The sequence below is a fragment of the Pseudophryne corroboree genome, chromosome 6 (genome assembly GCF_028390025.1).
Source record: "Pseudophryne corroboree isolate aPseCor3 chromosome 6, aPseCor3.hap2, whole genome shotgun sequence".
Taxonomy (NCBI): domain Eukaryota; kingdom Metazoa; phylum Chordata; class Amphibia; order Anura; family Myobatrachidae; genus Pseudophryne; species Pseudophryne corroboree.
The window spans coordinates 298393477-298537655 of NC_086449.1; the positions used below are offsets into that span (position 1 = coordinate 298393477).

Here is a 144179-nt window from a genome sequence, read left to right on the forward strand (position 1 = left end):
GTGGGTTTTGTGTGGTAATCCCTGATTTTTGGTGGGCACAAAACTAATTAATTGATTAGCCTTTCCCGGCACCACAGAGTAATCAACCAGAGCTGCACGGTCAATATTCCATTTGATCCTCCTCCTCCCCCTCCCCCCCATAAGACTTTATTTTTCTGAAAATACCAGTAGTGTTTTTGCCCATTGTAACATGTCAAATATTGTAAGTGTTTTTTTTTTTTTTTTAAATAGAAGTCTAAATGAACCAAAAGCAAATAGTTTGTGTTTTTTTATTTAGCATTAATTTGTGGTTCTAAAATTGCAGTTAACATGATTCTCCATTTTTTAAACAACGGTGCCTCATTTGTATGGGGGCCAGTATGGGACACAATGTGCTCTCCCCCATCCATGGGTGCTAACTGCTATTTGTTACATTTGGAGGACAAACCCCACTAACAAGTGCTAAAAGAGTTATGTCTTGTTCTTAAATAGAGCCCTAGGTCTATGGTGTTGAATGGTGCTAGCATTTTTGTGAAGCCTGATCCTGAAAGACATTCATGGTGACGTTCTGTCACTGTCAAGTTCAGACTTTCCCATCTACAGTATCTGGTATTTTTTGTGATGTACACAAAATCTTAGTAAAATGAAAACGTGCATATCTTACAAGATTGATGTGTCGTAAGACTCGTAATGGAGGCAGCGAAATTAAAGGCCTGTTGTTGAGACCCATCAAAAATTGATATGCCATACTGTTCACTAGATGATATTCAAAATGTGGCATACAATTCTCTCCAAGTTGTTTCTCTAATATGGTGTTTCATTTTTTTCCCCCATAAAATTTGCTTTTATGCTACACAATCTGTAAATACTTTTGTTGCCCAGACACTTTGCACTTTTGCTTATATTTCAGCTTTCTTTCCTATTTAATTTATTTCTTCTGTGTTAAGGCTGCAGTGCCTACTCTTTGTTGCTGTGCTGGACTCTGAAGTGACTGCTTAGCATAGGCATTTCTATAATGGATGCAAGGTGTGCAGTGCACATGGGACTATATGTCATACTTACTCAGTGGCGTCACAAGGGGGGTACCCACTCCCGGGTATCACCCACTGAGGGGTGACACCAAAATGCCAGCTCCTGCTCAGTGACAGGAACCGAGTACTGTACTGTTAAATTATGTGCAGCACTCGGCTCCTGTCACTGTGTAGGAGGTAGCACTGCAGGTACAGCACTCTCCGTAGGGCAACCTGCACCTCCTAAACCCGGCAAGTGACAAAAAACGCGTGTCGAGACACAAAGCCCCACCCATTTTTCATACCTAAAGTGACTGAAAATGAGGGACGAAGCATGAAGCCTCGCCCCCTTATCGCAAAGCTGCGTCCCTTTTTGCAGCCGCTCCGGGTGTTAAGAGGGTAAGTGATGCCTCTGACTTACCCCTCCGGAGAGCCACGGCGGTGGCCCTGCACTACAAACACAAATCACTTGGAAAATGGCGGCTGCAGCCATTTCCGGGTCATTTGAGCATGTCGGCGATGTGTCACCGGACACCTGCGCATGTGCAGTAGACTCTGGCACAATGCTAGAGTATACCCGCTGCCAGAGAAGAAGGGGGCCTGCAACGGAGGTTGCACATGGGTCCTCTCCTCTCTTAAACACCCCTGCTGCTCTGGTAAACTTGATCATTATTGAAGTAGTAATGTGTGATATTAAGGATTGATTCAAGATGCTTTAAGGTATTTAGTCATTCTTCCATTTTCCTCATATTTTCTTGTCAGATGATTTGTTTTCTGTCAGAGTGAGGCAGTGCTGTGCTGCTTTTCCTTCAGTGGTCTGCGTAATTAGTGATTATAATGTGGAATGATACAGCAAGCACTATGTGATGAGGCTTTTATGAGCATGTGGCCAAGGCAGTAAGTGTGCATTTGTTGAAATATAATACACGGTGGTGCTATATATCCTATTTTACCTACTGTACCTATTTCCATGGGCGTAACTTCATTCCAGGAGCCTGGAGGTAAGATAGTTATTTGTCCCCTCCGCATGTGCAATTCACTACCAACACCCCCAAACACTTTTATGTGTGTTAAACATAGTATATACTATGTTGTTTTTTGGGGAAAATAGTAGTAGAAAGTATGAAAACTTTGCTGTGCTTATATATTCACCATACTTCATAATGTCATAATGTGCTGATTGATGCATAGCACTGTAAAGCACTTTACCAGTCTCTTATTACACATAATTGTAATATAAACTTGTGTCTGATGAATGCAGAGACCTCCTACAGGCTTACAGGTTACTTGACTACTTAGCCCACTGAGCACAATGTAGATGCTAGAAGACACAAGTGGGCTACAGGACCAGGGCTGTCTTTTCGTATGGGCTCAATGGGCTCTTGCCCAAGGGCCCCAGGAGTCTAAGGGCCCTAGGCTGATAGCTGAGGGTCCCCTCTTTCCAGGGATACCAGATTTTTGAAAATTGGCCCTGGGGAACCGTAGATATCTGACTTCGAAGCAGTGGTCCCCATCCAAGACTGTTCATTGCTCTTCCCAGCCAGAAATCTCAGGTTGTGTCTGACTTAGAGTTTATTTGAGGGTATTCTCCAAAATATGGGACTCTCCTCTTTCAGTGGATACTGGCAGCTTGTCTCTACTATGCCCAGAACTGGAGATATCAGCCTTCAAGCAGCTGGTCCCTGCTCCATCTCCACACATCTGGTTTGCAGTTTTATATTTTTGCCAGTGGATTGCTCTGGCTCCTGAAATCTGATCCCCAAGTCCCCAGAACCTCCTGAACGGTGGGACTCTCTAGTTTTTATCGCATTCAAAGCTAAGAAATCTATTTCCAGGAACTGGAGATATCTGCAGTCAACCAAGCTTCCCTCCCACCGGAAAATGATTAATATTAAGTCCACTCCACTATCCACTCCTCCACTGCGTATTACACCCCCCCTACCACCCTGGAAGTCATGGAAGCCATGTACCAGGGCCCCTTGATTCTGCCCAATGCCTCTTCTACAGTTTAGGGTTCTCCCTCCCACCCCATCTTACACCATCTGTGCAGTAAAGGAGTAATTAGCAGAAATGACTGCTTCAGCTCCTACATGCTGAGTGGAAGATAGAACACCCCCTACCACCCATGGGACATCAATGCTGCGACTGATAGCAACCCCCACCCCTACCACTGGAGGATGGTTTGGGGGCCCAGTGCATTGCTGTGCCCAGGGGCCTACACTGCGGTTAAGACGACCCAGTACAGGACCTTTGCTGGGCACGACCATGTGACCAGCTCTCCTCATCAGGGGGAGAAATCAGGCTTTTTTTTTCAGTTTTGTGTCACTGTAGTATGTGTAATAACGTGGTATTGGCTGCACAGAAGCTAAACTTCACTGCCCTTCGTAGGGCAGGTAAGGGAAGATGTTTCCGGGCCGGGGGGGTCGGGGGGGGATTGCTTCCCTTTCCTTCTCTCTCTTGGGATGTCATCAGCATTGTGCTGTTGCTGTTACTGGGCAGCTGCATACATCCCGGTGTAATTATAATGCTGTCCCTGAGTGTACCAGAGGCAATAGAGGAGGTCAGGATGTCCCCTTCGGAACTGGTGTCCCTTCGTAAGTAATGTATGGAGACATCCAACTCCTTTGTCTCCGCTACTTCTGCCACTGCCTACTGTATTTCATTGAAAGACACAGTACCGGTATTCAGGGCCATAACTGGGGATTTTGCCACTGCCCAGAGAGCAAGGCCCAATGACAGATGTATCATGTGCAGAGAGATTTAGATTTGGATGGGTTATATTGTTTCTGTGCAGGGTAAATTCTGACTGCTGCACACAACAACTGGACAGCTTTATTTTTATACTGCAATTTAGATTTTAGTTTTAATACACCCCACCCAAATCTAAGGATCAGATTTATCAAGCCTTGGAGAGTGATCAATTGCACGGTGATAAAGTACCAAACAATCAGCTCCCTTCATTTTTCAAACACAAGGATCTATTTACTAAGCCTTGGATGGAGATAAAGTGGACGGAGATAAAGCACCAGCCAATCAGCTCCTAACTGCTATGTTACAGGCTGTGTTTGAAAACTGGCAGTTGGGAGCTGATTGTTTAGTACTTTATCTCTGTCCAGTTTATCTCCGGCCAAGGCTTAGTAAATAGACCCCCATAGCCTGTAACATGGCAGTTAGGAGCTTGTGTGTTGGTACTTTATTACCGTGCAACTTACTCTGCAAGGCTTGATAAATCTGGGAATAAATTTCTCTGCACGTTACATCTGTCCCACCTGCAGTACAGCAAGGTATTGCCCAGTTGTTTGCTTTTTTGCTTACAAACATGAATTAGGCCCATAGTGTACACATGTGGCTTGTGTAAATATTTGTTCACAATGTTTTACAGTTGTGTAACCCTTTTAAGTATTAATAAGATATATGAATAAATAAAGTATATTGTGTACAGAAATATATGTATAATTTGAGGTAAAAACATATTTGTAATTTATGTATTTACACTGGACTGGAAGAAAATGTGTAATATATAGTTACAGTAATTCACTTCATATATCTATACTTGTATATTTATTTATTTATTTTTATTAATGAAGCAAAAAAAAAAAAAAAACTAACATAATAGAGGAAAGCCAGAAGTTATTACAAAGAATTATTATACTGAGCCATATATGCAGTATTTTACATGGACATGAAATAATATTACATTGAAGACCTAATAATGCCATCATACATACAATATGTACAAAAGAAGGACAAAACTGAATAAATAATTATCATTTTGGTAGGCATGGTCGACATCCTTCTCACATATCTAATTAACAATTGATATGTTTATTGGGATATCACCTGAACACTGTCTAGCCTCAAACCAATGAGTGAATTGGAAGCATTTCTATATTTGTATTGTGATTAGTGATGAGCACCGGAAATTTTTCGGGTTTTGTGTTTTGGTTTTGGGTTCGGTTCCGCGGCCGTGTTTTGGGTTCGAACGCGTTTTGGCAAAACCTCACCGAATTTTTTTTGTCGGATTCGGATGTGTTTTGGATTCGGGTGTTTTTTTCAAAAAACCCTAAAAAAACAGCTTAAATCATAGAATTTGGGGGTCATTTTGATCCCAAAGTATTATTAACCTCAATAACCATAATTTCCACTCATTTTCAGTCTATTCTGAACACCTCACACCTCACAATATTATTTTTAGTCCTAAAATTTGCACCGAGGTCGCTGGATGACTAAGCTCAGCGACCCAAGTGGCCGACACAAACACCTGGCCCATCTAGGAGTGGCACTGCAGTGTCACGCAGGATGGCCCTTCCAAAAAACACCCCCAAACAGCACATGACGCAAAGAAGAAAAAAAAGAGGCGCAATGAGGTAGCTGTGTGAGTAAGCTAAGCGACCCTAGTGGCCGACACAAACACCTGGCCCATCTAGGAGTGGCACTGCAGTGTCACGCAGGATGGCCCTTCCAAAAAACACCCCCCAAACAGCACATGACGCAAAGAAAAAAAGAGGCGCAATGAGGTAGCTGTGTGACTAAGATAAGCGACCCAAGTGGCCGACACAAACACCTGGCCCATCTAGGAGTGGCACTGCAGTGTCACGCAGGATGGCCCTTCCAAAAACTACTCCCCAAACAGCACATGACGCAAAGAAAAATGAAAGAAAAAAGAGGTGCAAGATGGAATTGTCCTTGGGCCCTCCCACCCACCCTTATGTTGTATAAACAGGACATGCACACTTTAACCAACCCATCATTTCAGTGACAGGGTCTGCCACACGACTGTGACTGAAATGACGGGTTGGTTTGGACCCCCACCAAAAAAGAAGCAATTAATTTCTCCTTGCACAAACTGGCTCTACAGAGGCAAGATGTCCACCTCATCATCATCCTCCGATATATCACCGTGTACATCCCCCTCCTCACAGATTATCAATTCGTCCCCATTGGAATCCACCATCTCAGCTCCCTGTGTACTTTGTGGAGGCAATTGCTGCTGGTGAATGTCTCCACGAAGGAATTGATTATAACTCATTTTAATGAACATCATCTTCTCCACATTTTCTGGATGTAACCTCGTACGCCGATTGCTGACAAGGTGAGCGGCAGCACTAAACACTCTTTCGGAGTACACACTTGTGGGAGGGCAACTTAGGTAGAATAAAGCCAGTTTGTGCAAGGGCCTCCAAATTGCCTCTTTTTCCTGCCAGTATAAGTACGGACTGTCTGACGTGCCTACTTGGATGCGGTCACTCATATAATCCTCCACCATTCTTTCAATGGGGAGAGAATCATATGCAGTGACAGTAGACGACATGTCCGTAATCGTTGTCAGGTCCTTCAGTCCGGACCAGATGTCAGCATCAGCAGTCGCTCCAGACTGCCCTGCATCACCGCCAGCGGGTGGGCTCGGAATTCTGAGCCTTTTCCTCGCACCCCCAGTTGCGGGAGAATGTGAAGGAGGAGATGTTGACAGGTCGCGTTCCGCTTGACTTGACAATTTTCTCACCAGCAGTTCTTTGAACCCCAGCAGACTTGTGTCTGCCGGAAAGAGAGATCCAAGGTAGGTTTTAAATCTAGGATCGAGCACGGTGGCCAAAATGTAGTGCTCTGATTTCAACAGATTGACCACCCGTGAATCCTTGTTAAGCGAATTAAGGGCTCCATCCACAAGTCCCACATGCCTAGCGGAATCGCTCTGTGTTAGCTCCTCCTTCAATGTCTCCAGCTTCTTCTGCAAAAGCCTGATGAGGGGAATGACCTTACTCAGGCTGGCAGTGTCTGAACTGACTTCACGTGTGGCAAGTTCAAAAGGTTGCAGAACCTTGCACAACGTTGAAATCATTCTCCACTGCGCTTGAGACAGGTGCATTCCACCTCCTATATCGTGCTCAGTTGTATAGGCTTGAATGGCCTTTTGCTGCTCCTCCAACCTCTGAAGCATATAGAGGGTTGAATTCCACCTCGTTACCACTTCTTGCTTCAGATGATGGCAGGGCAGGTTCAGGCGTTTTTGGTGGTGCTCCAGTCTTCTGTACGTGGTGCCTGTACGCCGAAAGTGTGCCGCAATTCTTCTGGCCACCGACAGCATCTCTTGCACGCCCCTGTCATTTTTTAAATAATTCTGCACCACCAAATTCAAGGTATGTGCAAAACATGGGACGTGCTGGAATTTGCCCAGATTTAATGCACACACAATATTGCTGGCGTTGTCCGATGCCACAAATCCACAGGAGAGTCCAATTGGGGTAAGCCATTCCGCGATGATCTTCCTCAGTTGCCGTAAGAGGTTTTCAGCTGTGTGCGTATTCTGGAAAGCGGTGATACAAAGCGTAGCCTGCCTAGGAAAGAGTTGGCGTTTGCGAGATGCTGCTACTGGTGCCGCCGCTGCTGTTCTTGCGGCGGGAGTCAATACATCTACCCAGTGGGCTGTCACAGTCATATAGTCCTGAGTCTGCCCTGCTCCACTTGTCCACATGTCCGTGGTTAAGTGGACATTGGGTACAACTGCATTTTTTAGGACACTGGTGAGTCTTTTTCTGAGGTCTGTGTACATTTTCGGTATCGCCTGCCTAGAGAAATGGAACCTAGATGGTATTTGGTACCGGGGACACAGTACCTCCAACAAGTCTCTAGTTGGCTCTGCAGTAATGATGGATACCGGAACCACGTTTCTCACCGCCCAGGATGCCAAGGCCTCAGTTATCCGCTTTGCAACAGGATGACTGCTGTGATATTTCATCTTCCTCGCAAAGGACTGTTGGACAGTCAATTGCTTGGTGGAAGTAGTAAAAGTGGGCTTACGACTTCCCCTCTGGGATGACCATCGACTCCCAGCAGCAACAACAGCAGCGCCAGCAGCAGTAGGCGTTACACGCAAGGATGCATCGGAGGAATCCCAGGCAGGAGAGGACTCGTCAGAATTGCCAGTGACATGGCCTGCAGGACTATTGGCATTCCTGGGGAAGGAGGAAATTGACACTGAGTGAGTTGGTGGGGTGGTTTGCGTGAGCTTGGTTACAAGAGGAAGGGATTTACTGGTCAGTGGACTGCTTCCAAGTTTTTGAACTTGTCACTGACTTATGATGAATGCGCTGCAGGTGACGTATAAGGGAGGATGTTCCGAGGTGGTTAACGTCCTTACCCCTACTTATTACAGCTTGACAAAGGCAACACACGCCTTGACAAATGTTGTCCGCATTTCTGTTGAAATACTTCCACACTGAAGAGCTGATATTTTTGGTATTTTCACCAGGCATGTCAATGGCCATATTCCTCCCACGGACAACAGGTGTCTCCCCGGGTGCCTGACTTAAACAAACCACCTCACCATCAGAATCCTCCTGGTCAATTTCCTCCCCAGCGCCAGCAACACCCATATCTTCCTCATCCTGGTGTACTTCAACACTGACATCTTCAATCTGACTATCAGGAACTGGACTGCGGGTGCTCCTTCCAGCACTTGCAGGGGGCGTGCAAATGGTGGAAGGCGCATGCTCTTCACGTCCAGTGTTGGGAAGGTCAGGCATCGCAACCGACACAATTGGATTCTCCTTGTGGATTTGTGATTTCGAAGAACGCACAGTTCTTTGCTGTGCTTTTGCCAGCTTAAGTCTTTTCATTTTTCTAGCGAGAGGCTGAGTGCTTCCATCCTCATGTGAAGCTGAACCACTAGCCATGAACATAGGCCAGGGCCTCAGCCGTTCCTTGCCACTCCGTGTGGTAAATGGCATATTGGCAAGTTTACGCTTCTCCTCCGACGATTTTATTTTAGATTTTTGAGTCCTTTTTTTACTGATATTTGGTGTTTTGGATTTTACATGCTCTGTACTATGACATTGGGCATCGGCCTTGGCAGACGACGTTGATGGCATTTCATTGTCTCGGCCATGACTAGTGGCAGCAGCTTCAGCACGAGGTGGAAGTGGATCTTGATCTTTCCCTATTTTTGGAACCTCAACATTTTTGTTCTCCATATTTTAATAGGCACAACTAAAAGGCACCTCAGGTAAACAATGGAGATGGATGGATACTAGTATACTTATGGATGACGAGCGACTGCCGACACAGAGGTAGCTACAGCCGTGGACTACCGTACTGCGTCTGCTAGTATAGACTGGATGATAATGATATAAAATATATATATATATCACTACTGCAGGACAGGTATATATTGTATAATGACGGACCTGCTGGACACTGTCAGCACTGCAGACTCCTAAACTACTAGTATGAAGAAGATAGAAAAAAAATCCCCACCACAGGTAGGTATACAATTATGGACGAGCGACTGCCGACACAGAGGTAGCTACAGCCGTGGACTACCGTACTGCGTCTGCTAGTATAGACTGGATGATAATGATATAAAAAATATATATATATCACTACTGCAGGACAGGTATATATTGTATAGTGACGGACCTGCTGGACACTGTCAGCACTGCAGACTCCTAAACTACTAGTATGAAGAAGATAGAAAAAAAAAACCCACCACAGGTAGGTATACAATTATGGATGAGCGACTGCCGACACAGAGGTAGCTACAGCCGTGGACTACCGTACTGCGTCTGCTAGTATAGACTGGATGATAATGATATAAAAAATATATATATATCACTACTGCAGGACAGGTATATATTATATAATGACGGACCTACTGGACACTGTCAGCACTGCAGACTCCTAAACTACTAGTATGAAGAAGATAGAAAAAAAAAACCCACCACAGGTAGGTATACAATTATGGACGAGTGACTGCCGACACAGAGGTAGCTACAGCCGTGGACTACCGTACTGCGTCTGCTAGTATAGACTGGATGATAATGATATAAAAAATATATATATATCACTACTGCAGGACAGGTATATATTGTATAATGACGGACCTGCTGGACACTGTCAGCACTGCAGACTCCTAAACTACTAGTATGAAGAAGAGAGAAAAAAAAAAACCACCACAGGTAGGTATACAATTATGGACGAGCGACTGCCGACACAGAGGTAGCTACAGCCGTGGACTACCGTACTGCGTCTGCTAGTATAGACTGGATGATAATGATATAAAAAATATATATATATCACTACTGCAGGACAGGTATATATTATATAATGACGGACCTGCTGGACACTGTCAGTACTGCAGACTCCTAAACTACTAGTATGAAGAAGATAGAAAAAAAAAAACCACCACAGGTAGGTATACAATTATGGACGAGCGACTGCCGACACAGAGGTAGCTACAGCCGTGGACTACCGTACTGCGTCTGCTAGTATAGACTGGATGATAATGATATAAAATATATATATATATCACTACTGCAGGACAGGTATATATTGTATAATGACGGACCTGCTGGACACTGTCAGCACTGCAGACTCCTAAACTACTAGTATGAAGAAGATAGAAAAAAAAAAAACACCACAGGTAGGTATACAATTATGGACGAGCGACTGCCGACACAGAGGTAGCTACAGCCGTGGACTACCGTACTGCGTCTGCTAGTATAGACTGGATGATAATGATATAAAAAATATATATATATCACTACTGCAGGACAGGTATATATTATATAATGACGGACCTGCTGGACACTGTCAGCACTGCAGACTCCTAAACTACTAGTATGAAGAAGATAGAAATATAATGAATGACGGACCTGCTGGACACTGTCAGCAGAATGCGTTTATAGAATAAAAAAAAAAAACACCACACGAGTGTTTAACTTTTTCAGGCAGACAATATACTGGTGGTCACTGCTGGTCAGTCACACTGGCACTCTGGCAGCAAAAGTGTGCACTGTTAAATATGTACTCCTGCTATAACTGCTCCCCAGTCTCCCCCACAATTAAGCTGTGTGAGCAGTGAGCACTACTCAGCACAGTCAGATATACATAGATGATATTATCATGCAGCACACTGAGGCTGAGCACAGATATGGTATGTGACTGTGTATCATTTTTTTTCAGGCAGAGAACGGATTATATTAAATAATAAATAAAACTGGTGGTCACTAGTATAACTATCAGCAAAACTCTGCACTCTCTGAGTACTCCTAATGCTCCAGTAAATCAAGTGTCTCACTCTCTATCTAAACGGAGAGGACGCCAGCCACGTCCTCTCCCTATCAATCTCAATGCACGTGTGAAAATGGCGGCGACGCCCGGCTCCTTATATAGAATCCGAGTCTCGCGATAGAATCCGAGCCTCGCGAGAATCCGACAGCGGGATGATGACGTTCGGGCGCGCTCGGGTTAACCGAGCAAGGCGGGAAGATCCTAGTCTGCCTCGGACCCGTGTAAAAAGCGTGAAGTTCGGGGGGGTTCGGTTTCCGAGAAACCGAACCCGCTCATCACTAATTGTGATATCTATTGATAGTGAAGCTATGTATCCCTCCCACATCCAAAATTTTTTTTGCCATACAGTATTTACATCTGTATGTAGGATGACCTCCAGCCAATCCATTCTAAATACATAAAATAGTTTACCACGAATTAAGGACATATTGGGAAGATCGCTATAAATTTACATATGCAGAGTATTTTTTGTGCCACTGCTGATATTATAAGTTATAATTTCTTTCTTGTGAGAGTTTAGTAGAAGGGGGTGTAGTAGCCAAGATTGGTCATTCTGTTGACAAGGACAATTCATTAAGCAGGCAAGTAACAGCAAAACGTTGAACTTGTCACCAAAAGTTTCAACTTAGTGGGCATTCCCACATGCAGTGCATGAAAGTAGCATTTGGCTCATTACATTTAGAACATGCCCCTGATTTCCGCCAATCCCACTAAAAAATGGCCATGTGGGAAAAGAGATCCTTTATGAAAAATTTTGTAAAACATCTCTTCGTATATATTAAATGATAAAGTATGAGTCGAATTACAAAATGTTTTCGACAGCTGATCGTGGGGAAGATCTGTAACCACAAGGATAAGCCGAAGCCGCTATTGCTTTTTTTTTCTTCAAATCTATAGGAGTCTGTAAAAGCTTTTAATGGGGTGATATTGGCCTTTTGTCTATAATGGACTGAAATAGCAAATTATCCAGGCATTGGTCCAATCAATAGGTGAGAAGTGTCTTAATACTAAGTTTACATAGTGTTGAGCCTAATAAAGTGAAAGTGTTTGAGAGCTTGGTATATTTCATTTTTCTGCAATAGCCTGTATGTAAGGGAAGATTTAGTCTTAGCAACTACTATTGCCCGAATATATAATATACCCACAAACACCAGAAAATAAATGGGGCAGAGGCCTGATCATTCTGAAACTCTGGATTAGCCCCTATAGGTAAAAACATGGAATAATAGCTGTTTAGTCCCTAATCATGTCTTGTATAATTCCACACTATCCATACTGTCATCAATAAAGGTTTTTGAATTATTTCATCCTGAAGTTCCTGATTGTGGGTATGAAGAAAATAAAATATGTGTTGGTAAAGAAAAAAGAACTGATCAATATCTAGAGTAGTATAAAGTTCTATCTGATAGATCCAATCACGTGGGTAACAAAGTATACTCACATTTTAAATTAGAAAAATTAACTCTCCATCATTTGAGGGGCATTGTATATTTGTGTAGCCAAATTAATTTATTAATAAGCTTATGACTAGGAAATTGTTATAAATATGTATTACATTGTTTGGTGTTATGTAATGGCAATTGATATATTAATTGACAGCTGTATTTATTTGGTGAAAAAATATAAATACAGGTTGAGTATCCCATATCCAAATATTCCGAAATACGGAATATTCCGAAATACGGACTTCTTTGAGTGAGAGTGAGATAGTGAAACCTTTGTTTTCTGATGTCTCAATGTACACAAACTTTGTTTAATACACAAAGTTATTAAACATATTGTATTAAATGACCTTCAGGCTGTGTGAATAAGGTGTATATGAAACATACATGAATTGTGTGAATGTACACACACTTTGTTTAATGTACAAAGTTATTAATAATATTGGCTAAAATGACCTTCAGGCTGTGTATATAAGGTGTATATGAAACATAAATGCATTCTGTGCTCAGACTTGGGTCCCATCGCCATGATATCTCATTATGGCATGGAATTATTCCAAAATACGGAAAAATCCGATATCCAGAATACTTCTGGTCCCAAGCATTTTGGATAAGGGATACTCAACCTGTATATACAAATGTATACAGAGACAGGGAGAGATAGGGTTAATTAGAAAAAGTGCTGGAGGCCTCATGCACACCTCAGTGGTAGAGTGCCACCTGCCCCCAGTGGGAAAACAGCTGTCTTGCTCTGGATAGCTGCAGGGTTTAGAAGGGGGACGTTAGCCGGCCTGAGAGTATTGGCACCTGCTCCTAGAACAGTGGGCTACCTCTTGGTCCTCCCGGGCCGCTTATAGCAAAAGAGACAGAGCTGTAAACTAGAGTGGCAGCAGGAGGCTGAGTAGAATTGTGGCTGGTGCAGTGGGGTCAATTATGTTTGTGTGTGCCGCTGGAACAGAGGTAAAGCTAGCCAATAGTGTGTGTAGCCAATACTTAGCAGCCAAACTGTATATAATATTGCAGGTGTGGAGGCAGCTGAAGTCCCATTGCAGCAGTGAGGAAAGTGCATTGTGCACAGTTTGTGTTGACTGTCAATACGTGATGCATTTAGCATCCTGGAGGTCGGGATCTACGCCAGAATCCCAACACCACTCGGAATACCGGTGCTGAATCACCATTAGCCAACATCCAAAGCCAAGTACTGGGGATCTGGTTAGGTTTAGGGCGGGTGGTGGTGGGAGTTTAGGGCTATGCAGTAGGGGTGGTTAGGGTTAGGCACTGGGGAAGGGGGGTAGCCCTAGCCGTCATCCCACGAGGTAATGGCTTTAGCCTCCATCCCTGGAGGGCTAGCCCTAGCCTCCACTCCCGGAGGGTTAGGATGGGGAGGGGGGGGGGAATACCCACTCCAACGTTGGGATCTCCATTGTCGGGATGCCGTGGTTGGTTATGTGACCAATGGCATCCTGACCACCAGCATTTCAATACAGTGTCTTTGGCAGCTGTCATTGGAGGAGAAGCGTTCCTTTCATCCAGTAGTGGCCTGAGAGAGGAGTTGGGGGCGGGGCAATCTTTGATAATTGTGATTGCCAGCTGAAGTGAAGACTACTGGAAAGGTCTGTAGCTGCAGAGTACTGCACTTCAACATTCAGCTTCACTGCTAGGAGCCATAGTAGTATAATACAGCCACATTAGTATTTACAGCCTAATAGTACTGTACTCGTTTAAAGCAGGCTTGTAAGATCCTGACCCTGCATTAAGGATGAAATAGGAGGAAATAATTGTAGTTTCCACCTCAGAAGGAGAAACAGTCGGTTCTAGCCAATTAAAATTACCTGTTAGCAAATTCAGCTAGGTCAAGTCAATTCACATCAGAATAGTCAACACCACTACTAATCTATATTTAATGATAGCCAACAAACAAACAAACAAACAAACAAACAAACACAATATAGTAGCTATCGATAGCAGGGAAATACTTGAATAGATAAAGAAATCCACAAAACACCAAGAAATATATTCTTCTTTAATTGGAGGCATAGTGAATTACTGTTTGAACTACTAACTAAAATGTCTCCTTTTACTACTGAAAGATATCGATGGAGGCATAAATTATCGATTACAAATTGAAGAAACCAAGTAACTTACTAAGGATACATTTAACATTCAATGTCGCAACTATAAGTTGATACTATGCTTATGAGGACAGAACAATTACAGAAAGCTCTAACAACTAAAAGTCAGTCACAGTTCATATTAAGCATTTAAGGATGGTTGATAATGTCTAGTGACTGCTCATATTAGTTAACACTTATATATGCATGTAGATATAAAACTGTCTATTTATTATTATTATTATTATTATTATTATTATTAATATTATTATTATCCTTTATTTATATGGCGCCAAAATGGATCCACTTCGCCCATTACACAGTACATAATCAAATGAGCAAACAAGAAAACAGCACTCACAGAACAAGACAATATAGGACAGGTATAGAAAACCCGGGGTTAGGTGCCATCAAAGGGTGTATGGCGTATAAGATAGTGTAAAGGCACATGAGGAAAGAAGTCCCTGCTCTTGTGAGCTTACAATCTAAAAGGTGAGGGGCTAACAGATTGGAGTGACACAGAAGGGGTAGACAGTGAGCATAGATAAGAGGGTTAGGAGGAGAGTTGGCTGGGTTTGGTGAAGAAGTGGGTCTTGAGAGCCCGTTTTAAGTTTTGTAGAGAGGTGGAGAGTCCGATGGGGAGAGGTAGAGCATTCCAGAGATAGGGAGCAACATGTTCAAAATCTTGTAGGTAGGAGTGGGAGGAGGTAATCAGTTGGCAGGAGAGACGGTGTGCATTAGCAGAGTGAAGAGGATGGGTGGGAATGTAAAGAGAGATAAGGTCAGAGATGTAAGAGGGAGAAGAGTGGGTGAGGGCTTTGTAGGTGAGTGTAAGAAGCTTGAATTGGATTCTGAATGGAAAGGGTAGCCAGAGAAGGTCCTGCACGAGAGGGGATGTGGATGTAGTACGTTTGGTGAGGAAGATGAGACAGGCAGCAGCATTGAGGATAGATTGAAGTGGAGAGAGGCATTTTTGATGGAGGCCAGATAGGAGGAGATTGCAGTAGTCCAATCTGGAGATGACCAGTAAGTGGATGAGGGTCTTAGTTTAGTAGCATCCTGGATGAGAAAGGGTCTGATCCTGGAGATGTTTTTGAGATGGAAATGGCAGGTTTTTGAGAGGTACTGAATGTGTGGCTTGAAGGAGAGGGAGGAGTCAAGGATTACTCCAAGACATTGCACTTGGGGGCTAGAGGAGATAGTTGTGCCATCAATGGATAATGAAATTGTGGGAGGTGAGGTTATGCGGGAGGGAGGGAAGATGATCAGCTCAGTCTTAGACATATTAAGTTTAAGAAAGCGCTGGGACATCCAGTAGGAGATAGCAGAGAGACAGTTGGAGATATGAGTGAGGAGAGCAGGGAAGAGGTCAGCAGGGGAGGAAAGGTAGATTTGAGTATCGTCAGTGTAGAGATGATATTTTAAGTCAAAAGCTAATGAGCTCACCTAATGAGGATGTGTAGAGAGAAAAAAGGAGAGGCCCAAGAATAGAACCTTGGGGACACCTACTGGTAGAGGAAGTGGGGGGGAGGTGGAGTCATGAGAGGAGACAGAGAAGTAACGGTCAGAAAGGTAGGAGGACAGCCAGGGGAGAGCAGTATCACGCAAACCAAGGAAGTAAAGGATTTGAAGGAGGAGAGGGTTGTCTACAGTGTCAAAAGCAGCAGAGAGTTCAAGGAGAATAAGCAGAGAGTAGTGGCCCCTGAATTTAGCAACAAGGAGGTCATTGCAAACTTTCGTAAGGGCAGTTTCAGTGGAGTGCTGAGGATGGAAACCAGACTGGAAAGGGTCAAGCAGTGAGTGGGAAGAAAGAAAGAAAGACAGTGAGGCGGCTGTAGACAATACTCGAAGAGAGATGGGTCGGTAATTGGAGAAATTGGTTGGATCAAGGGTAGGTTTTTTTAAGAATAGGGGTGACAAGTGCATGCTTGAAGGCAGAAAGGACAGTGCCTGATAAGAATGAGAGATTGAGTAGATGGGCAAGATGGGAACAGGCAGAAGAAGAGAGGAAGTGGAGAAGGCGGGAGGGAATAGGGTCAAGTGGGGAGGTGGAGGGGAATAAGGATCGGATGATGACCATGACTTCCTCTCCAGATACAGGGAAGAAAGATGTCATAGTTGGTAGGAGAGAAGGAGAAGGAGGGGTGAGAAATGGAGAAGGGGGTTTGAGAAATGAAGGAGGGTTGTTGAGAAATGGAGGAGGGGTGTTGCTCAGGTTCTGGTGGGATGTTATGTCCTGACTAATGGAGTCAATTTGGATTTGAAGTAGGTGGCAAAGTCAAGAGCAGAAAGTGAAGAGGGGAGTTGAGGTGGGGGTGTGCAGAGGAGCGAGTTGATAGTGGCAAAGAGGTGTCTGGGGTTTGAGGATTGGGAGGAGATGAGGTATTTGAAGTAAGATTGTTTAAAGAGGGTAAGGGCAGCAAAGTAGGATGAGAGCATTACTTTGTAGTGGAGGAAGTCGGCCTTATTGTGTGATTTCCTCCACTGTCGCTGAGCATTTTTGTAGATATCTAGTGCATTTGGTGTGCCAGGGTTGAGGTGTCGATCTGCGAGGGTGAATAGTGGTTGGTTGGGTGACAGAGTCAAGAACAGAGGTAAGGGATGCATTGTAAAGGGAAGTAGCTTGTTCAGGGCAGGAAAGAGAGAGAATAGCAGAGAGCAGTGAGTCAAACAGGGAAGATAGGGAAGTGGTGTCAATAGCCTCAATGTTATGCTTAGTGATGGTAGTCTTAGGTGGTAAAGATGGAGAAGCAGATAGAGATAGGTTAAAAGTGAGCAGGTGATGGCCAGAGAGGGGGAACAGGGAGTTAGATAAATCATAAAGATCACAGCGGTGAGTGAAAACCAAATCCAGTGAGCTCCCACTCACATGGGAGGGGGAGGAGGTCCTCTAGGAGAGACCAAGAGAAGAGGTGAGGTTAAGGAGTTTAGAGGCAGGTGATTTTGTGGGGTTATTGATAGGAATGTTGAAATCACCTAGGATAATGGAGGCAAGGTCAGAAGAGAGGAAGTGAGGAAGCAAGGAAACAAAGTTGTCAAGGAATTTGAAGGGCATGCTGGGGGGGGGGGGGGCAGTAAATAACAGCTACTCGAAGAGGAATAGATTGGAAGAGACGTATGGCATGGACCTCAAATGTAGAGAATGTAAGGGATGGTTCTGGTGGTATGAGTTTGTATGAGTAGCTAGAGGGTCTACAAACTGGAGGACTGGAAAATAATGCTCCCAACATAGAAGATACCTTGTTTTATTACCATTTATAAGTCATTCAGTAACAAGTCAGGAGATAGCTAATGAATAACTCTCATGGTTTACATGATCTTATATAAAGCTGAATATACAGTATTGTTATACAGTGTTGTACTGGTTAACATTTCTATATTTAAGAAAACCTATAGTACTCTAAAGTGAGTCTGTAAAATGAGATAAGGCCTCATCTCTAGGTGAAAAGTGATGATACTTTCATTGGATAGTGCTGAGCTTCAAAGGGTATTATCTATCCATCTATTGCTGTAGTATGTAAAGGATTTCTCATAGTTACTCAGTGCTAGCAGTGACTAAATGATTCTTAGAAGCAAGGTGTCAATGGTCACTAGGAATGGTGACAAAAGTATTCTATGTTATTTTTTGGAATCTGCATTAAAAATTGTATGTTACATCCAATTGCATTGTAGAGAAAAACAAACACTCTCTGAAGAAAAGAGCAAACGTAGTCCCACTGCACAAAAGTGGAAGCAAGGAAGAGGCAAGCAACTACCAACCAGTAAGCCTTACATCAGTAGTAGGAAAATTGATGAAAACACTCTTAAAAGAAAGCTTATTGACTTTTTTGACTGTGTGACTAAAGGAGGTGGAGCCATAGATATAGCTTATCTAGACTTTAGTAAGGCTTTTGACACTGTCCCACATTGAAGACTGCTAAATAAATTCTAAAGCATGGGATTGGAGACTAAGGCCCTCATTCCGACCTGATCGCTAGCAGGCTACTTTTAGCACTGCTGCGATCAGGTAGTCATCGCCTAGAGGGGAGGGGGGAATCACTGTGCAGGACTGTGCTCGCTTGTGCAGAGAGCTGCACAAACAAAAGTTCAGGACTTAATCACCCACTGCGATCATCCAGGACGGAGCTGACGTCAGGATCCCTCCCTCGAAATGGCTGGGCACGCCTGCATTCGGATGGACACTCCCTGAAAACGGTCAGTTGACACCTCCGGCCGGCCTCTTCCTGTCAATCTTCTTGCGGTCGCGGGTGCGATCGCTTTCTTCATTAGTTCTGTCGCTCCCTGGTGACGGCCGACGCCAGGGAGCAACACGCCTGCACATTGTGGTCGCAGCGCATGCGCAGTTCAGACCCAATCGCACCGCTGCGAAAAACTGCAGTGTACAATTGGGTCAGAATGACCGCCTTAGATGGTTAAATGAATAAGATCTTAGTTGCAGGATAGAAAACAAAGAGTTGTAGTAAATGGAGTGCATTCACAGGAGGGAAATGTTACCAGTGGAGTTCCCCATGGATCTGAAGTTGGACCAGTGCTTTTTAATATCTTTATTGGTGACATTGCAAATGGCATTAAAGGGAAAGTATGCCTTTTTGCAGATGACACAAAGTTATGCAAAAGGGTAGACACACCAGGAGAGATAAAACAAATGATTGATGATCTAGGTAAAATAGAGGAATGGTCAACAGCATGGCAATTACAGTTTCATGCCAAAAATGCACTTTGGTCTCAAAAATCCAAAGGCTAAATATAGTATTAATGGCACTATACTGGAAACAAGTAAGGAGAAAAGGGATCTAGGAGTCACTATTTCAGGTGACTTAAAGGCAGGTAAGCAATGTAACAAAGCAATGAGGAAGGCTAGTCAGATGCTTGGTTGCATAGGAAGAGGAAACAGCAGTGGACAGACAGAATAAATAATGCCACTGTATAGGTCATTGGTACGGCCTCATCTAGAATACTGTGTTCAATTCTGGGGGCCATATCTACAAAAGGACATTAATACATGAGGGACTGTACAAAGAAGGGCAACTAAAATGTAGTGATGAGCGGGTTCGGTTCCTCGGAAACCGAACCCCCCCGAACTTCACCCATTTTACACGGGTCCGAGGCATACTCAAATTCTCCCGTATGGCTCGGTTAACCCGAACGTCATCCCGAACGTCATCATCCCGCTGTCGGATTCTCGCGAGATTCGGATTCTATATAAGCAGCCGCGCGTCACCGCCATTTTTACTCGTGCATTGGAAATGTTAGGGAGAGGACGTGGCTGGCGTCCTCTCCGTTTATTAATGTTGATGCAAATATTTGTGCTTATTGCTTAATTGTGGGGACTGGGGAGCAGCTGTATTATATAGGAGGAGTACAGTGCAGAGTTTTGCTGATCAGTGACCACCAGTTTTATCCGTTCTCTGTCTGAAAAACGCTCCATATCTGTGCTCAGTGTGCTGCATATATCTGTGCTCACACTGCTTTATTGTGGGGACTGGGGACCAGCAGTATTATATAGGAGGAGTACAGTGCAGAGTTTAGCTGACCAGTGACCACCAGTATTATACGTTGTCTGCCTGAAAAACGCTCCATATCTGTGCTCAGTGTGCTGCATATATCTGTGCTCACACTGCTTTATTGTGGGGACTGGGGACCAGCAGTATTATATAGGAGGAGTACAGTGCAGAGTTTTGCTGACAGTGACCACCAGTGTATATAGCAGTATGGTACGGAAGGCCACTGCTCTACCTACCTCTGTGTCGTCAAGTATACTATCCATCTAGATTCTATACCTGTGGTGCATTTTAGTTTTGCAGTTTGCTGACAGTGACCACCAGTATATATAGTAGTACGGTACGGAAGGCCACTGCTCTACCTACCTCTGTGTCGTCAAGTATACTATCCATCTAGATTCTATACCTGTGGTGCATTTTAGTTTTGCAGTTTGCTGACAGTGACCACCAGTATATATAGCAGTACGGTACGTAAGGCCACTGCTCTACCTACCTCTGTGTCATCAAGTATACTATCCATCTAGATTCTATACCTGTGGTGCATTTTAGTTTTGCAGTTTGCTGACAGTGACCACCAGTATATATAGCAGTACGGTACGGAAGGCCACTGCTCTACCTACCTCTGTGTCGTCAAGTATACTATCCATCTAGATTCTATACCTGTAGTGCATTTTAGTTTTGCAGTTTGCTGACAGTGACCACCAGTATATATAGCAGTACGGTACGGAAGGCCACTGCTCTACCTACCTTTGTGTCGTCAAGTATACTATCCATCTAGATTCTATACCTGTGGTGCATTTTAGTTTTGCAGTTTGCTGTCAGTGACCACCAGTATATATAGCAGTACGGTACGGAAGGCCACTGCTCTACCTACCTCTGTGTCGTCAAGTATACTATCCATCCATACCTGTGGTGCATTTCAGTTGTGCGCAGTATATATAGTAGTAGGCCATTGCTATTGATACTGGCATATAATTCCACACATTAAAAAATGGAGAACAAACATGTGGAGGTTAAAATAGGGAAAGATCAAGATCCACTTCCACCTCGTGCTGAAGCTGCTGCCACTAGTCATGGCCGAGACGATGAAATGCCATCAACGTCGTCTGCCAAGGCCGATGCCCAATGTCATAGTAGAGAGCATGTAAAATCCAAAAAACAAAAGTTCAGTAAAATGACCCAAAAATCAAAATTGAAAGCGTCTGATGAGAAGCGTAAACTTGCCAATATGCCATTTACGGCACGGAGTGGCAAGGAACGGCTGAGGCCCTGGCCTATGTTCATGGCTAGTTGTTCAGATTCACATGAGGATGGAAGCACTCATCCTCTCACTAGAAAACTGCAGTGCCACTCCTAAATGGGCCCGGTGTTTGTGTCGGCCACTTGTGTCGCTTAGCTTAGTCACACAGCGACCTTGGTGCGCCTCTTTTTTTCTTTGCATCATGTGCTGTTTGGGGACTATTTTTTTGAAGTGCCATCCTGCCTGACACTGCAGTGCCACTCCTAGATGGGCCAGGTGTTTGTGTCGACCACTTGTGTCGCTTAGCTTAGTCACACAGCGACCTTGGTGCGCCTCTTTTTTTCTTTGCATCATGTGCTGTTTGGGGACTATTTTTTTGAAGTGTCATCCTGCCTGACACTGCAGTGCCACTCCTAGATGGGCCAGGTGTTTGTGTCGGCCACTTGTGTCGCTTAGCTTAGTCACACAGCGACCTTGGTGCGCCTCTTTTTTTCTTTGCATCATGTGCTGTTTGGGGACTATTTTTTGAAGTGCCATGCTGTCTGACACTGCAGTGCCACTCCTAGATGGGCCAGGTGTTTTTGTCGGCCACTTGTGTCGCTTAGCTTAGTCACACAGCGACCTTGGTGCGCCTCTTTTTTTCTTTGCATCATGTGCTGTTTGGGGACTATTTTTTTGAAGTGCCATCCTGCCTGACACTGCAGTGCCACTCCTAGATGGGCCAGGTGTTTGTGTCGGCCACTTGTGTCGCTTAGCTTAGCCATCCAGCGACCTCGGTGCAAATTTTAGGACTAAAAATAATATTGTGAGGTGTGAGGGGTTCAGAATAGACTGAAAATGAGTGTAAATTATGGTTATTGAGGTTAATAATACTATGGGATCAAAATGACCCCCAAATTCTATGATTTAAGCTGTTTTTGAGGGTTTTTTGTAAAAAAACACCCGAATCCAAAACACACCCGAATCCGACAAAAAATTTTCAGGGAGGTTTTGCCAAAACGCGTCCGAATCCAAAACACGGCCGCGGAACCGAATCCAAAACCAAAACACAAAACCCGAAAAATTTCCGGTGCACATCACTACTAAAATGGCGCATGGCCTACATCACAAAATATACCCAGAAAGACTAAAAAAATCTCAACCACTACCCTTCTGAGTAGTTACTGTTTGACTCAACTTGTTTTAGATTATGGTGAGGTCCTATGCTTTCTCCTGCCATTACTTATTGTATTCTGTGAACCTCAATAAAATATTTATTGGAAAAAAATAAAAAAATCTCAAAATGTATAGTTTGGAGCAGAGAAGGGAAGGGGGGGGGGGAATGGGGACATGATAGAAACTTTCAACTATATCAAGGGTTTTAACAAAGTCTAGGAGGGAAACATTCTTAAAATGTAGAGAAATGTTAGAACACAAGAACATGCACTAAAGCTGGTGGGAGGTACGTTTACAGGGAAATTTGAGAAAAAAATTACTTTACAGACAGGGTAGTGGACAAGTGGAATAGTCTGTCATCAGAGGTGGTAGAGGCTAAGAGAGTAGAGCAATTCAAACATGCATGGAATAGACATAAGGATATCCTTTCAAAGAAATAACGATCAAATGAGGTCTGAGTTTAAAAAAATGGTTATACTATTTGTATAACTGTCCCCTACACAACATTGGGTTTTCCAAAGTGAGAGCTTACATTCTAAAGGGAAGGGGTAGACAGACAGTGGTGACACAGATGGGGTACATAGAGAGAGTGGAACAGAGAGTTAGGATGAGATTTGGCTGGGTTTGGTGAAGGAGTGGGTTTTGAGAGCCCGTTTGAAGTTTTGTAGAGAGGTGGAGAGTCTGAGGGGGAGAGGTAGGGAATTACAGAGAAGTGGTGCAGCACATGAAAAATCTTGGAGGTAGGAGTGGGAGGAAGTAATCCGTAGGCAGGAGAGTCGGCGTGCATTAGCCGAGCGAAGAGGACGGGTGGGAATGTAAAGGGAGATAAGGTCAGATATGTAGATGGGAGAGGAGTGGGTGAGTCCTTTGTAAGCGAGTGTGAGAAGCTTGAAATGGATTCTGCAAGGGAAGGGAAGCCAGTGAAGGACTTGCAAGAGAGGAGAGGTGGACGTAGTGCGTTCGGTGAGGAAAATGAGCCGGGCAGCAGCATTGAGGATAGACTGGAGTGGAGAGAGGTATTTGTCAGGAATGCCAGTCAGGAGGATATTACAGTACTCCAGTCTGGGGATGACCAGTGAGTGGATGAGGGTCTTAGTAGCGTCCTGGGTGAGAAAGGGTCTGATCCTGGAAATATTTTTTAGATGAAAATGGCAGGATTGTGAGAGGTGCTGAATGTGTGGTTTGAAGGAGAGGGAGGAGTCAAGGATTACTCCAAGACAGCGCACTTGGGGGCTAGAGGAGATAGTAGTGCCATCAATAGATAATGAGATTGTAGGGATTCAAATAAGCATGGTGTTTATTCACAAAGCCGACATGTTTCGGAGTGAAACATCCGTCCTCAGGGCCAATACGATACAATAGTATTGGCCCTGAGGACAGAGGTTTCACTCCGAAACATGTCGGCTTTGTGAATAAACACCATGCTTATTTGAATCCATGGAAGTCAGACTGATGAGTGCCGCCTATACAACCCTTCACACTGCATAGTGGGCTGCATATCCCACAAGGAGGGCACCACAGCACTTTTTACCTTATTAGATACGAGTGCCGGACAGCTTTGGACAATATATATATATATATATTTATATATATATATCCTATAACTAATTACACTTTTCAGACAAGGTAGGGCAGTGGAGGATCTAGCAAGTGGTGGGCCCAGGTATACATATATATGGCTGATCAACCTGATATCGGCGGATTGCATAGATAATTGTAGTGTATTTTTGTGACTGATCCAAAAATATTGATCGGTCAGACATGCTGGATAGTCCAGCATGTCCATCTGATGCTATATTTTGAAGTGTCAAATATACAGTGTTAAATACACAGTCCACACCTACATAAATTTAAATAAAAACTAATGATTTAAAAAAAATTAAGGTAAAATCAACTTTATTTATTTTAAATCAGCATATTCATTCTATAAGGTTTTTTTATTGTGAGACCTATTTTGAAAGAACGACTGAACGTAAAAATATGGTTGAGGTATCAAAATAAAGGTCTTACCATGTAGATGTGCCAGTTCGAGAGCAAAATAAGATTGGGGCAACGGTTCAGGCATTGGGGAGTGGCAAAGTTGCCATGTAAAGTCTGTAAGAGAAGCATTCGCCAGTGACAGGAGGGTGTAACGGCTAAAGGAGCCAGTGACAGGAGGGTGTAACGGCTAAAGGAGAGCTAACTGCCACAGCCATCAGAGCTAATTGCCACAGTGATCTGTTAAGAAAAGGAGAGAGCTGTCTAAGGACCTGTGATCCAGAACTGTGACCCAGGGAGCCTGTCCTGGGCCTTCCACTGGATGGATTTGGAAGAAAACTTCAAAAAGTGATAACATTGGATGCCAGAAGAAAAACTAGGGGTTGGGGTTCCAGTCAGACCTCCTGTTGGTGTATGCTGGGCAGAACTTTAACCTAGGGAGCAGTTTCTGGGCCTTCCACTGGATGGATTTCTATGAAAACTTTAATGAACTACCATAAGTGACAGAAATAACCATAATCCAATGGCCTGAAATAACTGACTGAAATAACCATAAATCAATGAACTAAAGTAACTGACAGAAATAGAGGTGGGAAGACAAAAAAATGTTGTGTACCCAAAAGTCTTGGAATAGCAACATTGGGGGTAATTCAGAGTTGATTGCAGCAGCAAATTTGTTGGCAGTTGGACAAAACCAGCAACTTTTTGCTGTGCTGTGATCAGATAGTTGCCGCCTATTGGGGAGTGTATTTTCGCTTTGCAAGTGTGCGAACACTTTTGCAGCCGACAGCACAAAAAAGTTTTTTTGTAGTTTCTGAGTAGCTCTGGACTTTCTCAGCCATTGTGATCACTTCAGCCTGTCCGTTCCCGGAATTGACGTCAGACACCCGCCCTGCAAATGCTTGGACACACCTGCATTTTTCATAACTTTCCCAGAAAACGGTCAGTTAACACCCACAAACGCCCTCTTTCTGTCAATCACATTGTGATCGGCTGCGCAAATGGATTCTTCATTAAATCCATCACCCAGCTCCGATCCTCTTTGTACCCATACGAGGTGCCTGCACAATGCGGTGCATACGCATGCACAGTTTTGCCGAGATTTAACCTGATCGCAGCGCTGCAGAAAGTTACTAGTGAGCGATCAACTCGCAATGACCCCCCATGTGTACTGCAGGTGTGATAGACATAACATGTGCAGAGAGAGTTAGATTTGGGTGGGTTATTTTGTTTCTGTGCAGAGTAAATACTGGGTGCTTTATTTTTACATTGAAATTTAGATTTCAGTTTGAACACACCACACCCAAATCTAACTCTTTCTGCACATGTTATATCTGCTCCCCTGCAGTGCACATGGTTTTGCCCAACTGCTAACATATTTGCTGCTGCGATCAACTCTGAATTAGGCCCATTGATAACAGAAGGATAACTTTTTAAACCCATTTTGTAATGGAAACGTGATTATAAAACCATACAAAAAGAAAAACTGGCTACTGGCAACACCCCAAAAATGAAAAATGACACTGGGAAGCCACCTCATGGGTTTGTTGGAAGAGCTACTAAATATTAGAGATGAGCGGGTTCGGTTCCTCGGAATCCGAACCCGCCCGAACTTCAGTTTTTTTTACACGGGGCCGAGCGACTCGGATCTTCCCGCCTTGCTCGGTTAACCCGAGCGCGCCCGAACGTCATCATCCCGCTGTCGGATTCTCGCGAGGCTCGGATTCTATCGCGAGACTCGGATTCTATATAAGGAGCCGCGCGTCGCCGCCATTTTCACACGTGCATTGAGATTGATAGGGAGAGGACGTGGCTGGCGTCCTCTCCGTTTAGAGTGACTAGAGTACTAGAGAGAGAGAGACACAAATTTTGGGGAGCATATAGGAGGAGTACTACTTGCTGCTGATAGTGTGACCAGTGACCAGTGCCACCAGTTTAATTAATCCGTTCTCTGCCTGAAAAAAAACGATACACAGTGTGACACAGTCACACATACCATATCTGTGCTCAGCCCAGTGTGCTGCATCATATACGGCATATCATTATCTGACTGCACTTAAGTACAGTGCACACTTTTGCTGCCAGAGTGCCACTGCCAGTGTGACTGACCAGTGACCACTGACCACCAGTATTGTGATTGTCTGCTGACCACCAGTATATTGTGATTGTCTGCCTGAAAAAGTTAAACACTCGTCGTGTGGTGTTTTTATAAACGCATTCTGCAGACAGTGTCCAGCAGGTCCGTCATTATCATTACATAATATATACCTGTCCGGCTGCAGTACTAGTGTGATATATATATATATATTTTAATTTTATCTCATTATCATCAAGTCTATATTAGCAGCAGACACAGTACGGTAGTCCATGGCTGTAGCTACCTCTGTGTCGGCAGTCGCTCGTCCATCCATAATTGTATACCACCTACCCGTGGTTTTTTTTTTCTATCTTCTTGATACTAGTAGCTTACTTTAGGAGTCTGCAGTGCTGAGTCTGACAGACAGTGTCCAGCAGGTCCGTCATTACATAATATATAGTATACCTGTCCGGCTGCAGTACTAGTGTGATATATATATATATTTTAATTTTATCTCATTATCATCCAGTCTATATTAGCAGCAGACACAGTACGGTAGTCCACGGCTGTAGCTACCTCTGTGTCGGCAGTCGCTCGTCCATCCATAATTGTATACCACCTACCCGTGGTTTTTTTTTTTTCTTTCTTCTTGATACATACAACTATAGTAGCTTACTGTAGCAGTCTGCGGTGCTGAGCTGACAGTGTCCAGCAGGTCCGTCATCAGTCATTACATAATAAATATATATACCTGTCCGGCTGCAGTACTAGTGATATTATATATATATATATTAATTTCATCTCATTATCATCCAGTCTATATTAGCAGCAGACACAATACGGTAGTCCACGGCTGTAGCTTCCTCTGTGTCGGCAGTCGCTCGTCCATCCATAATTGTATACCACCTACCCGTGGTTTTTTTTTTTCTTTCTTCTTGATACATACTACTATAGTAGCTTACTGTAGCAGTCTGCGGTGCTGAGCTGACAGTGTCCAGCAGGTCCGTCATTACATAATAAATATATATACCTGTCCGGCTGCAGTACTAGTGATATTATATATATATATATATTAATTTCATCTCATTATCATCCAGTCTATATTAGCAGCAGACACAGTACGGTAGTCCACGGCTGTAGCTACCTCTGTGTCGGCAGTCACTCGTCCATCCATAATTGTATACCACCTACCCGTGTTTTTTTTTTTTTCTTTCTTCTTGATACATACAACTATAGTAGCTTACTGTAGCAGTCTGCGGTGCTGAGCTGACAGTGTCCAGCAGGTCCGTCATCAGTCATTACATAATAAATATATATACCTGTCCGGCTGCAGTACTAGTGATATTATATATATATATATATTAATTTCATCTCATTATCATCCAGTCTATATTAGCAGCAGACACAGTACGGTAGTCCACGGCTGTAGCTACCTCTGTGTCGGCAGTCGCTCGTCCATCCATAATTGTATACCACCTACCCGTGGTTTTTTTTTTTCTTTCTTCTTGATACATACTACTATAGTAGCTTACTGTAGCAGTCTGCGGTGCTGAGCTGACAGTGTCCAGCAGGTCCGTCATTACATAATAAATATATATACCTGTCCGGCTGCAGTACTAGTGATATTATATATATATATATATATATTAATTTCATCTCATTATCATCCAGTCTATATTAGCAGCAGACACAGTACGGTAGTCCACGGCTGTAGCTACCTCTGTGTCGGCAGTCGCTCGTCCATCCATAATTGTATACCACCTACCCGTGGTTTTTTTTTTCTATCTTCTTGATACTAGTAGCTTACTTTAGGAGTCTGCAGTGCTGAGTCTGACAGACAGTGTCCAGCAGGTCCGTCATTACATAATATATAGTATACCTGTCCGGCTGCAGTACTAGTGTGATATATATATATATATATTTTAATTTTATCTCATTATCATCCAGTCTATATTAGCAGCAGACACAGTACGGTAGTCCACGGCTGTAGCTACCTCTGTGTCGGCAGTCGCTCGTCCCTCCATAATTGTATACCACCTACCCGTGGTTTTTTTTTTTTCTATCTTCTTGATACTAGTAGCTTACTTTAGGAGTCTGCAGTGCTGAGTCTGACAGACAGTGTCCAGCAGGTCCGTCATTACATAATATATAGAATACCTGTCCGGCTGCAGTACTAGTGTGATATATATATATATTTTAATTTTATCTCATTATCATCCAGTCTATATTAGCAGCAGACACAGTACGGTAGTCCACGGCTGTAGCTACCTCTGTGTCGGCAGTCGCTCGTCCATCCATAATTGTATACCACCTACCCGTGTTTTTTTTCTTCTATCTTCTTGATACTAGTAGCTTACTTTAGGAGTCTGCAGTGCTGAGTCTGACAGACAGTGTCCAGCAGGTCCGTCATTACATAATATATATACCTGTCCGGCTGCAGTACTAGTGTGATATATATATATATTTTAATTTTATCTCATTATCATCCAGTCTATATTAGCAGCAGACACAGTACGGTAGTCCACGGCTGTAGCTACCTCTGTGTCGGCAGTCGCTCGTCCATCCATAATTGTATACCACCTACCCGTGGGTTTTTTTTTTCTATCTTCTTGATACTAGTAGCTTACTTTAGGAGTCTGCAGTGCTGAGTCTGACAGACAGTGTCCAGCAGGTCCGTCATTACATAATATATAGTATACCTGTCCGGCTGCAGTACTAGTGTGATATATATATATATATTTTAATTTTATCTCATTATCATCCAGTCTATATTAGCAGCAGACACAGTACGGTAGTCCACGGCTGTAGCTACCTCTGTGTCGGCAGTCGCTCGTCCATCCATAATTGTATACCACCTACCCGTGTTTTTTTTTTTTTTTCTATCTTCTTGATACTAGTAGCTTACTTTAGGAGTCTGCAGTGCTGAGTCTGACAGACAGTGTCCAGCAGGTCCGTCATTACATAATATATATACCTGTCCGGCTGCAGTACTAGTGTGATATATATATATATATTTTAATTTTATCTCATTATCATCCCGTCTATATTAGCAGCAGACACAGTACGGTGTCAGGCCCGGGTGTTTTTGTGAATCCGTTAACCCGGAACCAACCACAGGTGTAGGTGCTGGGGTATGAAGAAAGCAGGCAGGACGAAGAAAGTTCCGCTTCATATATTTATTAAATAACAATTCAGTAAGGAGTTAAATGACTAGTTGTTAATCATCATTATACTGAAATATTGCAAGAATGGCAGAAATAATATGCAAGAGAAAACTCAAAAATAAATAAAAGAAATGTTCATGGAAACATATGCAAAAACAAGCTGAAGAATAAATGTTGAATTGTCCAAATATAAACAAGCTTTGATGCTGAACTGCAGATTGTGTTTAACTGGTTAATGCAGACATGGTGAATTAACTGTAAGAATTTGCAATGGAGTTTTGAGGGTTAACTGAGAAACTGTGATGAATTATCCTTGTAATGACAACATAGCAAATAAAAGTACTGAATTGGGTTACTTGCGGGTTCCGGAGATCACTGTGAAACTGTAGTAGAAGACAAGGTGATGAATGGGTTAAATGCAGAGTTGAACAAACGAACAGCTGAGAGAAACAGAATCCTCCAGACTTTGAATGATAGGCAGACTGACAAGGTAACCTCATGCAGGACACTAGGAATCCAACTATTTCCAATAGGAGTGCAATTAACTGACAGCACAGCGGAGAGCCGGTGGATCTTTCAGCAGTGAAGGCTGCAGACGGACCTCTGGGAACGGAGGCGATATTTGGACCACGGGAATCACACAGGAATGCATGGAGAGAGCTCAGAGCTAGAGCACAGCTTTGATACAACAAAGCACTGGCCCAGAGTAACATAATCCCAGCCTACTTAAAGGCAGCACAAGCACGGGATTGGCTTACACCTGCCCACAGGTGTTTTCACAAGTGCTCAGTATTAGCTATTTGGTCTCCAACATGGTCACCTCCTATACATCAGACACACCGCAGTGCCTTAGGCCATTTGGTCCCCGCACTCACAGTTCCCAGACTCTGCATTACCTGTGCCATTGATCACGCCGTGTCCCCACACGGGCGCACAGCACCGCGAGCAACCGCACTGGCAACGGATGAACCCCAGAACCCGCAAAGGTGAGAGACCGGTTCGTGACAGTACCCCCTCTTCTACGGGTGGTCTCCGAACACCTTTGAACCTTGTCAGGATTTTTGGAGAAGTATTTCTGTACCAGTCTTGGAGCATGAACATCTTCAGAGAAAACCCAGGATCTCTCCTCCGGACCGTAACCCTTCCAGTCGACCTGAAACTGTAAACGTCCATATCGGGAACGTAAGTCCACAATCTCTTTAACTTCAAATTCCTCATTCTGCAAAGAGTGAACTTTAGGAGATTTGGACTGGGTAGTACGGAACTTATTGAGAATCAAAGGCTTCAGTAAAGATGTATGAAAGGCGTTAGGAATTCTCAAAGACGGTGGCAACTTGACTTTGTATGACACAGGGTTGAGTACCTTTACAATGGGAAATGGACCAATAAAGCTGGGAGCAAATTTCTTAGAAGGGACTTTGAACTTGAGATTGCGCGTAGAAATCCAAACTTGGTCTCCCACTTTGTAATTCGGTACAGTTTTACGTTTTCTATCTGCAAAAGATTTATAACGAGCGGAAGTTTTGACCAAGGACTTACGTACACAATTCCAGATGCTAGATAGACGTTGAAGCTCTTGATCTGCCGCTGGAACCTCTAGGGCTGGCAATGGATGAAACTCTGGCACACGAGGATGAAAGCCGAAGTTAATATAAAAGGGCGTAGATTCTGAAGATGAATGGAAGAGATTATTATGAGCAAATTCTGCCAATGGAAGGTAGTCAACCCAGTCATCCTGTGAGGACGATATATATAGCCGGAGAAATGTTTCAAGGTCTTGGTTGACTCTCTCAGTTTGTCCATCTGTCTGAGGATGATATGCAGAAGAAAAGTTCAACTTGACATTTAAAGATGAACAAAGCGACCTCCAAAACTTGGCCACAAACTGTGTTCCCCGATCAGAGATAATTTCTCGAGGAAGGCCATGCAACTTGAAGATTTCAGAGATGAACAATCTGGCTAGTAAAGGGGCTGATGGTAACCCAGTTAATGGAATGAAATGTGCCATTTTCGAAAATCGATCCACTATCACCCAAATGGTATTTCGCCCTTTTGATGGAGGTAGATCGGTCACGAAATCCATTGAGATATGAGTCCATGGTTGTTTGGGTATGGATAGTGGATGTAATAGACCTGGTGGAGAAGTTCTTGGACTCTTATGTTGGGCACATTTAGGACATGCTGCTATAAACTCTTGGACATCGGCTTTGAGACGTGGCCACCAATAAGACTGTTGAATAAATTTGAGAGTCTTTAGAACCCCAGGATGACCCATGAAGGAAGAGGAGTGAGCCCAGGTAAGCAGCCGTTTTCGAAGACTTGTGGCGACAAAGGTCTTGCCAAGCGGAGGAACTGGAGAGGTTCGAGTCATTAAAAAGGACGTAGGATTCACAATGGCTTGATTCGTGGTAGCATCATTTAATTCAGAAGAAGCAAAGGACCGGGAAAGGGCATCTGCCTTTTTGTTCTGAGACCCTGGACGATAGGTGAGTTTGAAATCAAATCGTGAGAAGAAAAGCGCCCATCGAGCTTGTCGTGGATTCAAACACTGAGCTGACTGCAGATACAGAAGATTCTTATGATCAGTATAAACTGTAATGCGATGTTGTGCTCCTTCTAGAAGGTAACTCCACTCCTCAAATGCCAACTTGATGGCAAGTAACTCTTGCTCACCGATTGCATAATTACGTTCTGCAGGGAGGAACTTACGGGAGAAATATCCACAGGGATGGACCTTTTTATCTTCAAAGACTTGTGACAACACAGCTCCTACTGCTTCTGTAGATGCATCCACCTCTAGTAGAAAGGGACGATTCAAATCAGGCTGTCGAAGAATGGGGGCTGACACAAAGGCTTGCTTTAAATCAGAGAAGGCTTTGATTGCTTCAGAAGACCAGTTCATAGGATTTGCTCCCTTGCGAGTTAAGGCTGTGATGGGAGCAGCTAACGTAGAATAATTCTTGATGAATCTCCTATAGAAATTCGCAAAGCCAAGAAATCGCTGAATCCCCTTGAGAGTTGAAGGAGTGGACCAATCTCGGATAGCTTGTACCTTACCTGGATCCATACATAGCTCTGATCCCGAAATGATGTAACCAAGGAACGGTATGGAAGATACTTCAAAAGTGCACTTCTCTAACTTACAATAAAGTTGATTTTTCCTCAGACGTGTCAGTACCTCTTTAACTTGGTGACGATGAGACTTTAGATCCTTAGAGAATATTAGGATATCATCCAGGTACACTACTAGACACTTGTAGAGAAGATCACGAAAAAGTTCTTTCACATAGCTTTGAAAAACTGCAGGTGCATTACAAAGACCAAAGGGCATTACGAGGTATTCGTAATGCCCATCCCGGGTATTAAAAGCAGTCTTCCACTCGTCCCCTGCACGGATGCGGATTAAATTGTAGGCCCCTCGGAGATCCAGTTTTGTAAACACAGTAGCTCCCTTTACCCGGTCAAATAATTCTGGAATTAAAGGTAATGGATACTTGTTTTTCACAGTGATCTCATTGAGTCCACGGTAATCTATGCATGGTCGTAACCCACCGTCCTTCTTCTTAACGAAAAAGAATCCGGCTCCTGCAGGTGAAGAAGATGGTCTGATAAATCCTTTGATTAGATTTTCCTGTATATAGTCAGACATAGCTTGCGTCTCTGGGATGGATAGCGGATAAATTCGTCCCCTAGGAGGGGTTTTGCCTGGAACCAGGACGATTGGGCAGTCCCATTCACGGTGAGGAGGTAGAGAGTCTGCTGCTTGTTTACTGAAAACATCTGCAAAAGATTGATACACCGGAGGTAGGTCGGGAAGGCTAATTGACCGGAGAGGTACAATAGAGGCTAAACAGTCCTTGGTACAAGATTTACCCCACGAAAGGACTTCCATGGTTTGCCAATTGAGTTGAGGATTATGTTTCTGCAGCCAAGGTAAACCAAGTATCACATCTTGAGAGGCTTTGGGAATCACGTAGAAGGAGAGGTATTCGGAATGGAGCACACCAACTTTCATCTTGAGACTTACGGTTCGATGAGTAATTATACCATCTGGAATTCGACTTCCATCCACTGCTGTAACGGCAACTGCTGCTTCCAGAGGCATGGTTTGAACTTTAGACCGCATGACAAAGGCTGAGGAGATGAAGTTCTCGGCTGCCCCGGAATCTAGGAGAGCTGAAACTTTCACTGTAGAACTTGGAACTTCTAATTGAATAGACAAGGTCGGCTCTTTCCCAGAACGTGATTCTAGAGTAACTCCTAGCTTAACCTCTCTTGAATAAGCTAGGAGCGAGAGTTTCCCGGTCGGAGTTTGCAGAATTTAACTAAGTGTTCGGAGGACCCACAGTACATGCAGAGGTTACCCTGTCGACGACGAAGTCGTTCCTCTTCTGTGAGGCGAGAGCGCCCAATCTGCATAGGTTCTTCTGTCGTTACCGGAGACTGTGAAGAAGAGTCTTGTCGAGGCCTAGGATGATAACGTGGACTGGATCGCTCTGCCCTGGATTTCTCTAAACATCGCTCCCTGTAGCGTAGGTCAAGTTTGTTACAGAGAGAAATCAATTCATCCAGTTTAGTTGGCACGTCCCGGATAGTTAAATCATCCTTGATTCTCTCTGAAAGTCCATTCCAAAACGCGGCGATCAGGGCCTCCTCATTCCAGTTTAACTCTGAAGACAACGTGCGAAACTGAATAATATATTGACTGACAGGACGTAAACCTTGACGTAGACGGAGAATCTCCAAGGATGCTGAGGTGGTCCTGCCTGGTTCGTCAAAGATTCTCCGGAAGGAAGATACAAACTCTTTGTAATTAGAGAGGATAGGATCACCTCTCTCCCATAATGGTGATGCCCACTCCAGAGCCTGACCAGAGAGGAGGGCAATAATATATGCGACCTTAGAACGAGCTGATGGGAAACTGGCGGACATCAGTTCGAACTGGATCTCGCATTGATTCAGGAATCCTCTGCAAAGTTTTGGAGTCCCGTCAAACTTACTTGGAGAGGGTAACTGCAAGCGGGACGTAGGCAGCATCACAGGAGAAGCTGTAGTGGTAACTGGGACAACCGGAGTTGGAATCTGAACTTGAGACGTTTTAATAGCTGTATGAAGAGTCTCTAAACGGTCTGCAATAGTTTGCATAAACTGCACTATTTGTGTCTGTATAGACTCCTGGTTTTCCAGACGGGAAAGGATATCTGACGTAGCACCGCCTCCTGCGAATTGGTCACTTGACGGATCCATGTGGCCAGTGCTTACTGTCAGGCCCGGGTGTTTTTGTGAATCCGTTAACCCGGAACCAACCACAGGTGTAGGTGCTGGGGTATGAAGAAAGCAGGGAGGACGAAGAAAGTTCCGCTTCATATATTTATTAAATAACAATTCAGTAAGGAGTTAAATGACTAGTTGTTAATCATCATTATACTGAAATATTGCAAGAATGGCAGAAATAATATGCAAGAGAAAACTCAAAAATAAATAAAAGAAATGTTCATGGAAACATATGCAAAAACAAGCTGAAGAATAAATGTTGAATTGTCCAAATATAAACAAGCTTTGATGCTGAACTGCAGATTGTGTTTAACTGGTTAATGCAGACATGGTGAATTAACTGTAAGAATTTGCAATGGAGTTTTGAGGGTTAACTGAGAAACTGTGATGAATTATCCTTGTAATGACAACATAGCAAATAAAAGTACTGAATTGGGTTACTTGCGGGTTCCGGAGATCACTGTGAAACTGTAGTAGAAGACAAGGTGATGAATGGGTTAAATGCAGAGTTGAACAAACGAACAGCTGAGAGAAACAGAATCCTCCAGACTTTGAATGATAGGCAGACTGACAAGGTAACCTCATGCAGGACACTGGGAATCCAACTATTTCCAATAGGAGTGCAATTAACTGACAGCACAGCGGAGAGCCGGTGGATCTTTCAGCAGTGAAGGCTGCAGACGGACCTCTGGGAACGGAGGCGATATCTGGACCACGGGAATCACACAGGAATGCACGGAGAGAGCTCAGAGCTAGAGCACAGCTTTGATACAACAAAGCACTGGCCCAGAGTAACATAATCCCAGCCTACTTAAAGGCAGCACAAGCACGGGATTGGCTTACACCTGCCCACAGGTGTTTTCACAAGTGCTCAGTATTAGCTATTTGGTCTCCAACATGGCCACCTCCTATACAGCAGACACACCGCAGTGCCTTAGGCCATTTGGTCCCCGCACTCACAGTTCCCAGACTCTGCATTACCTGTGCCATTGATCACGCCGTGTCCCCACACGGGCGCACAGCACCACGAGCAACCGCACTGGCAACGGATGAACCCCAGAACCCGCAAAGGTGAGAGACCGGTTCGTGACATACGGTAGTCCACGGCTGTAGCTACCTCTGTGTCGGCAGTCGCTCGTCCATCCATAATTGTATACCACCTACCCGTGGTTTTTTTTTTCTATCTTCTTGATACTAGTAGCTTACTTTAGGAGTCTGCAGTGCTGAGTCTGACAGACAGTGTCCAGCAGGTCCGTCATTACATAATATATAGTATACCTGTCCGGCTGCAGTACTAGTGTGATATATATATATATTTTAATTTTATCTCATTATCATCCAGTCTATATTAGCAGCAGACACAGTACGGTAGTCCACGGCTGTAGCTACCTCTGTGTCGGCAGTCGCTCGTCCATCCATAATTGTATACCACCTACCCGTGGTTTTTTTTTTTCTATCTTCTTGATACTAGTAGCTTACTTTAGGAGTCTGCAGTGCTGAGTTTGACAGACAGTGTCCAGCAGGTCCGTCATTACATAATATATATACCTGTCCGGCTGCAGTACTAGTGTGATATATATATATATTTTAAATTTATCTCATTATCATCCAGTCTATATTAGCAGCAGACACAGTACGGTAGTCCACGGCTGTAGCTACCTCTGTGTCGGCAGTCGCTCGTCCATCCATAATTGTATACCACCTACCCGTGGTTTTTTTTTTTCTATCTTCTTGATACTAGTAGCTTACTTTAGGAGTCTGCAGTGCTGAGTCTGACAGACAGTGTCCAGCAGGTCCGTCATTACATAATATATATACCTGTCCGGCTGCAGTACTAGTGTGATATATATATATATTTTAATTTTATCTCATTATCATCCAGTCTATATTAGCAGCAGACACAGTACGGTAGTCCACGGCTGTAGCTACCTCTGTGTCGGCAGTCGCTCGTCCATCCATAAGTATACTAGTATCCATCCATCTCCATTGTTTACCTGAGGTGCCTTTTAGTTGTGCCTATTAAAATATGGAGAACAAAAATGTTGAGGTTCCAAAATTAGGGAAAGATCAAGATCCACTTCCACCTCGTGCTGAAGCTGCTGCCACTAGTCATGGCCGAGACGATGAAATGCCAGCAACGTCGTCTGCCAAGGCCGATGCCCAATGTCATAGTACAGAGCATGTAAAATCCAAAACACCAAATATCAGTAAAAAAAGGACTCAAAAATCTAAAATAAAATTGTCGGAGGAGAAGCGTAAACTTGCCAATATGCCATTTACCACACGGAGTGGCAAGGAACGGCTGAGGCCCTGGCCTATGTTCATGGCTAGTGGTTCAGCTTCACATGAGGATGGAAGCACTCAGCCTCTCGCTAGAAAAATGAAAAGACTCAAGCTGGCAAAAGCACCGCAAAGAACTGTGCGTTCTTCGAAATCCCAAATCCACAAGGAGAGTCCAATTGTGTCGGTTGCGATGCCTGACCTTCCCAACACTGGACGTGAAGAGCATGCGCCTTCCACCATTTGCACGCCCCCTGCAAGTGCTGGAAGGAGCACCCGCAGTCCAGTTCCTGATAGTCAGATTGAAGATGTCAGTGTTGAAGTACACCAGGATGAGGAGGATATGGGTGTTGCTGGCGCTGGGGAGGAAATTGACAAGGAGGATTCTGATGGTGAGGTGGTTTGTTTAAGTCAGGCACCCGGGGAGACACCTGTTGTCCGTGGGAGGAATATGGCCATTGACATGCCTGGTGAAAATACCAAAAAAATCAGCTCTTCGGTGTGGAAGTATTTCAACAGAAATGCGGACAACATTTGTCAAGCCGTGTGTTGCCTTTGTCAAGCTGTAATAAGTAGGGGTAAGGACGTTAACCACCTCGGAACATCCTCCCTTATACGTCACCTGCAGCACATTCATCATAAGTCAGTGACAAGTTCAAAAACTTTGGGCGACAGCGGAAGCAGTCCACTGACCAGTAAATCCCTTCCTCTTGTAACCAAGCTCACGCAAACCACCCCACCAACTCCCTCAGTGTCAATTTCCTCCTTTCCCAGGAATGCCAATAGTCCTGCAGGCCATGTCACTGGCAATTCTGACGAGTCCTCTCCTGCCTGGGATTCCTCCGATGCATCCTTGCGTGTAACGCCTACTGCTGCTGGCGCTGCTGTTGTTGCTGCTGGGAGTCGATGGTCATCCCAGAGGGGAAGTCGTAAGCCCACTTTTACTACTTCCACCAAGCAATTGACTGTCCAACAGTCCTTTGCGAGGAAGATGAAATATCACAGCAGTCATCCTGTTGCAAAGCGGATAACTGAGGCCTTGACAACTATGTTGGTGTTAGACGTGCGTCCGGTATCCGCCGTTAGTTCACAGGAAACTAGACAATTTCTTGAGGTAGTGTGCCCCCGTTACCAAATACCATCTAGGTTCCACTTCTCTAGGCAGGCGATACCGAGAATGTACACGGACGTCAGAAAAAGACTCACCAGTGTCCTAAAAAATGCAGTTGTACCCAATGTCCACTTAACCACGGACATGTGGACAAGTGGAGCAGGGCAGGGTCAGGACTATATGACTGTGACAGCCCACTGGGTAGATGTATTGACTCCCGCCGCAAGAACAGCAGCGTCGGCACCAGTAGCAGCATCTCGCAAACGCCAACTCTTTCCTAGGCAGGCTACGCTTTGTATCACCGGTTTCCAGAATACGCACACAGCTGAAAACCTCTTACGGCAACTGAGGAAGATCATCGCGGAATGGCTTACCCCAATTGGACTCTCCTGTGGATTTGTGGCATCGGACAACGCCAGCAATATTGTGTGTGCATTAAATATGGGCAAATTCCAGCACGTCCCATGTTTTGCACATACCTTGAATTTGGTGGTGCAGAATTTTTTTAAAAACGACAGGGGCGTGCAAGAGATGCTGTCGGTGGCCAGAAGAATTGTGGGACACTTTCGGCGTACAGGCACCACGTACAGAAGACTGGAGCAACACCAAAAACGCCTGAACCTGCCCTGCCATCATCTGAAGCAAGAAGTGGTAACGAGGTGGAATTCAACCCTGTATATGCTTCAGAGGTTGGAGGAGCAGCAAAAGGCCATTCAAGCCTATACAATTGAGCACGATATAGGAGGTGGAATGCACCTGTCTCAAGCGCAGTGGAGAATGATTTCAACATTGTGCAAGGTTCTGCTGCCCTTTGAACTTGCCACACGTGAAGTCAGTTCAGACACTGCCAGCCTGAGTCAGGTCATTCCCCTCATCAGGCTATTGCAGAAGAAGCTGGAGACATTGAAGGAGGAGCTAACACGGAGCGATTCCGCTAGGCATGTGGGACTTGTGGATGGAGCCCTTAATTCGCTTAACAAGGATTCACGGGTGGTCAATCTGTTGAAATCAGAGCACTACATTTTGGCCACCGTGCTCGATCCTAGATTTAAAACCTACCTTGGATCTCTCTTTCCGGCAGACACAAGTCTGCTGGGGTTCAAAGACCTGCTGGTGAGAAAATTGTCAAGTCAAGCGGAACGCGACCTGTCAACATCTCCTCCTTCACATTCTCCCGCAACTGGGGGTGCGAGGAAAAGGCTCAGAATTCCGAGCCCACCCGCTGGCGGTGATGCAGGGCAGTCTGGAGCGACTGCTGATGCTGACATCTGGTCCGGACTGGAGGACCTGACAACGATTACAGACATGTCGTCTACTGTCACTGCATATGATTCTCTCCCCATTGAAAGAATGGTGGAGGATTATATGAGTGACCGCATCCAAGTAGGCACGTCAGACAGTCCGTACTTATACTGGAAGGAAAAAGAGGCAATTTGGAGGCCCTTGCACAAACTGGCTTTATTCTACCTAAGTTGCCCTCCCACAAGTGTGTACTCCGAAAGAGTGTTTAGTGCCGCCGCTCACCTTGTCAGCAATCGGCGTACGAGGTTACTTCCAGAAAATGTGGAGAAGATGATGTTCATTAAAATGAATTATAATCAATTCCTCCGTGGAGACATTGACCAGCAGCAATTGCCTCCACAAAGTACACAGGGAGCTGAGATGGTGGATTCCAGTGGGGACGAATTGATAATCTGTGAGGAGGGGGATGTACACGGTGATATATCGGAGGATGATGATGAGGTGGACATCTTGCCTCTGTAGAGCCAGTTTGTGCAAGGAGAGATTAATTGCTTCTTTTTTGGTGGGGGTCCAAACCAACCCGTCATTTCAGTCACAGTTGTGTGGCAGACCCTGTCACTGAAATGATGGGTTGGTTAAAGTGTGCATGTCCTGTTTATACAACATAAGGGTGGGTGGGAGGGCCCAGGGACAATTCCATCTTGCACCTCTTTTTTCTTTAATTTTTCTTTGCGTCATGTGCTGTTTGGGGAGTATTTTTTTGAAGGGCCATCCTGCGTGACACTGCAGTGCCACTCCTAGATGGGCCAGGTGTTTGTGTCGGCCACTAGGGTCGCCTATCTTACTCACACAGCTACCTCATTGCGCCTCTTTTTTTCTTTGCGTCATGTGCTGTTTGGGGAGGGTTTTTTGGAAGGGCCATCCTGCGTGACACTGCAGTGCCACTCCTAGATGGGCTAGGTGTTTGTGTCGGCACTAGGGTCGCTTATCTTACTCACACAGCTACCTCATTGCGCCTCTTTTTTTCTTTGCGTCATGTGCTGTTTGGGGAGGGTTTTTTGGAAGGGCCATCCTGCGTGACACTGCAGTGCCACTCCTAGATGGGCTAGGTGTTTGTGTCGGCACTAGGGTCGCTTAGCTTACTCACACAGCTACCTCATTGCGCCTCTTTTTTTCTTTGCATCATGTGCTGTTTGGGGAGTGTTTTTTGGAAGGGCCATCCTGCGTGACACTGCAGTGCCACTCCTAGATGGGCCAGGTGTTTGTGTCGGCCACTAGGGTCGCTTAGCTTACTCACACAGCTACCTCATTGCGCCTCTTTTTTTCTTTGCGTCATGTGCTGTTTGGGGAGTGTTTTTTGGAAGAGCCATCCTGCGTGACACTGCAGTGCCACTCCTAGATGGGCCAGGTGTTTGTGTCGGCCACTAGGGTCGCTTAGCTTACTCACACAGCTACCTCATTGAGCCTCTTTTTTTCTTTGCGTCATGTGCTGTTTGGGGAGTGTTTTTTGGAAGGGCCATCCTGCGTGACACTGCAGTGCCACTCCTAGATGGGCCAGGTGTTTGTGTCAGCCACTAGGGTCGCTTAGCTTACTCACACAGCTACCTTATTGCGCCTCTTTTTTTCTTTGCATCATGTGCTGTTTGGGGAGTGTTTTTTGGAAGGGCCATCCTGCGTGACACTGCAGTGCCACTCCTAGATGGGCCAGGTGTTTGTGTCGGCCACTAGGGTCGCTTATCTTACTCACACAGCTACCTCATTGCGCCTCTTTTTTTCTTTGCATCATGTGCTGTTTGGGGAGTGTTTTTTGGAAGGGCCATCCTGCGTGACACTGCAGTGACACTCCTAGATAGGCCAGGTGTTTGTGTCGGCCACTAGGGTCGCTTAGCTTACTCACACAGCTACCTCATTGCGCCTCTTTTTTTCTTTGCGTCATGTGCTGTTTGGGGAGTGTTTTTTGGAAGGGCCATCCTGCGTGACACTGCAGTGCCACTCCTAGATGGGCCAGGTGTTTGTGTCGGCCACTAGGGTCGCTTATCTTACTCACACAGCTACCTCATTGCGCCTCTTTTTTTCTTTGCGTCATGTGCTGTTTGGGGAGTGTTTTTTGGAAGGGCCATTCTGCGTGACACTGCAGTGCCACTCCTAGATGGGCCAGGTGTTTGTGTCGGCCACTAGGGTCGCTTATCTTACTCACACAGCTACCTCATTGCGCCTCTTTTTTTCTTTGCGTCATGTGCTGTTTGGGGAGTGTTTTTTGGAAGGGCCATCCTGCGTGACACTGCAGTGCCACTCCTAGATGGGCCAGGTGTTTGTGTCGGCCACTAGGGTCGCTTAGCTTACTCACACAGCAACCTCATTGCGCCTCTTTTTTTCTTTGCGTCATGTGCTGTTTGGGGAGTGTTTTTTGGAAGGGCCATCCTGCGTGACACTGCAGTGCCACTCCTAGATGGGCCAGGTGTTTGTGTCGGCCACTAGGGTCGCTTATCTTACTCACACAGCTACCTCATTGCGCCTCTTTTTTTCTTTGCGTCATGTGCTGTTTGGGGAGTGTTTTTTGGAAGGGCCATCCTGCGTGACACTGCAGTGCCACTCCTAGATGGGCCAGGTGTTTGTGTCGGCCACTAGGGTCGCTTAGCTTAGTCATCCAGCGACCTTGGTGCAAATTTTAGGACTAAAAATAATATTGTGAGGTGTGAGGTGTTCAGAATAGACTGAAAATGAGTGGAAATTATGGTTTTTGAGGTTAATAATACTTTGGGATCAAAATGACCCCCAAATTCTATGATTTAAGCTGTTTTTTAGTGTTTTTTGAAAAAAACACCCGAATCCAAAACACACCCGAATCCGACAAAAAAAATTTGGTGAGGTTTTGCCAAAACGCGGTCGAACCCAAAACACGGCCGCGGAACCGAACCCAAAACCAAAACACAAAACCCGAAAAATTTCAAGTGCACATCTCTACTAAATATTCTTAATATGTTGGCAATTTCATCCAACTCATTGATAACTTAATAACTGGAAAATTTAAACCCGGGCAATGCCAGGTACTACAGCTAGTTGACATTAATACTGACACTACCAAGGGGCTGTCAGCACTCTGAAGTAGGAGTGTTACTCATTCAAGTCTCTTTTATTGCAGACAGGTGGAGTCACTCATAGCAAATCTGCAGAGTTTCAGAGACGCAAGGACCATGGAGTATGTGAAGCAGTGGCGTTCGGTGGGGTCAGTGGCTGGTGAGGCACTGCAGGCATAATGTTCTCTGAGTCCTGCTGATGACCCTACCGCCGCCGAGCTAATACCCGCTACCACCACTAAGCCGATGCCAGTTACCGCCAAAGTCCCTGATGCGTCAGCTTGGGCAGATGAGGGATCTTTCCAGATCACTCTCCCTGCTGTCAGAGACAGACAGACAGACAGAGGATGTGAGAGGATGGTGGAAAGAGACAGACAGGCAGGCAGACAGACAGAGGATGTGAGAGTATGGTGGAAAGAGACACATAGAGGAAAGAGACAGACAGACAGACAGACAGATGATGTGATAGAATGGTGAAAAGAGACACACAGAGGAAAGAGACAGACAGGCAGACAGACAGAGGATGGTGGAAAGAGACACACAGAGGAAAGAGACAGACAGGCAGAGAGAGGATGTGAGAGGATGGTGGAAAGAGACACACAGAGGAAAGAGACAGGCAGACAGACAGTGGATGTGAGAGGATGGTGGAAAGAGACACACAGAGGAAAGAGACAGACAGACAGAGGATGTGAGAGGATGGGGGAAAGAGACACACAGAGTAAAAAGACAGACAGGGAGACAGGCAGAGGATGTGAGAGGATGGTGGAAAGAGACAGACATTCAGACAGAGGATGTGAGAAGATGGTGGAAAGAAACACACAGAGGAAAGACACAGAGGATGTGTAAAGAGACAAACAGGGGAAAGAGACACAGAGGGAAGAGACAGGCATAATGAAAAGGCAGGTGGCAGAGAGTAACAGAGAGATAGAAGGGAGATAGAAGGAAGGGACAGTCATACAGAAGAACGATACAGAGGGAGGAAATCGCATATCAACCCTTCTACCCTGAAGCAATTACCTATGTCCATACATGAAACACCAGCCTGCTTCTATTGCACACACAGTCAGGTTCAGGAAGTGGAACAGCATCCTGCTCTGCAGAGGAACGGGGGGAGGTGCTGTGTAATGCTGCTGCACAGTGGAAGGGTAGGATCCCCCGGAGACAGAGTACAGACCAGAAACACAGTGTGTCACGGCATAGGGGAGGGGAAGGGGCTGCAACTGACCCCACAACTCCTATAGTTAAAATATTGAGGAGAGACTTATGAGCACCTTCGTAGCCTTCCCCTGTATGCGAATCACTTACCCGGCTTCCTGTTACTGGCCGCTGCTGCTGCTGGAGTTCCATGGGGGAGCTGCTGCAGGGAATGCACAGCAGCCCTCTCGCAGCCATTATACTGTAGCCTGTGACTGCAGATAAACTGCAGCGAGTGATCGGGTCAGAATGACCCCCCATACCAGGAGTGGTGACAATGTAACTGTAAGAGGATACTTCAGGTGTGGGCAGCCAGGACATAGACCATTGCATTAGAATCAGGCTAGGCCTGGCTCAGGATCACAACTGGAGAACATTCTGAATCAGGGAAACAATGGGACCCATGAATCCACCACTGGCTTCCTATCAGTAGATTCAGTGTGGAGCGCCCAGTGGAGTAATTCCATCCCTGATGGAATGTTAGCGCTAGAGATGAGCGGGTTCGGTTCACTGAGAACCGAACCCCCCGAACTTCACGTGGTTTACATGGGTCCGAGGCAGCCTCGGTTCTTCCCGCCTTACTCGCAAAACCCGAACGGGGGAAAACGTCATAATCCCGCTGTCGGATTCTCGCGAGATTCGGATTCCATATAAATAGCCGCGTGTCGCCGCCATTTTCACTCGTGCATTGTAGATTGAGCGGAGAGAACGTGGCTACGTTCTCTGCCTGAAAAGCCCAATATCAGCTAAATATCAGCTCAATATTTGTGCTCAGTATCAGTGCTGCATTGTGGTGACCAGTATACTACAGCACAATGGTCCATTACTGTATCTTGCTGCTCTGTGTCAGTTCTAGTGTCCTCATCAGTGCTCAATATCTGTGCTCAGTATCAGTGCTGCATTGTGGTAACCAGTATATAATACTACAGTACAATAGTCCATTGCTGTATCTTGCTGCTCCGTGTCAGTTCTAGTATCCTCATCAGTGCTCAATATCTGTGCTCAGTATCAGTGCTGCATTGTGGTGACCACTGACCAGTATATAATACTACAGTACAATAGTCCACTGATGTATCTTGCTGCTCCGTGTCAGTTCTACTATCCTCATCAGTGCTCAATATCTGTGCTCAGTATCAGTGCTGCATTGTGGTGACCAGTATATAATACTACTGTACAATAGTCCAGTGCTGTTCTCGCTGCCCAGTGTCAGTTCTAGTATCCTCATCAGTGCTCAGTATCACTACTCATGGTCTTGTGCTGCATTGTGCTGACTAAAAGTCCAGTGTCTTGTGCTGCATCTTGCTGCTGTAGGGTGCTGTGGTAGTGTCCTGTCACTGTGCATAGGTCATCATCATTCCAGTCACAGTGGTATATGGTATCTATCTAGTGGTATCTAATTCCAGACATTATTGCCGTCTAATTCCAGATATATTACTTGCATATAATTCCGCGCATTAAAAAACGGAGAACAAAAATGTGGAGGGTAAAATAGGGAAAGATCAAGACCCACTTCAACCTAGTGCTGAAGCTGCTGCCACTAGTCATGGCAGAGATGATGAAATGCCATCAACGTCATCTGCCAAGGCCGATGCCCAATGTCATAGTAGAGAGCATGTAAAATCCAAAAAACAAAAGTTCGGTAAAATGACCCAAAAATCTAAATTAAATGCGTCTGAGGAGAAGCGTAAACTTGCCAATATGCCATTTGCGACGCGGTGTGGCAAGGAACGGCTGAGGCTCTGGCCTATGTTCATGGCTAGTGGTTCAGCTTCACATGAGGATGGAGGCACTCATCCTGCCGCTAGAAAAATGAAAAGCGTTAAGCTGGCAAAAGCACAGCAAAGAACTGTGCATTCTTCTAAATCACAAATCCCCAAGGAGAGTCCAATTGTGTCGGTTGCGATGCCTGACCTTCCCAACACTGGACGGGAAGAGGTCGCTCCTTCCACCATTTGCACGCCCCCTGCAAGTGCTGGAAGGAGCACCCACAGTCCAGTTCCTGATAGTCAAATTGAAGATGTCACTGTTGAAGTACAACAGGATGAGGATATGGGTGTTGCTGGCGCTGAGGAGGAAATTGACAAGGAGGATTCTGATGGTGAGGTGGTTTGTTTAAGTCAGGCACCCGGGGAGACACCTGTTGTCCGTGGGATGAATAAGGCCATTGACATGCCTGGTCAAAATAAAAAAAAAATAATCTCTTCGGTGTGGAATTATTTCAACAGAATTGCGGACAACAGGTGTCAAGCCATGTGTTGCCTTTGTCAAGCTGTAATAAGTAAGGGTAAGGACGTTAACCACCTAGGAATATCCTCCCTTATACGTCACCTGGAGCGCATTCATCAGAAGTCATTGACAAGTTCAAAAACTTTGGGTGACAGCGGAAGCAGTCCACTGACAACTATATCCCTTCTTCCTCTTGTACCCAAGCTCCTGCAAACCACCACACCAACTCCCTCAGTGTCAATTTCCTCCTTAGACAGGAACGCCAAAAGTCATGAAGGCCATGTCACTGGCAAGTCTGATGAGTCCTCTCCTAACTGGGATTCCTCCGATGGATACTTGAGTGTAACGCCTACTGCTTCTGTTGCTGCTGGCACTGCTGTTGTTGCTGCTGGGAGTCGATCGTCATCCCAGAGGGGAAGTCGGAAGACCACTTGTACTACTTCCAGTAAGCAATTGACTGTCCAACAGTCCTTTGCGAGGAAGATGAAATATCACAGCAGTCATCCTGTTGCAAAGCGGATAACTCAGGCCTTGACAACTATGTTGGTGTTAGACATGCGTCCGGTATCCGCCGTTAGTTCACAGGGACTTAGAGAATTGCTTGAGGTAGTGTGTCCCTGGTACCAAATCCCATCTAGGTTCCACTTCTCTAGGCAGGCAATACCGAGAATGTACACAGATGTCAGAAAAAGAGTCACCAGTGTCCTAAAAAATGCAGTTGTACCCACTGTCCACTTAACCACGGACATGTGGACAAGTGGAGCAGGGCAGACTAAGGACTATATAACTGTGACAGCTCACTGGGTAGATGTATTGTCTCCCGCAGCAACAACAGCAGCGGCGGCATCAGTAGCAGCATCTCGCAAACGCCAACTCGTTCCTAAGCAGGCTACGCTTTGTATCACCGCTTTCCATAAGTGGCACACAGCTGAGAACCTCTTACGGAAACTGAGGAACATCATCGCAGATTGCCTTACCCCAATTAGACTCTCCTGCGGATTTGTGACATCGGACAACGCCACCAATAATGTGCGTGCATTACATGTGGGCAAATTCCAGCACGTCCCATGTTTTGCACATACAATGAATTTGGTGGTGCAGAAGTTTTTAAAAAATGACAGGGGCGTGCAAGAGATGCTGTCGGTGGCCCGAAGAATTGAGGGCCACTTTCGGCATTCAGCCACTGCATGCCGAAGACTGGTGCACCAGCAAACACTCCTGAACATGCCCTGCCATCAGTTGAAGCAAGAGGTGGTAACGAGGTGGAATTCAACCCTCTATATGCTTCAGAGGATGGAGGAGCAGCAAAAGGCCATTCAAGCCTATACATCTGCCAACGATATAGGCAAAGGAGGGGGAATACACCTGACTCAAGCGCACTGGAGAATGATTTCAACGTTGTGCAAGGTTCTCCAACCCTTTGAACTTGCCACGCGTGAAGTCAGTTCAGATACTGCTAGCCTGAGTCAGGTCATTCCCCTCATCAGGCTTTTGCAGAAGCAGCAGGAGAGATTGAAGGAGGAGCTAAAACGGAGCGATTCCGCTAGGCATGTGGGACTTGTGGATGGAGCCCTTCATTCGCTTAACCAGGTTTCACGGGTGGTCAATTTGTTGAAATCAGAGCACTACATTTTGGCCATTGTGCTCGATCCTAGGTTTAAAGCCTATGTTGTAGCTCTCTTTCTGGCAGATGCTCAAAGATCTGCTGGTGAGACAATTGTCAAGTCAAGCGGAACGTGACCCGCCAACAGCTCCTCCTTCATTTTCTCCCGCCACTGGAGCTGCCAGGAAAAGGATAACATTTCCAAAACCACCCGCTGGCGGTGATGCAGGGCAGTCAGGAGCGATAGCTGACATCTGGACCGGACTGAAGGACCTGCCAACGATTACTGACATGTCATCTACTGTCACTGTATATGATTCTGTCACCATTGAAAGAATGGTGGAGGATTATATGAGTGACAGCATCCAAGTAGGCATGTCAGACAGTACGTACGTATACTGGCAGGAAAAAGAGGCAATTTGGAGGCCCTTGCACAAACTGGCTTTATTTTACCTAAGTTGCCCCCCTCCATTGTGTACTCCTCCAGTGTGTAACCTTGTCAGCGATTGGCATAGGAGGTTACTTCCAGAAAATGTGGAGAAGATGATGTTCATCAAAATGAATTATAATCAATCCCTCAGTGGAGACATTTACCAGCAATTGCCTCCAGAAAGTACACAGGGACCTGTGATGGTGGATTCCAGTGGGGACGAATTAATACCCTGTGAGAAGGGGGATGTACACAGTGAAAGGGGTGAGGAATCGGACGATGAGGAGGAGGTGGACATCCTGCCTCTGTAGAGCCAGTTTGTGCAAGGAGAGATTGATTGCTTCTTTTTTGGTGAGGGCCCAAACCAACCAGTCATTTCAGCCACTGCATAAAATTGACTGATGAAACCCTATTCTATGAGCGGTCCCTGAGGCTTGCTCCTGCAGATTTTGAGGCTGTCCGGCATCTTTGGACTCTTTTAGAGGGGACGTAGTTATGTGACTGGCAGTAATGAGACCACCAGTCACAACACCTCCCACTACATCCCGCCCCCTGAAAAAACCGACAGCAGGGACTATACTTGTGGGTGTCCAAGACCCCCATAGAGGGAGTACCACCGAGCCCGCAATGTGTCCCTTTGCATGGCTCACTTAGCTCACCATGCTTCAGTCAAGGTGCCTCGCTCCACTACCGCTGTGCTTGGCACAGGTTACTATTCCCAATCGTAGTCCACGTGGATCGTAATGTATGAAAAAGTTTTTTTTTTAAATTGTGAAAAACTCATGTCCACCTTTTCATGTGTCGACCTTTGTTGTGTCGACATAGTGACCATGTCGACCTAATGCATGTCGACCAATAGCGGTCGACCTAATAAGTGTCAACCTAAGTGCTGTCGACCTAAAGACCGGATACCCACCAGGTGATGCCTCTGCCCCTAATGTAGAAGTTACCTTTTTAAATCTATACTTTACATCATTCAGTGACAAGTCAGGAGATGGTTAATGAATAACTCTCTTGGTTCACATGATCTTACATAAAGCTGAATATATTGTTATATAGTGTTGCACTGGCTAACATCTCTATATTTAAGAAAACCTACAATACTCTAAAGTGAGTCTGTAAAATGAAATAAGGATACATCTCTAGGTTAAAAGTAAGGTAAGTATCAATGGACAGCGCTGAGCTACAAATTAGATTATCTACTGTACCAATCTATTGCTGTAGTATGTATAGGAGTTCTCTTAGCATATATATATATATATATATATATATATATATCTAGAAAGAAGGTGAAAACAGCACCTACTAGTGCAGTATATTAGGATCCTTCAAATGAAAACCTCCACCAGTTCAATAACACCCTTAGAAAAACGCAAGTACCATCATGAGTGGAGTTAACCACTTCATTACATCGCACACTCTCCAAATGGGAATTCCCGAACTGGATAGATTTATCCCTTCAGCTCCTGAACCTCATGGTACTTCTAATGCTCAATGATCACCAATGAAAAGAAAGAAGGTAGCCGCAGTGGCGTAACTACTGCCCCCGCAGTCCTCACGGTGGCTTGGGGGCGAGGGGCTGCGGGGGCGCCACTGATTTAGTGCAGACTGACATGCGGATGAGCGTCCGCATGTCAGTCTGCGGTCTCGTTCCCTCCCCTGCTGTTAGGAGGGACACGGAGGGCACAGCGCACGCCTCCCTGTGTCCCTCCTGGGTCTCCGGCGGCCGCGGGTTTCATAAAGGAAGTGCCGTTCGTGAGCACTTCCTTTATTAGAGTGACCCGCGGCCGCCGGAGACCCAGGAGGGACACAGGGAGGCGTGCGCTGTGCCCTCCGTGTCCCTCCTAACAGCAGGGGAGCGGCGGCGGAGGAAGCGGGGGGGGGGGGGACGCACTGAGGGGGCATATCTGGCACTGGGGGCAAATTTGGCAGGGAGGGGGAGGGGTTAATATCTGGCACTGGGGACATATATGGCACTGGGGGGAATATCTGGCACTGGGGACATATGTGGCAGGGGGGGGGATATCTGGCACTGGGGCATATGTGGCACTGGGGGGGAATATCTGGCACTGGGGGCATATATGGCACTGGGGGGGGATATGTGGCACTGGGGGGGAATATCTGGCACTGGGGGCATATGTGGCACTGGGGGGGAATATCTGGCACTGGGGCATATGTGGCACTGGGGGCATATATAGCACTGGGGGGGGAATATCTGGCACTGGGGGCATATGTGGCACTGTGGGGGAATATCTGGCACTGGGGGCATATGTGGCACTGGGGGGGTATATGTGTACCTGGCACATGGGGGGGGGGCTATATTTGGCACTGGGGGCATGTGAGTACCTGGCACCGTGGGGGAATATCTGGCACTGGGGACATATGTGGCACTGGGAGCACAGCCCTAGCAACAAGGACTACCTCCTAGCAACGAGCATGACACCCAGTGCATGAAACCCCTGGCAACGAGCATGACACCCAGTGCATGAAACCCCTGGCAACGAGCATGACACCCAGTGCATGAAACCCCTGGCAACGAGCATGACACCCAGTGCATGAAACCCCTGGCAACGAGCATGACACCCTGAGCATGAAAACCCCTGGCACCGTGCATGGAACCAAGAGCATGAAACCCCTGGCAACGAGCATGACACCCAGTGCATGAAACCCCTGACAACGAGCAGGTAATTGAAAAGTAATTAGAAGCCTTACTGTAGGACTTAATGTGTAATGGGCATTACGGTGTGTGGCATAATGTATCACGGACATTGCGGTGTGTGTCATAATGTGTCACATGCATTACGGTGTATGGTATACTATATTGCGGGCATTGTGATATGTGGTATAATGTCTCAGGGTCATTGCAGTGTGTGTCATAATGTATCATGGACATTGCGGTGTGTGTCATAATGTGTCAGGCATTACGGTGTGTGGTATACTATATCACGGGCATTGTGGTATGTGGTATAATGTCTCAGGGTCATTGCAGTGTGGCATAATATATAGCGGGCATTGCGGTGTGTGGCATAGGGTATAACGGGCATTGCGATATGTGTCACAGGCATTACAGTGTGTGGCATAATGTGTCACAGGCATTGTATGTGCTATAATGTATCGGGCATTGCAGTGTGTGGTATAATGTATCACGGACATTGCAGTGTGTGTCATAATGTGTCACAGACATTGTATGTGCTATAATGTATCAGGGGCATTGCAGTGTGTAGCATAATGTATAACGGGCATTGCGATTCCTGTCATAATGTGTCACAGGCATTATAGTGTGTGGCATAATGTGTCGGGGGCATTATGGTGTGTGCATATTGTGTCATGTGCATTATTGTGTGCGGCATAATGTCTAAGGGCCATTGCAGTATGTGGAATAATGTATACTGGGCATTACTATAAGGAGGAAAAATGACAAATAATGTAAGGGGCATGAATCAGGATTATTTTTCTTTCCTGTGGTGGCTAACGTCTGGGCGTGCAGGTTGCAAAACTGGGGTATAAGGTAGTCTTTTCCTGCAATGCCACGCCCATTCCAACGAAGCCACGGCCATTCCAACGAAGCCACGCCCCCTTTTTTGCTGCGCGCGCCGAAGGCGCGCGCATATTTACCCCTTTGTTGCTCCCAATTATGGGGGGGGGGCGCCGAAGAATTTTTTGGCTTGGGGGAGATGAATTTCTAGTTACGCCACTGGGTAGCCGAAATAGTGTAATAAAGTTTTAACACCAGTTTAATTGTTAAAAAACAAAGCAAATACCCGTACATCAAAATAATGTAAAAATAGCTTATCTGATGTGTAGTAGATACAGTTCAGTCTCTGTTCCTCAAGGATTACACTATTTCGGCTACCTTCTTTCTTTTCATTGGTGAAGTGTGTGATTTAATGAAGACTCTCTTTATTTTCACTCATTTGGTGTAGCGCTAAGTACCACCTTTTTACCGAGATATATATATATATATATATATATATTAGTGATGAGCGAGGTTCGGTTTTACTCGGTTTTACTCGGTTCTCAAAACGGCATCTTATTGGCTATCCAAAACACGTGACATCCCTGAGCCAATAAGATGCCGTTTTGAGAACCGAGTAAAACCGAGTAAAACCGAGTAAAACCGAATCCGCTCATCACTAATATATATACACACACACACACACACACACACACACACACACACACACAAATGGGCAACACTCCACGGATTTCAAATGAGAGAAATATATATATATTTTAACACAAAAAGATGCTTGGAGCTGCTAACTCATGAGCAAGCCACGTAAAGCTGCCCATGTTAGATGCAGCTGGTCCTGAGCTCTATGCTTGCAGTCCTGAGCATTTGTCCCTGCGACAGTACACCGATAATCCACAGTTTTCTATTTTTTTAAGTAAACCACAACATCCAGTTCAAGGGGCAATCAATCGCACAGTCCAGTCTAAGTTCACTATAGTCAAACAAATACAGTGTCAGACTGGGGCATGAAGGGCCCACCGGGGGGATGCAGTGGTAGAGACCCATGTTTAGGGGTGTGGCCAATCTCCAGAGGGGCTGTGTCCAGCCTCCACATAGGCTTAGCTAACCATTAGAGAGTGCATGGCCTGGGCCCCTTGATATATTTATATAGTAATGCACTGTAAAAAATACAAAATAGTCATGTGCAGTATAAGGTAACACATGACTATAATTCAAGTGCACAGTCTTGAACCTTGATCCTTAGAGGGGAAGGAGGCGGACCCCATGCAGTGGGGCCCATCGGTGGTTTCCCCTGTACCCCTGTGGGCCAGTCCAACACTGAACAAATATTACCTTATAGATCCCAAATCCATTGCTACTTAACCTACAATAACACTGAAAGGTTGGAAGTAACATGACTGGTTACTCTAATATATGTAGTATTTGTCTTGGTGCGCCATCTAATGGATTGACATGCATACTTCAGAGATCAAGATAAGCTGCCTGATTAGTGATTAATATGTAGTCAGATTTTCCTGCGAAATAGATCTTAAGATATATATGTGTATTTATATATACATACATATATAACTGTTTTTGTTAAGGGTGTGCAATATATACGCATTTATTGTATATATACTGTTTATTTATATACAATACATATAGTCATTTTGAACTCGAGGAGCCTGCGCAAATTCCAATAAAAAATAGTTTGTCTCCATAGTTCAGAAACAGTAGAAGTATAGTTGTTCCCCCCAAAAAATGATATTTATATACGGAATACATACTATATCCCGGCAGTTGGATGCCTGTGGTCACATGACTGACTGTGGCATCCTGACATTGAAGATCCCGACGTTGAAGGGGGTAAGTATTTCTACCCCCACCATATCTCCTACCCTAACCCCTTGTGGGGCGGTGGTTAGAGCTAATCCTCCCCAGTGCATAACCCTATCCCCCCTAGTACCTAACCCTAACCCACCTCCCCCCGGGCCCTAAACCTAACCCATACACCAATACTCACCTTCGAGTTGTTGACTGTTGGTATTGCAGTGCCGGTGTCCTGAGTGGTGTTGGGATTCTGGCGTTGGTCACATAAACGCCAGTGTCCCAACAGTCGGGATGCTAAACGCATCCCTTAAATACATAGAGTCATTTTCAGCTTGAGGAGCCTGCACACGCCGAGTGTCAAGCATTTGGTTTTTCCTTTATTGCTCCTCTCCCCGATGTTACAATGAGATAATACATACCTCAGTTTTTTTTTCTAGGTGAATAAGCTATACAATAGTGAAAACGTGATCCAAATTCATAGTCTCGATAGTTCATACACAGTCCCAAGGAGTACAGTTCTCCCCAAAAACGTCTATATAAAGGCATAACCATTACATCTCTATTATACAGTAAGTATATATATATATATATTGTGACAAGAACACTGGGATAGTGTTTGAGGGCAGGTATATTTGTCCCAGGTTCTTGTCTTACATGTTTTAGAAAATGTTAACTTCTAGGAAAAATGCTTTTTGTTTTGTCTGAACCTTTTCAGTTTGCTGTAAAAGCTGGGTAAAGGCTCTGAGAGAGAGATAAGGCGAGTTCTAGACATTGGGCCCAGTTCGGGTCTTTGGCCTCACAGAGGGCTAATCAGGGTTTCAGCTGTGTAAGAGTGTTATAGTGCTTCTAACCTGATTAGTATGGGCAGACTGCCTGGGAAGGCTGCAGGATCTGTGTGTGAGAGACACGCTTTCTGATGCAAGTAAGCTATACAGTATGTACTGAAGAACTCTGTGTTTTGTTTAGTGACAGTTAGGAATATCTTATGTTTAGTTAGTGCCGGACAGGCAAGGTATTTTTATTTTGGGGTTTGTTTTATTTTCTGTTTCAATAAAACTGTCCGGGGTCAGTTGTACCAGAAACTGGACTTGTGTTGTTCCTCAGCTGCTGCGTGCGGCCATATTCCCCAGGAAAAGGCGCCTTGCACCCCTACAGTGTTACAACATATATATATAGCTGTCAGTGCATAAGTGAACAACAGCATCCAGCAGGAACACAGTGACTCACCCAACCCAATCAGCAGCAGGAAGCACTGAGGCACTACAGGCAGGATCATCAGTCACTGCACCTGAAACAGGCCACTTCCGTGGAGATGTGTTCAGTGGTGTGGCAGTATCTATGTGTAGCAGCACTGAGAGAGGGTGGGTACAAATCACCTGTGCTTCTGGAGGGCCCGGGGGGGGGGGTCTAAACCCCCCTCCCCCATTATACCTGTGCTGTGGCCGGCTGGCGGTGGCGCCATCTTCCTGGTGATATCTCTGGGAGGATGGCGCCGCACATAGAAAGCAAAAACTCTGTCATAAGGGGTGTGGGAGGCACCAACTTGTATGCAGCACTGGGAGGGCAAGTGAAGCCTTAGACTGCGTCACCTCGCAACAGACTCTGGGAAGGTCTGTATAATTATGGGTGCGGGGTGTGTGGTATAAATATATATATATATATATATTAATATTAGAGATGAGCGGGACCCCCTGAACTTCACTCTCCAAGCCAGAATCCGAGTATGGCTCGGGACTTCCTGCAAGACTCAAAAACCAGAACGAGGCAAAACTTTATCATCCCGCTGTCGGATTCTAATAGGTTTTGGATTCCATATAAACAGGGGTGCTGGCCATGTTTTTTATGCTGTAAAAATTCAGGAGTGCAGTGAAAATAAATGTACACTGGCCCTGTATTGTATGCTGTAAAAATTGAGGGGTGCTGTTGTTAAAATAAATGTACATTGGCCCTGTCTTGTATGCTGTAAAAATGCAGGGGTGCAGTGAAGATAAATGAACACTGTCCCTGTCCTGTATGATGTAAAAATACAGGGGTGCTGTTGTTAAAATAAAAGTACACTGTTCCTGTATGCTGTAAAGGTACAGGGGTGCTGTTGTTAAAATAAAAGTACACTGGCCCTGCATGCTGTAAAAATTCAGGGATGCTGTTGTTAAAATAAAAGTACACTGGTCTTGTATGTTGTAAAAATGCAGGGGTGCTGTGAAAATAAAGGGGCCCTGTTCTGTGTGCTGTAATAATAAAGGGGTGCTGTCCTGTGAAATGGAGAACAAATATTTGGAGGAAAAAATGGTGGAAGATCAGTAACCACTTCCAGTTCCTAGGGCTAGTGTTGAAGCTGCTGCTGCCCCCAGTCATGACATTGACGATGCAATTCCATCAACGTTGTCTGCTAAGGCCGCGCCCAATGTCATAGAGGGCATGTAAAATCCGAGAAGCAAAAATTAATAATCAGAATAAAGAAGAAATTATCTGTTGAGAAACGTAAAATTGGCAATATGCAATTCACAACAGGAAGTGGCAAGGAAAGGCTAAGGCCTTGGCCTATATTCATGAATGGTGGTTCAGCTTCTCAAGAGGATGGAAGCCCTCCTTCCTCTCAAAAAATTAATACAATTAAGCTTGTTAAAGTACAGGAAAAAAACAACTGCGTATTCAGAGATGTCACAAATCCTCAAGGAGAGTCCAAGTGTGTCCGCGGGTGCAATGTCTAGGACTGACCTTCCCAAGACTGTATGGAAAGAGGAGGCTCCTACCACCATTTCCACACCCCCTGCAAGTGCTGGGAGGAGCACCACCAGTCCACTTGCTGATATTGATCTTGAGGATGTCACTGTAGAAGTACACCAGGATGGGGAGGATATTTGTGTAGCTGTCGCTGAGGAGGAAGTTGATGATGAGGATTCTTATGGTGAGGCAGTTTGTTTGAATAAGGCACCAGTGGAGACAATTGTTGCCCATGGGATGAAAAAGCCCATTGTCATGCCTGGGCAAAATACGAAAAAAGCCACCGCTTTGGTGTGGAATTATTTCTGCACAAATCCAGACAACAGGTGTCAAGTCATGTGTTGCCTTTGTCAATCCATAATAAGCAGGGGTAAGGATGTTAACCACCTAGGAAAATCCTCCCTTATATGTCACCTGCAGTGCATTCATCATAAGTCATTGTCAAGTTCAGAAACTTTGGGTAAGAGCGTAAGCATGTCCTCAGTGTCCTGAAAAATGCGGTTGTACCCACTGTCCACTTAACCATGGACATTTGGATAAGTGGAGCAGGGCAAACTAAGGACTACATGACTGTGACTGCCCACTGGGTAGATGTATTGCCTTCCACAGCAATAACAGCAGAGGCACCAGCAGCAGCATCTCACAAATGCCAATTCGTTCCTAGGCAGGCTACGCTGTGTACCACCAGTTTCCGTAAGAAGCACACCGCTGACAACCTCTTATGGAAACTGAGGGACATCATCGCACAATGGCTAACCCCACTTAGACTCTCATGGGGATTTGTGATAACTGACAACGCCACTAATATTGTGCATGCATTACATCTGGGGAAATTCCAGCACATCCCATGTTTTGCACATACAATTCATTTGGTGGTGCAGAATTTTTGAAAAATGGCAGGGGCGTGCAGGAGATGCTGTCGTGGCCAGAAAAATTGCAGGCCACTTTCGACATTCAGCGACTGCGTGCTGAAGACTGGAGCGCCAGCAAACACTCCTGAACCTGCCCTGCCATCACCTTAAGCAAGAGGTGTTAACGAGGTGAAATTTAACACTCTATATGCTTCAGAGGATGGAAGAGCAGCAAAAGGCCATTCAAGCCTATACATCCACCTTTGATATGCTGTAGGCAAAGGAGGGGGAATGCTCCTGACTCAAGCGCAGTGGAGAATGATTTCAACGTTGTGCAAGGTTCTCCAACCCTTTGAACTTGCCACATGTGAAGTCAGTTCAAACGCTGCCAGCTTGAGTCAGGTCACTCCCCTCATCAGGCTTTTGCAGAAACAGCTGGAGAAATTAAAGGAGGAGCTAAGATGGAGCAATTCCGCAAAGTATGTGGGACTTGTGGATGGAGCCCTTCATTTGCTTTGCCAGGATTCAAGGTTGGTCAATGTGTTGAAATCAGAGTACTACTTTTTGGCCACCGTGCTCGATCCTAGGTTTAAAGCCAACGTTGTATCTTTTTTTCCAGTGGACACAAGTCTGCAGAGGTGCAAAGATCTGCTGGTGAGAAAATTGTCAACTCAAGTGGAACGTGACCCGTCAACAGCTCCTCCTTCATTTTCGCCCGCAACTGGGGATGTGAGGACAAGAATAAAATTTCATAGCCCACTCGCTGGCAGCGATGCAGGGCAGTCAGGAGCAAGTGTTGACATCTGGTCCAGAATGAAGGAGATGATAACTATTACTGACATGTCTACTGTCAGTGCATATGATGCTGTCACCATTGAAAGATTGGTGGAGGATTATATCGGTGACAGCATTCAAGTAGGCATGTCAGACAGTCCGTATGTATACTGGTAGGAAAAAGAGGAAATTTGGATGCTCTTGCACAAACTGTCTTTATTTTACCTAAGTTGCCCCCCCTCCAGTATGTACTTCGCAAGAGTGATTAGTGCAGCCGGTCACCTTGTCAGCGATCTGCGTAGGAGGAAGACCTGTGATGGTGGATTCCAGTGGGAACAAATGAATACTCTGTGAGGATGAGGATGGACATACTGAAAGGGGACAGGAATCAGTGGATGAGGACAAAATCTTGACTCTGTAGAGCCAGTTTGTGCAAGTAGAGATGAATTGCTTCTTTTTTGGTGGTGGGGGGGGGATTAATTGCTTCTTTTTTGGTGGGGGCCCAAACCAACCAGTCATTTCAGCCACAGTCATGTGGCAGACCCTGTCGCTGAAATGATTGGTTTGTTAAAGTGTGCATGTCCTGTTTATACAACATAAGGGTGGATGGGAGGGCCCAAAGACAATTCCATCTTGCTCCTCTTTTTTTTCTTTGCATTATGTGCTCTTTGGGGTCTAGTTTTTAAAACTGCCATCCTATCTGTCACTGCAGTGCCACTGCTAGATGGGCCACGTGTTTGTGCCACCCATTTGTGTTGCTTAGCTTAGTCATCCAGCGACTTCATGCAACCTTTTGGCCTAAAAACAATATTGTGAGGTTTTCAGAACAGACTGGGAATAAGTGGAAATTTATGTTATTGAGGTTAATAATACCGTAGACTCAAAATTACCCTCAAATTCTGCGATTTTAGCTGATCCAAAACCAATCCAGATCCAAAACACGAACGGAGATCCAGATCCAAAACCAAAACACAAAACCTGAATAGTGTCCCCCGCACATTTCTAATATATATATATATATATATATATATATATATAAAGAACAAAGAAATGAATCCGTGAGTTAAAAGATAAATTCTTTACTAATATAAAAGTATAAGCTCACATACATCGAGGTATATAAACACCGGCTTCAGGCTCAAAAAGCCCCATACAGGTGCCTCCGGAAAGTACCTAGCAGTGTCCAGAGAAGAAGACGCCAGCAGTCATCATCACCTATACCGTATTCAAACACCAGGATTACAATCTGTGCGTGCAGTACTGTGCTCAAACGTTCCAACCGGTTTCGTCGCGTAATCCCGGTGTATCCAAACACCGGGATTATGATCTGTGTATGCAGTAATGTGCTCAAATGTCCCGACTGTTTTGTCACTGAAGTCTTCAGTGACGAAACTGGTCGGGACGTTTGAGCACAGTACTGCATGCACAGATCATAATCCCGGTGTTTGGATACGGCATAGGTGATGATGACGAAGACTGTGATTGGTCGAAACGCGTTGGCGTGGAAACGACACAACTAGATGTGCAGACATCACAAGTGCTGTCCTGACTTTGTTTGAGCTCAAAGCTGTGAGCGGTGATATTGGCGGCAGGTGGTCTTTCTCCTTGGATGCTATCCGGAGTCACCAATGTTAATCCGTTGAGCCGTTTTACTGAAACCCCAATATATGTATATGTATGCTATTATTAAAACAAGTGTTGTACAATCTCACTGATACCTTGCGCCCCTCATTTGTTCTTTTCACATATGCTACACTGAGCCCCTGGTATGGCTATTTCTGAGAGGAGACTGCAGAGGATTACCAGACATTGTTAATAAGGATCTTCAGGAGCAAAAATTATTCCCCAGTAATATATGGACTGGTTGGATCAGCGCGATCACTATCATATATTTTTTGCAAACACATATATATATATATATATATATATATATATATTTTGTTACGTGGCTAATATATTTGTATGTGTTTATTGTTTCTTAAAGTGAGGTCTTATTAGCAAAAAGCCCATGTGAGAACACATTTTGTGGCTCTCAGTTCTAAGTAATTTTCATAATATGACACTCCAAGAACAAAGTTTGAACATGGATACCCCTGATTATTTTCGTGTGACAATTTGTTACATTTATGTTCGGTTCTGTTCAACAATACCAAGTGCATCCATAGTTTCCATATCTCAAGTCATGCTGTAAATAAAAAACCTGAAAAAAAAGGATACAGGTAATGATTAACCCAGTCCAGGATTAAAATGTTACTATAACCACATTTACGTATAACATTCTGTACATAGGAATTCTCCAGTCATTGCAAATAGACCCATTCATAACTATCCAAAGTGAAATATTATGATTACTGTGCTAATATTACCACTGCCAAAAAAAGCATAATAAGTATACAGTAGGTGTGGTTTCATCTCTATTATACCTTTCAAAAGTACACGGTACATTTACCGTTCCAAGATATTTTAGAAACGCACATTTAAAAAAAATCATGTGGAAATCTTTTAGGATGAGTGGTTTAATCCAACCAATGACTGCAGGCTCTGAACTTTCCTGGCAGTATATGTATCAGCCCTTAAGTGGTGCTGATGCACAGAGCACACTCTTTCCAGTGTGGGTTAAGGTCTGAGTGAACAGCCAAAAACTTCAGAAGATGTCTGAAACTGGCAACAACAAGAGCAGGAGGAGCAGCAAGTACAGCAACTTGGACCAGGTGGAAAACAAGAGCTGTTTTGACAGAATAGCACTGAGAAACAGCCTGGCTAGAGAAACCCTGTCTGAATTTTTTGGCACATGTTTATTGATAGTAAGTGTCAGATGTTTTCCTGCTGCTTTGTGTGACCGTGCTGATGTGTGCCTTTTACATACTGTTTATGTGCAGTTCAGCAGAATTCACTTTACTGAGCGATTAAAAAAAAAGTGAGAGATTTCAGTGTGTTTGTGGTATAGATAGATAAAGTAGGAGCACATTACCTAAAATGAACAGTCCTTCTTATCTGTGAGCAGATGGGGATTGTACTGTATGCATGCATGAACCCATATTTGACTACACACTTATACAGTAGCTTATATATTATGCTTTTATGTTACAGTATGATTAAAGTTACAAAACTTTTTTTTTAAGGTTCTCTTTATTTTTTTGTTTTGAATACAATACCAAAGTGAATTTAACATAGGTATCATACACAAGTGCAGTGAATTCTTAGATCATTTGCTGTATATAAAAATTATTTATTGCACAATCATGCTTTTAATACATGTTTAATCATTGTGAAAATGTATAATGTATATGATTGTTGCGTTCTATAAGACATGTACATTATAAGGAATGATATATACAGTTCTGTAGCTTGCTGTTTGGGCATGCTAAAACTGTGGCTGCTGCCTGGGCATACTAGGATGTATAGTTCCACAGAAGAAGGAGCGCCGCATGTACTATAACCCTGTTATATATGATAATGTACAATTTTAAGGAAATTAGAAGTTACAGAGTATCTGTGAGGCTATAAGCACCAGGTCACTGGCATTTTGTAACGTCATAAATAACCACTAACCACACAAATCAATAATTTGTTATGTTATTTATTGTGCATTATTCCTTTTGCAATACAGTGGGCTAGATGCGTCATCGCTTGGAAAGTGATAAAATGGAGAGTGAAAAATTACCAGCCAATCAGCTCCTAACTGCCATGTCACAGGCTGTGTTTAAAAAATGGTAGTTATGAGCTGATTGGCTGGTGCTTTTTCACTCTCCATTTTATCACTTTACAAGCGATGACGCATCTAGCCCAGTATTTCTTATTGAACAAGGAGGCAGTAACATCATAACAACATTTATTTGTGTGTGTGTGTGTGTGTGTGTGTGTGTGTGTGTGTGTGTGAGTATTATGTATTGAAATATGCAACAAAGTATATAATTGTATTGTATTATCATCCTTTATTTATATAACGCTACAAAGGGTCCGCGGCACCTAACAAAGTACATAAACAGTATGAACAGAACAAGAAAAAAGTGACTTGCATTACAAAACATTGCAGAACATGGACAAAGGCCCTCATTCCGAGTTGATCGCTCGCAAGGCGAATTTAGCAGAGTTGCTCACGCTAAGCCTACGCCTACTGGGAGTGTATCTTAGCTTCTTAAAATTGCGACCGATGTATTCGCAATATTGCGATTACAAACTACTTAGCAGTTTCAGAGTAGCTTCAGACTTACTCGGCATCTGCGATAAGTTCAGTGCTTGTCGTTCCTGGTTTGACGTCACAAACACACCCAGCGTTCGCCCAGACACTTCCCCGTTTCCCCGGCCACTCCTGCGTTTTTTCCGGAAACGGTAGCGTTTTTTCCCACACGCCCATAAAACGGCCTGTTTCCGCCCAGTAACACCCATTTCCTGTCAATCACATTACGATCGCCGGAGCGATGAAAAAGCCGTGAGTAAAAATACTATCTCCATTGTAAAATTACTTGGCGCAGTCGCAGTGCGATTATTGCGCATGCGTACTAAGCGGAATTCCACTGCGATGCGATAAAAAATACAGAGCGAACGACTCGGAATGAGGGCCAAGGTTTATAAACATTTCTTCAGCAGCAGTCACAGTATCCAAATCATACATGCCGACTTTTTAGCTGCTCCCAGGGGATGAGGCTCTGTAACAGGGGTTCGGGTCGTTGTTGTGGAGACACGATTGCGTCATCGCTGCCTTACATTACCACCATTGAAAAGCGGGGTCGCAGCTACGATTACACGATTCACACCGAATCGCATCATCACCCCGCCCACTGTTCTTATCAGTGGGGACAAGTACAGGCAGCTGTGGGGGTAAACACGGGGGTGCCTACTTTTCTGGGTGGTCAGGTGTGCCACTCGATTTTCAGGCGCCTCCTGGCCATTCCGGGTAAGTAGGCAAGTATAACCCAAATAAGCAATGGGTCAGCTAAGGGTGTTACAGAAGTAAGCAAGCCTCACAGCAAAATTGTTAAAGCCACATACACCCATCCCCACCCAAACCCCAGCCTTGCCTTCCACAATTTAAGTGCTGCAGTTTCTGTTGCAGTCTGCAGATGGTTGCCTAATGTCTGAGAGAAAACTCACCTTGTACGCGGCTCTAAAGCAGTGCACTCTTCTTTCTGTCACATTTGGCCACATCTGGCTTCACCCACTGGGGCATTATACAGTCAGTCCATCTGATTAGGACAGGCAGCTGGGATGGACTCTGCAGGGTGACTGGATAGGGATAGTCGCAAGGAGGTCCTGGGCAAGCTGGGGCCACCAAATCCCTGTCTTAATGCTGCAGATACAAAGTGCCACTGCATTGGTAGAAGGAGGAGAGTGGGCGGCAAGGCCACAGTATGATGCATAACTGGGTGCAGGGGGAAAGCAGGCCCAGAGGCAGTGTGGGCGCACTGCCTGCAGTTAAAACGCCCTTGGAGAAACCCAAAGGTTTGGTGTTGTTGTTGACAATGGAAAGCTGATGCTTTAAGTGAAGAAAACCACATCAAGGAAGAGTGTCCCGCTCATAAGAGCTTACAATCTAAAGGGGAGTGGGAGACAAACAGGGGTGACAAAGAGGGGAGACACAGTGAGCAAGGAGAATGGAGTAGTGGGTAGGATGAGAAAGCGTTGTTAAAGACGTGAAAGTGAGATGTATGATCCTGGCACATATCGTGCTGGTATGCCTCTGCCTGCTTTGCCTCTTTATCGAGGCGAAACAGGTAGCACTAGCGCCGAGATATAAGCACACCACAGCTGCCGGAGAGGGGGAGTGAAAGCTCCCCACTCCAACGATCGCTCCCCCCCCCCCCCCCAAAGCATGAAAAGTTTCTATCTCCCAGCCAGCTCACTGGGCAGACACAAGATCTCGTAAACCTTACAAGATCTCACATGCAGCCTGGAGACTGTCCCAGCTGTGGTGTATGGACAAGGACACCTGCAGCTGTCGAAATCGTTAGCTACAGGTATCAAAACGGTCCGTTCCACTGACTGTTCATATTTTGCCAGCAGCTCCGATAATGACAGGGCCCCTGTCATTTGCCGGTAATTACTGCAGTCGTACATGGTGGAGCAGCAGTATCAGTGCACATAACAGGCACTGATACTACCTCTCCCTTATAAGGAATGTTCAGTCATCTACCCCAGAGTCTTGAGAGCGCATTTGAGATTTTGAAGAGAGGTGGAGAGGCTAATAGGGAGAGGGAGATTGTTCCAGTTCACTTAAACCCCTTTCACATTGCACAAATAACCCAGTATATTGCTGGGTTGACCCGGGTGGAGGTGCGATTTAAATGGGCCAGGTTCAAATATCCTGGGTCGAGCAACCCAGAATTTTAACCCGGTATTAAAGGAGGGTTTAATGTAGAGATGAGCGGGTTCGGTTCCTCGGAATCCGAACCCGCCCGAACTTCATTTTTTTTTACACGGGGCCGAGCGACTCGGATCTTCCCGCCTTGCTCGGTTAACCCGAGCGCGCCCGAACGTCATCATCCCGCTGTCGGATTCTCGCGAGGCTCGGATTCTATCGCGAGACTCGGATTCTATATAAGGAGCCGCGCGTCGCCGCCATTTTCACACGTGCATTGAGATTCATAGGGAGAGGACGTGGCTGGCGTCCTCTCCGTTTATAGAGAAGAGAGTGAGACTAGAGTAGAGAGAGACACAGTAGTAATTTTGGGGAGCATTAGGAGGAGTACTACTACTTGCTGAAGTGATAGATAGATAGTGTGACTGTATAATGTATATCTGACTTGTGGGGGAGACACTGACAGTGGGGAGCAGTTAGAGTCTGAGAGCAGGACTCAGGAGTACATATAACGTACAGTGCACACTTTTGCTGCCAGAGTGCCACACTGCCATTGTGACCACACTGACCACCAGTATAATATATATTGTGATTGTCTGCTTAGGAGTACTACTTGCAAGTTGCTGATAGTGTGACCAGTGACCTGACCACCAGTTTAATAATCACCACCAGTTTAATATATATATATATATATATAATTGTATATAATATATATATATAATATTGTATACCACCTACCCGTTTTTTTTTTTTCTTTCTTCTTTTTTATACATACTACTATAGTAGCTTACTGTAGCAGTCTGCGGTGCTGCTGAGCTGACAGTGTCCAGCAGGTCCGTCATCAGTCATTACATAATAAATATATATACCTGTCCGGCTGCAGTACTAGTGATATTATATATATATATATATTGATTTCATCTCATTATCATCCAGTCTATATTAGCAGCAGACACAGTACGGTAGTCCACGGCTGTAGCTACCTCTGTGTCGGCAGTCGCTCGTCCATCCATAATTGTATACCACCTACCCGTGGTTTTTTTTTTTTCTTTCTTCTTTATACATACTACTATAGTAGCTTACTGTAGCAGTCTGCGGTGCTGCTGAGCTGACAGTGTCCAGCAGGTCCGTCATCAGTCATTACATAATAAATATATCTACCTGTCCGGCTGCAGTACTAGTGTGATATTATATATATATATATTGATTTCATCTCATTATCATCCAGTCTATATTAGCAGCAGACACAGTACGGTAGTCCACGGCTGTAGCTACCTCTGTGTCGGCAGTCGCTCGTCCATCCATAATTGTATACCACCTACCCGTGTTTTTTTTTTTTTTTCTTTCTTCTTTATACATACTACTATAGTAGCTTACTGTAGCAGTCTGCGGTGCTGCTGAGCTGACAGTGTCCAGCAGGTCCGTCATCAGTCATTACATAATAAATATATCTACCTGTCCGGCTGCAGTACTAGTGTGATATTATATATATATATATTGATTTCATCTCATTATCATCCAGTCTATATTAGCAGCAGACACAGTACGGTAGTCCACGGCTGTAGCTACCTCTGTGTCGGCAGTCGCTCGTCCATCCATAAGTATACTAGTATCCATCCATCTCCATTGTTTACCTGAGGTGCCTTTTAGTTGTGCCTATTAAAATATGGAGAACAAAAATGTTGAGGTTCCAAAATTAGGGAAAGATCAAGATCCACTTCCACCTCGTGCTGAAGCTGCTGCCACTAGTCATGGCCGAGACGATGAAATGCCAGCAACGTCGTCTGCCAAGGCCGATGCCCAATGTCATAGTACAGAGCATGTAAAATCCAAAACACCAAATATCAGTAAAAAAAGGACTCAAAAATCTAAAATAAAATTGTCGGAGGAGAAGCGTAAACTTGCCAATATGCCATTTACCACACGGAGTGGCAAGGAACGGCTGAGGCCCTGGCCTATGTTCATGGCTAGTGGTTCAGCTTCACATGAGGATGGAAGCACTCAGCCTCTCGCTAGAAAACTGAAAAGACTCAAGCTGGCAAAAGCACCGCAAAGAACTGTGCGTTCTTCGAAATCCCAAATCCACAAGGAGAGTCCAATTGTGTCGGTTGCGATGCCTGACCTTCCCAACACTGGACGTGAAGAGCATGCGCCTTCCACCATTTGCACGCCCCCTGCAAGTGCTGGAAGGAGCACCCGCAGTCCAGTTCCTGATAGTCAGATTGAAGATGTCAGTGTTGAAGTACACCAGGATGAGGAGGATATGGGTGTTGCTGGCGCTGGGGAGGAAATTGACAAGGAGGATTCTGATGGTGAGGTGGTTTGTTTAAGTCAGGCACCCGGGGAGACACCTGTTGTCCGTGGGAGGAATATGGCCGTTGACATGCCTGGTGAAAATACCAAAAAAATCAGCTCTTCGGTGTGGAAGTATTTCACCAGAAATGCGGACAACATTTGTCAAGCCGTGTGTTGCCTTTGTCAAGCTGTAATAAGTAGGGGTAAGGACGTTAACCACCTCGGAACATCCTCCCTTATACGTCACCTGCAGCGCATTCATAATAAGTCAGTGACAAGTTCAAAAACTTTGGGCGACAGCGGAAGCAGTCCACTGACCAGTAAATCCCTTCCTCTTGTAACCAAGCTCACGTAAACCACCCCACCAACTCCCTCAGTGTCAATTTCCTCCTTCCCCAGGAATGCCAATAGTCCTGCAGGCCATGTCACTGGCAATTCTGACGATTCCTCTCCTGCCTGGGATTCCTCCGATGCATCCTTGCGTGTAACGCCTACTGCTGCTGGCGCTGCTGTTGTTGCTGCTGGGAGTCGATGGTCATCCCAGAGGGGAAATCGTAAGACCACTTTTACTACTTCCACCAAGCAATTGACTGTCCAACAGTCCTTTGCGAGGAAGATGAAATATCACAGCAGTCATCCTACTGCAAAGCGGATAACTGAGGCCTTGGCATCCTGGGTGGTGAGAAACGTGGTTCCGGTATCCATCATTACTGCAGAGCCAACTAGAGACTTGTTGGAGGTACTGTGTCCCCGGTACCAAATACCATCTAGGTTCCATTTCTCTAGGCAGGCGATACCGAAAATGTACACAGACCTCAGAAAAAGAGTCACCAGTGTCCTAAAAAATGCAGCTGTACCCAATGTCCACTTAACCACGGACATGTGGACAAGTGGAGCAGGGCAGGGTCAGGACTATATGACTGTGACAGCCCACTGGGTAGATGTATGGACTCCCGCCGCAAGAACAGCAGCGGCGGCACCAGTAGCAGCATCTCGCAAACGCCAACTCTTTCCTAGGCAGGCTACGCTTTGTATCACCGGTTTCCAGAATACGCACACAGCTGAAAACCTCTTACGGCAACTGAGGAAGATCATCGCGGAATGGCTTACCCCAATTGGACTCTCCTGTGGATTTGTGGCATCGGACAACGCCAGCAATATTGTGTGTGCATTAAATCTGGGCAAATTCCAGCACGTCCCATGTTTTGCACATACCTTGAATTTGGTGGTGCAGAATTTTTTAAAAAACGACAGGGGCGTGCAAGAGATGCTGTCGGTGGCCAGAAGAATTGCGGGACACTTTCGGAGGACAGGCACCACGTACAGAAGACTGGAGCACCACCAAAAACGCCTGAACCTGCCCTGCCATCATCTGAAGCAAGAAGTGGTAACGAGGTGGAATTCAACCCTATATATGCTTCAGAGGTTGGAGGAGCAGCAAAAGGCCATTCAAGCCTATACAATTGAGCACGATATAGGAGATGGAATGCACCTGTCTCAAGTGCAGTGGAGAATGATTTCAACGTTGTGCAAGGTTCTGCTGCCCTTTGAACTTGCCACACGTGAAGTCAGTTCAGACACTGCCAGCCTGAGTCAGGTCATTCCCCTCATCAGGCTTTTGCAGAAGAAGCTGGAGACATTGAAGGAGGAGCTAACACGGAGCGATTCCGCTAGGCATGTGGGACTTGTGGATGGAGCCCTTAATTCGCTTAACAAGGATTCACGGGTGGTCAATCTGTTGAAATCAGAGCACTACATTTTGGCCACCGTGCTCGATCCTAGATTTAAAACCTACCTTGGATCTCTCTTTCCGGCAGACACAAGTCTGCTGGGGTTCAAAGACCTGCTGGTGAGAAAATTGTCAAGTCAAGCGGAACGCGACCTGTCAACATCTCCTCCTTCACATTCTCCCGCAACTGGGGGTGCGAGGAAAAGGCTCAGAATTCCGAGCCCACCCGCTGGCGGTGATGCAGGGCAGTCTGGAGCGACTGCTGATGCTGACATCTGGTCCGGACTGAAGGACCTGTCAACGATTACGGACATGTCGTCTACTGTCACTGCATATGATTCTCTCCCCATTGAAAGAATGGTGGAGGATTATATGAGTGACCGCATCCAAGTAGGCACGTCAGACAGTCCGTACTTATACTGGAAGGAAAAAGAGGCAATTTGGAGGCCCTTGCACAAACTGGCTTTATTCTACCTAAGTTGCCCTCCCACAAGTGTGTACTCCGAAAGAGTGTTTAGTGCCGCCGCTCACCTTGTCAGCAATCGGCGTACGAGGTTACTTCCAGAATATGTGGAGAAGATGATGTTCATTAAAATGAATTATAATCAATTCCTCCGTGGAGACATTGACCAGCAGCAATTGCCTCCACAAAGTACACAGGGAGCTGAGATGGTGGATTCCAGTGGGGACGAATTGATAATCTGTGAGGAGGGGGATGTACACGGTGATATATCGGAGGATGATGATGAGGTGGACATCTTGCCTCTGTAGAGCCAGTTTGTGCAAGGAGAGATTAATTGCTTCTTTTTTGGTGGGGGTCCAAACCAACCCGTCATTTCAGTCACAGTCGTGTGGCAAACCCTGTCACTGAAATGATGGGTTAGTTAAAGTGTGCATGTCCTGTTTATACAACATAAGGGTGGGTGGGAGGGCCCAAGGACAATTCCATCTTGCACCTCTTTTTTCTTTAATTTTTCTTTGCGTCATGTGCTGTTTGGGGAGTGTTTTTTGGAAGGGACATCCTGCGTGACACTGCAGTGCCACTCCTAGATGGGCCAGGTGTTTGTGTCGGCCACTAGGGTCGCTTATCTTACTCACACAGCTACCTCATTGCGCCTCTTTTTTTCTTTGCGTCATGTGCTGTTTGGGGAGTGTTTTTTGGAAGGGTCATCCTGCGTGACACTGCAGTGCCACTCCTAGATGGGCCCGGTGTTTGTGTCGGCCACTAGGGTCGCTTATCTTACTCACACAGCTACCTCATTGCGCCTCTTTTTTTCTTTGCGTCATGTGCTGTTTGGGGAGTGTTTTTTGGAAGGGCCATCCTGCGTGACACTGCAGTGCCACTCCTAGATGGGCCAGGTGTTTGTGTCGGCCACTAGGGTCGCTTAGCTTACTCACACAGCTACCTCATTGCGCCTCTTTTTTTCTTTGCGTCATGTGCTGTTTTGGGAGTGTTTTTTGGAAGGGCCATCCTGCGTGACACTGCAGTGCCACTCCTAGATGGGCCCGGTGTTTGTGTCGGCCACTAGGGTCGCTTATCTTACTCACACAGCTACCTCATTGCGCCTCTTTTTTTCTTTGCGTCATGTGCTGTTTGGGGAGTGTTTTTTGGAAGGGCCATCCTGCGTGACACTGCAGTGCCACTCCTAGATGGGCCCGGTGTTTGTGTCGGCCACTAGGGTCACTTAGCTTAGTCATCCAGCGACCTCGGTGCAAATTTTAGGACTAAAAATAATATTGTGAGGTGTGAGGTATTCAGAATAGACTGAAAATGAGTGTAAATTATGGTTTTTGAGGTTAATAATACTTTGGGATCAAAATGACCCCCAAATTCTATGATTTAAGCTGTTTTTTAGTGTTTTTTGAAAAAAACACCTGAATCCAAAACACACCCGAATCCGACAAAAAAAATTCGGTGAGGTTTTGCCAAAACGCGGTCGAACCCAAAACACGGCCGCGGAACCGAACCCAAAACCAAAACACAAAACCCGAAAAATTTCAAGTGCACATCTCTAGTTTAATGTGGGTTAGTCTCATAGTTAGGGGCATTGTTATGGGCTCCCCGGGTCCCGTTCCAAGTGCCGCTCCCCCCCCCCCCCGCAATGATGTTATCGCCGCCCCCAATGGTATCCCAACACGGCATATTGCCGGGTTGGGTTGCCAGTCTGAAAGGGGTCTCATGGCAGGTTGCACCCATGAAGAGCCTGTGTCCAATTCCTAGGTGTTCCCTGTTTCTGCGATGTGAACGTGGTAATACTATGCAGAAATGAAAACAACAATTGTATAAATAAGAATTTACTCACCGGTAATTCTATTTCTCGTAGTCCGTAGTGGATGCTGGGAACTCCGAAAGGACCATGGGGAATAGCGGGCTCCGAAGGAGGCTGGGCACTCTAGGAAGAATTATGACTACCTGGTGTGCACTGGCTCCTCCCACCATGACCCTCCTCCAAGCCTCAGTTAGGACACCGTGCCCGGACGAGCAGACATAATAAGGAAGGATTTAGAATCCCGGGTAAGACTCTTACCAGCCACACCAATCACACCGTACAACTCGTGATACTATATCCAGTTTGACAGTATGAAAACAACTGAGCCTCTCAACAGATGGCTCAACAATAACCCTTTAGTTAACAGTAACTATGTACAAGTATTGCAGACAATCCGCACTTGGGATGGGCGCCCAGCATCCACTACGGACTACGAGAAATAGAATTACCGGTGAGTAAATTCTTATTTTCTCTAACGTCCTAGTGGATGCTGGGAACTCCGAAAGGACCATGGGGATTATACCAAAGCTCCCAAACGGGCGGGAGAGTGCGGATGACTCTGTAGCACCGAATGAGAGAACTCCAGGTACTCCTCAGCCAGGGTATCAAATTTGTAGAATTTTGCAAACGTGTTTGCCCCTGACCAAGTAGCTGCTCGGCAAAGTTGTAAAGCCGAGACCCCTCGGGCAGCCGCCCAAGATGAACCCACCTTCCTTGTGGAATGGGCATTTACAGATTTTGGCTGTGGTATGCCTGCCACAGAATGTGCAAGCTGAATTGTACTACAAATCCAGCGAGCAATAGACTGCTTAGAAGAAGGAGCACCCAGCTTGTTGGGTGCATACAGGATAAACAACGAGTCAGTTTTCCTGACTCCAGCCGTCCTGGAAACATATATTTTCAGGGCCCTGACAACGTCTAGCAACTTGGAGTCCTCCAATTCACTAGTAGCCGCCGGCACCACAATAGGCTGGTTCAGGTGAAACGCTGACACCACCTTAGGGAGAAATTGGGGACGAGTCCTCAACTCTGCCCTATCCATATGGAAAATCAGATAAGGGCTTTTACATGATAAAGCCGCTAATTCTGACACTCGCCTGGCCGAAGCCAAGGCTAACAACATGACCACTTTCCACGTGAGATATTTCAGATCAACGGTTTTTAGTGGCTCAAACCAATGTGATTTTAAGAAACTCAACATCACGTTGAGATCCCAAGGTGCCACAGGAGGCACAAACGAGGGCTGAATATGCAGCACTCCTTTTACAAAAGTCTGAATTTCAGGGACTGAAGCTAGTTCTTTTTGAAAGAAAATCGACAGAGCCGAGATCTGTACTTTAATGGAGCCTAGTTTTAGGCCCATATCCACTCCTGCTTGCAGGAAATGCAGAAATCGACCTAGTTGAAATTCCTCTGTTGGGGCCTTATTGGCCTCGCACCATGCAACATATTTTCGCCATATGCGGTGATAATGCGTTGCCGTAACATCTTTCCTGGCCTTAATAAGCGTAGGAATGACTTCTTCCGGAATAGCCTTTTCCTTTAGGATCCGGTGTTCAACCGCCATGCCGTCAAACGCAGCCGCGGTAAGTCTTGGAACAGACAGGGCCCCTGCTGTATCAGGTCCTGTCTGAGCGGTAGAGGCCACGGGTCCTCTGAGAGCATCTCTTGAAGTTCTGGGTACCACGCTCGTCTTGGCCAATCCGGAACCACGAGAATTGTGTTTACTCCTCGCTTTCTTATTATTCTCAATACCTTTGGAATGAGAGGCAGAGGAGGGAACACATAAACCGACTGGTACACCCACGGTGTCACCAGAGCGTCCACAGCTATCGCCTGAGGGTCCCTTGACCTGGCGCAATATCTTTTTAACTTTTTGTTGAAACGGGACGCCATCATGTCCACCTGTGGTTTTTCCCAACGGTTTACCAGCATCTGGAAGACTTCTGGGTGAAGTCCCCACTCTCCCGGGTGGAGTTCGTGTCTGCTGAGGAAGTCTGCTTCCCGGTTGTCCACTCCCGGAATGAACACTGCTGACAGTGCTAGTACATGATTCTCCGCCCATCGGAGAATTCTTGTGGCTTCTGCGATCGCCATCCTGCTTCTTGTGCTGCCCTGTCGATTTACATGGGCGACTGCCGTGATGTTGTCTGACTGGATCAGCACCGGCTGGTGTAGGAGCAGGGCTTTTGCTCGACTTAGGGCATTGTAGATGGCCCTTAGTTCCAGAATATTTATGTGAAGGGAAGTCTCCTGACTCGACCATAGTCCTTGGAAGTTTCTTCCCTGTATGACTGCCCCCCAGCCTCGAAGGCTGGCATCCGTGGTCACCAGGACCCAGTCCTGTATTCCGAACCTGCGGCCCTCTAGAAGATGGGCACTCTGCAGCCACCACAGTAGAGACACCCTGGTTCTTGGAGACAGGGTTATTAAGCGATGCATCTGAAGATGCGATCCGGACCACTGGTCCAACAGGTCCCACTGAAAGATTCTGGCATGGAACCTGCCGAAGGGAATTGCTTCGTAAGAAGCCACCATCTTCCCCAGGACCCGTGTGCAGCGATGCACTGATACCTGTTTTGGTTTCAGGAGGTCTCTGACTAGCGATGACAACTCCCTGGCTTTCTCCTCCGGGAGAAACACTTTCTTCTGGACTGTATCCAGAATCATACCCAGGAACAGTAGCCGTGTCGTCGGAACCAGCTGTGACTTTGGGATATTCAGAATCCAGCCGTGCTGGTGCAGCACCTCCTGAGATAGTGCTACTCCCACCAACAACTGTTCCTTGGACCTCGCTTTTATTAGGAGATCGTCCAAGTATGGGATAATTAAAACTCCCTTTCTTCGAAGGAGTATCATCATTTCCGCCATAACCTTGGTAAATACCCTCGGTGCCGTGGACAGTCCAAACGGCAGCGTCTGGAATTGGTAATGGCAATCCTGTACCACAAATCTGAGGTACTCCTGGTGAGGATGGTAAATGGGGACATGTAGGTAAGCATCCTTGATGTCCAGGGATACCATGTAATCCCCCTCGTCCAGGCTTGCAATAACCGCCCTGAGCGATTCCATCTTGAACTTGAATTTCTTTATGTACGTGTTCAAGGATTTCAAATTTAGAATGGGTCTCACCGAACCGTCCGGTTTCGGTACCACAAATAGTGTGGAATAATAACCCCGGCCTTGTTGAAGTAGGGGTACCTTGATTATCACCTGCTGGGAATACAGCTTGTGAATTGCGGCTAGCACCGCCTCCCTGTCTGAGGGAGCAATCGGCAAGGCAGATTTTAGGAACCGGTGGGGTGGGGACGCCTTGAATTCCAGCTTGTATCCCTGAGATACTATTTGCAGGATCCAGGGATCCACCTGTGAGCGAACCCACTGATCGCTGAAATTTTTGAGGCGACCCCCCACCGTACCTGGCTCCGCCTGTGGAGCCCCACCGTCATGCGGCGGACTTGGAAGAAGAAGCGGGGGAGGACTTTTGCTCCTGGGAACCTGCTGTTTGTTGCAGCCTTTTTCCCCTACCTCTGCCTCTGGACAGAAAAGACCCGCCTTTTCCACGCCTGTTTTTCTGGGTCCGAAAGGACTGAACCTGATAAAACGGCGCCTTCTTAGGCTGTGAGGGGACATGGGGTAAAAATGCTGACTTCCCAGACGTTGCTGTGGAAACTAGGTCCGAGAGACCATCCCCAAATAATTCCTCACCCTTATATGGTAACACTTCCATGTTTTTGAATCCGCATCTCCTGTCCACTGGCGAGTCCATAAGCCTCTCCTAGCAGAAATGGACAATGCACTTACTTTAGATGCCAGTCGGCAGATTTCCCTCTGTGCATCTCTCATATATAAGACTGAGTCTTTTATATGGTCTATGGTTAACAGGATCGTGTCTCTGTCTAATGTGTCAATATTTTCTGACAGTTTATCTGACCACGCAGCGGCAGCACTGCACATCCAAGCTGACGCAATAGCTGGCCTAAGTATAATGCCTGTGTGTGTATATACAGACTTCAGGATCGCCTCCTGCTTTCTATCAGCAGGTTCCTTGAGGGCGGCCGTATCCGGAGACGGTAGTGCCACCTTTTTAGACAAACGTGTGAGCGCTTTATCCACTCTAGGGGGTGTTTCCCAACGTGACCTATCCTCTGGCGGGAAAGGGAACGCCATTAGTACCTTCTTAGGAATTACCAATTTTTTATCAGGGAAAGCCCACGCTTCTTCACACACTTCATTTAATTCATCTGATGGGGGAAAAACTACGGGTAGTTTTTTCTCTCCAAACATAATACCCTTTTTAGTGGTACCTGTAGTTATATCAGAAATGTGTAACACCTCTTTCATTGCCTCAATCATGCAGTGAATGGCCTTAGTGGGCATCAGGTTAGACTCATCGTCGTCGACACTGGTGTCAGTATCAGTGTCGACATATGGGTCTGCTTGAGGTAGCGGGCGTTTTAGAGCCCCTGATGACCCATGCGACGCCTGGGCAGGCACGAGCTGAGAAGTCGGCTGTCCCACATTTGGCATGTCGTCGATTTTTTTATATAGGGAGTCTATACGTGCACTCATTACTTTCCATAAGCCCATCCACTCAGGTGTCTGCCCCGCAGGGGGTGACATCCCTTCTAAAGGCATCTGCTCCGCCTCCACATCATTATCCTCATCAATCATGTCGACACAGCCGTACCGACACACCGCACACACACAAGGAATGCTCCGAATGAGGACAGGACCCACAAAATCCCTTTGGGGGGACAGAGTGAGAGTATGCCAGCACACACCAGAGCGCTATATAATGCAGGGACTAACTGAGTTATGTCCCCTATAGCTGCTGTTTTATATAATATATATATTGCGCCTAAATTTAGTGCCCCCCCTCTCTGTTTTTACCCTGTTCTGTAGTGTAGACTGCAGGGGAGAGCCAGGGAGCTTCCTTCCAGCGGATCTGTGAAGGAGAAATGGCGCCAGTGTGCTGCAGGAGATAGCTCCGCCCCTTTTCTGCGGCCTATTCTCCCGCTTTTTTCCATATTCTGGCAGGGGTATTTTCCACATATATAGCCTCTGGGACTATATATTGTGGAGTTTTTGCCAGCCAAGGTGTTTTTATTGCTTCTCAGGGCGCCCCCCCCCCCCAGCGCCCTGCACCCTCAGTGACCGGAGTATGAAGTGTGTATGAGGAGCAATGGCGCACAGCTGCAGTGCTGTGCGCTACCTTGGTGAAGACTGATGTCTTCTGCCGCCGTTTTTCCGGACCTCTTCTTGCTTCTGGCTCTGTAAGGGGGACGGCGGCGCGGCTCCGGGACCGAACACCAAGGACTGGGCCTGCGGTCGATCCCTCTGGAGCTAATGGTGTCCAGTAGCCTAAGAAGCCCAATCCGGCTGCAAGCAGGCGAGTTCGCTTCTTCTCCCCTTAGTCCCTCGCTGCAGTGAGCCTGTTGCCAGCAGGTCTCACTGAAAATAAAAAACCTAAATCTATACTTTCTTTCTAAGGGCTCAGGAGAGCCCCTAGTGTGCATCCAACCTCGGCCGGGCACGAAATCTAACTGAGGCTTGGAGGAGGGTCATGGTGGGAGGAGCCAGTGCACACCAGGTAGTCATAAATCTTTCTAGAGTGCCCAGCCTCCTTCGGAGCCCGCTATTCCCCATGGTCCTTTCGGAGTTCCCAGCATCCACTAGGACGTTAGAGAAATATAATGTAAAGAATACCATCCATTTGATTTTAGATCTACATATCAGCGATTCTCTATCTGGTTAAAAGCATCAGCCTTGTGGCTTTTCTAAACATGACTGTTTAGGGGCTTGTAACGTACTTTAGTTTACAAGCATACAGTGAATAATCCCCTATATAATCTCATGTAAGAAATATCTGTGTAAATGGTGAGTAATGATGTCATCACTTGATGTCACTGGTGACTTTAGTCATTACATCAGAATGGAAGAGGACCATTCGTGCTATTTAAGTAATTACATGTCCAACACCTTAGTCTAAAATTGTGCTAGATGTGTGTACATTTTAATAATAATGCGCTTTATACTATACGATGTATCATTATTAATGTAACGTAATTACATTGTTGAATACTTTTTTTTTAGTACATAAACAGCTGTGTGCTTATCCAAATGTCGGTATCGTCATCATTACCATATTCTAAAATATATTTTTTTAATAAAATCTTGCCAAAATATAAAAAAGTCTATTTTTCTCCTGAAATAAAAACTAGAGGGTTTAATAATTAACAAATATCGATCTAGGTTTCTCTATCACAGCACTAGTATTTACAGACTGCTTTTTTATCAACAGCAGTTATTTGCTGAGTTGAACCCCTGCACATTTTGTTACAGACACATTTCTATTCATGTGTAGTTTTGTAACTTTCCCGACTGTCCGTATTTTGAGGCTGCGGGATGCAGGGGGGAGTTATTGTGACCGTCGGTCACATAACTACATCCCGGTAGTTCTGCCTGGTTGGCACTTTTAACTTAAAGGCATAATAATGATCCTGTGGCTGACACAGCAACAATCATTTAGAAATGTATTCTAAGTAAATATATGTTCATGTTTAAATATTTACTTAAAACCTAAATTTGTGTTCTAGAACATGCCAGGAATAGACATGTGTAATTCACATAAAATGTTTTCTACAGTATAGAAAACCCCAAGAGATTTATGCTCTCTGGCACAAACGTAAACATTTTGCAAACGCTTGATGAAATGTGCCCTGAATGCCCCAGCTCATGATGAAAATCAAACAGGTTCTGACAAGCAATTTCATTGTATTTGTATTAAAGTTCATCTTTTAGATGAAAGGCAAATGTGAGCAAACTAAGGAGTAGAGATACAAAAGCTACTACACTTGGAAAAGAGGAGGCGTTGCCCTTGGCACCCTACCAGATTGTAGCTAGATTTTTCTTCCAAATGTGCAAGATACTGCAGTGATAGCTAGAAGATAATTGGTTGCTATGGGCAACACCTCTATTGTTTTCCTTTTTAGAAGTTTTATTAAATCTGCCCTAAGGTCTTGTACACACAAATGCACTTTCTGTGTCAGTGGTCTATCGCTTTGAGCTCCATTCTCTGCAGTGTGAAAACAATTCAACTGGCCCTGCAAATAAGGCTTAATGAACACCATAAGAAATGTGCTCACAATCTTTCTCAGTGATTGCTGGTTAAAATGTGTTGGCGGCTGAGCTGGGCAGCATCTCCCATCTCGTCCAGAGTACCATCTTGGCCTTAGATAACGGTGCTGAACAAATCAATTCAAAGTTTCAAACTTCATCCAACACCTTCGTACAGTTTTTCCTCAAACTCGATCCTCATGTAACAGTGTGTATCACGATATCCTCAGGAATATTTAGCACCACCTGTCGAGCTATTGTTTTAGTCAATTAACTAGCCTGATCTGGAAAACGTGCACTGTTGGGTGTTCCATGAAGACCAGGTTCCAGGAAGACCAGGTTTGAGAAACAGTTCCTGTCATTTCATGAAGCTTTTCTATTGATGATACTGCTCATTTTATCCTGATTTATGTGTTAATTTAATAAGGTCATTGAGGGGACATATCATGTCACTATTTATTCTGTTTTCACATCGTTGGTCAAAGATATACAGTATGTGACATCTAAATACCATGGCTAGCAGGGAGTACTGACTGCGTTATGTAAACACCAGCTAAATAACCAGGAACAGAGCTGGTCCTGGGCATACAGTAAGCATCCTAGGTATTTGCCTATGGCATCCTTTGACAGAGCCCAGCTCCCACTTGTATGAGTCTAATCAAGTGACTCAGTCAGTAATTACTATATTTGCTGTGTACACATTGCCCGTACACAGTACAGCGGGAGTACTTGTCACTGACTAGGGAGGGGGGTGGTGATATGACTGGAAGGAAGACCCTTCCCTCCACATCCCTTTCGTTCCTTTTCTGCCTCCTGGGAACTTTTGGAAGTGGTGGCATCTGATCATAGTCTCGTGACTGTTTCTGGCCACCAACACGAAAAGCAGAGGAGTCGGGGAGGAGCCTGCAGCCCTGTCTCAAGTTGTCAGTCTGAGAGGAGCAGCAGGGAGAAGACAAGCTTACCCAGGTGGCATTGTAATGTAAGTAAATACTGGTGGGAAGGGGATGGAAGCGCAATGTGGGAATGGATGTGGGATGGGGAAAAGAGCGGATGGGAGCATGGATGGAGGAAGGAGAGGAGAGCAATGTGGAACGTATGTAGGTTGGGATGCGAGCACAAAGTGGGATGTAGATGGCCCATCCAGGATCTAATTTAGTATATTTCTAAACCCTTTTTGTCAATTAAAGAGCTCTGAGATCAGGGGTAAGGGATATCGGTCCATGATAGTAATGGTGTTCAGACCCCGGTAATCAATGCATGTTCTCAAACCTCCTTTCTTCTTGATGAAGAATAGACTTGCGGGTGACTTTAACTCTATGATGAACCCGCATTCAATATTCTCCTTGATGTAGTCAGTCACCACCTGGGTCTCAGGAACCAAGGGAGGAAACACTCTTCCACAAGGAGGTACTGTACCTTTCCTAGTAATAGATCTATGACACAGTTGCACTCCCAATGAGCTGAAAGTGTCTCAGCATCATTCTTGCTGAATACATTCCTGAAGAACTAGTACGGAGCTCGAAGTACTCTGGATGACACAATATGGACAGCTAATTGACGGCAGGCATCTCTGGTAGCACTGAGATCCCCATGACAAGATTTATCTAATGTGGGAGCGTCCTTGCATAGCCATGGAAGACCCAGAATAATCGGACTGTTGGCTGTTGTAAGTATGTAAAATGAAATTAACTCTCTATGAAGGAAGCCAATTTGCATGGTATTCTCTGGAGTCCTGGAGTGGATGGTAGTCGTAGGAAGTTTATTCCCATCCACAGCATGATGCAGAGTGGACTTTGTAAAGGCACACTAAAAATTCTCAAATCCTAAACCTTCTTGGCAGTGAAAAAGTTGTCATCGGCGCCTGAATCCAAGAATGCCTTAAGAGTCTCAGAGGATTTTTTTTAACAGCAGAATCACACCGATTGCTAACTGTGATGGAATGTTTTCTGGTGGGCTGTGCTGGAATGCACCTAATCTGATCACCCCTCAATCAGTTAGGCCTTCTTGTTTCCCATACGCTTGGGGCAATGAGCAAGAAGGTGATCTAGAACACCACAATACAGGCACATCTTATTCTTGAACCGCCTCTCACTTTCTGCGACATGGAGACATGGCTTTCTAAACTGCATGGGTTCTACAGGAGGTTCAACCAGGACTGAAACCGTGGTCCAACCTTGAAGCTTAAGTGCTGAGATTATACCTGTGCCCATGTTATCTCTCTCTGTGTCGAAGGTCTACCCGGATGCACTAGGAAATTAGAACATCCAGGTATGTTGGCAACTCTCTGGATGCTAAAACATCTTTAATTTGGCCAGAAAGTCCTAGTATAAAAGCAGTGACCATGGCTTTGTTGTTCCATTCCAGTTCTCAAGGCAAGAATTTGGAATTGTCCTGCATAATATGCAGTCAGTGAGTGAGGGGCTAATAATAAGTATTTTATGCGATGAGACTTACTACAATCAATAAGTCTGGGTCACTCATATACAATGCAGTCAGTGAGTGAGGGTGTAATAATAGGGTATGGGGACCTGCTACATTCAGCAAGGGAAGCACAGATCTAAAATGACTCCTTGCAGTGAGGAGTCATTGATAAGTGAATATTTGCTGGAGATAACTGGTAGTGAGGACGCAGTAATGGATCATCTGCTTGACCATCGGTCATCTCATTACGCCTTAGTTTACCAGAGAATTTGCTAACCAGAGAATTCACGTTCCAAGCACGCAGCAACTGGCTTCAGCACGCCCTAAAAAACATGGGCCATTTGGGGTACTGTGAATGACAGCATAGCCCTGGATCGGCACATGCTCATTGCGGCTCCTGCACATGTGCAGATCCAAAAACATTGGAGATGTACGTAAACATTGGGTTTACATACATTTCTGAATTAGACCCAAAGACAAAAGACAATGGTGCTACTGTATAATGAATAATAGATGTAGACTTAGTAACACTTTCATAAAAGCTATATAAAAAGAAAATCACACCATATTTGCTTTAGACAGTTGCCAATGTAAAATACAAAACTAGGACAAGCTTTCCTTTATCATGATATTTATAGAATATAGCTTATTTTCATTCACAATGCATGTGACAAAATGGTTATATTTCTGATGACACTTTGTGCTTGTTGTGTTACCTCCGTAGTAGTAATTTAGCTTGCAATCACTCTATTAATATTAATATACTCTTATACTGTTACTATGGGTTTGACGGACAAAGATGCTCAAATACATACACTGCAACATAATAATCATTCATAGCTATAGTATCCACTGCCAAAGTATATTTAGAAAGCAGCCAGATTAATATGGTTGCGTCCTTACTGATTGATATTTATGTTCATATCCAGACTTTAGGTTGTGGCTGCGTTGCGTCATCTGTTCTCAGCAATGGATCTGCCGGAGGACACCTTACTAGCAATCTTGGCTTTGCGATGGCGGTCACTATGGCAGTCTATGCAACTGGAGGAGTGTCTGGTAACAATGTTTAATATTTTTGCAATGAATATTGTTTTCTCAATTGAATCCCGCTATGCTGTGGTACAGAGGCCTTAACTTTTGGCTATACAGTAATAAAATATCAGCCTGACAGCAAACACATTATTACTGAATAAAAAAAATACAGTGGACATTCTCTTCTTGCCTATCATTACCAAGCATGACTTTTATTACTAAGCATCTATAAGGAAATACTAAAGCTAGACTACCCATACATTTGTATATTACAGTATATAATTTTTGAAGTCCTTCAGTTTGTGGTTTGGTCATATCCATATCTTACTTTTACAAACAACTTCCAATTCTATTACCTGTTCCATTTCCCAAAGGTTTATTATTAGTTTGTGGACAGGTTTCTGAATAATCATAGAGTAGGCATGTACAGCAGTGGCTGGGGTGGTGCGGTGGGGTGAGGCAGATCCTTTCTTGTCATACTAATGTTTAAACCAGAGTTTTGTCTATATAATATGTATGAAAAATACCAATAATATATTATAAATATCTTCTTTATATTATTCTAATAATTTTTATAGTCAAAACTCTGGAGTAAAAAGTGTATGGCAGCTACCTTTTCCGCACATATCTGATCAAATCTCACCAAATTTCTTGCAGCATATACTGCTGCATCTGCCCACATGAACCCTTTGGCTAATAAATTGTATGTAAATCTGGCTCTGGTACCAGGGCCATCTTTTCGTATGGGCTCAATGGGCACTTGCCCAAGGGCCCCCAGGAGTATAAGGGCCCTAGACTGATAGCTGTGGGTCCCCTCTTTCCGGGGGTACCATATTTTTTTAAATTGGCCCTAGGGAACCGGCGATATCCAACTTCAAAGCAGTTGTCCCCATCCAAGTCTGTTAATTGCTCTTCCCAGCCAGATATCTCGGGCTCTGTCTGACTTACTGTCTGAGCTGGGACTCTCCACTTTTGGTAGACACTGGCAGCTTGTCTCTGCTGTGCCCAGAACCAGAGATATGAGCCTTCAAGCAGCTGGTCCCTGCTCCAGCTCCACATGCCTAATATGCAGTTTTATATATTCGTTGGTGGATTACTCTGGCTCCTGATCCCTGATCCCCAAGTGCCCAGTACCTCCTGAAAGGAGGGACTCTCTAGTTTTATTATCCCATTCAAAGCTAAGAAATCTATTTCCATAAACTTGAGATATCTGCAGTCAAGCAAGCTGCCCTCTAACCAGAAAATAATGAATATTAAGTCCACTCCACTATCCACCCCTCCCCTACGTATTACACAACCCATACCCCCCTGGAAGTCATGCACCGGGGCCCCTTCATTCAGCCCAATGCCCCCTTCTACAGTTTAGTGTTCTCCCTCTTGCCCCATCTGTGCAGTAAAGGAGTAATTAGCAGATATTACTTCTCCAGGTCCTACATGCTGAGTGGAAGATAGAACACCCACTACCACCTGCAGGATATCAAAGCTGCCACTGATAGCTTCCCCCACCCCTAACACTGGAGGATGGGTAGGGGCCACAGTGCACTGCTGTGCCCAGGGGCCCACACTGCCTTTAAGATGGCCCTGTCTGGTACTAGCCAGTGCTCCCCAGCCATTTAACTTTATGCATGTCCATGATGTACAGTACCTTGATGTGTGCTGGATGAGCCAAGTGACTAAAACATATTCACTTTGTGGTGCTTACTGAGTGTGCTTACTGAATGTGCTTTGTAATTAAGGCCCAAATGTATTAAGCCTTAACAAGAGATAAAGTGGAGATGGATAAAGAGTGATAAATGACCGGCCAATCAGCTTCCTAACTGTCATGTCAAAGGCTCTGTTTGAAAAATGACAGTTATGAGCTGGTTGGCTGGTCATTTATCACTCTTTATGCGCCTCAGATTTATCTCTTGTTAACGCTTAATACATTTGGGCCTTGGGCCCACAATGTATTCGGTATAAACGTAAATTCAAACATTTTATTAAAGATATGATTTAGTAGATCTGTGTCTTTCTATGTAGTTGTTTAGCTAACTGTAGATGCATCAAACCTGTCTTCACTCACACCTAACTAAATAGACCTCTGAGAGTCTGAAAATCAACGTATCCAGAATTGTAGTCAAAGCTGTAGGTATCTAATGTGCTTTATGTAGCCATTACATATCTGCAAGGTTTTCCCTCACAACATTGGTTTTCCCCAAATTGGTGCTTTAGTGACATTTATAAAAAAATTAAAAAAAAGGGTTCGCTGGCTCTGTTAAACAGTCACTAAGGTGCAAATAAATAAAAGTTATGTATACGTGTATATATATTATATACCTATATATACATTTTATATAATATACAATTATTGTAATAAATGAAGTTATAGATAATAGATATGTAAATACCACTGAAAGAAACGTTATACATATGTGTGCGCCAGACTGCTGCCACTGGATACAGGATAGTCACATGTATCACTAGAGGAAAACTCAGTTATAGTTGAATACTTTATTACAGTTGTCTACTGGAATGAAAGAGATGCTTATAGCTGAACCGGAATTGTCATATGGTGATAAGTCAGGTAGATTGTGGGTAACAGCATAATGCCTGTCAAGACTACAGTAACCTCAGCAGCTGGTGTTCAATAATAAAGATCAGAGACCAATAATGGTCAAAAATGTAATTGTATTTATGAATAGAGAAGGTTGTGCTTTAATGTCCCTGTATCACTTAGATGCATATAAATTGGATTTGCAATAATGTGAAAGCACTTGGTTATACAACATGCAATTAAGCAGTAGTAATTCACACTCTGAAAGACAAGCTTACAATTAAGCTATAGCTATAAAAGAGAAAGGAACAAATATCCTGTGCTCTAAATCCAGTACATCCAGCCATAGAGATGCCTTAATGTTTTTTATTATTTATTTATTAATTAACAGTTTCTTTTATAGCGCAGCATATTCCGTTGCACTTTACAAGTGGAACAACAGTAATAGAACAAAACTGGGTATTAACAGACAGACATAGAGGCTTACAATCTATAGGGAAATGAGCATTGATTCACAAGGATAGGTGCTACCTACTGCATAATGATCCTCTTAGATTAGAAAGGTTCTTAATAGGCTGTATGATATGGTCACCCAGCAATGTTGCTCAGGGGTCAGGAGGATGTGAAAGTGAAGAATGACAAAATATATGAAGTTATATGAGGACTGTAGAGAGAGGATGTAATTAGATAGTGAGACATTGAAGGTTGTGTGGGTGGGTCCAGAATTTGATAAGTGTATTTGAAGATGCTTAATATTGTTCATTTCACATTTGTATATCAACTATTGAAAAGTTTAAAGATGGGCAGAGTCCGTGCAATAAGTAAATGTCTTTATTTGAAGGCTTACACCTGATCATCTCTGATCATGAGACATGGAGAAAAAAAAATCTAATTTCAGACAGCACAAAGCTCGGGGTTGACATAAAAAAACAAGTTGTGATGCAGAGATTAGAATAGCGCTAGCTACTGTAAAGAGCACTTCCTGTTTTTGTAGTGAGCATTGGAAGCTTAAAGGGACAGCCTATGCCCAACAACTAGGATCAGTCCAATCACAATTCATGGATATACGAGTTATCCAATTAGGTGAAAGATTTTGACCGAAAAAAACCTCACGCCCAATTTTGTATTACCGTGATTATGCATGCTCCAGATACCCATGGTATTCAATAAAAAAAAAAATGATCAAGGTTTTTTTGTGGACAAAAAAACAACAACTTTGGATACTTACCAGCGTGTTCTGACCAATTTTGTGGTCTCTGTGGCTCCCAGTCATCTCTCCTCCAGCTTTCCATTGCGGAGAAGGATGCTGGGAGGGGAGGTGGCTGCTGGAAGTGGATGGGGTTTCCCTGCTGCTACCTCTGGATCCACGGTAGACGGGGGTGGGGGTGGGAATCACACACAAATACCGGGGTCACACACACACAAGGTCACACACCTGACAGTGGTCTCACAGGCACTCACACATACAGTACTTACACACACTGCTGCTGCAGAAGAGCAGCCTGCTGGGATCCAGAAGAAGAAGACAGCGCTGCAGAAGGTGAATAATTAAGGATTAGTTAAGAAAATTGGAGTCTTCCAATTGCTTAATTAGACATTATGTTGGGGGGAGTGCACGGGGTTCCTGAGCAACTCCCATCAATTTTTCCTAAAAATAACTATTTTAGGAAAATTCAGACTTGCACTGGGGCTGCGAGAAAAAAAGACACAGTGATTTCTATGAAAATCAACGCCTCTCATTTTCTCCCCTTCAGTTGAATAGGAAAAACCCTGCGGCTGCCGGAAAAACCCAGAACCGCTGGGTTTTTAATAATACACTAATGATTGAATTGAAAATTGACAAATTTTCCATCAGATAACTTATTTTTTAATCCTCTAGAATCCTGTGATTGCCCCTAATTAGCATATTGAAGTGGTGCTCATGTGCATGACATTTTAAATAATTAGAGATCTCTGACTTGTTTCTATCATTTTATTAGGAATGATGAAGAACTTCCTTATTATGTATAGTATCTGTATTTACTTTTTAAAGAATAGTGACCTTAAAATCGAGCAAACAGAAATTCTGTGGCTGAAGGCCACAGTGATGAACTCAAAGGTTACAAATCTCTAAAGCTGTAATTTATGATACTAAAAAAGAATACTTCTGTTTTGTAATCCAGAGTCCTTGGATACTCTGTGCTCTTTATACAGCTTGGGAAAGGACATTTTGATAGAAGTTTGTAATAGAAATCAGCAAAAAGTGTGGATCCTTCCATTGCTGCAGAAGTGCTTGGCATTCCAGAGGTTGGTTTGGCATGCTATAGGGTATGCCATTGGAGCACAGTCATGCCCCCTTCCCGAATGCATCCTATTCAACAAAGTTAATTGTTGGAGTGCATGAAAAGGTAACAAAATAAAACATAAATAAAATAGATGCTTTAAACCACTTAACTGACAATTTTCCCCTTCAAAACCGTTCATGAAATTGTTTTTTTAATTTTATTTTAAATGTAATATAGTTTAAAAAGTATTTTTTTAAATAGTTAAATATGATATTATGCACATCTGCAGAACGAATCTCCCCGTCAAAAACTGGGGGAGACATTGGGGTGGCGCATTCACATGTGATCTGCCAGTTAAGTGGTTAAAATAAATAGAAACAGTCACAATTCCTGAAGTAGGAAATACATATTGCACATACCGTAATAGCACATTCCAAGCCTTCTCAGTGTTATATGCTCTGGAACGTCTTTTTTCATACTTCACAGACCAATGTATCTGTGGCGGGAAGTTATATGCTTCTGTTTGGCCCTTTCAAAAGCTTTAACCACACATTTACTTGGATATCAGCTCTGAAGAATCTTGACAGTAACCTAAATAATTATAAGGTGGGTATTAATGGTGTTTGTGAAGAGGGTTCATGGATTTACAGCCATTCTGTAGCTTATGGTCTAAATAGTACACAGCTCTTTCTAGAAGACCTCTTGCAGCATTCCACTAGGTCATTTCTCCAATTCACAGAGTACTGATTGAGTTGCAACTTTTCCAAATATATAGATCTGTAAAGACACTATAAAGAAAGAGGATGCTCCGTACATGTGTGGCTTAGGGGGAGATGTACTAAGCAGTGTAAAGAGTGGAGAAGTGAACCCAGCTGTTCTGTATAATTTTATAGTATGCAAATTATAAATTTCACTTCAGTGCTGATTGGTTGCCATGGGCAACTACTCCACTGGCTCACTCCTCCACTCTTTTCTCTGCTTAGTACATCTCCCTTTACAGCGTCAAATATACCTACATTTCAGAAGCATGCATTCATAAAACAGAATCAAAGTAGAAATTACACAGCTTTATTCCTGTATTTTCATTTTGTGCTGAATATTCACATTCGTGACACATGCCCTTTTCAAATTCACGGTTTCTTGTGCCAAGTAAAACAAAGAAAATGTTACTTCTCAATATTGTATGGCTTACCCTTTTCTGAAACCTCCTCATGCCATACTGCGTAACATGTCCATGGCTCAAACTTGAATAATGATCAGATAACACAGACCAAATGCAAATGGAAATCAAAGATTCTGTGGCCTGCCCTTGCATTTTTACATGTAGATTGCTTCCATATTTCTTATGCAGGGATGCAACTGTATTACAATTGAATATGCCATTAAAAACACTGTATCCTCACATTCTACGCATGCATACAGAAGATCAATATTATGGTCCTTATATTCCAGTTTCAAGCTTTCAGATGTGAAAACATGGCCTTAGTATTAGGAGGTATCATGACCTTCTAAGCATCAATCCTATAACTTTAGAACAGGATGCAATCAACATGCCGGCTGTTTGGGATCCCAGCAGCCGAAATACTGAAGCCGGAATCCTGACCCCCTTTGGAAACTTAACGCCAGAACTCCGAAAGGGCCAGGAGACCGATGCAGGCACCTGTGTGGGGGGGAAGTGGGGGTTAGGGTCAGGCACTAAGGGGGAGGTTAGGGTTAGGCTGCGGGAGCAGAGGATTATGGTTGGGGGTTGGAGAGAGGGAGAAATAGCTTCTACTCACCCCTGTCAGGATTTCATTCATCCGTATCCCAGCGTCAGTATTATGAACGCTGGGATCCTGTGCGCCGGCATTACATACTGATTCCTTTAGAACAGATACAGAGAACTGCATCCAATGCACTGTACAGCATAATAAAAACCTTCCTTGTACAGTTGATTAATATGAAGTAACAGCAGCATTGCATCATCATTATCTACATCCACACAATTAAGCTGGAAGGGATCATCAATCAATTTGTTCCAAAATTATGCCAAGTCATGTTTGTGATTCATGGCACTATAAACACAGTAGTAGCATCCAAACACCTGAAGGCAATTCTTTAATAGGTCTTACAACAGCTTAAACACAGCTGTATGAACAGCCGTGACTATGGCCTATGGGAGTATATACAGTACTTCATTAACAAACCTGCTCCTGAGTCATCTCATTAGCTCATTGTTAAGTTATATAACTGTGTACTTCATAAATAATACAAGTAGTCTTCAATCTTATAGCTGGTAAATGTACTTACTGGAATGCTATTATCTGATATAAATAAGTATGCAAATGTTAATTAATTCTAAAAGATTTTTGGGGAGATGTACTAAGCTTTGGAGAGTAATAAATTGGAGAGAGATAAAGTACCAGCCAATTAGCTCCTAACTAGGCTGTGTTTCAAAAATTGACAGTTAGGAGCTGATTGGTTGGTGCTTTGTCTCTCTCCGCTTTATCACTCTCCAAGGCTTAGTACATCTGCCCATTTATATATAATATTAGTTACCAGCCCATCCAAATGATGGAACAACATAACAGTAATGTCAGCACCAGTGGCTGTGAGCGCCCGAACGGAGCACCACTTGAATTGCTCCATCGGTAGCCATCTAGTGATCACTGGCGTGCAAATCACTTGAATTCCCCCCAGAGAGGCAAGGAGCAGCGTTAACCTTATATTTTATAGGATACTACTTTGTTAGAAATGGCTGTTTTATTATATTCAGGGGCATATTTACTAAGCCTTGGAAAGTGATAAAATGTAAAGAGATAAAGTACTAACCAGTCAGCTACTAATTGTAATTTTCAACCACATTCTGTAACATGGTTGCTGGCTGGGTCCAGGTACTTTTCAGTGGGTGTGGCATAATCACAGGAGGTGTGGCCATGCACCGTTAGAACAAAAAAACAGAAAAAATATATATATTTTAAGCACCTCCCTGGCCACACTGCAGCCCAGCACACAGCAGCGTGTCTGGGCTGAGGAGAAAAGCTGTAGCTGCTGCAGCCAGGTAAGGTGGGGGGGAAGGGGGGGCGGGGGTTAAACCTAGGACCCCACTGGGTGCCTCTATCAGATCTGGGCCCGTGCAATTAGTACCCTCCCCCCCCCCTCTGTGTGCCACTGGTCACCAATAAAACTGCTGGGAGACTATTCTAAGCAACTATTACTGTATATATATATACATACAAATCTAGAAAACCACAGCACTCACCACCCCAGAAGCGGGGTGCAATGTCTGCACTCACCACTCATAGGGTGGGTTGCATGCAGCCCATGGCCACCAACCCAAATATATACAAACAGAAAGTTCAGCACTCACCATAGCAAGCTAAATGGGATGTAGTTATGTTACGCATAACAGATGACGGGATCCCGCCCCCTCGCAGAATGACCCCCATGGTTTTGCCCAACTGCTAACAAATTTGCTGCTGCGATCAACTCTGAATTTCCCCCCTATACCCACTGTCCTATATCTTCTTCTGTTTGCATCTTAATATGTATTATTGTGTCTACTGACTATTCTCTTTTACAATGTCTTTATATTTATTTTTTATCCTCCTTCCATAGGGAAATTGTTTATTTCTTAAATACAGTTTTCTTACCCATTTTATGTAGAACCATGCTGTATTTGTCTTCCATTAGTAGACGTGGCTGGCAAGGAGCTCAGTTGCATTCAATAATTCATACTGTATTTCAGGTTATTCCATTGCTTCGGCACTCACATTCCCACCCTGTGAGAGATTCCCAAAAATTATTTCATTTCACTGAAGTCAGCATTTCTAAAATTGAATACCTTTGTTTTATTGCAGTCCTACTATACTACAATCATCTGTAATGTGCAATATCTTGTCATTTCAGGTGGCCATATCAATCCTGCAGTTTCATTTGCCATGTGTTTAACTGGAAAGTTAGCATGGGTCAAATTTCCTTTCTATGTGGCCGCACAGTTTCTAGGTGCTATTACTGGGTCCGCGGCTGTTTTTGGTGTCTACTATGGTAAGTATGTTTTGTGTACTGTATGAAACACTAAAAAGTTGCTGGGAAAAAAAATCTACTAAGGTATTAGAAGCATCTTTATACTGGATCATTAGTCTGCACACAATATTCAGCCTATCAATTATTGATGAACTAATTACATAATTAAAGGGCATATGTGTTAATAATCGCAGAACTGCAGCAATTATTAGCACTCCGTGTCATTGCAGATATTTTAATTTTTAATGAAAATATCCCCACTATGGGCCTGATTCAGTAAGGATTGGCGTTTCTGCAATCAAATAGTTGCCGCCCAGTAATAGAGAAGAAAATCCCATCATAAAAATTGCGAATGCATCGCAATATGCAGGTTGTTTGCAAAATCAGTTGCAATTACCGGAACAGACAAGGGCCAATATTTACTACGAATTCGAGTTTGTCCGATTTGTGTTTTTTTTTCTAAGTCACAATCCGGGAATTCACTAAGCACCAATCTCAGCAGTGTTTGGACTATTCGTAATGGTTTGATTTGCAAAGTTACGAAATACGAATGAATAGACCATCGGTCAAACACGGCTGTTATTTCATACAATACGGGCATTCACTATTCATTCGTATTTGGGTGTTAGTTTCTGAGTGCTCAAGTGCGGGTCTGTTTTTTTTCGATTCGTTAAAAAAAGCAGCAAAAAAATAGACCTGCTTTTTCCAGTCGAGTTTGGATAGCCATGCACGGATCAGTGAGATCTGTGCATGGTTATCTATGGGAAAGGGTCTGTTTAGTGTAAAATCGGAAAAAAAATTGCGTGGGGTCCCCCCTCCTAAGCACAACCAGTCTCGGGCTCTTTGAGCCGGTCCTGGTTGAAAAAATATGGGGGGGAAAATTACAGGGGTTCCCCCATATTTAATCAACCAGCACCGGGCTCTGCGCCATGTCCTGGTTCCAAAAATACGGGGGACAAAAAGCGTAGGGGTCCACCGTATTTTTGAAACCAGCACCGGGCTCCACTAGCCAGGTACATAATGCCACAGCCAGGGGACACTTTTATACTGGTCCCTGTGGCATTGGCATTACATACCCAACTAGTCACCCCTGGCCGGGGTACCTTGGAGGAGTGGGAACCCCTTAGATCAAGGGGTCTCCCCCTCCAGCCACCCAAGGGCCAGGGGTGAAGCCCGAGGCTGTCCCTCCCATCCAAGGGCGGCGGATGGGGGGCTGATAGCCTTTTGAAAAAATGTGAATATTGTTTTTAGTAGCAGTACTACAAGTCCCAGCAAGCCTCCCCCGCAAGCTGGTACTTGGAGAACCACAAGTACCAGCATGCGGTGGAAAACCGGGCCCGCTGGTACCTGTAGTACTACTACTAAAAAAATCCCCCCAAAAAAACAGGACACACACACCGTGAAAGTATAAATTTATTACATACATGCACACCTCCATACACACATACTTACCTATGTTCCCACGAGGCTCAGTCCTCTTCTCCATGTAGAATCCTTGGGGTACCTGTGAAAAAAATTATACTCACATAATCCAGTGTAGAATCAGACCTTTGTATAATCCACGTACTTGGCAAAATAATAAAACAGAAACCCGACCACGCACTGAAAGGGGTCCCATGTTTACACATGGGACCCCTTTCCCCAACTGTCAGGACCCCCCCTGACTCCTGTCAAAGAGGGTCCCTTCAGCCAATCAGGGAGCGCCACGTCGTGGCACTCTCCTGATTGGCTGTGTGCTCCTGTAGTGTCTGTGAGGCAGCACACGGCACAGATACAATGTAGCGCCTATGTGCTCCATTGTAGCCAATGGTGGCAACTTTGCGGTCAGCGGTTGACCGAAAGTAACCTCACCGCTGACCACAAAGTTCCCACCATTGGCTACAATGGAGCGCATAGGCGCTACATTGTATCTGTAGCGCCTATGCGCTAGAGCTGCAAGATACAGCAATGGTCTACTGTACTGTACAACTATATACTGTTGGTCACTAAAATGCTGCACTGTACTACTATATATACTGCTCACAAAAATGCAGCACAGATATGGAATGGATACTTGCAGTGACACAGAGCTGCAAGATACAGCAATGGCCTACTGTACTGTACAACTATATACTGTTGGTCACCAAAATGCTGCACTGTACTACTATATATACTGCTCACAAAAAAGCAGCACAGATATGGAATGGATACTTGCAGTGACACAGAGCTGCAAGATACAGCAATGGCCTACTGTACTGTACAACTATATACTGTTGGTCACCAAAATGCTGCACTGTACTTCTATATATACTGCTCACAAAAATGCAGCACAGATATGGAATGGATACTTGCAGTGACATAGAGCTGCAAGATACAGCAATGGCCTACTGTACAACTATATACTGTTGGTCACCAAAATGCTAAACTGTACTACTATATATATATACTGCTCACAAAAATGCAGCACAGATATGGAATGGATACTTGCAGTGACACAGAGCTGCAAGATACAGCAATGGCCTACTGTACTGTATTGTACAACTGTATACTGTTAGTCACCACAATGCTGCACTGTAATACTATATATTAGAGATGAGCGGGTTCGGTTTCTCTGAATCCGAACCCGCCCGAACTTCATGGTTTTTTTCACGGGTCCGAGCAGACTCGGATCCTCCCGCCTTGCTCGGTTAACCCGAGCGCGCCCGAACGTCATCATGACGCTGTCGGATTCTCGCGAGACTCGGATTCTATATAAGGAGCCGCGCGTCGCCGCCATTTTCACACGTGCATTGAGATTGATAGGGAGAGGACGTGGCTGGCGTCCTCTCCATTTAGATTAGAAGAGAGAGAGAGAGAGAGAGAGATTGACCTGATTTACTGGAGCTTAGGAGTACTGTAGAAGTGTAGAGAGTGCAGAGTTTACTAGTGACTGACCACAGTGACCACCAGACAGTGCAGTTTTATTTAATATATCCGTTCTCTGCCTGAAAAAAACGATACACACAGTGACTCAGTCACATACCATATCTGTGTGCACTGCTCAGCCCAGTGTGCTGCATCATCTATGTATATATATCTGACTGTGCTCAGCTCACACAGCTTATAATTGTGGGGGAGACTGGGGAGCACTGCAGTGCCAGTTATAGGTTATAGCAGGAGCCAGGAGTACATATTATATTAAAATTAAACAGTGCACACTTTTGCTGCAGGAGTGCCACTGCCAGTGACCTGACCACACTGACCACCAGTATAGTTAGTAGTATACTATATTGTGATTGCCTGAAAAAGTTAAACACTCGTCGTGTGACTTCACTTGTGTGGTGTTTTTTTTTTTATTCTATAAAAAACTCATTCTGCTGACAGACAGTGTCCAGCAGGTCCGTCATTATATAATATATACCTGTCCGGCTGCAGTAGTGATATATATATATTTTTTATATCATTATTTATCATCCAGTCGCAGCAGACACAGTACGGTAGTTCACGGCTGTAGCTACCTCTGTGTCGGCACTCGGCAGTCCATCCATAATTGTATACCACCTACCCGTGGTTTTTTTTTCTTTCTTCTTTATACATACATACTACTACATCTCTTTATCAACCAGTCTATATTAGCAGCAGACACAGTACAGTACGGTAGTTCACGGCTGTAGCTACCTCTGTGTCGGCACTCGGCAGTCCGTCCATAATTGTATACCACCTACCCGAGGTTTTTTTTTCTTTCTTCTTTATACATACATACTACTACATCTCTTTATCAACCAGTCTATATTAGCAGCAGACACAGTACAGTACGGTAGTTCACGGCTGTAGCTACCTCTGTGTCGGCACTCGTCAGTCCGTCCATAATTGTATACCACCTACCCGAGGTTTTTTTTTCTTTCTTCTTTATACATACATACTACTACATCTCTTTATCAACCAGTCTATATTAGCAGCAGACACAGTACAGTACGGTAGTTCACGGCTGTAGCTACCTCTGTGTCGGCACTCGGCAGTCCGTCCATAATTGTATACCACCTACCCGAGGTTTTTTTTTCTTTCTTCTTTATACATACATACTACTACATCTCTTTATCAACCAGTCTATATTAGCAGCAGACACAGTACAGTACGGTAGTTCACGGCTGTAGCTACCTCTGTGTCGGCACTCGGCAGTCCGTCCATAATTGTATACCACCTACCCGTGGTTTTTTTTTCTTTCTTCTTTATACTTATACATACTACTACATCTCTTTATCAACCAGTCTATATTAGCAGCAGACACAGTACAGTACGGTAGTCCACGGCTGTAGCTACCTCTGTGTCGGCACTCGGCAGTCAGTCCATAATTGTATACCACCTACCCGTGGTTTTTTTTTTCTTTCTTCTTTATACTTATACATACTACTACATCTCTTTATCAACCAGTCTATATTAGCAGCAGACACAGTACAGTACGGTAGTCCACGGCTGTAGCTACCTCTGTGTCGGCACTCGGCAGTCCGTCCATAATTGTATACCACCTACCCGTGGTTTTTTTTTCTTTCTTCTTTATACTTATACATACTACTACATCTCTTTATCAACCAGTCTATATTAGCAGCAGACACAGTACAGTACGGTAGTCCACGGCTGTAGCTACCTCTGTGTCGGCACTCGGCAGTCCGTCCATAATTGTATACCACCTACCCGTGGTTTTTTTTTCTTTCTTCTTTATACTTATACATACTACTACATCTCTTTATCAACCAGTCTATATTAGCAGCAGACACAGTACAGTACGGTAGTCCACGGCTGTAGCTACCTCTGTGTCGGCACTCGGCAGTCCGTCCATAATTGTATACCACCTACCCGTGGTTTTTTTTTCTTTCTTCTTTATACTTATACATACTACTACATCTCTTTATCAACCAGTCTATATTAGCAGCAGACACAGTACAGTACGGTAGTCCACGGCTGTAGCTACCTCTGTGTCGGCACTCGGCAGTCCATCCATAATTGTATACCACCTACCCGTGGTTTTTTTTCTTTCTTCTTTATACTAATACATACTACTACATCTCTTTATCAACCAGTCTATATTAGCAGCAGACACAGTACAGTACGGTAGTCCACGGCTGTAGCTACCTCTGTGTCGGCACTCGGCAGTCCGTCCATAATTGTATACCACCTACCCGTGGTTTTTTTTTTCTTTCTTCTTTATACTTATACATACTACTACATCTCTTTATCAACCAGTCTATATTAGCAGCAGACACAGTACAGTACGGTAGTCCACGGCTGTAGCTACCTCTGTGTCGGCACTCGGCAGTCCGTCCATAATTGTATACCACCTACCCGTGGTTTTTTTTTCTTTCTTCTTTATACTTATACATACTACTACATCTCTTTATCAACCAGTCTATATTAGCAGCAGACACAGTACAGTACGGTAGTCCACGGCTGTAGCTACCTCTGTGTCGGCACTCGGCAGTCCGTCCATAATTGTATACCACCTACCCGTGGTTATTTTTTCTTTCTTCTTTATACTTATACATACTACTACATCTCTTTATCAACCAGTCTATATTAGCAGCAGACACAGTACAGTACGGTAGTCCACGGCTGTAGCTACCTCTGTGTCGGCACTCGGCAGTCCGTCCATAATTGTATACCACCTACCCGTGGTTTTTTTTCTTTCTTCTTTATACTTATACATACTACTACATCTCTTTATCAACCAGTCTATATTAGCAGCAGACACAGTACAGTACGGTAGTCCACGGCTGTAGCTACCTCTGTGTCGGCACTCGGCAGTCCGTCCATAATTGTATACCACCTACCCGTGGTTTTTTTTTCTTTCTTCTTTATACTTATACATACTACTACATCTCTTTATCAACCAGTCTATATTAGCAGCAGACACAGTACAGTACGGTAGTTCACGGCTGTAGCTACCTCTGTGTCGGCACTCGGCAGTCCGTCCATAATTGTATACTAGTATCTATCCATCTCCATTGTTTACCTGAGGTGCCTTTTAGTTGTGCCTATTAAAATATGGAGAACAAAAATGTTGAGGTTCCAAAATTAGGGAAAGATCAAGATCCACTTCCACCTCGTGCTGAAGCTGCTGCCACTAGTCATGGCCGAGATGATGAAATGCCAGCAACGTCGTCTGCCAAGGCCGATGCCCAATGTCATAGTACAGAGCATGTCAAATCCAAAACACCAAATATCAGTAAAAAAAGGACTCCAAAACCTAAAATAAAATTGTCGGAGGAGAAGCGTAAACTTGCCAATATGCCATTTACCACACGGAGTGGCAAGGAACGGCTGAGGCCCTGGCCTATGTTCATGGCTAGTGGTTCAGCTTCACATGAGGATGGAGGCACTCAGCCTCTCGCTAGAAAAATGAAAAGACTCAAGCTGGCAAAAGCAGTAGCACCGCAAAGAACTGTGCGTTCTTCGAAATCCCAAATCCACAAGGAGAGTCCAATTGTGTCGGTTGCGATGCCTGACCTTCCCAACACTGGACGTGAAGAGCATGCGCCTTCCACCATTTGCACGCCCCCTGCAAGTGCTGGAAGGAGCACCCGCAGACCAGTTCCTGATAGTCAGATTGAAGATGTCAGTGTTGAAGTACACCAGGATGAGGAGGATATGGGTGTTGCTGGCGCTGGGGAGGAAATTGACCAGGAGGATTCTGATGGTGAGGTGGTTTGTTTAAGTCAGGCACCCAGGGAGACACCTGTTGTCCGTGGGAGGAATATGGCCGTTGACATGCCTGGTGAAAATACCAAAAAAATCAGCTCTTCGGTGTGGAGGTATTTCAACAGAAATGCGGACAACAGGTGTCAAGCCGTGTGTTCCCTTTGTCAAGCTGTAATAAGTAGGGGTAAGGACGTTAACCACCTCGGAACATCCTCCCTTATACGTCACCTGCAGCGCATTCATAATAAGTCAGTGACAAGTTCAAAAACTTTGGGTGACAGCGGAAGCAGTCCACTGACCAGTAAATCCCTTCCTCTTGTAACCAAGCTCACGCAAACCACCCCACCAACTCCCTCAGTGTCAATTTCCTCCTTCCCCAGGAATGCCAATAGTCCTGCAGGCCATGTCACTGGCAATTCTGACGAGTCCTCTCCTGCCTGGGATTCCTCCGATGCATCCTTGCGTGTAACGCCTACTGCTGCTGGCGCTGCTGTTGTTGCTGCTGGGAGTCGATGGTCATCCCAGAGGGGAAGTCGTAAGACCACTTTTACTACTTCCACCAAGCAATTGACTGTCCAACAGTCCTTTGCGAGGAAGATGAAATATCACAGCAGTCATCCTACTGCAAAGCGGATAACTGAGGCCTTGGCATCCTGGGTGGTGAGAAACGTGGTTCCGGTATCCATCATTACTGCAGAGCCAACTAGAGACTTGTTGGAGGTACTGTGTCCCCGGTACCAAATACCATCTAGGTTCCATTTCTCTAGGCAGGCGATACCGAAAATTTACACAGACCTCAGAAAAAGAGTCACCAGTGTCCTAAAAAATGCAGCTGTACCCAATGTCCACTTAACCACGGACATGTGGACAAGTGGAGCAGGGCAGGGTCAGGACTATATGACTGTGACAGCCCACTGGGTAGATGTATGGACTCCCGCCGCAAGAACAGCAGCGGCGGCACCAGTAGCAGCATCTCGCAAACGCCAACTCTTTCCTAGGCAGGCTACGCTTTGTATCACCGCCTTCCAGAATACGCACACAGCTGAAAACCTCTTACGGCAACTGAGGAAGATCATCGCGGAATGGCTTACCCCAATTGGACTCTCCTGTGGATTTGTGGCATCGGACAACGCCAGCAATATTGTGTGTGCATTAAATATGGGCAAATTCCAGCACGTCCCATGTTTTGCACATACCTTGAATTTGGTGGTGCAGAATTATTTAAAAAACGACAGGGGCGTGCAAGAGATGCTGTCGGTGGCCAGAAGAATTGCGGGACACTTTCGGCGTACAGGCACCACGTACAGAAGACTGGAGCACCACCAAAAACTACTGAACCTGCCCTGCCATCATCTGAAGCAAGAAGTGGTAACGAGGTGGAATTCAACCCTCTATATGCTTCAGAGGTTGGAGGAGCAGCAAAAGGCCATTCAAGCCTATACAATTGAGCACGATATAGGAGGTGGAATGCACCTGTCTCAAGCGCAGTGGAGAATGATTTCAACGTTGTGCAAGATTCGGCTGCCCTTTGAACTTGCCACACGTGAAGTCAGTTCAGACACTGCCAGCCTGAGTCAGGTCATTCCCCTCATCAGGCTTTTGCAGAAGAAGCTGGAGACATTGAAGGAGGAGCTAACACGGAGCGATTCCGCTAGGCATGTGGGACTTGTGGATGGAGCCCTTAATTCGCTTAACAAGGATTCACGGGTGGTCAATCTGTTGAAATCAGAGCACTACATTTTGGCCACCATGCTCGATCCTAGATTTAAAGCCTACCTTGGATCTCTCTTTCCGGCAGACACAAGTCTGCTGGGGTTGAAAGACCTGCTGGTGAGAAAATTGTCAAGTCAAGCGGAACGCGACCTGTCAACATCTCCTCCTTCACATTCTCCCGCAACTGGGGGTGCGAGGAAAAGGCTCAGAATTCCGAGCCCACCCGCTGGCGGTGATGCAGGGCAGTCTGGAGCGACTGCTGATGCTGACATCTGGTCCGGACTGAAGGACCTGACAACGATTACGGACATGTCGTCTACTGTCACTGCATATGATTCTCTCACCATTGAAAGAATGGTGGAGGATTATATGAGTGACCGCATCCAAGTAGGCACGTCACACAGTCCATACTTATACTGGCAGGAAAAAGAGGCAATTTGGAGGCCATTGCACAAACTGGCTTTATTCTACCTAAGTTGCCCTCCCACAAGTGTGTACTCCGAAAGAGTGTTTAGTGCCGCCACTCACCTTGTCAGCAATCGGCGTACGAGGTTACATCCAGAAAATGTGGAGAAGATGATGTTCATTAAAATGAATTATAATCAATTCCTCCGCGGAGACATTGACCAGCAGCAATTGCCTCCACAAAGTACACAGGGAGCTGAGATGGTGGATTCCAGTGGGGACGAATTGATAATCTGTGAGGAGGGGGATGTACACGGTGATATATCGGAGGATGATGATGAGGTGGACATCTTGCCTCTGTAGAGCCAGTTTGTGCAAGGAGAGATTAATTGCTTCTTTTTTGGGGGGGGTCCAAACCAACCCGTCATATCAGTCACAGTCGTGTGGCAGACCCTGTCACTGAAATGATGGGTTGGTTAAAGTGTGCATGTCCTGTTTTGTTTATACAACATAAGGGTGGGTGGGAGGGCCCAAGGACAATTCCATCTTGCACCTCTTTTTTCTTTTATTTTTCTTTGCGTCATGTGCTGTTTGGGGAGGGTTTTTTGGAAGGGACATCCTGCGTGACACTGCAGTGCCACTCCTAAATGGGCCCGGTGTTTGTGTCGGCCACTAGGGTCGCTTATCTTACTCACACAGTCAGCTACCTCATTGCGCCTCTTTTTTTCTTTGCGTCATGTGCTGTTTGGGGAGGGTTTTTTGGAAGGGACATCCTGCGTGACACTGCAGTGCCACTCCTAGATGGGCCCGGTGTTTGTGTCGGCCACTAGGGTCGCTTATCTTACTCACACAGTCAGCTACCTCATTGCGCCTCTTTTTTTCTTTGCGTCATGTGCTGTTTGGGGAGGGTTTTTTGGAAGGGCCATCCTGCGTGACACTGCAGTGCCACTCCTAGATGGGCCCGGTGTTTGTGTCGGCCACTAGGGTCGCTAATCTTACTCACACAGCTACCTCATTGCGACTCTTTTTTTCTTTGCGTCATGTGCTGTTTGGGGAGGGTTTTTTGGAAGGGACATCCTGCGTGACACTGCAGTGCCACTCCTAAATGGGCCCGGTGTTTGTGTCGGCCACTACGGTCGCTAATCTTACTCACACAGCTACCTCATTGCGCCTCTTTTTTTCTTTGCGTCATGTGCTGTTTGGGGAGGGTTTTTTGGAAGGGACATCCTGCGTGACACTGCAGTGCCACTCCTAAATGGGCCCGGTGTTTGTGTCGGCCACTAGGGTCGCTTATCTTACTCACACAGTCAGCTACCTCATTGCGCCTCTTTTTTTCTTTGCGTCATGTGCTGTTTGGGGAGGGTTTTTTGGAAGGGACATCCTGCGTGACACTGCAGTGCCACTCCTAGATGGGCCCGGTGTTTGTGTCGGCCACTAGGGTCGCTAATCTTACTCACACAGCTACCTCATTGCGCCTCTTTTTTTCTTTGCGTCATGTGCTGTTTGGGGAGGGTTTTTTGGAAGGGACATCCTGCGTGACACTGCAGTGCCACTCCTAAATGGGCCCGGTGTTTGTGTCGGCCACTACGGTCGCTAATCTTACTCACACAGCTACCTCATTGCGCCTCTTTTTTTCTTTGCGTCATGTGCTGTTTGGGGAGGGTTTTTTGGAAGGGACATCCTGCGTGACACTGCAGTGCCACTCCTAAATGGGCCCGGTGTTTGTGTCGGCCACTAGGGTCGCTTATCTTACTCACACAGTCAGCTACCTCATTGCGCCTCTTTTTTTCTTTGCGTCATGTGCTGTTTGGGGAGTGTTTTTTGGAAGGGCCATCCTGCGTGACACTGCAGTGCCACTCCTAGATGGGCCCGGTGTTTGTGTCGGCCACTAGGGTCGCTAATCTTACTCACACAGCTACCTCATTGCGCCTCTTTTTTTCTTTGCGTCATGTGCTGTTTGGGGAGGGTTTTTTGGAAGGGACATCCTGCGTGACACTGCAGTGCCACTCCTAAATGGGCCCGGTGTTTGTGTCGGCCACTAGGGTCGCTAATCTTACTCACACAGCTACCTCATTGCGCCTCTTTTTTTCTTTGCGTCATGTGCTGTTTGGGGAGGGTTTTTTGGAAGGGACATCCTGCGTGACACTGCAGTGCCACTCCTAGATGGGCCAGGTGTTTGTGTCGGCCACTAGGGTCGCTTAGCTTAGTCATCCAGCGACCTCGGTGCAAATTTTAGGACTAAAAATAATATTGTGAGGTGTGAGGTATTCAGAATAGACTGAAAATGAGTGGAAATTATGGTTTTTGAGGTTAATAATAATATGGGATCAAAATGACCCCCAAATTCTATGATTTAAGCTGTTTTTTAGGGTTTTTTGAAAAAAACACCCGAATCCAAAACACACCCGAATCCGACAAAAAAAATTCGGTGAGGTTTTGCCAAAACGCGGTCGAACCCAAAACACGGCCGCGGAACCGAACCCAAAACCAAAACACAAAACCCGAAAAATTTCAGGCGCTCATCACTACTATATATACTGCTCACAAAAATGCAGCACAGATATGGAATGGATACTTGCAGTGACACAGAGCGGCAAGATACAGCAATGGCCTACTGTACTGTACAACTATATACTGTTGGTCACCAAAATGCAGCACACTGAGCACAGATATTTGCAGCATACTGAGCACAGATATGGAGCTTTTCAGGCAGAGACCGTAGATATTTGCAGCACACTGAGCACAGATATTTGCAGCACACTGAGCACAGATATTTGCAGCACACTGGGCACAGATATGGAGCTTTTCAGGCAGAGAACGTAGCCACATCCTCTCCATTCAATCTCCAATGCACGAGTGAAAATGCCGGCGACGCGCGGCTCTTTATATAGAATACGAATCTCGCTAGAATCCGACAGCGGGATGATGACGTTCGGCCGCGTTCTGGTTAACCAAGCAAGGCGGGAAATCCGAGGCTGCCTCGGAACCGTGTAAAATAGGTGAAGTTCGGGGGGGTTCGGATCTCGACGAACCGAACCCGCTCATCTCTAATATATACAGTACTCAAATCTTTGCACAAGAAGGCAGCAGACACAATAAAGCAATAGTCAGATATTATTATAGTCATTTGGGTATATGGGGTCTGTTCATAAAGCAGTGAAAAGAGTGGAGAAGTGAGCCAGTGGAGAAGCTGCCCATGGCAACCAATCAGCTGCTCCGTACAATTGTATAGTATAGTATTGTATAGTATGCAAATTGTAAATGTTACTTTACGTTGCTGATTGGTTGCCATGGCCAACTTCTCCACTGGCTCACTTCTCCACCCTTTTCACTGCTTCATGAATAGACCCCATGGTTTTTAAAAATCATTACGGGTGGAGCTCCCTGTCATAGAAAACTACTGTTCTTCTTTATTTAAAACAAATTTGGGTTGTGTTTTGCAGATGCTTTAATGAAGCATACAGACGGAGTTTTTACAGTGAATGGACCAAATGCTACAGCGCACATTTTTGCAACATATCCATCGCCATATCTTTCAACACTGAATGGACTTGCAGATCAAGTAAGTTCACTGGTGTGGTTATATATAGGAACTTGTAAGGTGTTATACAGGATTTCACCTGTTGCAACATGTTGTATTCTGAACGTACCACTTATTTTCCTTTAGCAATAAACTGTAGTGATTTAAAGGATTAGTTCATAATGGCATGCTTTTTTAGGGTTTATATTTGCAAGTATAATCCCTATTGTATGAACAGTTGTGAGCTTGAAGCACTATATTAAAGAGTATATATAGCACTTACCTTCACTGCAGTGTTTTACTGTTTTCCACTGTGGGAGGGGGGTTTCACACAGCCATTAGGTGTCTTGTATGCAACTAGTTACAAGCAACACTAGTACCAAGAAAACTATACATAGGATAAAAGTTATTTCTGCACATTGGGGGTCCAATTTATTAATAAATCCTGCCCTTAACACATGTTGAATCTGCACCTTCCACAAGTTTAGGGACAGAATTATGGGCCTAATTCATACCTAATCGCTGGGCTGCTAATTGTCTGTCCTGCGTTCAGATAGTCGCCGCCCAAGGGGAGTGTATATTCACCTGTGCAACAGTGCGATCGCATGTGCACGCCGTGCCTCAGTCAGTGGACAGCTGCAAATCCGTTCACACCTCACTCACCATCGAATGTTTTTACCATTGTGTGCAGTTTGTACATCCCAGGACTTACTCCTACAATGCGATGAGAACAGGCTGATCGGGTCAGGAGCTGACGTCACATTTCCTCTCTGAAAACCCTTGGGAACGCCTGCGTTTTCCCTGACACTCCTTGAAAATGGTCAGTTACCACCCACAAACGGCCTCTTCCTGTCAATCAGTATGCAAATGGTTGTGCGATTGAAATTTTTGCTGTGTTGTTTGGCAACGCGCATGTGCATTGCAGTTCATACGCATGCGCAGTCTATCGATAATCGCCCTCTGTGCGAAAATGCACAGCAGCGATCAGGTTTGAATCGAGCCCTAAGTGCCATTGGCAAAGCCGTAACTATACATTTCTCTGACGTCCTAGTGGATGCTGGGAACTCCGTAAGGACCATGGGGAATAGCGGCTCCGCAGGAGACTGGGCACAACTAAAGAAAGCTTTAGGTCACCTGGTGTGCACTGGCTCCTCCCACCATGACCCTCCTCCAAGCCTCAGTTAGATTTTGTGCCCGGCCGAGGTTGGATGCACACTAGGGGCTCTCCTGAGCTTCTAGAAAGAAAGTATAGAATTAGGTTTTTTATTTTCAGTGAGACCTGCTGGCAACAGGCTCACTGCAGCGAGGGACTAAGGGGAGAAGAAGCGAACCTGCCTGCTTGCAGCCAGCTTGGGCTTCTTAGGCTACTGGACACTATTAGCTCCAGAGGGATCGACCGCAGGCCCAGCCTTGGTGTTCGGTCCCGGAGCCGCGCCGCCGTCCCCCTTACAGAGCCAGAAGCAAGAAGAGGTCCGGAAAATCGGCGGCAGAAGACATCAGTCTTCACCAAGGTAGCGCACAGCACTGCAGCTGTGCGCCATTGCTCCTCATACACACTTCACACTCCGGTCACTGAGGGTGCAGGGCGCTTGGGGGGGGCGCCCTGAGCAGCAATAAAAACACCTTGGCTGGCAAAAATACCACAATATATAGCCCCAGAGGCTATATATGTGGTAAATACCCCTGCCAGAATCCAGAAAAAAGCGGGAGAAAAGTCCGCAAAAAAGGGGCGGAGCTATCTCCCTCAGACACACTGGCGCCATTTTCTCTTCACAGTGCAGCTGGAAGAAAGCTCCCCAGGCTCTCCCCTGTAGTTTTCAGGCTCAAAGGGTTAAAAAGAGAGGGGGGGCACTAAATTTAGGCGCAATATCATATATACAAGCAGCTATTGGGGAAATTTCACTCAGTTATAGTGTTAATCCCCACATTATATAGTGCTCTGGTGTGTACTGGCATACTCTCTCTCTGTCTCCCCAAAGGGCTTTGTGGGGTCATGTCCTCAGTCAAAGCATTCCCTGTGTGTGTGCGGTGTGTCGGTACGGCTGTGTCGACATGTTTAATGAGGAGGCTTATATGGTGACGGAGCAGATGCCGATAAATGTGATGTCGCCACCTGTGGGGCCGACACCAGAGTGGATGGTTAGGTGAAAGGTATTAACCGACAGTGTCAACTCCTTACATAAAAGGGTGGATGACGTAACAGCTGTGGGACAGCCGGCTTCTCAGTCCGCGCCTGCCCAGGCGTCTCAAAGGCCATCAGGGGCTCAAAAACGCCCGCTCACTCAGATGGCAGACACAGATGTCGACACGGAGTCTGACTCCAGTGTCGACAAGGTTGAGACATATACACAATCCACTAGGAACATCCGTGACTTGATCCCGGCAATAAAAAAAATGTGTTACACATTTCTGACATTAACCCTCAAAAAATGGGTTTTTATGTTGGGGAGAAAAAGCAGGCAGTGTTTTGTTCCCCCATCAGATGAATGAATGAAGTGTGTGAAAAGCGTGGGTTCCCCCCGATAAGAAACTGGTCATTTCTAAAAAGTTACTGATGGCGTACCCTTTCCCGCCAGAGGATAAGTTACGCTGGGAGATATCCCCTAGGGTGGATAAGGCGCTGACACGGTTGTCAAAAAAGGTGGCACTGCCGTTTTAGGAACGGCCACTTTGAAGGTACCTGTTGATAAAAAGCAGGAGGCTATCCTGAAGTCTGTATTTACACACTCAGGTACTAGACTGAGACCTGCAGATCGTGCTGCTGCAGCGTGGTCGGTGACCCTGTCAAACATGAAAACATATTAAAGACGTCGTCTTATATATGAGGGATGCACAGAGGGATATTTTGCCGGCTGGCATCCAAAATGAATGTAATGTCCATTCTGTCAGGAGGGTATTAGAGACCTGTCACTGGACAGGTGATGCTGACTTTAAAAGGCGCATAGAGATTCTGCCTTATAAGGGTGAGGAATTATTTGGGGATGGTCTCTGGGACCTCGTATCCATAGCAACAGCTGGGAAGAAATATTTTTACCTCAGGTTTCCTCACAGACTAAGAAAGCACTGTATTATCAGGTACAGTCCTTTCGGCTTCAGAAAAGCAAGCGGGTCAAAGGCGCTTCCTTTCTGTACAGAGACATGGGAAGAGGGAAAAAGCTGCACCAGTCAGCCTGTTCCGAAAATCAAAATTCTTCTCTCGCTTCCTCTGAGTCCACAGCATGACGCGGGGGCTCCACAGGTGTAGCCAGGTACGGTGGGGGGCCGTCTCAAAAATTTCAGCGATCAGTGGGCTCGCTCACAGGTGGATCCCTGTTTCATTCAAGTAGTATTTCAGGGGTACAAGCTGGAATTCGAGATGTCTCCCCCCCGCCGTTTCCTCAAATATGCCTTGCCGACAACTCCCTCAGGCAGGGAGGCTGCGCTAGAGGCAATTAATAAGCTGTATTCCCAGCAGGTAATACTCAAGGTGCCCCTACTTCAACAAGGACGGGGTTACTATTCCACACGGTTTGGGGTACCGAAACCGCATGGTTCGGTGTGACCCATTTTATATTTAAAATCCTTGAACACATACATAAAAAAATTCAAGTTCAAGATGGAATCGCTCAGGGCGGTTATTGCAAGCCTGGACGAGGGGGATTACATGGGATCCCGGGACATCAAGGATGCTTACCTGCATGTCCCCATTTACCATCCTCGCCAGGAGTACCTCAGATTTGTGGTACAGGATTACCATTACCAAGTCCAGACACTGCCGTTTTGACTGTACATGGCACAGAGGGTGTTTACCAAGGTAATGGCCGAAATGATGATACTCCTTCGAAAAAAGGGAGTTTTAATTATCCCGTACTTGGACAATCTCCTTATAAGAGCAAGGTCCAAGGAGCAGTTGCCAGTCGGGGTAGCACTATTTTGGAAAGTGCTACAACAGCACGGTTGGATTCTAAACAGTCCAAATTCACAGCTGGTTCCTACGACACGTCTACTGTTCCTGGGGATGGTTCTGGACACAGAACAGAATTAAGTGTTTCTCCCGGAGGAGAAAGCCAAGGAGCTATCATCTCTAGTCAGAGACCTCCTGAAGCCAAAACAGGTATCGGTGCATCATTGCACGCGAGTCCTGGGAAAAATGGCAGCTTCCTACGAAGCAATCCCATTCGGCAGGTTCCATGCAAGAACTTTTTAGTGGGACCTGTTGGACAAGTGGTCCGGATCACATCTTCAGATGCATCGGCTGATAACCCTGTCTTCAAGGACCAGGGTATCTCTACTGTGGTGGCTGCAGAGTGCCCATCTTCAAGAGGGCCGCAGGTTCGGCATACAGGACTAGGTCCTAGTGACCATGGATGCCAGCCTTTGAGGCTGGGGGGCAGTCACACAGGGAAGAAACTTCCAGGGACTTTGGTCAAGTCAGGTGACTTCCCTACACATAAATATTCTGGAACTGAGGGCCATTTACAATGCCCTGAGTCAGGCAAGGCCTCTGCTTCAAAACCAGCCGGTACTGATCCAATCAGACAACATCACGGCAGTCGCCCATGTAAACCAACGGGGCGGCACAAGAAGCAGGATGGCGATGGCAGAAGCCACAAGGATTCTCCGATGGGCGGAAAATCACGTGTTAGCACTGTCAGCAGTGTTCATTCCCGGAGTGGACGACTGGGAAGCAGATCTTCTCAGCAGACACGACCTCCACCCGGGAGAGTGGGGATTTCATCCAGAAGTCTTCCAAAGGATTGTACACCATTGGGAAAGGCCACAGGTGGACATGATGGCGTCCTGCCTCAACAAAAAGCTATAAAAGATATTGCGCCAGGTCAAGGGACCCTCAGGCGATAGCTGTGGACGCTCTGGTAACACCGTGGGTGTACCAGTCGGTTTATGTGTTCCTCCCTCTGCCTCTCATACAAAAGGTACTGAGAATAATAGGAAGGCGAGGAGTAAGAACGATACTCGTGGTTCCGGATTGGCCAAGAAGAGCTTGGTACCCAGAACTTCAAGAAATTATATCAGAGGACCCATGGCCTCTGCCGCTCAGACAGGACCTGCGGCAGCAGGGGCCCTGTCTGTTCCAAGACTTACCGCGGCTACGTTTTGACGGCATGGCGGTTGAACGCCGGATCCTAAAGGAAAAGGGCATTCCGGAGGAAGTCATTCCTACGCTGATTCAAGCCAGGAAAGATGTAACTGCAAAACATTATCACCGCATATGGCGGAAATATGTTGCTTGGTGTGAGGCCAAAAAAGGCCCCAACAGAGGAATTTCAACTAGGTCGATTTCTGCATTTCCTACAAGCAGGAGTGTCTATGGGCCTAAAATTAGGCTCCATTAAGATACAGATCTCGGCTCTGTCGATTTTCTTCCAGAAAGAACTAGCTTCAGTACTTGAAGTTCAGACATTGTAAAAGGAGTGCTGCATATTCAGCCCCCGGTTGTGCCTCCAGTGGCACCTTGGGTTCTCAACGTGGTGTTGAGTTTCTTAAAATCACATTGGTGTGAGCCACTAAAAACCGTGGATCTAAAATATCTCACGCAGAAAGTGGTCATGTTATTGGCCTTGGCTTCGGTCAGGCGTGTATCAGAATTGGCGGCTTTGTCATATAAAAGTCCTTATCTGATTTTCCATATGGATAGGGCAGAATTGAGGACTCGTCCCCAGTTTCTCCCTAAGGTGGTATCAGCTTTTCACTTGAACCAACCTATTGTAGTGCCTGCGGCTACTAGGGACTTGGAGGATTCCAAGTTACTGGACGTAGTCAGGGCCTTGAAAAATTATGTTTCCAGGACGGCTAGAGTCAGGAGAACTGACTCGCTGTTTATCCTGTATGCACCCAACAAACTGGGTGCTCCTGCTTCTAAGCAGACTATTGCTCGCTGGATTTGTAGCACAATTCAGCTGGGCGCATTCTGCGGCTGGACTACCGCAGCCAAAATCTGTAAAAGCCCATTCCACAAGGAAGGTGGGCTCATCTTGGGCAGCTGCCCGAGGGGTCTCGGCTTTCCAACTTTGCCGAGCTGCAACTTGGTCAGGGGCAAACACGTTTGCTAAATTCTACAAAATTGATACCCTGGCTGAGGAGGACCTGGAGTTCTCTCATTCGGTGCTGCAGAGTCATCCGCACTCTCCCGCCCGTTTGGGAGCTTTGGTATAATCCCCATGGTCCTTACGGAGTTCCCAGCATCCACTAGGACGTCAGAGAAAATAAGATTTTACTCACCGGTAAATCTATTTCTCGTAGTCCGTAGTGGATGCTGGGCGCCCATCCCAAGTGCGGATTGTCTGCAATACTTGTATATAGTTATTGCCTAACTAAAGGGTTATTGTTGAGCCATCTGTTGAGAGGCTCAGTTATATTCATACTGTTAACTGGGTATAGTATCACGAGTTATACGGTGTGATTGGTGTGGCTGGTATGAGTCTTACCCGGGATTCAAAATCCTTCCTTATTATGTCAGCACAGTGTCCTAACTGAGGCTTGGAGGAGGGTCATGGTGGGAGGAGCCAGTGCACACCAGGTGACCTAAAGCTTTCTTTAGTTGTGCCCAGTCTCCTGCGGAGCCGCTATTCCCCATGGTCCTTACGGAGTTCCCAGCATCCACTACGGACTACGAGAAATAGATTTACCGGTGAGTAAAAACTTATTTTTGGTGCCCTGTGTCAAAAGAACATTAGTGCCTCCCCCTCATATTTTGGATAGGGACAGCGCACACCAAAGGAAAAGGGGCATGGTCTCACAGGAAAAGGGGCATGGTGCCACAATACTACCCCCAATTCAAATTACGCCACAGTAGTGCAACCTCATTAACACTACACCACGCAGTAGTGCCCCTTATTCATGTTATGTCACAGAATAGTGACCCTTAGTCACATTACATCGCACAATAATGGCCCTCATTCCGAGTTGATCGGTCGCAAGGCGAATTTAGCAGAGTTACACACGCTAAGCCGCCGCCTACTGGGAGTGAATCTTAGCTTCTTAAAATTGCGACCGATGTATTCGCAATATTGCGATTACTAACTACTTAGCAGTTTCTGAGTAGCTCCAGACTTACTCTGCCTGTGCGATCAGTTCAGTGCTTGTCGTTCCTGGTTGACGTCACAAACACACCCAGCGTTCGCCCAGGCACTCCCACCGTTTCCCCGGCCACTCCTGCGTTTTTTCCGGAAACGGTAGCGTTTTCAGCCACACGCCCCTGAAACGCCGTGTTTCCGCCCAGTAACACCCATTTCCTGTCAATCACATTACGATCGCCGGAGCGAAGAAAAAGCCGTGAGTAAAAATACTTTCTTCATAGTAAAGTTACTTGGCGCAGTCGCAGTGCGAACATTGCGCATGCGTACTAAGCGGATTTTCACTGCGATGCGATGAAAAATACCGAGCGAACAACTCGGAATGAGGGCCAATAGTTCCCTTTATTAACATTATAACACACAGTATTACCACTTATTCACATTATGCCCCACATATTATCCCTTATACACAGTATGCCACACAGTAGTGCCCCGTATTGACAATAAAAAACACTAGTCCTGCTGCTAGATCAGGCTCAGACAGGGGTGGGTGGGTGGGGACATTAGAATTCTACTATTAAAGTACAATAGATCTGTGCTCTGCAGGGGCTTCTATTCTTGGACATCACCAAAATGATGAACAATGACAAAAGTGGCTGACACTGTGATGACCCATCCGATCTATACACTAGAGCCCTTGCTATTATGACTTTAGGCTGTACAATATTAACATACTTAATTTAACTAAAGGTCTGAGGCTGGTTAACTATCAGTGTAACCCATGCCACTCATTCTCTCTAAAAGAGATTGCCAGCCCATCTGGCAACTGTTATGAAATGCAGTAATGCGATGCAATGCTGACAACCAAGTACATTTTAACTATATTGTCCCATTAACAGTACATTGGCATTTCCCAAACGGTTTAACACTACAATATATTTCCCAGGTAACCTAAGGTAAAATGTCTAATGTGTTATAATCATTAGTGTATGGGCCTCTTCTTCCCCTCCCACTCCTGCAGGGTGATTCACCCCGCCGCTGCCTCACTGACACTGCCACTGTTCCCACCACTCCTCAGTACGTCTCTTCCTTCCTGGGAGCTGCAAGGTGGAGCTCTGGATCTCAAGCTCCGAACACTGCTGACATCTGAGAAGTGACAGGTTGCACCGCTAAAAAAAATTACAGCGGGAGACCGGCTAATGGACATGGTGGCCGGCACTAACTGCACCACCCTAGTTATGGCCCTGGTCATTGGAATGTAAGAATACAGAAAGCAGGAGAAATCTGCTTTCCACTCACCAGTTCTCGCAGCTGCTGTTCCTGTACTTTTCAACACAATATTTAACAAGATATGGTATGGTATGCAATGCATAATTTTCCAGATCTTACATTTGTGAACTAAAGCCATCTTAGATGGCAATAGTTTGTTATACCATCAGTGCAGCAACCCTCTCCAATGGGCTGAAGCTGTTTACAATTCCAATTGCATTTTTTTCACACTGTGCATGAGATATGCAGCAATAAGCATAAGCAAACGCAGGGGGGGGGGGGGGGTTCTGGTTGCCCGGAAACCCCTCTCCTCTTGGCAACTGCCTTAAATTATGACAATAGCAATGATATATAATACAATTACTAGAGCTGCTGTCACATCATGCAGTTTAAGGGACAGCGCAGAGCTGCTGCGCATGCCCTGTATAGCAGCTTCATCTACCAAGTTTGCTGTGTTTGGATCTTTGGGGGTAATTCAGAGCTGATCGCAGCAGCAAATTTGTTAGCAGTTGGGTAAAACTATGTGCACTGCAGGTGTGGCAGATATAACATTTGCAGAGAGAGTTAGATTTGGGTGAGTTATTTTGTTTCTGTGCAGGATAAATACTGTCTGCTTTATTTTTACACTGCAATTTAGATTTCAGTTTGAACACACCCCACCCAAAATCTCTCTCTGCACATGTTATATCTGCCTCCTCTACAGTGCACATGGTTTTGCCCAACTGCTAACAAAGTTCCTGCTGCGATCAACTCAGAATTACCCCCATGGTTTTGCCCATTTGCTAACAAATTTGCTGCTGCGATCAACTCTGAATTAGGCCCTTAGTCCTCAGTCAGTGCACTGGACCAGAGAGCAGCTACCATGTAGAAGAGACAGGAACCTTATAATGATATGGGAGAATGTGTGCTTAGAAAGTGCAGTACTTGTTCTATTATGTTTGTGTATTTATTATGGTTTGTTTAACCTTTTCCTGACCACTTATTTATATTATTTAAATGTTTGATACAGACTATACTATAGACCATCTATAATGTTAAATATTAATACTGTATTCTATACCGTATCCAATGTATAAAAAGATCAATCTGAACCTTAATGTCCAGGGTCTGTAAATTCTTCTACCGCCTTAATCCCCTTGGTTTTTACAGTTCTGCTTTTCTGTTCATCTAATACAAGATACAGGTTGAGTATCCCTTATCCAAAATGCTTGGGACCAGTAGTATTTTGGATATCGGATTTTTACGTATTTCGGAATAACTGCATACAATAATGAAATATTGTGGGGATGGGACATAAGTCTAAGCACAGAATGCATTTATGTTTCATATACACCTTATACACACAGCCTGAAGGTAATTTTAGCCAATATTTATAATAACTTTGTGCATTAAGCAAAGTGTGTGTACATTCACACAATTAATTTATGTTTCATGTACTCCTTATACACACAGCTTGAAGGTCATTTAATACAATATTTTTAATACCTTTGTGTAGTAAACAAAGTTTGTGTACATTGAGCCACCAGAAAACAAAGGTTTCACTATCTCACTCTCACTCAAAAAATTCCGTATTTCGGAATATTCCGTATTTCGGAATATTTGGATATGGGATACTCAACCTGTATTGTGACAAAGTTATATCTTGTCTCTTTTTACAGATTCTCTCAACTGCAGTGTTGCTGATTATCATATTTGCCTTATTTGACAAAAAGAACTTAGCAGTTCCTAAGGGACTAGAGCCAATCGCAATTGGTCTTCTCATTCTGCTACTAGGACTGTCACTGGGATTAAACTGTGGAGGAGCTATGAACCCAGCTAGAGACTTAGGTCCACGGATTTTCACTGCACTGGCCGGATGGGGCTTTGAAGTCTTCACGTAAGTAATCTCAGTGGTTGTGACAATGCTGCAGTTACCATATAACTCTAAAGGGACACACACCCAAAGCAACACAATTCAGGGATATAACAGGTTGCTACATTTTATTCACCAATACTTTTCTTTTTTCTTCACTGTCAGGGCGAGTTGCCCACTTGTCACCCAGAATTAGAAAAGATTGGGCACATTAATTTTTTTTTCTTCACATCACCACTATTTTAAAATCAAGTATAAACTGTGGGGCCCATATATTAAGGAGAGATAAGGGGTCCAAACAAAAAAGGCAATTAAAAATTCCTGTACATATTGCTTCTCGATATGCATTAACTAAAGGGGTTTCTCTACCTTCAGCCTGCTAGTGCTGACAGCAAGCTACAATATGACGCTGCCATTGGTACCTGCGCAGGTACATGCAGTGAGGGTAGGCAGGGGAGATATAGCCTCCTATGTCATACTCCCTGTCAAACTCCTAAGATTTTATATAAAAAAACGATTAGAATAATACAAAGAAGATATTTATAACATAAACAACTTCTTTGTTTATCGTAATCCTTTTTATAGCTAACACTCCCCAGCTTTGCGGAGATCCCTGGAGCTGCAGGGAGACGAGAGATGAGGCAGCAATATTTCTGCCTCAGTTCTACAGTCAGACACTGCTTTGCAGAGCTGGTGGCGGGGCCACACCATGGGCAGTAATGCTGCACAGAACGGGAGCTAATAGAGGCATGCCTCTGAGTGTGGGAGTATGCCTTGTGCACTGGTGGACACTTGGGTGTGTCATGTGACCAGGAAGTGCACTGTAGACTAATCTCAGTAAGCAGCAGCAACAGAAGACACACAGATGCAGGTAGGAGACTCAATGGACACTGGTGGTAATTCAGATCTGAATGCAGCAGCAAATTTGTTAGCTAATGGCCAAAACCATGTGCACCGCAGGGGGGCAAGATATAACATATGCAGAGAGAGTTAGATTTGGGTGGGTTATTTTGTTTCTGTGCAAGGTAAATACTGGCTGCTTTATTTTTACACTGCAAGTTAGATTTCAGTTTGAACACACCCCACCCAAATCTAACTCTCTCTGCACATGTTATATCTGCCCCCTGCAGTGCACATGATTATGCCCATTAGCTAACAAATTTGCTGCTGCGATCAGGTGTGAATTAGGCTCACTGTAGCTTAGTGTAGTGAGGGGAGAGTTACAGTAAGTAGGAGGTGAGACAGGCTCCCAGCATTCAGACACATCCCCATATCTGCCTCCCCAGCCACTTCATATCACTGCACATCATTGACCCTGCGTCTATGCAGATTACTGATAATTGGGAAACTGCACAGGTGATTGCACAAGTAATTACTACTGAATGAGGGCAGTTGTCTGGCTTTTTTTAGTAAATATCACTGTAGCCATCTCCTGCTTCAGGCGAAGCAGAAGCATCATTACCTCCACAGTGAGTGGCAGTTTAGTACATGGAACCTAGTGGAAAAGGTCAAAAGTTACTGCAATTTCTAGCTCTACCTGTCCCCTGTCCCTAAACATCTGCCAGCAAATAAAGTAGAAATGTTACATCTGCATAGTAAGTACTGTTCCACTCACTGGCGTATCTATAATGGGTGCAGTGTGTGCTGTGCACACGGGCCCCTGGGTACAGAGGGGGCCCCCACCGCATACACTGCACCCATTTCTTCTATACTCACCTTTCCGGTGTCCATCAGTGACTGTGTGTGGGCCCCCTCCTCTCCCGTAGCCGCCACTGCTGCTGTTAGCGCTCTCAGCACTGAGACTCTGGCACAGTGCTGCGCCCATTTTTCTGGAGGGGGCCCACACACAGAGACTGCACACAGGTCCCCTCCTCTCTAGAAATGCCTCTGGTTCCACTTCTACTATATATATATATATATATATATATATATATATACATGCACACACACTAACACACACTAACACACACACACACACACACACACACACACACACACACACACACACACACACACAGATATATTTCCAGTGATATACATTTTTTGGGAAAATCATTACAGACTGTGGTGAGGGTGTATCCGGAAAGTACTCACAGCGCTTCACTTTTTCCACATTTTGTTATGTTATAGCCTTATTCCAAAATAGAATACATTTATTTTTTCCCTTAAAATTCTACTCACAATACCCCATTATGACAACGTGAAAAAAGTTTTTTTTTAGATTTTTGCACATTTATTACAAATAAAAAAACTAAAAATTCACATGATCACATGTACATAAGTATTCACAGCCTTTCTCAGTATTTTGTTGATGCACCTTTGACAGCAATTACAGCCTCAAGTCTTTTTGAATATGATGCCACAATCTTGGCACACCTACGGTATCTATGGGCAGTCTCGCCCATTCGTTTTTGCAGCACCTCTCAAGCTCCATCAGGTTGGATGGGAAGCGTTGGTGCCCAGCCATTTTCAGATCTCTCCACAGATGTTCAATCGAATTGAAGTCTGGGCTCTGGCTGGGACACTCAAGGTCATTCAGAGAGTTGTCCTGAAGCCACTCCTTTGATATCTTGGCCGTGTGCTTAGGGTCATTGTCCTGCTGAAAGATAAAAAAACTGAAGCGCTGTGAATACTTTCCGGATGTACTGTATCTGAAAATAGAATCTACCAATATTTGTATGTTCCAGGATTCTCACACACATGAACATAACACCATAGATACCTCAACTGCCATCTGATTTAGATACTAAAAAAAGATCAGAACCTGGACACCTAAACATCATAATGACATACCGTAATAGTGACTGAAATATCTTCAACCCACCGCACATAAAAACAATACTGAAAATGCAGTAGTACCACACAAAATAATCCATGCAAATTAAGAAATAACACAGACGTCCCAGTGTGATTCATTGCCCGTGCATTGCTCCTAATTGAATTGACCCCATTGTGTCGCACACTGTTAAATCTTTATTGAATGTAACCATGTCTATCTATTTTCCATATGCACAGAGCTGGAAATAACTTTTGGTGGATTCCTGTGGTTGGACCAATGGCTGGAGCTGCAGTTGGGGCCTTCATATACATCCTGTGCATTGAAGCTCACCACAATAAAGACCCTACACCTAATCCTGATAATGATCACTTTGAAAAACATGAACTTGCTAGCATGGCATAAGAGACTGCAAATCTTCTTTAAGCTATCTGCAGGCAGCGGCTGTGCTGACTGTGTGCTCTTACATGTAAGCTCACAAGCCAACCTGTGCAGTCCATCAGGACATGGGAATACTATGTACTTTGACTGGTTTAAGGTACTATAATAGTGAGACATGATACAACTAATTACCTGCTGAATTATATTTGAAATGAAAGCAAAATGTTTTATTCCTTACTACCAATCTCCCACATAAAGTACAGGGGATTATCGTAATGCCCCGTAATTGCGAAGACATAAATCGACCCTCTTAATGAAGCACTAATGGACCATAGACTGGGTCACAAAGGTATATGCAGGTAATTGGTCTTGTCAAGCATTAATGTGTAATAACTGTTATCCATCATCAATACCATTAAAATTTGCTGTGTGTTAAAATGATTTTACTGTCAGAGGCCAAGAACTTCACTTCAGTAGGATGCTGTTACCCATCTAGAAGAAAATGTATGATGTGCTGCTATTAATTTTGCTGCTTGAGAGGTCAGTCTATGCAGCCATAAACTTTCTGTGTCTCAGGGTTACTCACAGCTAGACGACTGGAGAAATGGCCTCTAGAACTACTGTAGGCAAGATTCCCTTTATTATTGTTTTCCCACTGTTTGTACTGTATGTTAATTTCTCATATTATATGTTTTCCATTCTTTTAACATATATAATTATCTGAATTGTTTCAATTGGATCTCACCTCACTGCTGGCTTCAAAGGAAAATGATACAATAATCTTCTGAAGGAATATTAATATTTAATAAGTACAGGTCAGGGATTTATAGAGGGGTTTCCAGATTCTTGATTTTAGAGTGAGTATGTGAAGCCCTTGAGGACGGCATAGTTACCACGTAACAAGCTATAGTTTGCCTCATACAAAGTGCAGTGTATTTAGTACATCAGAAATATACAGGGCTGGTCGGTGATCACGTAAGCCTTTAGATGCAGCAGTGGGGCCAGAACATTTGAGCTAAATGTTTTTTTATTTCTTGATGTAGGCACCAGTGACTTCCGCACATCTCTGATCAAAACTCACCAAATTTCCAGGAGTTTATACTGCTGCACCTGTGTACCCTTTGGCTCATATATTGCATGTAAATCTGGCTCTGGGGCTAGCCCGTGCCACCTGAGCCATTTAGCTCACCGCATGTCCCTGGTAGGCACCACAATTCAAGTACCCCCACTCTGCGGAGCACTGTAACAAGTTCTGTAGTCTGGGGGAGTGAGTCTAAAAAAAAACAACTTTCTGTATCAGAAATATTTATCTCATAGAAATAACAAAGGTGGCCAGAAAAAGGTTCAAGCATTCCATAATCAACATACATACATAATATAACCAGTAGGAGTCATATTCACACCTCATTTTAAAATGCCTGTCTCTTCTTGCTGGCAGCTGCTCTCTGGTGCAGTGCACTGATTGAGTGCTCAGATCCACACACACACACATTACAGTCAGTAAGAGAAGTTGCTGCTACCGTGTATGTACATCAGCTCCACACCTAAACATGGGAGGTGTGGCCACACCCACTTATACAAATGAATGTGAACTAAAGTATTTTCAGCACCGCAAAGGTGCAAATCCAGAGGTGTGATCGCTCCCCCTGTCCCCTCCCCCCCACACAGGCAAAAGAGACTGCTTCAACTGCTAAGCAGTAGCCTCCCTGAACCACCACAGCCCAGCCAGCACACAGCAGTGTGTGCTGTCTGAAGAACAAAGCTGCTGCTGACAGTTAGTAGGGCGGGGGGATGGTGGCAGACCCGAACCCCTCCATCAGGCCCAGGCACGGGTAATTAGTACCTGCTCTCCCCCTCACCACTTATACTGTATGTTTTGGTGGCAGCTCTAGTAACACTGTATTATATACTACTGCTATCGTGGTCATTATATGAGCTGCTGGGAGAGGTGGGTTTTGGACAACTGGAAACCCCCTTCTCCCCACTCCCCTCGGCACTTGCCCATGTAGGAGATCATATTTTTCAATGCAGATGTAAGTCCTGAAAGAATATTTGAATATGACCAGCAACAAGTGTAGAGCATGGCCAATAAATTATTTACTTTCAATAATCTGAGCAGAGGTGTTCATAGATTAAATTTTAGTTCCAAAAAGTTTTCTCATACTCCACCATTAACTTTAGGCCACATAACCAGCTATGACTTTACTTCCATGACCAGTATCACACAGAGGTCAGATACATATTATCTAAACAGGACCTACAGTAACATGTTATTGCCGGGCTTCCTAGCAAAATTTGGCTGGTGATACCAGTCCATCATTCAGCAGCCCCCAATCTGCTCTTCATAGTTCGTGGCAGGGCCTCATTTAACATGTGCAGAGCACTCACATGTTCAGATGAGAGAGTAGGAGATGAGGCTACAGGTGGATACATATAGTTATGCCTCCTCACCTCATAGCCACATAGCCGCAGTCCTAATTACAGCAGTGTTCTCCATAAAGATGGTACAGTAAGTAAGGTTTCAGAGTTGGCGTTCTCTTTTGAGCCATGTTATTTTATTTACTGTTGCTTTTCCATTGTTACAGTCCTATAGAAATCTAACGCAATGAACTGCCGAATACTGCTAATGAGTCATTAGTTTATGTAACTAATGTAGTGTTAAAGAAATCTTACTTCTGGAATAGCCCATAACTGCACTGTTTCTATGTTTCTAGGTGTATCTATTGTATGCATTCGTTGTGTGATCAGGTGTAGGTTGTGATGTTAAATAATGTAGATATCATACTGATACTTTTAGATTTGTGATGATTTAAAATGTTAATAAAACCTGCAAAAATAATATGCGTCTAACAAAGTACTCTTCTTTTTAAACAAATACAGACTTATATCACTATCTGTGGGAAGGGGCATAGCCAGAACTTTGTGGGTCCCATAGCAACATTTTGAAGGGCCCCTAACCCAATACATCTAGAGAGACACCTCTCTGCAGCAGTTGTTAAGTTTATGCCCCATAATAGTGCCCCAGTTTATTTTAGGACCCATAGTAGTGCCCTAGTTCACATTATGTCACATTGTAGGGCTGTCAGTACACATTATGCAACACAGTATTCCCAATTCACATTATGACATACAGTGTCTCCAGTTCATATTGTGCCACATTACAGTGCCCCTAGTTCATATTATGTGACATTATAATGCCCTCCTGTTCATTTTATACCACATTACAATGAGCAAGCCAAGAAGCTTAACAAGATATATTGTAGGCCCAAAGGGAAAAAAGTTATACATCACCCAATGGGGAAAAACTTATAAAACACATGTATCTTTGACAGGGAAAGCAGGCCCCTCTCAGCTCTAGGCCCCATAGCAGCTGCACTCCCTGCACCTATGGTAGCTACACCCTTGTCTGTGGGTTGTGTGATGAATCTCTGCAACAAATGCTTGTTCTCACTCAGACGTGCTCAGTGTCCCTGGCCTATACTTGCCTACCTGACCCTCTCCATGAGGGAGAAAATGCTCTGTTCCTGGACTTTCCTGGTAATGTATGATTGCCATCACCTGTGGTGAGCTAGTTAATTGATAAGAAAGGTGTTTCACCACAGGTGATGGCAATCATACATTACCAGGAAAGTCCAGGAACAGAGCATTTTCTCCCTCATGGAGAGGGTCAGGTAGGCAAGTATGCCCTGGCCCCAATCTACTTGAACATAACAGTTACGAATAACAATAATATAATTAGTTTATTGCAGTGTACTGAGCAGTTGTAGAAACACTGATTATAATTATGTTTTATTTGCGGTTTAGAAATATGAAGCCACATAGTCTTTTACTGCAATGCTAACAGTGTGATCACAGCTAACAAATAAATGAGAAGTAATACGAATCAGGTGCTTATTATATATTTTGGTAAATATGTATAAAAAACACAAATAAGATAAATGACCTGACATGAACATTTGTGGTGTTTGTTCTACTGGGAATATCTGCCAATATTCAGCTGCAAAAAGCAACCCCCCAGAGCAGAAAGGTCTAGGAAGTTCAATAGTTAGTATCCATTAACCTCCAGAATCCTTAACGAGCCAAAAAAATCTAGCTTGTATAACAATAGAAAATATTTTACAAATGAACAATGCAAGTTATGTATTTTCTCCTGCATATTAAAAAAATGTTTAAATCCTAAAATATTGTCTTCCATGCGACAGCTAAAAGAGTCACAGCCCAATGGTGATATGTACAGTATTTCCGTAATCAGACAGTTGTCATGTGAAAAAAAAAAACCCAACAGATTACAGTATGAGTTTCCCCATATCCAACATGCTTGGGACTAGGGGTATTTTGGAAATCAGATTTTTCTGTAATTTGGAATATATGCACACCATAATGAGCAGGGTCGGCTCCAGGCCTACTAGCACCCTGAGCGAGAAAATTTCAAAGCGCCCCCTCCCATACTCTATGCGCACGCCGAAGGCGCGCGTGTTCCTGGAAAAGTGGGCGTGGGCTCCTGGAAAAGTGAGCGGGCCTCGCAACTTCATATTATCAAACTATAAATAAATATATTTTCACACCCCCTCTACACACACAATTAGAAGCATTACACATAACAGCTACAGTAGTGTTCCTTACACACAATGTCTCCAGTATAGTGCCAGCTACACATAATGTCTACAGTAGTGCAGTGCCAGATAGACATGATATACACTCCAGCAGTGCCAGATAGACATGACATGCCCCGCAGCAGTGCCAGCTACACATGACATGCCCCCCAGCAGTGCCAGATAGACATGATATACCCCCCAGCAGTGCCAGATAGACATGACATGCCCCGCAGCAGTGCCAGCTACACATGATATGCCCCCCAGCAGTGCCAGCTACACATTATAGTGTTCACTCTAGGATTTTTTTAGGGCAGGGTGCTGATCACGGGGAGGGCACATTTTGCATTCGGGAGGGCACATTTTTAAGTTAGAAGGGCTAAATGATGTACATACCGTAATGCTTGGTGCTCCGTTCGAAATCATGGACAGTGCGCGCCGAAGGCGCGCATCAAAAATTTAGGGGCGTTGCTTCATGGGGAAGGGGCGTGGCCACATAATAGTGGCAATTCGCATTACACCACACAGTAGTGCAGCTAATACACATTGTACCAGGTCAGAGCCGGATTAAGGCTTCGGGGGGTCCGGGGTACCTAAAACAAGGGGGACCTATGGTCTAAAATTAAAATCATAACACACACATATATATATTATATATATATTCCGATCAGCTGGCACTCCCAATCACAGATCCATCTGCCACGGTGCCTATTAGCATATGTAGAATACACAAACAGAACTCAATGGTCTCACTATCCGCTAATAAAAGACAGCAGTCATGGCATTTTGCAACATTTTTGGCATTTAATACCCGTCGTCGGGCAATCACTACTGGTTGCCTAACGACAGGTATTAAACGCCCGAAATGTTGTAAAATGCCATGACTGCTGTCTTTTTATTAGCGGATAGTGAGACCATTGAGTGCCATTTCTATACACACACACACACACACACACACACACACACACACACACACACACACAATAAATATATATATATATATATATATATAAACTTACTGTACATATATAAATATATTAACACATATTATATATATATATATATCTATATATATATCTATCTATATATATATCTATCTATCTATATATATAAAATATATATATATATATAAATATATATATATATATATATTAGACCCAGATCATTAACTTAAACTTTAAGTAGCATAAAAGAAAGCTCACGCAGCCTTTCTTACTTTTGCACTGCTGTGCTGATGTGAAGACAGGGTGTGATACGGTGACATACAAGCACAGAACAGGAGGAGAGTATGTTCCTCTCTCTCCTCCGCCAGGTACAACAACCTCCGTCCTCTACCCGCGCCGAGGCTGTGCATGTCCAGGACCCCTCCTCCTTCCCCTGCCTTCTGCGCTCCATCCAGTCATGGATCCACAGGCTGCAGAATCACTTATCATTGAACAGCGGAGCCGTCGTTCGCCTTGGCTGCTCACTGATAGTCTGCAGTGCTGGCGGCTGCTTGGCAGCTGTCAGTGGGGTGAGCAGCGTCGCAGATCGGATCGGTAATAGAGATCCAATCTGCGGCGGGTGGCAGGGGGCCCTTTCACAGCGTGGGGCCCAGGGGTACTTACCCCCGCAGCTCCCCCCTTAATCCGGCTCTGCACCAGGTAGAACCTCCTATACACACTGCGACAGGTAGAGCACATTATACACTTGCACCAGGCAGAGCACGATTGACACTTTGCCCCAGGCAGAGCACGTTAGACACTTTGCGCCAGGCAGAGCACATTAGACACTTTGCGCCAGGCAGAGCACGTTAGATACTTTGCGCCAGGCAGAGCACGGTAGACACTTTGCGCCAGGCAGAGCACGTTATACACTTTGCGCCAGGAAGAGCACGTTATACACTTTGCGCCAGGCAGAGCACTGCGACACATTGCATCAGATATTGCACTGAGACACGAAAAACACTACATGATATGCCCCCAGCCGTGCCAGCTACACATGATATGCCCCCCAGCAGTGCCAGATGCACATGACATGCCCCCCAGCAGTGCCAGATGCACATAACATGCCCCCCAGCAGTGCCAAATGCACATGACATGCCCCCCCAGCAGTGCCAGATGCACATTACATGCCCCCCAGCAGTGCCAGATACATTAATGCCCCACAGTGCCAGATACATAAATGCCCCCACAGTGCCAGATACATAAATGCCCCCACAGTGCCAGATACATTAATGCCCCCCACAGTGCCAGATACAGATATGCCTCCACAGTCCCAGATAGATAAATGACCCCACAGTCCCAGATAGATAAATGACCCCACAGTGCCAGATACATTAATGCCCCCACAGTGCCAGAAATGCCCCCACAGTGCCAGATACATGAATACCCCCCCACAGTGCCAGATACATTAATGCCCCCCACAGTGCCAGATAAATGCCCCCACAGTGCCAGAAATGCCCCCACAGTGCCAGATACATTAATGCCCCCCCACAGTGCCTGATACATTAATGCCCCCCACAGTGCCAGATAAATGCCCCCACAGTGCCAGATAAATGCCACCACAGTGCCAGATAAATTAATAGCCCCCACAGTGCCAGATACATTAATGCCCCCCACAGTGCCAGATAAATTAATGCCCCCCACAGTGCCAGATAAATTAATGCCCCCCACAGTGCCAGATAAATGCCCCACAGTGCCAGATACATTAATGACCCCCACAGTGCCTGATACATTAATGACCCCCACAGTGCCAGATAAATGCCCCCACAGTGCCAGATAAATGCCCCCCACAGTGCCAGATACATTAATGACCCCCACAGTGCCAGATAAATGCCCCCATAGTGCCAGATACATTAATGCCCCCAGGCCCCCTCAGTGCCAGAAATGCCCCCACAGTGCCAGAAATGCCCCACAGTGCCAGATACATTAATGCCCCCCACAGTGCCAGATAAATGCCCCCACAGTGCCAGATAAATGAATGCCCCCCACAGTGCCAGATAAATTAATGCCCCCACAGTGCCAGATAAATTAATGCCCCCACAGTGCCAGATAAATGCCACCCACAGTGCCGGATAAATGCCCCCACAGTGCCAGATAAATTAATGCCCCCCACAGTGCCAGATAAGTTAATGCCCCCCACAGTGCCAGATAAATGCCCCCACAGTGCCAGATAAATGCCCCCACAGTGCCAGATACATTAATGCCCCCCACAGTGCCAGATAAATGCCCCCACAGTGCCATGAAATGCCCCCACAGGGCCAGATACATTAATGCCCCCCCCACAGTGCCAGATACCCTAAATGCCCCCCACAGTGCCAGATAAATGCCCCCACAGTGCCAGATAAATGCCCCCACAGTGCCAGATAAATTAATGCCCCCCACAGTGCCAGATAAATGCCCCCACAGTGCCAGATAAATGCCCACAGTGCCAGAAATGCCCCCATAGTGTCATGAAATGCCCCCACAGTGCCAGATACATTAATGCCCCCCCACAGTGCCTGATACATTAATGCCCCCAGGCCCCCACAGTGCCAGAAATGCCCCCACAGTGTCAGACACTTTAATGCCCCCCACAGTGCCAGATAAATGCCCCCACAGTGCCAGATAAATTAATGCCCCCCACAGTGCCAGATAAATTAATTCCCCCACAGTGCCAGATAAATGCCCCCACAGTGCCAGATAAATGCCCCACAGTGCCAGATACATTAATGACCCCCACAGTTCCTGATACATTAATGACCCCCACAGTGCCAGATAAATGCCCCCACAGTGCCAGGTAAATGCCCCCCACAGTGCCAGATACATTAATGACCCCCACAGTGCCAGATAAATGCCCCCATAGTGCCAGATACATTAATGCGCCCAGGCCCCCACAGTGCCAGAAAAGCCCCCACAGTGCCAGAAATGCCCCAAAGTGCCAGATACATTAATGCCCCCCACAGTGCCAGATAAATGCCCCCACAGTGCCAGATAAATGAATGCCCCCCACAGTGCCAGATAAATTAATGCCCCCCACAGTGCCAGATAAATGCCCCCACAGTGCCAGATAAATGCCCCCACAGTGCTGGATAAATGCCCCCACAGTGCCAGATAATTTAATGCCCCCACAGTGCCAGATAAGTTAATGCCCCCCACAGTGCCAGATAAATGCCCCCACAGTGCCAGATACATTAATGACCCCCACAGTGCCAGATACATTAATGACCCCCACAGTGCCAGATAAATGCCCCCACAGTGCCAGATAAATGCTCCCCACAGTGCCAGATACATTAATGCCCCCAGGCCCCCACAGTGCTAGATACATTAATGCCCCCCACAGTGCCAGATATGCTCCCCACAGTGCCATATATGCCTCCCACAGTCCAGATATGCCCCCACAGTGCCAGATAAATGCCCCTACAGTGCCACATATGCCCCCAGTACCTGCTGTGCCGACTATGAGGGAAGGGGAGTGCTGCTGTGCGCACTGTCTGTGCGAGCCGCTGCCTGAAACAGAACTGTGCGCGCTGTGTGGCGCCGGTGTCTGACATCAGACGCCGGCGCCTCATAGCGCGCACAGCTCACTGTACAGACAGGAGGCGGCGCAGAAGGACAGCTGCCGCAGGCTACAGGACAGGGCCGGCTCCAGGCTCCAACATGGCGGCGCCAGCATGCGGCGCCCTGCGCGGCCGCTTGAGTCGAAGATGCCTCGAGCCGGCCCTGATAATGAGATATCTTGGGGATGGGACCCAAGTCTAAACAAAGAATGCATTTATATTTCAGTCAGATACGCCAAATATACATAGCCTGAAGGTTATTTTAGAACCAAAATGCCACCTAGTGTTAGTTGCTACTATATTCAAGTATTCAAATGATAATGTGCTTTTGTTCAGTGTTATTATCACAAGAGATAATTGTCATACAATGAAGAACTTCATTTACATTTCAAACACTGATGCATACACATGTACAAAAACGGATACACAAACAAGGGGTCATTCACAAGTATTCACCGCTTGAGGTCCCTAGAAGCGCTGCAAGCTACTTTTATCGTAGGGCACTATATGCTGATACATACTTGGATGTCCTCAATACGTCAAGCACCAGATAATTAGAACTTGTTATTCTGGGTATTGTGAAGTCAACATGATCAAAGGAACATCAGATGAGACAGACAGGCTGTAAGGTTGCTCATGTTGTACCGATGAGGATACACCAGGCACTGGATTTAAACAGACAGGTACAGGATTTGATACAAAAAACAAAATAGAATCAAGACGTGATCTCAATATCATAGAATCAAGTCCTTTAGGGCCTTAACAATATCACCCTCCACTTCCTAGGAGTGGACTGTAACGGCTATGGTGATCTTCACCCAGGGGCGGATCCAGAAGAAAATTATAGGGGGGGCACGATGGAAGGGGCAAGTACATTTGCGTGCGGCTTCGGTGCATGTGAGGTGGCGCTTCTTATACAATGCCCACAGTTGTAGCGCTCATTATGCAATGTCCACTGTACTGGTAGTGCCCCTTATATAGACCCCATAGTAGTGGTGCCCCTTATGCAATGCCCGTATTGCCCCCAGTAGTAATGTTGCCTGTAGTAATGCCCCCAGTCATTATGCCCCCAGTGGTAATGCCCCTGCAGTTATGACCCCAGTAGTTTACCCCCCCTTTAGTTTAGCCTCACAGTGGTAATGCCCCCACTAGTTTAGCCACCAGTAGTAATGCCCCCCTGTAGTTTGCCCCATTGTAGTTTAGCCCCTGTAGTTATGCCCCCCTTATAGTTTAGCCTCCAGTAGTAATGCCCCAAGTAGTTTGGCCCCTGTAGTTATCCCCCAGTAGTTTGGCCCCTGTAGTTATGCCCCCAGTAGTTTAGCCCCCAAGTAGTAATGCCCCTGTAGTTAAGCCGCCAGTAGTAATGCCCTCCTGTAGTATGCCCCCAGTAGTTAGCACCTTTGTAGTTGGCCCCCAGTAATAATGTCCCCCAGTAGTTTGCCCCCAGTAGATGCCCCCCAGTAATGATGTCCTCCAGTAGTTTGCCCCCAGTAGTAATGCCCCCTAGGACTTTGCCCCAATAGATGACCCCCCAGTAGTAATGCCCCCAGTAGCTGCCCCCCAGTAATAATGCCCCCAGTAGCTGCCCCCAATAGATGATCCCCCAGTAGTAATGCCCCCAGTAGATGCCCCCCCGTAATAATGCCCACAGTAGATGGCCCCCAGTAAAAATGTCCCTCATTAGGTGCCCCCAATAATAATGCCCCCAGTAGGTGCCTCCCAGTAATAATGCCCCCAGTAGATGGCCCCCAGTAAAAATGTCCCTCATTAGGTGCCCCCAATAATAATGCCCCCAGTAGGTGCCTCCCAGTAATAATGCCCCCAGTAGATGGCCCCCAGTAAAAATGTCCCCCAGTAGCTGCCCTCAATAGATGACCCCCCCCAGTACTGATGCCCCCAGTAGATGCCCCCAGATATAATGCCCCCAATAGTAATGCCCCCCCCAAAAGTAATGCCCCTTGTTGATGCCCCCCCAGTACTAATGTCCCCCGTAGTTTGCCCCCAGTAGATGCCCCCGCTGCATTAAGAAAAAAAACATACTTACCGAGCCCCGTTCCCGCGCCGCTGCAGTCCTCCTCCTCCCTGGGCGTCCGCTCCTCAGTAAGCACTATGAGAGAGACGTCATGACTGACGTCTCTCCCATAGCGCACGCTGCACAGTGACAGCGCCGGAAGCCGGAGCTCAGTACTGAGCTCCTGCCTCCGGCTGCCGCTGTACAGGGAGACGGGTGCCCACTGGTAGCACAATCTCAGCGGGCGCCCGTCATCTCCCTGCGCTGCGGGGGGGGGGGGGGGACACGACGGAGGCCGCAAATGACAGGGGGGGCACGGGCCCGAGTGCCCCCCCCCCTGGATCCGCCACTGTCTTCACCAATAGCCTTCCAAATAACCACTCCCATCTCCAGGGCCGGTATGTAAGACAAGGAAAGAACAAACGGTAAGGCTTTAAGAATCACACTAGTATCACTCTAGATGGAAACCTCCATGGCACTGAACTTAGAGGAGTGCCCTGTGTGCACTTAAGGGTTTCTTTGTGTTCATATATAGAACCCACAGAATTGGTCAACTGCCGCAAGGGGTGGTCTTCAGGTTGCCGACTGTCGGGATCCCGGCGCACAGTATACCGGCGCCGGAATCCCGACAGCCGGCATACCGACAGATATTCTCCCTCGTGGGGGTCCACAACCCCCCTGGAGGGAGAATAAATAGCGTGGCGCGCGTAGGGCGCCCCCGTGCCCGCAGCGTGGCGAGTGCAGCGAGCCAGTAAGGGGCTCATTTGTGCTCGCCACACTGTCGGTATGCCAGCGGTCGGTATGCCAGCGGTCGGTATGCCGGCGGTCAGTATGTCGGCGCCGGTATGCTGGTCGCCGGGAGCCCGGCCGCAGGCATACCATACTACACCCGCCGCAAGGATACCACACAGAAATCAGGACTCCCACCACCTTAAAGAAATGCACGTAAAGGTTTCTTTATATCGATGTCGGTGGATCCAATGAATAATATCCACCTTGGTGTCTGGCAACACATTCCTTCAGAGGATGTATGTAGGCCATAGATCAACTGTGCTGATATCAGTAGGGATTTCATCCTCCTCACACTGCTAATCAACCCCTCTCATATACGTGTCTTCATCTCCATCTTTATCTTCTTCCTCAAAAATAGAGCTGCTCCCTGAGGAAGTGTGCCCAAGTCCACTTAGGAGAATCTGCAATCTTCAATGGTTTGGATGGAGGCACGTCTGCTTCTCTCTGCTTCTGCTTTATTATATAGATAAGGTTAGGGTTCAAATCTCTTCAAAATATTATGTCAACATTCACAATGTTGACATTATGTCAATGTCGATATTTGACATAATGACATAACGCCCATGTTGACATTCTGTTGTTAACATTCTCATAGTTGATATTTTGTATCATATTCCTTGGTAGCTGTTAAATTAGGACTTGTACAATGTTCACACTAGTCGGATGCTATTCTGTGGTCGTCCATTTTTAGCGCTGATGCACATGAAAACACCCGGTTTCCTAATCTAAACATTACAGTGTGTATGTGCCTGTAATCCTTAAATCATTTGCATACTTGCTTTAAATACTATAACTACAGTGTTGCCTGGACATATGAAGCAGTCAGTAACATATGAAGGACAATGGGCCTAACTCAGATCTGATCGTAGCCCTGCAAAATGTAGCAGGGCTACGATCAGGCACACTGACATGTGGGGGACGCCCAGCACAGGGCTAGGCCGCACCGCATGTCAGGCCCGCACCCCCCCCCCCCCCCCGGCAGAAGCACAAAAGCACTGCACAGCGGCGATGCTTTTGCACTTCAGGAGTAGCTCCCGGCCAGCGCAGCTTTTGCGTGCTGGCCGGGAGTTACTCGTCGCTGCCCGGGTCGCAGCGGCTGCGTGTGACATCACGCAGCTGTTGTGGCCCGCCCCCCCGCATGGTCCAGCCATGCCTGTGTTGGCCGGACTTCACCCACAAAACGGCGGCCACAAGCCACCGCTCCGCCCCCTCCCACCCAGCGACTGCTTCTACCTGTCAATCAGGCAGAGGCGATCACTAGGCAACGACCGCCGTCGGCTGTCAGCCATGCGCCGGCACACTGTGGCGCCGGCACATGCGCACTTCTGACCTGATCGCAGCGATGAATGGCAGTGTGCGATCAGGTCAGAATGACCCCCAATGTGCCTAATAAACTAGCTAAATGGTAAGTTAATGTGTCTTTCATCATGTTGTTCTTTTACCAGCTTTCCATTTCTATTACTGTGTTAATTCATCTCTAATAAGCTGAAATCAATGAACACACAAATAAAAATATTCCTCTGGAATAATAATAAAATATCTGAAAACATGGTAACAGATACTAAACATATTCCTTAATGGTGCTTATCCAGTTAAGGCTTTTGGCGGTGTCTATGAAGTATTGTGTAATCCTGCTGCAGCAGCACCATCCTGTGGAATACTAGGTTGCAGCAAGCACCTGTATAATTATACAGCACTATACATACAAGAAGCAAAGCTTACCCCTGTAAATTTATACTTCAATTAAATAACATAATCATCAGTTCAATAGTTTTAAGCATACCTGACAGCATATATACGCATTGCTGAAATTGAATTAATGATTCATGTCAATAACTGTACCATTGCCTACAAATTGTACCATGGTAATATTGTTTGGAAACTCTCAATTTAATATGTATGCAAAATAAAATAAGTACTAGTTTTTATAGCTTTTTTTGTATAATTATATAATATAGTTTATTTTTTCATTAGTGATCCCATGAACTTTTCTTCATTTCCACCTATTTATATTTATTTATTTGATTTATTTATAAACATTTACTTTTATTTATATTGTCAGCATATTCCATTGCTCTTTAAAATTGGGAACTAATCAAGGCTAATGGGGTTGTTCAGTTTTGTTAGCAAATAAAAAAAGCACACTAATTTGGCAAAACCATGTGCACTGCAGGTGGGGGAGATGTAACATGTGCAGAGAGATTTAGATTTGGGTGAGTTATATTGTTTCTGTACACGGTAAATACTGGCATAGGTTCTGATTCTGTGGGTGCTCCTGGTCCCGAGCACCCATGGAAAATGTAGAGCACCCATGGCCATTCAGCTCCCACCCTGACACTGGACTGCAGTGAAGTGTGCCCGGCATAACATAGCCAGCAGGTGCAGGCTCTGACCTCTACTGGCTTCCCCTTCTTAGTCTGCAGCAGCTCCTGAAGACTGGCAGTGAGGAAACGCAGCACCGCTCCACTCAACCCCCCCCCCCCCCCCCCCCCACCAGGGTTGTCTTTTCGTATGGGCTTAATGGGCACTTGCCCAAGGGCCCCAAGAGTATAAGGGCCCTAGCCCTAGCTTGTCTCTACTATGCCCAGAACAAGAGATATCAGCCTTCCAGCAGCTGGTCCCTGCTCCAGCTCCACATGCCTGGTATGCAGTTTTATATGTTTGTCGGTGGATTGCTCTGGCTCCTGAACTCTGATCCCCAAGTCCCCAGTACCTGCTGAATGGTGCGACTCTCTAGTTTTTTTTTTTTATTCCATTCAAAGCTAAGAAATCTATTTCCAGGAACTGGAGATATCTGCAGTCAAGCAAGCTGCCCTCCCACCAGAAAATGATGAATATTAAGCCCACTCCACTAGCCACCCCTCCCCTGCGTATTAAACACCCCCTACTACCCTGGAAGTCATGTACCAGGGTCCCATCATTTAGCCCAATGCCCCTTCTACAATTCAGCGATCTCCCTCCCACCCCATCTGTGCAGTAAAGGAGTAATTAGCATAAGTAATTAGGTCCTACATTCTGAGTGGAAGATAGAACACCCCCTACCGCTCGCGGGACATCAAAGCTGCCACTGATAGCACCCCCTCGTTCCTACCATTGGAGGATGGTTAGGGGCCCCAGTGCATTGCTGTGCCCAGGGGCCTACACTGCTATTAAGAAGGACCTGCCCCCCACTGATCCATCACCGCCTGCAGCTGACAGATCTCCACAGTGAGAGTGCAGGCATGGAAGCTTTCTTTAGCGGCAGCACACTGGCAGTTCCCCTGGGACCGAAAGAGCTGGTAAGGCTTCTGGATCAGGCTTTGGCAAATCTGCTGTAGTGTAGTGTGGTGGTGCTGCGCTGTAGGGGGTAGGCCTCTTTAATACATAATGGCAGCAGAGTGTGTGTTTGCAGCAGTGTGTGTGTGTGTGTGTGTGTGTGTGTCTGTGTTGGCCAGGGCCGATGCACTCTGGACGCCGTGATGGGGATTCTGCTGCTGTGATGTGTAAGAAGGGGAACTCTACTGCCGTAATGTGGAAAAAGGGGGTCTCTGCCCCTGTAATGTATAAAAAAGGCAGCAAAAACATAAATCGGCACCTCTGGATACTAGCTGCTTAATTTTTACACTACAATTTAGATTTCAGTTTGTACACACCCCACAAGGGGCGTAGCTATCTCATTTTGGGCCCCATAGCATAATTCCATTCCCCCCCGCACAGATGGCACCCCCCCGGGAATTACTCAAAGATACTACCCCCCCTGACTACTTAAAGATCCCCTTCCCCAGTGGCCTATCAGCAGCACTCACCATTGCGGCCCCAGTGTGCTTCTGCACTGCCGAAAATCTGCTCTACAGTAGAGATGAGCGGGTTCGGTTCCTCGGAATCCGAACCCGCCCGAACTTCAGCTTTTTTTACACGGATCCGAGCGACTCGGATCTTCCCGCCTTGCTCGGTTAACCCGAGCGCGCCCGAACGTCATCATGACGCTGTCGGATTCTCGCGAGGCTCGGATTCTATCGCGAGACTCGGATTCTATATAAGGAGCCGCGCGTCGCCGCCATTTTCACACGTGCATTGAGATTGATAGGGAGAGGACGTGGCTGGCGTCCTCTCCATTTAGATTAGAAGAGAGAGAGTGAGATTGAGACAGAGACACTTGATTTACTGGAGCTTAGGAGTACTAGAGAGTGCAGAGTTTACTAGTGACTGACCACTGACCAGTGACCACCAGTGCAGTTTTATTTAATATAATCCGTTCTCTGCCTGAAAAAAACGATACACAGTGACTCAGTCACATACCATATCTGTGCTCAGCCAAGTGTGCTGCATCATCTATGTATAATATCTGACTGTGCTCACACAGCTTAATTGTGGGGGAGACTGGGGAGCAGTTATAGGTTATAGCAGGAGCCAGGAGTACATATTATTAAAATTAAACAGTGCACACTTTTGCTGCAGGAGTGCCACTGCCAGTGTGACTGACCAGTGACCTGACCACACTGACCACCAGTATAGTATACTATATTGTGATTGCCTGAAAAAGTTAAACACTCGTCGTGTGACTTGTGTGGTGTTTTTTTATTCTATAAAAAACTCATTCTGCTGACAGTGTCCAGCAGGTCCGTCATTATATAATATATACCTGTCCGGCTGCAGTAGTGATATATATATATTTTTTATATCATTATTTATCATCCAGTCGCAGCAGACACAGTACGGTAGTTCACGGCTGTAGCTACCTCTGTGTCGGCACTCGGCAGTCCATCCATAATTGTATACCACCTACCCGTGGTTTTTTTTTTCTTTCTTCTTTATACATACTACATCTCATTATCATCCAGTCTATATTAGCAGCAGACACAGTACAGTACGGTAGTCCACGGCTGTAGCTACCTCTGTGTCGGCACTCGGCAGTCCATCCATAATTGTATACCACCTACCCGTGGTTTTTTTTTCTTTCTTCTTTATACATACTACATCTCATTATCATCCAGTCTATATTAGCAGCAGACACAGTACAGTACGGTAGTCCACGGCTGTAGCTACCTCTGTGTCGGCACTCGGCAGTCCATCCATAATTGTATACCACCTACCCGTGGTTTTTTTTTCTTTCTTCTTTATACATACTACATCTCATTATCAACCAGTCTATATTAGCAGCAGACACAGTACAGTACGGTAGTCCACGGCTGTAGCTACCTCTGTGTCGGCACTCGGCAGTCCGTCCATAATTGTATACCACCTACCCGTGGTTTTTTTTTCTTTCTTCTTTATACATACTACATCTCATTATCATCCAGTCTATATTAGCAGCAGACACAGTACAGTACGGTAGTCCACGGCTGTAGCTACCTCTGTGTCGGCACTCGGCAGTCCATCCATAATTGTATACCACCTACCCGTGGTTTTTTTTTCTTTCTTCTTTATACATACTACATCTCATTATCATCCAGTCTATATTAGCAGCAGACACAGTACAGTACGGTAGTCCACGGCTGTAGCTACCTCTGTGTCGGCACTCGGCAGTCCATCCATAATTGTATACCACCTACCCGTGGTTTTTTTTTCTTTCTTCTTTATACATACTACATCTCATTATCAACCAGTCTATATTAGCAGCAGACACAGTACAGTACGGTAGTCCACGGCTGTAGCTACCTCTGTGTCGGCACTCGGCAGTCCGTCCATAATTGTATACCACCTACCCGTGGTTTTTTTTTCTTTCTTCTTTATACATACTACATCTCATTATCATCCAGTCTATATTAGCAGCAGACACAGTACAGTACGGTAGTCCACGGCTGTAGCTACCTCTGTGTCGGCACTCGGCAGTCCATCCATAATTGTATACCACCTACCCGTGGTTTTTTTTTCTTCTTTATACATACTACATCTCATTATCATCCAGTCTATATTAGCAGCAGACACAGTACAGTACGGTAGTCCACGGCTGTAGCTACCTCTGTGTCGGCACTCGGCAGTCCATCCATAATTGTATACCACCTACCCGTGGTTTTTTTTTCTTTCTTCTTTATACATACTACATCTCATTATCATCCAGTCTATATTAGCAGCAGACACAGTACAGTACGGTAGTCCACGGCTGTAGCTACCTCTGTGTCGGCACTCAGCAGTCCATCCATAATTGTATACCACCTACCCATGGTTTTTTTTTCTTTCTTCTTTATACATACTACATCTCATTATCAACCAGTCTATATTAGCAGCAGACACAGTACAGTACGGTAGTCCACGGCTGTAGCTACCTCTGTGTCGGCACTCGGCAGTCCATCCATAATTGTATACCACCTACCCGTGGTTTTTTTTTTCTTTCTTCTTTATACATACTACATCTCATTATCATCCAGTCTATATTAGCAGCAGACACAGTACAGTACGGTAGTCCACGGCTGTAGCTACCTCTGTGTCGGCACTCGGCAGTCCATCCATAATTGTATACCACCTACCCGTGGTTTTTTTTTCTTCTTTATACATACTACATCTCATTATCATCCAGTCTATATTAGCAGCAGACACAGTACAGTACGGTAGTCCACGGCTGTAGCTACCTCTGTGTCGGCACTCGGCAGTCCATCCATAATTGTATACCACCTACCCGTGGTTTTTTTTTTCTTTCTTCTTTATACATACTACATCTCATTATCATCCAGTCTATATTAGCAGCAGACACAGTACAGTACGGTAGTCCACGGCTGTAGCTACCTCTGTGTCGGCACTCGGCAGTCCATCCATAATTGTATACCACCTATCCGTGGGTTTTTTTTCTTTCTTCTTTATACATACTACATCTCATTATCATCCAGTCTATATTAGCAGCAGACACAGTACAGTACGGTAGTCCACGGCTGTAGCTACCTCTGTGTCGGCACTCGGCAGTCCATCCATAATTGTATACTAGTATCCATCCATCTCCATTGTTTACCTGAGGTGCCTTTTAGTTGTGCCTATTAAAATATGGAGAACAAAAATGTTGAGGTTCCAAAATTAGGGAAAGATCAAGATCCACTTCCACCTCGTGCTGAAGCTGCTGCCACTAGTCATGGCCGAGACGATGAAATGCCAGCAACGTCGTCTGCCAAGGCCGATGCCCAATGTCATAGTACAGAGCATGTCAAATCCAAAACACCAAATATCAGTAAAAAAAGGACTCCAAAACCTAAAATAAAATTGTCGGAGGAGAAGCGTAAACTTGCCAATATGCCATTTACCACACGGAGTGGCAAGGAACGGCTGAGGCCCTGGCCTATGTTCATGGCTAGTGGTTCAGCTTCACATGAGGATGGAAGCACTCAGCCTCTCGCTAGAAAAATGAAAAGACTCAAGCTGGAAAAAGCACAGCAAAGAACTGTGCGTTCTTCGAAATCCCAAATCCACAAGGAGAGTCCAATTGTGTCGGTTGCGATGCCTGACCTTCCCAACACTGGACGTGAAGAGCATGCGCCTTCCACCATTTGCACGCCCCCTGCAAGTGCTGGAAGGAGCACCCGCAGTCCAGTTCCTGATAGTCAGATTGAAGATGTCAGTGTTGAAGTACACCAGGATGAGGAGGATATGGGTGTTGCTGGCGCTGGGGAGGAAATTGACCAGGAGGATTCTGATGGTGAGGTGGTTTGTTTAAGTCAGGCACCCGGGGAGACACCTGTTGTCCGTGGGAGGAATATGGCCGTTGACATGCCTGGTGAAAATACCAAAAAAATCAGCTCTTCGGTGTGGAAGTATTTCACCATAAATGCAGACAACATTTGTCAAGCCGTGTGTTGCCTTTGTCAAGCTGTAATAAGTAGGGGTAAGGACGTTAACCACCTCGGAACATCCTCCCTTATACGTCACCTGCAGCGCATTCATAATAAGTCAGTGACAAGTTCAAAAACTTTGGCCGACAGCGGAAGCAGTCCACTGACCAGTAAATCCCTTCCTCTTGTAACCAAGCTCACGCAAACCACCCCACCAACTCCCTCAGTGTCAATTTCCTCCTTCCCCAGGAATGCCAATAGTCCTGCAGGCCATGTCACTGGCAATTCTGATGATTCCTCTCCTGCCTGGGATTCCTCCAATGCATCCTTGCGTGTAACGCCTACTGCTGCTGGCGCTGCTGTTGTTGCTGCTGGGAGTCGATGGTCATCCCAGAGGGGAAGTCGTAAGCCCACTTGTACTACTTCCAGTAAGCAATTGACTGTTCAACAGTCCTTTGCGAGGAAGATGAAATATCACAGCAGTCATCCTACTGCAAAGCGGATAACTGAGGCCTTGGCATCCTGGGTGGTGAGAAACGTGGTTCCGGTATCCATCATTACTGCAGAGCCAACTAGAGACTTGTTGGAGGTACTGTGTCCCTGGTACCAAATACCATCTAGGTTCCATTTCTCTAGGCAGGCGATACCGAAAATGTACACAGACCTCAGAAAAAGAGTCACCAGTGTCCTAAAAAATGCAGCTGTACCCAATGTCCACTTAACCACGGACATGTGGACAAGTGGAGCAGGGCAGGGTCAGGACTATATGACTGTGACAGCCCACTGGGTAGATGTATGGACTCCCGCCGCAAGAACAGCAGCGGCGGCACCAGTAGCAGCATCTCGCAAACGCCAACTCTTTCCTAGGCAGGCTACGCTTTGTATCACCGGTTTCCATAATACGCACACAGCTGAAAACCTCTTACGGCAACTGAGGAAGATCATCGCGGAATGGCTTACCCCAATTGGACTCTCCTGTGGATTTGTGGCATCGGACAACGCCAGCAATATTGTGTGTGCATTAAATATGGGCAAATTCCAGCACGTCCCATGTTTTGCACATACCTTGAATTTGGTGGTGCAGAATTTTTTAAAAAACGACAGGGGCGTGCAAGAGATGCTGTCGGTGGCCAGAAGAATTGCGGGACACTTTCGGCGTACAGGCACCACGTACAGAAGACTGGAGCACCACCAAAAACTACTGAACCTGCCCTGCCATCATCTGAAGCAAGAAGTGGTAACGAGGTGGAATTCAACCCTCTATATGCTTCAGAGGTTGGAGGAGCAGCAAAAGGCCATTCAAGCCTATACAATTGAGCACGATATAGGAGGTGGAATGCACCTGTCTCAAGCGCAGTGGAGAATGATTTCAACGTTGTGCAAGGTTCTGATGCCCTTTGAACTTGCCACACGTGAAGTCAGTTCAGACACTGCCAGCCTGAGTCAGGTCATTCCCCTCATCAGGCTTTTGCAGAAGAAGCTGGAGACATTGAAGGAGGAGCTAACACGGAGCGATTCCGCTAGGCATGTGGGACTTGTGGATGGAGCCCTTAATTTGCTTAACAAGGATTCACGGGTGGTCAATCTGTTGAAATCAGAGCACTACATTTTGGCCACCATGCTCGATCCTAGATTTAAAGCCTACCTTGGATCTCTCTTTCCGGCAGACACAAGTCTGCTGGGGTTGAAAGACCTGCTGGTGAGAAAATTGTCAAGTCAAGCGGAACGCGACCTGTCAACATCTCCTCCTTCACATTCTCCCGCAACTGGGGGTGCGAGGAAAAGGCTCAGAATTCCGAGCCCACCCGCTGGCGGTGATGCAGGGCAGTCTGGAGCGACTGCTGATGCTGACATCTGGTCCGGACTGAAGGACCTGACAACGATTACGGACATGTCGTCTACTGTCACTGCATATGATTCTCTCAACATTGAAAGAATGGTGGAGGATTATATGAGTGACCGCATCCAAGTAGGCACGTCACACAGTCCGTACTTATACTGGCAGGAAAAAGAGGCAATTTGGAGGCCCTTGCACAAACTGGCTTTATTCTACCTAAGTTGCCCTCCCACAAGTGTGTACTCCGAAAGAGTGTTTAGTGCCGCCGCTCACCTTGTCAGCAATCGGCGTACGAGGTTACATCCAGAAAATGTGGAGAAGATGATGTTCATTAAAATGAATTATAATCAATTCCTCCGCGGAGACATTGACCAGCAGCAATTGCCTCCACAAAGTACACAGGGAGCTGAGATGGTGGATTCCAGTGGGGACTAATTGATAATCTGTGAGGAGGGGGATGTACACGGTGATATATCGGAGGATGATGATGAGGTGGACATCTTGCCTCTGTAGAGCCAGTTTGTGCAAGGAGAGATTAATTGCTTCTTTTTTGGGGGGGGTCCAAACCAACCCGTCATATCAGTCACAGTCGTGTGGCAGACCCTGTCACTGAAATGATGGGTTGGTTAAAGTGTGCATGTCCTGTTTTGTTTATACAACATAAGGGTGGGTGGGAGGGCCCAAGGACAATTCCATCTTGCACCTCTTTTTTCTTTTATTTTTCTTTGCGTCATGTGCTGTTTGGGGAGGGTTTTTTGGAAGGGCCATCCTGCGTGACACTGCAGTGCCACTCCTAGATGGGCCCGGTGTTTGTGTCGGCCACTAGGGTCGCTTATCTTACTACCACAGTCAGCTACCTCATTGCGCCTCTTTTTTTCTTTGCGTCATGTGCTGTTTGGGGAGGGTTTTTTGGAAGGGACATCCTGCGTGACACTGCAGTGCCACTCCTAGATGGGCCCGGTGTTTGTGTCGGCCACTAGGGTCGCTTATCTTACTCACACAGTCAGCTACCTCATTGCGCCTCTTTTTTTCTTTGCGTCATGTGCTGTTTGGGGAGGGTTTTTTGGAAGGGACATCCTGCGTGACACTGCAGTGCCACTCCTAGATGGGCCCGGTGTTTGTGTCGGCCACTAGGGTCGCTTATCTTACTCACACAGCTACCTCATTGCGCCTCTTTTTTTCTTTGCGTCATGTGCTGTTTGGGGAGGGTTTTTTGGAAGGGACATCCTGCGTGACACTGCAGTGCCACTCCTAGATGGGCCCGGTGTTTGTGTCGGCCACTAGGGTCGCTTATCTTACTCACACAGCGACCTCGGTGCAAATTTTAGGACTAAAAATAATATTGTGAGGTGTGAGGTATTCAGAATAGACTGAAAATGAGTGGAAATTATGGTTTTTGAGGTTAATAATACTTTGGGATCAAAATGACCCCCAAATTCTATGATTTAAGCTGTTTTTTAGGGTTTTTTTAAAAAAACACCCGAATCCAAAACACACCCGAATCCGACAAAAAAAATTCGGTGAGGTTTTGCCAAAACGCGGTCGAACCCAAAACACGGCCGCGGAACCGAACCCAAAACCAAAACACAAAACCCGAAAAATTTCCGGCGCTCATCTCTACTCTACAGCCTGGCTCCATCCACTGTCTCTTCACAGATGCTGGGAGGAGGCATGACCGTGGTCCGAGGATGTCCCTGCATACTCAGTCACGCCTCCTCCCAGCATTAATTAGTACCCAGAGCAGGGCCGAAACTAGGATTTCCGTCACCCGGGGCAAGGTAGTAATTTTGCGCCCCCCACCACCACTACAAAATAATAATAAAAATGTAATAAAAAATACATAAATAATTAGTGTGTATATATATATATATATATATATATATATATATAGTTGTATCAAACAAGCAGCAGTACTCGGAGACGTGATGAAAGCAAAACGGTGTGTTTATTACATTAATTCAAAGCTATTTTTTTTTACATATATTATATAATAATTTTAAAATTAGAACTAAATGAAACAAAAAACACCACCACAACTATAGACTCTGCCTTTCATAATTTTTTCAAACATGAAAACATGAAAGATTGTCTTTTCTGACATATATATATTACAACCAGGGCCTCACTGGATATAAATGACATGTATATGTATCCACAATCCGGCACTCCAGGAGACCATATAATACTGTGCTGTGTGCTCTCCAACAAAGGCCTTTTTAAACAGCCTCTCTATGCATCACACCAAACGGCGGCACTCCAGTCAAATAACTGCGCAGTACAGAATTTGCCACAGCGCAAGTTTTTTTATACTTAAAAAAAGTGCATTAAAAGCACTGAAAAGTTGCAATTCTGTACAGCGCTGTTTTCTCTAACATCCTAAGTGGATGCTGGGGACTCCGTAAGGACCATGGGGAATAGCGGCTCCGCAGGAGACTGGGCACATCTAAAGAAAGCTTTAGGACTATCTGGTGTGCACTGGCTCCTCCCCCTATGACCCTCCTCCAAGCCTCAGTTAGATCTTTGTGCCCGAACGAGAAGGGTGCACACTAGGGGCTCTCCTGAGCTTCTTAGTGAAAGTTTTAGTTTAGGTTTTTTATTTTCAGTGAGACCTGCTGGCAACAGGCTCACTGCATCGAGGGACTAAGGGGAGAAGAAGCGAACTCACCTGCGTGCAGAGTGGATTGGGCTTCTTAGGCTACTGGACATTAGCTCCAGAGGGACCGAACACAGGCCCAGCCATGGATGGGTCCCAGAGCCGCGCCGCCGGCCCCCTTACAGAGCCAGAAGACAGAAGAGGTCCGGAAAATCGGCGGCAGAAGACATCCTGTCTTCACCAAGGTAGCGCACAGCACTGCAGCTGTGCGCCATTGCTCCTCAGCACACTTCACACTTCGGTCACTGAGGGTGCAGGGCGCTAGGGGGGGGTGCCCTGAGCTGCAATAAAAACACCTTGGCTGGCGAAAATACATCACATATAGCCCCCAGGGCTATATGGATGAATTTTAACCCCTGCCAGAATCCATAAAAAAGCAGGAGAAAAGTCCGCGAAAAAGGGGCGGAGCCTATCTCCTCAGCACACTGGCGCCATTTTCCCTCACAGCTCCGTTGGAGGGAAGCTCCCCTGGCTCTCCCCTGCAGTCACTACACTACAGAAAGGGTTAAAAAAGAGAGGGGGGCACTAATTAGGCGCAGTATTAACAATACAGCAGCTATAAGGGGAAAAACACTTATATAAGGTTATCCCTGTATATATATAGCGCTTTGGTGTGTGCTGGCAAACTCTCCCTCTGTCTCCCCAAAGGGCTAGTGGGGTCCTGTCCTCTATCAGAGCATTCCCTGTGTGTGTGCTGTATGTCGGTACGTTTGTGTCGACATGTATGAGGAGAAAAATGATGTGGAGACGGAGCAGATTGCCTGTAATAGTGATGTCACCCCCTAGGGGGTCGACACCTGAGTGGATGAACTGTTGGAAGGAATTACGTGACAGTGTCAGCTCTGTATAAAAGACAGTGGTTGACATGAGACAGCCGGCTACTCAGCTTGTGCCTGTCCAGACGTCTCATAGGCCGTCAGGGGCTCTAAAGCGCCCGTTACCTCAGATGGCAGATATAGCCGCCGACACGGATACTGACTCCAGTGTCAACGGTGAAGAGACAAATGTGACTTCCAGTAGGGCCACACGTTACATGATTGAGGCAATGAAAAATGTTTGACACATTTCTGATAATACGAGTACCACCAAAAAGGGGTATTATGTTCGGTGAGGAAAAACTACCTGTAGTTTTCCTGAATCTGAGAAATTAAATGAGGTGTGTGATGATGCGTGGTTTTCCCCCGATAACAACTGATAATTTCTAAAATGTTATTGGCATTATATCCTTTCCCGCCAGAGGTTAGGGTGCGTTGGGAAACACCCCCTAGGGTGGATAAAGCGCTCACACGCTTGTAAGGGCTCTACCCTCTCCTGAGATGGCCGCCCTTAAGGATCCTGCTGATAGAAAGCAGGAGGGTATCCTAAAATGTATTTACACACATACTGGTGTTATACTGCGACCAGCAATCGCCTCAGCCTGGATGTGCAGTGCTGGGTTGGCGTGGTCGGATTCCCTGACTGAAAATATTGATACCCTAGATAGGGACAGTATATTTTGCCTATAGAACATTTAAAAGATGCATTTCTATATATGCGTGATGCACAGGGGAATATTTGCCGACTGGCATCAAGTCTAAGTGCGTTGTCCATTTCTACCAGTAGAGGGTTATGGACACGTCAGTGGTCAGGTGATGCGTATTCCAAACGGCATTTGGAAGTATTGCCTTAATAAGGGGAGGAGTTATTTGGGGTCGGTCTTTCAGACCTGGTGGCCACGGCAATAGCTGGGAAATCCACGTTTGTACCCCAGGTCGCCTCTCAACATGAGAAGACGCCGTATTATCAGGCGCAGTCTTTTCGTGGACAAGCGGGCAAAATGTTCCTCATTTCTGCCCCGTGACAGAGGGAGAGGAAAAAGGCTGCAGAAATCAGCCAGTTCCCAGGAACAGAAACCCTCTCCCGCCTCTGCCAAGCCCTCAGTATGACGCTGGGGCTTTACAAGCAGAATCAGGCACGGTGGGGGGCCCGTCTCAATGAATTTCAGCGCGCAGTGGGCTCACTCGCAAGTAGACCCCTGGATCCTTCAGGTGATATCTCAGGGGTACAAATTAGAATTCGAGACGTCTCCCCCTCGCCGTTTTCCTAAAGTCGGCTTTACCGATGTGTCCTTCTGACAGGGAGACAGTTTTGGAAGCCATTCACAAGCTGTATTCCCAGCAGGTGATAATCAAGGTACCCCTCCTGCAACAGGGAACGGGGTATTATTCCACACTGTTGTGGTACCGAAGCCGGACCGATTCTAAATCTAAAATCTTTGAACACTTACATACAGAGGTTCAAATTCAAGATTGAGTCACTCAGAGCAGTGATTGCGAACCTGGAAGAAGGGGACTACATGATGTCTCGGGACATCAAGGATGCTTACCTTCATGTCAAAAATTACCCTTCTCACCAAGGGTACCTCAGGTTTATGGTACAGAACTGTCACTATCAGTTCAGACGCTGCCGTATGGATGGTCCACGGCACCCCGGGTCTTTACCAAGGTAATGGCCGAAATGATGATATTCCTTCGAAGGAAGGGAATTTTAGTTATCCCTTACTTGGACGATTCCCTGATAAGGGTAAGATCCAGGGAACAGTTGGAGGTCGGTGTAGCACTATCTCAGGTAGTGTTGCGGCAGCACGATTGGATTCTCAATATTCCAAAATCGCAGCTGGTTCCGACGACTTGTCTTCTGTTCCTAGGGATGATCCTGGACACAGTCCAGAAAAAGGTGTTTCTCCCGGAGGGGAAAGCCAGGGAGTTATCCGAGCTAGTCAGGAACCTCCTAAAACCGAGCCAAGTCTCAGTGCATCAATGCACAAGGGTTCTGGGTAAAATGGTGGCTTCCTACGAAGCAATCCCATTCGGCAGATTCCACGCAAGAACTTTCCAGTGGGACCTGCTGGACAAATGGTCCGGGTCGCATCTTCAGATGCATCAGCGGATAACCCTGTCACCAAGGACAAGGGTGTCCCTCCTGTGGTGGTTGCAGAGTGCTCATCTTCTAGAGGGCCGCAGATTCGGCATTCAGGACTGGGTCCTGGTGACCACGGATGCCTGCCTGCGAGGCTGGGGAGCAGTCACACAGGGAAGGAATATCCAGGGCTTATGGTCAAGCCTGGAGACATCACTTCACATAAATATCCTGAAGCTAAGGGCCATTTACAATGCTCTAAGCTTAGCAAGACCTCTGCTTCAAGGTCAGCCAGTGTTGATCCAGTCGGACAACATCACGGCAGTCACCCACGTAAACAGACAGGGTGGCACAAGAAGCAGGAGGGCAATGGCAGAAGCTGCAAGGATTCTTCGCTGGGCGGAAAATCATGTGATAGCACTGTCAGCAGTATTCATTCCGGGAGTGGACAACTGGGAAGCAGACTTCCTCAGCACGACCTCCACCCGGGAGAGTGGGGACTTCACCCAGAAGTCTTCCACATGATTATAAACCATTGGGAAAAACTCGACAGGTATTGCGCCAGGTCAAGGGACCCTCAGGCAATAGCTGTAGACGCTCTGGTAACACCGTGGGTGTACCAGTCAGTGTATGTGTTCCCTCCTCTGCCTCTCATACCCAAGGTACTGAGATTGATAAGATGGAGAGGAGTAAGCACTATATTCGTGGCTCCGGATTGGCCAAGAAGGACTCGGTAACCGGAACTTCAAGAGATGCTCACGGAGGATCCGTGGCCTCTACCTCTAAGAAGGGACCTGCTCCAACAAGGACCCTGTCTGTTCCAAGACTTACCGCGGCTGCGTTTGACGGCATGGCGGTTGAACGCCGGATCCTGAAGGAAAAAAGGCATTCCGGATGAAGTCATCCCTATCCTGATCAAAGCCAGGAAGGATGTAACCGCAAAACATTATCACCGCATTTGGCGAAAATATGTTGCGTGGTGCGAGGCCAGTAAGGCCCGACGGAGGAAATTCAACTGGGTCGATTCCTACATTTCCTGCAAACAGGAGTGTCTATGGGCCTGAAATTGAGGTCCATTAAGGTTCAAATTTCGGCCCTGTCAATTTTCTTCCAAAAAGAACTAGCTTCAGTCCCTGAAGTTCAGACGTTTGTAAAAGGGGTACTGCATATACAGCCTCCTTTTGTGCCTCCAGTGGCACTTTGGGATCTCAATGTAGTTTTTTGGGTTCCAAAAGTCACATTGGTTTGAACCACTTAAATCTGTGGAGTTAAAATATCTCACATGGAAAGTGGTCATGCTGTTGGCCCTGGCCTGGGCCAGGCGCGTGTCAGAATTGGCGGCTTTATCCTGTAAAAGCCCTTATCTGATTTTCCATTCGGACAGGGCGGAATTGAGGACTCGTCCTCAGTTTCTCCCTAAGGTGGTTTCAGCGTTTCACCTGAACCAACCTATTGTGGTGCCTGCGGCTACTAGGGACTTGGAGGCCTCCAAGTTGCTAGACGTTGTCAGGGCCCTGAAAATATATGTTTCCAGAACGGCTGGAGTCAGAAAATCTGACTCGCTGTTTATCCTGTATGCACCCAACAAGCTGGGTGCTCCTGCTTCTAAGCAGACTATTGCTCGTTGGATTTGTAGTACAATTCAGCTTGCACATTCTGTGGCAGGCCTGCCACAGCCAAAAATCTGTAAATGCCCACTCCACAAGGAAGGTGGGCTCATCTTGGGCGGCTGCCCGAGGGGTCTCGGCTTTACAACTTTGCCGAGCAGCTACTTGGTCAGGAGCAAATACGTTTGTAAAATTCT

At 45.5% G+C, this 144179-nt stretch overlaps 1 protein-coding gene across 1 annotated transcript; it reads left to right on the forward strand.

The window, feature by feature from the left end:
• Positions 1–60291: 60291 nt before the first annotated feature.
• On the forward strand, positions 60292–118179 carry AQP9 (aquaporin 9). Its single transcript, XM_063926169.1, has 6 exons — positions 60292–60598; positions 80856–80982; positions 89644–89781; positions 101973–102091; positions 111990–112207; positions 115199–118179. Exons 1-6 carry the CDS (start codon positions 60446–60448, stop codon positions 115362–115364), a joined length of 921 nt encoding a protein of 306 aa, XP_063782239.1. The 5' UTR covers positions 60292–60445; the 3' UTR covers positions 115365–118179.
• The last annotated feature ends 26000 nt before the right edge of the window (positions 118180–144179 follow it).

Excerpts from the sequence above, each read along its gene's own strand:
- AQP9 (XM_063926169.1), top strand. The coding sequence starts at position 60,446 with ATGTCTGAAACTGGCAACAACAAGAGCAGGAGGAGCAGCAAGTACAGC. Across the intron at positions 102,092-111,989 it reads TGAATGGACTTGCAGATCAA|ATTCTCTCAACTGCAGTGTT; the intron begins GTAAGTTCACTG and ends CTCTTTTTACAG. Across the intron at positions 112,208-115,198 it reads TGGGGCTTTGAAGTCTTCAC|AGCTGGAAATAACTTTTGGT; the intron begins GTAAGTAATCTC and ends CCATATGCACAG.